General features: G+C 34.1%; 5 protein-coding genes across 10 annotated transcripts in view; 4 read left to right on the top strand and 1 right to left on the bottom strand.

The window, feature by feature from the left end:
- Positions 1–44,968: 44,968 nt before the first annotated feature.
- Positions 44,969–99,655, top strand: LOC141395067 (putative inorganic phosphate cotransporter). Of its 4 annotated transcripts, XM_073970470.1 has the most exons (8): positions 45,071–45,369; positions 57,684–57,747; positions 57,798–58,533; positions 91,990–92,168; positions 94,494–94,940; positions 95,007–95,391; positions 97,925–98,163; positions 98,226–99,655. In XM_073970470.1, exons 3-8 carry the CDS (start codon positions 58,494–58,496, stop codon positions 98,394–98,396), a joined length of 1,461 nt encoding a protein of 486 aa, XP_073826571.1. In that variant the 5' UTR covers positions 45,071–45,369; positions 57,684–57,747; positions 57,798–58,493; the 3' UTR covers positions 98,397–99,655. The 4 variants fall into 4 exon arrangements, with proteins under 4 accessions (XP_073826573.1, XP_073826572.1, XP_073826571.1 ...); XM_073970472.1 differs by having other exon boundaries at positions 44,969–45,081; positions 57,684–58,533; XM_073970471.1 differs by having other exon boundaries at positions 44,969–45,200; positions 57,684–58,533.
- LOC141395137 (hexosaminidase D-like) lies at positions 85,391–87,349 on the top strand. Its single transcript, XM_073970609.1, has 4 exons — positions 85,391–85,507; positions 85,573–85,716; positions 85,765–86,907; positions 87,185–87,349. The coding sequence occupies exons 1-4, from the start codon at positions 85,397–85,399 to the stop codon at positions 87,347–87,349; spliced, it is 1,563 nt and encodes a 520-aa protein (XP_073826710.1). The 5' UTR covers positions 85,391–85,396.
- A 7,323-nt stretch (positions 99,656–106,978) lies between the features above and the next one.
- LOC141393266 (putative inorganic phosphate cotransporter) lies at positions 106,979–109,003 on the top strand. The gene is made up of 5 exons (XM_073966256.1): positions 106,979–107,500; positions 107,560–108,006; positions 108,062–108,446; positions 108,505–108,743; positions 108,797–109,003. The coding sequence occupies exons 1-5, from the start codon at positions 107,321–107,323 to the stop codon at positions 108,956–108,958; spliced, it is 1,413 nt and encodes a 470-aa protein (XP_073822357.1). The 5' UTR covers positions 106,979–107,320; the 3' UTR covers positions 108,959–109,003.
- Positions 109,004–116,474: 7,471 nt separating this feature from the next.
- On the top strand, positions 116,475–119,738 carry LOC141393265 (uncharacterized). Of its 3 annotated transcripts, none has more exons than XM_073966254.1 (6): positions 116,475–116,666; positions 116,725–117,458; positions 117,860–118,283; positions 118,415–118,668; positions 118,732–118,830; positions 119,531–119,738. In XM_073966254.1, the coding sequence occupies exons 1-5, from the start codon at positions 116,627–116,629 to the stop codon at positions 118,807–118,809; spliced, it is 1,530 nt and encodes a 509-aa protein (XP_073822355.1). In that variant the 5' UTR covers positions 116,475–116,626; the 3' UTR covers positions 118,810–118,830; positions 119,531–119,738. The 3 variants fall into 3 exon arrangements, with proteins under 3 accessions (XP_073822355.1, XP_073822356.1, XP_073822354.1); XM_073966255.1 differs by lacking the exon at positions 119,531–119,738 and adding an exon at positions 118,917–119,274; XM_073966253.1 differs by lacking the exon at positions 119,531–119,738 and having other exon boundaries at positions 118,732–119,274.
- Positions 119,739–139,707: 19,969 nt separating this feature from the next.
- Tom70 (translocase of outer membrane 70) overlaps positions 139,708–144,179 on the bottom strand; it is a 5,169-nt gene continuing 697 nt past the window's right edge. Inside the window, exons 2-3 of the mRNA XM_073970466.1 lie at positions 143,329–144,179; positions 139,708–141,189 (exon numbers count right to left, since the gene is read on the bottom strand). The exon at positions 143,329–144,179 is cut by the window's right edge and continues 211 nt beyond it. Of these exons, the coding sequence (XP_073826567.1) occupies positions 140,384–141,189; positions 143,329–144,179 (1,657 nt within the window). The 3' untranslated portion in view covers positions 139,708–140,383. The remainder of the gene's footprint in view (positions 141,190–143,328) is intronic.

Genomic DNA, 144,179 nt, shown 5'->3' with positions numbered 1-144,179 from the left:
AATATAAAATATAAAATATAAAATATAAAATATAAAATATAAAATATAAAATATAAAATATAAAATATAAAATATAAAATATAAAATATAAAATATAAAATATAAAATATAAAATATAAAATATAAAATATAAAATATAAAATATAAAATATAAAATATAAAATATAAAATATAAAATATAAAATATAAAATATAAAATATAAAATATAAAATATAAAATATAAAATATAAAATATAAAATATAAAATATAAAATATAAAATATAAAATATAAAATATAAAATATAAAATATAAAATATAAAATATAAAATATAAAATATAAAATATAAAATATAAAATATAAAATATAAAATATAAAATATAAAATATAAAATATAAAATATAAAATATAAAATATAAAATATAAAATATAAAATATAAAATATAAAATATAAAATATAAAATATAAAATATAAAATATAAAATATAAAATATAAAATATAAAATATAAAATATAAAATATAAAATATAAAATATAAAATATAAAATATAAAATATAAAATATAAAATATAAAATATAAAATATAAAATATAAAATATAAAATATAAAATATAAAATATAAAATATAAAATATAAAATATAAAATATAAAATATAAAATATAAAATATAAAATATAAAATATAAAATATAAAATATAAAATATAAAATATAAAATATAAAATATAAAATATAAAATATAAAATATAAAATATAAAATATAAAATATAAAATATAAAATATAAAATATAAAATATAAAATATAAAATATAAAATATAAAATATAAAATATAAAATATAAAATATAAAATATAAAATATAAAATATAAAATATAAAATATAAAATATAAAATATAAAATATAAAATATAAAATATAAAATATAAAATATAAAATATAAAATATAAAATATAAAATATAAAATATAAAATATAAAATATAAAATATAAAATATAAAATATAAAATATAAAATATAAAATATAAAATATAAAATATAAAATATAAAATATAAAATATAAAATATAAAATATAAAATATAAAATATAAAATATAAAATATAAAATATAAAATATAAAATATAAAATATAAAATATAAAATATAAAATATAAAATATAAAATATAAAATATAAAATATAAAATATAAAATATAAAATATAAAATATAAAATATAAAATATAAAATATAAAATATAAAATATAAAATATAAAATATAAAATATAAAATATAAAATATAAAATATAAAATATAAAATATAAAATATAAAATATAAAATATAAAATATAAAATATAAAATATAAAATATAAAATATAAAATATAAAATATAAAATATAAAATATAAAATATAAAATATAAAATATAAAATATAAAATATAAAATATAAAATATAAAATATAAAATATAAAATATAAAATATAAAATATAAAATATAAAATATAAAATATAAAATATAAAATATAAAATATAAAATATAAAATATAAAATATTGTAAAATATAAAATACAAAATTTAAGATAAAAATATAAAATACAAAATGTAAAATATAAAATATGAAACAATGTAAACTAAACTATTAATTTATGTAGGACTTAGCCTGATATCAATTAAATGTAATCTCCTTAGGTCATATAGCTCGATTAATTAGATAATTAAAAAATCTTCGCCCTAAAAAGGCAAAACTTAAAAATATTATTATTTTTTAATTGAGAATTAAAATATTTATTAGTACTACAAACGTTTCAATGAGTCACATAATCAAAATTTGAATTTTGTGGCGTAGACATTAATTGACGTAATAACTAATCTTATGTCCAAAACAGATAGTAGATTAAATATTAAAGAGCGCCATGAATTGTCCATAATCACTTAATCTCTTGTAGCATAATTCTAAAATCGTTATCAAACCTATGTTTTGTTTACGTTTTAATATTGTTTTTTTATTGATTAAAAATAATTCTAGATATTACATGTACGTAATACGTAATGGGCTATTATTGTATAAAATTAATCTATGAATAAAAATTCTTCTTTGTCATGGGATTCCAAATTATTTGTCTCGATCAGAAGAATTGCGAAAAAATAATAATATTTTTATTATTTCGTATTATCATTCTAATATTTTTTACCACTATAATTATTTGATTTGACTGGGTATATTTGATTTGAAAACAATTGAACTTTCGCTCAAAGTTCTAAAAGTTATAGTTTTCATTATTTTTAACATTCACTTTGTGTTTACGGAAATATCTCATGCGCTATTGTGTTTCCCGCCCTGATGACAGGTTAATGAACTATTTGCAATATATGATTTGTTAGCCTCGTTGGAATGGCGAAGCTTCTTAGTTACCCCCACTACTACTGATCAGAATATTAATCTGGCATAAAGCAATTTCTGTGAGTGAACTGATTGCAGTTTTGTTACGTTCATTTAATTGATTTTTTTTTGTCTGTGGTATACATTTTTATGTCAGTTATAGAATATGTGACGTATCTAAAGTACCCGACACTTGCAATACAAAAAAAAACATAAAAAACACTGATATTATATATAACATTTTATTATCAGTCAGTCGTGACAGACATTTATAAGGAGCACTTACATATAAACCTTATTTTTTACATGCATATTAGTAGTAAATTGTATGTATGTTTATATTATATATTCAATATATCTTGTTGTTGTGGCAGTGTTGATGTAGGTTTTGTTTGCATTGCTTTGTTTTTGTTTTATTTATGCCACTGACTTATAATTAATTTTTCCACTTGAATAAATTTGTTGCATGATTAAATGTTAAATAGTTCATAAGAACAACAGCAACAACAACAACAAGAAGAACGCCTGCAATGCAGTGTAATGGCCATTCTAAATAGAATTGAAATCAAGTTACAAAGTGCATTGTTAAAGAATAAAATAAAAATGTTAATAATAAAAGAAGAAAATTTACAGTGTCAATGAAGTCGACCTTATGGTAGGCTACACCTTTTGAAATAAACTACAATAAGATATCCACTTTGAAATTCTAATAATTTATAGTTGTTTAATAAACTTAACCCATATAGATAATGGGGATACTTAAAATACTTGATGTTGTTATTGGGAGAGCAGAAGGGAAGTGTACATACAGATCAATAATTTACTCAAAGAGTGTGCAAAATCAAAAATTGATTTTTTATTTGAGATATCAAAACTTAATATGAAATAAATGTTTGCTGTAATTTGAAAATGTTATCTTTATACTTACTTAGCTGGCCCATTACAGGATATTTGTTCCATAAGCCTAACTAGGAAAAGGTCTAAATTTCTCTCTGTTTGTTGCTTCGCTTTTTGAAATACCGCTTTTTCGTTCTCTTTTTCCACTTGTTTGCTCCATAAAAAATCCACGATTATTGGAGTGAGGGTCCATGAAAAATATTGTTTAAAATATCCAGGAGTATTGGTGTTAAGGTCCATGAAAAAAATTATTTAAAAACTCCACGATTATTGCTTTGAGGGCCCATGAAAAATATTTTTTAAAATATCCAGGATTATTGGTGTGAGGCTCTATGAAAAATATTATTTAAAAAATCCACGATTATTGCTGTGAAGGTCCATGAAAAATATTATTTAAAAAAATTCACGATTTTTGCTGTGAGGGTCCATGAAAAATATTAATTAAAAAATTCACGATTTTTGCTTTGAGGGTCCATGAAAAATATTATTTAAAAATCCATGATTATTGCTATGAATGTCCATGAAAAATATTATTTAAAAATCCACGATTATTGTTGTGAAGGTCCATGAAAAATATTATTTAAAAAATTCACGATTTTTGCTGTGAGGGTCCATGAAAAATATTATTTAAAAATCCATGATTATTGCTATGAATGTCCATGAAAAATATTATTTAAAAAATCCACGATTATTGTTGTGAAGGTCCATGAAACATATTATTTAAAAAATTCACGATTTTTGCTGTGAGGGTCCATGAAAAATATTATATAAAAAATCCACGATTATTGTTGTGAAGGTCCATGAAAAATATTATTTAAAAAATCCATGAAAAATATTATTTAAAGAATCCACGATTATTGGTGTGAGGGTCCATGAAAAATATTATTTAAAAAATCCATGAAAAATATTATTTAAAAAATCCCCGTTTATTGCTGTGAAGGTCCATGAAAAATATTATTTAAAAAATCCACGATTTTTGCTGTGAGGGACCATGAGAATGGGAGTGTACAGATCAATCATTTTCAAAGAGTGTACAAAATCAAAAATTGATTTTTAATGGGATATCAAAATTTAATACAAAATATAAAAATTTATATAAATAAAAATCAAATGTCGTTCGTTTAACCACGCCCACTTTTTTCATTTTTATCTTTTTTACAAAAACTACTGAACTGATTTTCCTGAAATTGACAGGGAATGTACAGGTATAGTCCCCGGTTAAAATAGACTACAAATTTTGTTGACTTTAGTAGGGGGCGGGGTACTTCCCCTCTTAAAACTCTTAAAAATTTTATTTTTACAATAATTTCGAATGTATCGGTTTGGAAATTAATTCAAGAGGCAATTGTGGTTCCTACTTTTTAGGACCAAAAGACTTGACCACGCCCCCTTTTTAAAATATGTTACATGTACAAAAACTACTGAACCGCTTTTCCTGAAATTTTCAGGGAATGTACTGAGATGACGCTCGGTGAAAATAGTATGCATAGTTTTCTTGAATTTCGAAGGGGCGGGGTACTTCCCTTTGCAATATTAAAAACGCTATATCTTTATGTATAAAAATCAAACGCCGCCGTAACCCAACTTACTAGGAACTATCATAATCTAATTTTGTTTACAAAAAGTATTGTCAACCCAGAAAACCAGCCCAGAAATTTTTGATTTGAGTGTATATACTTTTCATATACACTTTACACATAACTTGGATATAAATGTCGCGTATAATATTGCAATCATTGATGAACACAATACATGGTTTGCTGCATTGACTGACAACAAAGACAAACAAAAAGCCACAAGCACCCACCACAACATAAGGAATAATTAAACACCATAACAAACTCCGGTATACCGCCACAATGAAGATTGAAGAATGAAACAAAACAGAAACAAATAAAAACAAGAGTCTCATTGTTGGTATACATACACACAAAAACAAAGAAAAAGGCATCATGTCATACAAGCAAAACTCACCATAATTGTTTTTATCAACACGGCATCGAATACCGCGAGAAGAGAAAAAATTGTCGAAGAAAAGAGAGAACTATTGTTCAGTTGACAAAAACTATTTTTGGATTTAACAAAACCCAATTGTTGGAATCACAATACTACATTTGGAATTTAACAATATCTTTACAATACATATTTTGCTCTTCGAATATTGTTGGATCAATCATATTTTTTTCTCTGCGTGTACGTCACCTTGTTATCTTTATACTAGTTCGTAAAATATTCACATAGTTCGATATATATAACTTCACGAGAGGAGGTGTCTCTGTCATTATTTGCCATATGATTTTCAACATGTTATTCACTTTATACTACAGTTGAGTGTTTATGTTTTCATTATTGAAAGTGACACAAAATGTCAGCAACATGTGGAAGCAAAAAAGGAAAGTGAGAAATGTTTCTCACATATTTTTTCCCAATAAGAAGAGAATGATCCACTTAAAGAGAAGTTGTTGTAAATTTCAAGCAATGATGTTCAAGTTATCAAATAAAAGCAAAAAAAAAAAAAATACATAAACGACCATATGTTGTTGAATTAATAAAATTAAGAGTATGTATCGTACATGCAACCAACCACCAGTGGATGCTTTTGCACACGTCTGATTCCTAAATTATTAGGGGATTTTATTAAAACGGGATTTTATTTATGTTTACTTGTTATGTTTTTTCTTGGAATGACTGTTATGGTAAATTACTTAAATCGGATTTTAAACAAATATTTGGTAATGGTCAACTGAAACGGGGATGTACTTACGAAAACCCCAAATGTAAACTTTGCAAACAAATTGTCAAATAAACATTGGATGTGATTTTTGTGGTTAGTTCAGTAACCTTTGGGAAGATGCAACAAGTTCGTGGGTGGCGTAGGAGATGAAAGATACCAGGCAATGGTCTTAACCGACTTTAACATGACAAAGCCCAGGAGTTATCTTGGCCCCCCTTTCATCTCAAGTAGATACTGATCTCCCTGTGGTGTCACCTGGGGAGCTGCCCAGCAAAAACAAGGACATGCCATTGTTAAAATAATGGCTTAGTACCTTAACCTTTTTTGCGCTCAAGGAGTAACAGATCAAAGAAATATTCTACGAGCGCTTAGAAGAAACATATGACCGTTGTCCTGCCCATGACATTTAAATTATTCTAGACCATTTTAGTGCCAAAATTGGAAAGGAGAATACCCAACATTCGGGAGAATCAGTCTCCACAGAGAAACATCTGATAATGGCATGAAGCTGATAGATTTCGCAGCAGCTAAAAACATGATAGTTGGCAGTACCAGATTTAAGCATCTCGACATTCATAAGGGCACCAGGCTGTCTCCGGATCAAAGAACAAGAAATCAAATTGATCACGTTGTGATAGGTGGAAGACATGCATCGAGGGTGTTGGATGTGCGATCGTTCCGAGGAACAAACATAGACTCGGAACGTAGCAAATAAAGTACGAGCAGATACAACACGAAAGTTTGAAATCGGTAAGCTGCAATCACAACAGATAGCCACAACATATTCCACTCAACTGACCCAATTGCTTAATCAAAGTACTCCTCATAACATATCAGCACAATGGCAAAATATTGACTCCATGCAAACAGCCGCAAAATCCATACTTGGATACCAGACATCTCCACCAGGGAACCCATGGTATGACCAGGAGTGTCGTGTTGCTACCGCAGAGAAAAATGCAGCATATAGGGTTACTTTACAATCAGTAGCAACGCGTCGCGCATGGGAGAGGTATGGTAAGAAAAGGAGAGAGGATAAATGTATTTTCGCAGAAAAAGAGAGAAATGGAAAAGCGCGAGTGTGACATAATCGAAATGTACAGGAACCAGAATAAAGTCCGAAAATTCTACCTAACTGATACAGATAACGTCCTCGGAATATGGAAAGAGCAATCTGTTGGTTTGCAATACTAGCGAAGACGACGAATATATCACAGATCCAATCCCAGAAGTTGGTATTGACTGTATACCACCCAGTCAAGATGAGGTAAATACAGCAATAAACCAGCTGCAGAATAATAAGGCAGCATGAGCCGGTGGCACCATCAGAGCTGTTCAAATTCGGAGGCGACACGCTGATAAGAATATGTATCAGCTAGTTAGAATCATCTGTCAGGAAGAAAACGTACCCGATGATTGGAAACTGAGCATCCTGTGTTCCGTCCACAAGAAAGGAGATAAGACTGTATGCTTTAAATACAGGGTAAGCCTTCTCCCTATTGGCTACAAGATAGTGTCAGGAATATTGTGCGAACGACTAAAGCCTATGGTAAATGAAATAATTGAACCATACCAATGCGGCTTTAGACCTAGCAGGTCCACCACAAGAAGACCTAAGAGATGCAGATCGACAACTGCCACGTTTTTGTCGATTATAAAGTGGCCTTTGACAGCCCCCTACATTCTAAGTTATTCCATGATATGGCCTTGTTGAAATAATAAATATTTTGGCTTAAGTAGGCAGTTTAAACACAAAACCACATCTCGTCAAACAAAAGTAACACTTTACAAAACAATGATGCTACCCACGCTAATATATGGTTCTGAAGCATTTCTTCGTTGACGGCGAATATCGATGTCGTATGACCCACGAGCTATATCTGCTATACAACGACATCAGTGTAGTTTAACGTATCGACATGCAAAGATTGCATTGGCTACGAAAACTTCTCCCATATGCATGCGTTTGTCTTCCGCTGATGTACTCAGGAATTGTTGATATGTGAGAGATGAGCTAACTTGCGGATGCAGCAGCCATCTTCCGCTTAGATTATGTGACCCATACCGAGGCAATTAACAAAGTACCCTGAGCTACGCACAAATACCCTTTTCGCTTCGGGATCCATATCTGGAGTGGACACTTACAGTGATCATTATTGTTCATCTGCAATGAAGAGAGGGAACAAGGAACGTTTTTTATTAGTGGCGAGTCTGCAACAAAGATTCACTCTCGGCGAGTCTACGACTCGGTCCCGATTGTCCTGGTCGTAGTTCAGCTTTATTACGCCATTCCTTCGGAGTAAGAGTGTGGATTACCAGCAATTCGTCTTCGGACATCTTTCACTTAGGGCGCTTGCGAAGCTCTTTTAGGTATTCAGACTTCCACAATACTCCTGGCAAATCAACTTCAATCGTGGCCGCCGATTCAGCAAAAATGCTTTATTTTCAACTTCCTACCGCTCCGCTCCGGGCAGCAATGACCCCCCAATGAGAAAGTTGCCGGGTGTTAAGGCCCCGAAGTGGCCAATTCTGTCGGACAAGGGAGCCAGAGGCCTAGAGTTCAGACATGCTTCGATGTTTACCAAAATCGTCGAAATCTCCTCTAATGTGTGCCTGATCTGACAGACATTTTCTTAAAAGCGCAGCTTTTGACCCCTGCCTCCCACAGCCCACCCATGTGGTGATCGAGGGAGGAATGCAATGTCACTCTACATACATACATATGTTCCCACAACATCCCCGAAGGGACAAGGGAGACTTCTCTCATATCAATGAGTGCACACCGATTCATATTGCCTCAATTATATGGGGCCTACTTTTTATTGCCGAGTCCGAACGGATTGTCTTACGACATCACTTTTTAGAGAAGTTTTTTATGGCTTAAATGCAATGCAATTAGATGCAATGCCACTCTAGCTTCTGAAAACCGTACCGAACAAAAGTCATCCTTAACTTCTGAGACTACCCTCACGAAGCTGATTTTATGCATACGGTTCGCAACGACTACGTTTTTGCCGATGTCCGAGTAAATGTGGAGCGGACAGCCACTCCGGGCAATGAAGCGAGGCAATGCGGCGAGAAAGCCAAGAATGAAGAGATCACCGACAGGTTCCAGATGGATGGTCTACGTGCTGAATCAAACGAACAAACCTTTGAAAGTCGGCAGTCTCACCCGTTAAACGTTTTAATTTCAAGGGAACCAACAAAGTCGACCCCAAACATGGAAAACGATGTACCAAAGGAGAGAAAGGACAGCCATCAGCTGAGTCTGTCTCTTCTTCATGCATTTTCGGTAAGGCGTTTTCACTAGATTCCTTCGTCTGTCTGTGGTACACCAATATGATGGGATGACTTTCGTCATAAGACAGGGTCAGAGTGGAACCTAATGGCCCCGGCACATACGGTCCGTTGTGCGTCGCGTCGCGCGTTGAGGACAACAGCCACATGAAAAAAGTGTAAGTGATGCCAAGTTTGTTCTTAAAGTTTTGGACAACAGCCACATGAAAAAAGTGTAAGTGATGCCAAGTTTGTTCTTAAAGTTTTCATGTGGTTGTTGTAACGCGACGCTCTACGCGCCGTATGTGCCGGGGCCATAAGCGTACGTGTGCCCGTTTAAGTTGATTCTTGTCTTAAAATGGGTTAAGGGAAAGAACAGGAAAACCAGATTCTTCAAAAATTGTGGAAGGTAAGACATCACACCAGAAGAAGGGGAGTGAGAACAAGAGCGTGAAGTTGTAAACAGTTGTCCTAACGGGCAGCTGGCCGGTCAATACCCATGCCTTCTTGGCAATATGCGACAGGAGAAAGATAACTTTTATACTAATTATCCATCAAGGCTCACTTACCTTAACTTCAACTCCCACCGTCACGAGAGACTTATATGTATATGTCTGAATATAGAATAGAATAGAGCCTGCGAACAACAGAAGTCGCATTTGAGGGTCACTAAACAGAGTGTTGGCATTCGAGCACACTTTTGACGTTTTTACTCTTAAATGCTGCCATCTTCTATGTCATAGGCACGATTTCCTTATATCAGTAAAACACTTTATATAAATACCATTTTTAATATCTTCCAGTTGGGTATACTTCCCCAACGTATTTATCTACGTACATACGTATTTAATTTCTGCTAACTGACAAACAAAGTAAATAAAAGTTGGAGTTGAATGGAAAATTATGATGTATGGATTGAAGCGGATTTTTCTGGTTAGCAGTGCACAGTGTTGGAAATGCAATAAAACTAAATCACTGTCTTGACACAAATAAATCGTGACGGACATATAGATCTGCCATCGTCTAAGAGAGTGTATATGGGCAGCAAACATTAATGGCGGGTAATCACTATTGCAAATTTCTCTTTCAGGACATCCATAGGCAGAAGTGACTTTATGTCAATGACATACAAATTTTCCATTGGTATATCTCTGGGTCCCCTCCTTCCCCCCCACAATCAACAACACCCCCTAACATCATACCAGCATATCTTTATTGCCCGCCAGCAATGAAGGAAAAAAGTGATTGAAACATTTGCGGCATTTGCAGACTTGTTGGTGCTTCTGGGTATGCAATTTATCCATCTATAGGAATTCCATAATGGATGGTTGGTTGGTGGTATCTGTCCGTCTGTCTTACGACACTGCTGCAATTGTCAATGTTTCAATTCAATTGAATTTGATTTAGGAAACTTGTTTTGATCGATGGTCGATCGTTCAATCGAAAGCAAAACCAGGCTATGCAACCAAACTGAAGTCCATGTTGCAAAGTTGCAACTTCCAATAATTTAATGCAGTTAGTGCAAAATGACCAAACTTCGTTGCATTTTAGATATGCCCGTTCGATGGCGGTTATACTTCTTAGGTATTTTAATTTATCACGACTTCTAGATAGGCACAATTTGTTGTTTTGTGCAGATAAAGTAGTTAGTATAACTACGTCTTGCCACCATGGCGGCTCAGATAAGGTGAAAATGTAACAATCTAAACTAGTTGCACATACTAACCTAGACCCGGTTTCAATTTCAACACTTAACTCGTTTCGTAGCTGTAATAGTTGACAAGAAAAAAATTTTCCATACCTTGAAACGGCCTAGTTGATTGTCGTTCGTCGCTGGTGGGGTTTTTTGCATGCGACCGACGACTGTCTTTGGGTTAAGTTCAATATCATCATGGATTAATGAATGAATGTCATGCCGAGAGGAAGGGGCTAAGATAGAAGTGCCAAATTGTAATTTGAAATGCTATTCTTTGGGAAAAATCCATTTCGATATTGATTTGAAACTTAAACATTTAGTAATATTATATGTATGGTAGGTGTTAACATATATGTCGATATGGAGGAAAAGTCAAGACCAATAGGGATGTGCTCGGTTTGTTACCTCCGCATACACCACACTCAAGCTTCTGTGATATGCAATTGATATCTGGAGGAAATAGTGGACTTCATGAGTCGGAAGAATAACATGGTCGCGGTAGTTCAGGAAACCAAGCTCTACAACAACTGTAGCTTACAGGGTGGAAATGGTTACAACGTACTTAGGAGGGGTCGCACCAGAAGTGGAGGGACTAGCTTTTTAGTTGCATAAGTCTGTTCAATACCTACCTATCTCGCTTGAGCCTGGCACAAATGACCTGTACATGGAAAGTATAGGGTAGATAGCAGACATGTGTGGAACTTCCGAGGTAGGATTGCTTAACGTATGCATCCCGCCGACAAATAGCTATACTTTACTTTATAGACCCAACATTAGCCCGCTATTTGAAGGTTATAAGCAACTGGTCTTTGGGGACCTTAATGCATAATATGAGATGTGGGATTCAGCCCTGGGCAATGGCACAGGAGTGCTGGCTGCATAGATTGATAGCTCTACGTTTTTCACGGTCAATGAGGACGCCACTGCCAGAAGTAGCAAAGAATTTTTCAGTTCGCCAGACATAACAATCGTGTCATCTGGTCTGACAAACGAAATCACTTGACATTCGTTCGTTTATCTTCGATCAGACCATCTGCCTATAATTGTTTTCGTTATAGATGTTTTATTGGGCTTTTATGGTCAGGTTAATAGAATGAAAATAAAAGAATTTATTTCATGTTTCGCTCGACGTTTCTTTGATGGGTTTCCAACTTTTTCAAGAGCTTATTTTATTTAGTTCAGGTAACAAATAACTACCTTTAAATGCTTTGCATTAATGTGCATTATATTGCAATCGAATACAGAAGCTTTGTATTGTCCTTGTCTTCTTCCGTATTAATTGATCTGGCAATCCTTTGTTGTATTCGTAGCCTTTCCAATGTAAATCTTTTAGTCCATATTTATATTAGGCAATTTTCCTTGCGGCAATTGTCAGTTTGTTGGAGAGAGAAGTGAGGCATATGGTAACCCTTTGCCTCTCAATGGCCTCTCCCATTCACAAACTGACAATTGCAGCAAGGAAAATTGCCTAATCTCCCCCTATCTTATATTTTGACATTCAACAGATCAGCAGTATGGCCACTCTCCGTTGTGTATTGTGACAGTGCAGTTTTTGCTGTTCCTTTATTTATATCATTTTGGTGTTCTCCTATTCCCACACTAAGCATTCGTTTTGTTGTTCCTACATAAACTTTCCCGCATGTTTCTTTCTCATTACTTTTGCATGTGATTTCGTATAATACATTGTCTTGTTTAAATTTGTCTTCTTTTGTTTTTGTGCGTTTGAATATCGTTTGCATCGTCTGATTGGATTTGTGTGCTGTCATTGTTGTTGTGTTTGTTATAATTTTGTTTTCTCCAGCAGAACTCCTGACTTCACGACATCTGAACATCGCACTTTTCAATCATGGCAATGCTAATCGGCGTAGTTTCAGATAGTTTACCAATCACCTCTTCGGAAAACTGCCCAACCCTTCTCCCACTCCTGCACCGGCTCTATATATATATGTATCTGCTGGTTGAATATCTAAAGTAATACCAAATTTACCAGCAGAGGCGGTAGCACTTGTAAATGAGCATGGTCAACATCGTTAACCCTAGATACTGGGAGCTGAGACTGGTTGGTGGCTAGTTCATCTGAAGAGTTGCCACTTTAGAGCCGGAATAAGTGAATTGTGGGAAACGGTTATGACACTCTCGAACCCTGGAAAGAAGGAAGATAGGATGTCAGTCACGTTTGGCACCGTTACGCACGTTAGTTTAATCGACAATTTGTCGGGCAACCCGGGAGTGACAGGGCGAAGATAAGAATTCTGCGTCGCAGTAGATGTTTTCCTGCCGAGGAGGAACCATCACAATGTACAATGGATCATGTTGCAAATGTCATTAGAAACTCTAAGTCATCCAAAGCGTTGGGCCCGGACGAAATCTCCATGCTATTGCTTAACTAGCTGGATGAGACGAGTTTGGTCAATGATAACATAATTCCAACCACTAACTACCACAATATCCTAGGGTTCAAATTCCGCAGTATGTTCACATCAACTGCGCTATCTCCGACAAGCTGAAAACTTGGGGTTCAGATAAAGAAACATTATTTATCACATATGTATAGCGCGGCATGTCGGTCTGTGGTAAGCTATGCAGCGCTATTGTGGTTCTAGGGTATAAAGTGCAACGCGATGGAACATCAACCTGCAAGAGGGTGCCTCCTCATTTCATCAGTGGACCGTCAGCATGAGCAGACAAGATTGCAGTTCTAGGTCGAATGTTAACGATTCTGGGGTCACGCATGCCGTTATCTGCGACAAGCTGATGAGTTGTCATTCTAATCACCATATGCTAGATAGGACCCCTCAAAAAGTGCAGGTAAGAAACGTGTCCCGAATCGGGTGTTATCCTTGCGGCCCATTTTACGACCCAACAACAATTCGCATCCATTAGTCATTATGTAACACATTACAAAGCTATGTAAACAAGCGAAGAGTACGGTGACAATATATATCGAAAGTCCAAATGTCACTTAATGACAAAATTGAGGAAATTATTAATATGTGTGAAGAAATTAGTGAACTAAATAATACGAATGAAGAAAAAAGTGAACCTAATTCAAATATTTCAACTGAAAAACTAAGTGACGCTGGTTTGAGGGAATTCCTGAGTGAATGGCCTATAAAGCATGCTATATCCGTCAATGCTATGAATGAACTCCTTCAGAAATTAAAATCTGTAGACGATACGTTACAGAAATAGTTGAAATGGGTAAGGGGATGTACTTCAATTATGGGTTAGAAAATTGCTTAACAGATTTTTTTTCTCCAAGAAAGTGTTGAGGTTGATGACTCCAAAAATATCATACTAAATTTTGGCATAGACGGTCTCCGTCTTTTGAAGAGTTCAAAAAAATTTCTTTGGCCGATAGTGGTCAACATTAAAAGCTATGAACCAGTTTTTCTCGTGGGTGTTTATATTAATGTTGATAAAAATAATATCGTTGACGAATACAGCAAACCCAGCGACCCGAATATTTTTCTAAAATATTTACTGGAAGATATAAATAAATGTAGACTGGAGAGCTTTTTATTTTGTCTGCGACGCTCCTGCATTTTTACTGGCTATTATAGTTGCACAAAGTGTATTCAGAATGGGGAATATTGGGAGAAAAGAATAACATTCGCAGTATGTTCAGCAAATCTTCGTACTGACGAGTTCTTTAAAAACAGGACACATAAAGAACACCATACAAAAATAGACATTTTAGCCTTAGAGTCTGTAGATATTGGTAGCGTCAGTCAGTTTCCCCTGGATTATATGCACGTTGTGTGCCTCGAGGTAATGAAGCATTTGTTAAAAACGTGGACAAGTGTAAAAAGGCGGGGATTTAATTTAAATGGGTACCAAATAATATCTATAAGTCGCAAACTCTAAAGTGTCAAAACAAATCTCTTTTGAATTTAATAGAGTCCCTAGAACGCTTGATGAGCTCGATCGATGGAAGGCTTCAGAGCTGCGATCTTTTTTGCTTTATAGCTCGATTGTTGTGTTAAAAGACATTTTAAACGAGCGTGCCTATAAACATTTCCTCAAACTACATTGCTATATGTATACTTTCGGACGAAAGTATTTGCCATAACTTTAATAGTCATGCTGAAAGTTTGTTAAATGAATTTGTTGTTGAGCCAGAGTTAATTTATGGAAAGATCTTTTCAACATATAATGCACACTCATTGATCCATTTAGTCAAGGAAGTTCTCATTGTACCCTATTATTTAATATTCTTTAATTTTTATATAGATATTGCTTTAGATCACATTCCGGGAACGTTGGGAAGTACAGTAGAAACCAATATTAAACATTTTTTAATTCGACCAAAGACCGCCAAAATAAACGGCTCAAAAATAAAAGGAAGACTGAATTGGAATAGACCCTATATTCAATTATTTTTCCAAAATAACAAAACTAATTAAAGACTGATAAAATGTATTAATTATCATTCAATACAAATGAATTTCAATGAATTACATTTATGTTCCTTAAAAACAAACTACATATATAATACATATTTATTCTAATATGTTTTTATGTTTTTTATTAATAAAATGAATGTTCTATTTTTGTTCAAAAAATGTCATGTCAATTATATGAATTTTATTTATTTATTTGTTTAAGTCCCAATTTACATTGGGCGAGTTTACTTGCGGCAATTGTCATTTTGTAGGAGAGAGAGGTGAGGCATATGGTAACCCTTTGCCTCTCAGCACCCTCTCTCACCTACAAACTGACAAATGCCGCAAGTAAACTCGCCTAATGTAAATTGCGACTTACAAAAATATAAAATTGTTCATAAGTTAGGGTAATGTGGAAAATGGAATAAATTGTTATGTTTTTTTTTATAAAATAATAAGTATAGAAAATGGTGTTTTATTATAAAGAAAAATATATAACATATTTAAAAATCAAAAATGTACAGCGAAATAAGTATATAGTATTTTAGATTTTATTAAGTTTTTTTCGGATACAGTTGTCACAAAAATTCCGATTTTATGAAGAAATTCGGATCAAACATCAGAAAATGAACCGAACATCTGCAAATTATCTAAGTGAACAGCCGATTTTTTCCGATTTTCGTATAGAGATTCAGAATTTCGGCCGAAAATATTTAGAATATCGAATAAAACATCCGAAAAGTTTCCTATTTTCGAATCAAACGCCTCGAATTTTTCCGATATTTTTCAGAATCTCGGAAAACATTTTCGAAAAAAATTCTATTTTCAACCGATTTTTTGTTGTTTTTTCAGAAAATATTCAGAATATCGAATGAAACATCAGAAAAGTTTCAGATTTTCGGATCAAACATTCTTTTATTCTGAATTTGTTCCGATATTTATCAGAATCTAGAAAAAAAATTCCGAAAAGATTTCTATTTTCAACCGATTTTCGTATGTTTTTTCAGAGTTTTGTCTGAAATTATCACGAAAATCTAAATTTCCCTCAGATTTTCCTCATATTTTTTCCGAATTCTATACGAATTCGTTTAGAAACTCGAATAATTTTTTCCGAATTTCCTCCGACAAAACTTTTCGAATTCGGTGGACACGTCCATACAACTTTTGTACCGAATTCGGAAAGAATTCGGCATCAGAATCGGCAACTTGTGCAGAGCTTCTGACCGAATTCGGAAAAAAAATTTAGCTATATCAGGGACTGTGGCAAACAAATATATGTTTGAAAACAATAAAACTATTTTTAATGGTAAATATACGCTTTTTTCTTATTAGGTCAGACACTTTTCTAGTTCCCTTCGTATATAGTATTGAGCAGTGTTAATCCTCTCCATTTCACTTTAGAACGATGCCCTTCTTCCACGTAGAAGACAGTCTGATTTTCGTCCGCAACTTGATTGATGTCATGTTTGTTTATAGCGAACTTTTCTCGTATTTCCATGTCAATGTCATGTCATAAGGTGTTTCTGGTTTCCAGGTAGGTTTGTTTTGATGTTGTTGCTTCTTGTTTCTTATGTCTATGGAAAAGACTGTATGGGAAATTAGGCACGTGACTGCCTCACACAACACACACTTGATTTGGAGTCCGAATACCCCAAATTGTATGGGGTCAGTCATCTGTAACGGTAACAAAGTGAACAATACAAAACGATAAATATATTTTTTATTTGCAATAATTAATCGCTATTGTTATTTGTACAATATTTATTGTTTAAACAAAAATTAATTCATTGCAAAAAAATACATTCACATTTACAGGTTGTATTTATTGGAAATGGGTGTGTCTTAGTTTCGCCTATCTAGTTTATGATATTTCTCAGAAATTATAACTTTTACACCTATTATTCAATTAAGATTAAAACTAAAAAAACAACAACAAACAATTATCGTTTTGCAAAAACAAAACGACGTACAAAATGAAGTAAATAAAAGTGGAAATGGAAATGATTACACGCACAATTATTTCATATATTTATGGCTTTGTATTTTCCCCCCGTTTTGTTTCTTAATCTTATCACGCGCTGTTACTGCTGAAATTCCCAGTCTTGTGTTCGGCGGGGTGTTAAGGTGTTGTTATTTTTGAATTTATTCTCTTTTATTTCATCTATAAATACATAAACTGTTCTTGTTTTTTGCAAGTACCTCTACACATTTTTTATCCAGCAATTGAGGCAAAAAAAAAACGATAATTATTGCAATCGACCTTTGATATGGCGGCACAAAGCGATAGCACTCATTCATAGTATATAGTGCTGGACTTGGTGGAACAAATTCACGTTTTGTCACAAACAGCACGAGTGACGTTCAAAATAAAACTTTAATCGTAAATGGGTAATTTTAGAGCCTAGGAGAGTCAATGTTCTCCACGCCGTTTTATTAAGACCTCCTTCTTTTCGTGCGTTATAATCGATTTTCTTTTACGATTTTACAATCACCGATCAAAGGTGTGGTGGATTATAATCGAAAAAATAATTTGATTAGAAATTCAAAAATACAAAATGCTTTCGATAGCAGAGATATGTATGTAGAAATTGGAATTTCTTGTATAACTTTAAATTATGTGCGGGTTTTTAACCAGACAAATGTCTAAGGAAGAATAATGTTGCAAAAGTGTTAATTGCTATTCTTATCGTTGTATTTCCAAGGTTGAGTTGCTTTTCATTGCATTAAATTTTGCGATATCTGATAAGATAGCCAAAGAGAAATGCGGTCATTATCCTTGATATATCGAACAACATCGGAACATTCAATTAAATTTATTAATTAAAAATGCGTATTCCAAAAGACACATTTTTCAAAGTATTTGAAAATAATATATCGATAAATAATTGATGTTTTGCACATTTATAAGCAATCATAAAATTTTAAAAGAAACCCTGCTTTAGGGATGATGAATTCCAAGGATCGGGCATGAACGGTTTTATATAAAGGCTAAAACGTCTTTTCATAATTCGAACTTGAAATATTAAAATTACCCAACTGCGATTAGGTTGAAAAGAGGGGTGATGCAGGATCACCACATGTCCGTGTGGACATACACTTAAGCCATACGGAGGCCTGTTGTGTGCTCTAATTTGCGGTCTGGATGAAGTTGTGTAATTAAGGTATAAGAATTCATTAGTAAAACTCTTGATTATTTTATTGACGTTAGTCTAGGATGATAGAAATCCTAGCAACGTCATAGTCTCTTAATTTTTTGAGCTCCATTGTCATAATTTGTTCGAGTCCTTATATTATGTTGCTCCCTATTAGCTGGGTTCTTGGGTTTGTGAAGGCCTGGCAATGACGGAGGTAGTGTTCCAACGATTCGTCGTCCTCTCCGCATGCTCTGCATTCACTGCTTTCTACACAACCTTTTTGTGCAGGTGCGCTTGTAGCCCCAGGTATCCTGTAAGGATGCCCGTCAGTCTACTGATGTATTTTTTACTTAGTAAAATTAGTTTCTGTGTTTTATCCTCACCTGGGTTCCCCCATAGAATTTTTGTGTTTTCCCTTCTCTTTTCTATTCCAGAAGGATATATGTATGTGCATCTTTTGGCCATGCCTTTAGCTCTATAATCTTCGCTTTTAAGGGCTTGGCGTTAGCTAGACTCCCTGTAGGTTGCTTCCGTGGCTTGTTTTGCCAAGGAGTTTGCTATTTCATTACCCCTAATCCCTATATGCCCCAGCAGGGACGTACGCAGGATTTCATTTCGGGGGGGGGCCCAACTTGACCAAAAATCATGAAAAATTCAAATGTTGTGTAGCGTTACGTAAAGCTATTTTAAGGGGTTATGTCCACTTATAAGTATCAGAAAAGCCATTTTCATGCATTTTTATAAGAAATCTGTTAAACCTTGAGTTACCTTCTATTTTTTTTTGTTTTTGAATAATCTTTCTGACAAATAAATGCCCGCCTATGAAGCACTATGTTTACTAAAGCAGTTTGCGGTACCCACTGTTGTTTGAAAAAGAATAAACCAATCAGCATATATTTTTGTGGGATCATTACGAACCTACTAATTTTGTCCATTATCGGAAGGAAATTAAAAAAAATCAGTTTTTAAAATTTTGAACAGTTATAATCAAAATTTAAAAAAAAAAACACACTGTAAAAATTGATATTTTTTCGGACTCCGTCAGCAGTTTTTTAAAGACTCTCGGTTAGCATATGATTTATGTGTATAATAGTCCCACAAAAACATATAAAGACCGGAGCATCCGTTTTCGAGCAACAGTGGTGCCCACTTTCAAAAGTGACACTTCGAGGAAAAGACGTTTTTAGATTCTATGCTACATACAGAACACAATAAGTGTTTCCTTTCGAAAGCTAATATCTCGGTAAATTTTTGTCCGATGCACACTGGCCGAAACCACTGATCTAGCGGCGTAAAAGTCAAAAAATCGAACTATAAAATTGCGAAATATTTTCCATTGTATCGATTACAGACACTTTGCAGACAAAGATTTTGTTTTTTCATTTTTGTTGTTGTAAATATTCACTCAGTTATTCACTATCAAATACAAGAGCTTTTGTTGCATCACATTTTAAAAAATTGTTGCAAAAAATTAACTTCATATTTATTTAAATGTTAAATAAATTCGTAATGAAACTGCACAAGATTTATTTTTAATCAATAGCAGAGGGTGTGATTTAAATTATAAAAAATATTTTGGGTCTGGAGGTACTTAGTTATATAGCAATAGATTTTCAAAAAATTCAATTTTTTTAGTGTTTTTATGAGTTGTACGCGCTTGTAAACTTGGACGAACTTAGGTTCGATTATTTTTTTTGGGGAATTATAGTGGAGTCTTTGGATACGGAATAACCACCTATTTTGAGAAATGTTTACGAGGAGGAGTTCTACCCCCGGAGACACTATAATACCATATTATAGCTAAATATGTTATTAAATATGGGATAACAAGTAAAAATTCAACGAATCGGGGGTACCATAAAAGGGGCTACATCGAAACATAGATCCGTGTTGAAAATGTTTTGTAAGAAGATTTTATACTTAGTGAGAACACGGAATGCAAAATTACAGCCAAGTTGGTTTAAAAATTTGGTCATGATATTCAAAATAGCTTAAATTAGGACGTACGATTACATGGGGCTATATCAAAACGTGCACCTATTTCCATAATTTTTGGTGAAAATATTTTGTAATTTGCTACGAAATTGTGGCTTTAATCCTCAAAATACCGAAAACCTTAAGGTACCGTTATATGGGGGCTATACCAAAACATCTGCCGATATCATATTTGGCCCATTATTACCCACAGGTACAAGTTTGAGTTTGTGCCAAATTTCAGTGACGTATCTCAATTCGCTTGCAAGTTATTAATTTCGCTCCGCTAGATCAGTACTTTCGACCACCTTGCGATGGACTGAAAATTTTAACACAAAAAAAATAGATTTTTCGAATTTTATATGAAATATTGGTATAAAGTATATAAATTCAATAGAAAGAATTCATAATATTTAGGATACAATTTTAAATATTTACAGAGTAGGATATTTAGATTTGAAAATAGAAAATATCGGGCCACATTCGGCAATGTCGCCATGTAAAATTTATACAGGACCACGTTATAGTTTATCGCAGAATTTTACAACCACAAAGAATTGCCGTTGTCTTTGCTACTATTTCGATGACCTTAGCCTACATTTTAAGGATATCGGCTGCCGTTGTCGTTGATTTGTTTCCGAATGAAAATATAAGAAAAATTTAACAGTTTAACAGGTGCGAAATCTCTACAAATTATGGAATTTTTAGATACATATGTTATAAAATTTGAGGTAATAAATGTAGGGTTTTCCAATATTTGTCCAAATATTTTATTCTGTAGATAAGGACTACAAATTTGCTTCAGAGGTCAGAAGAAGATTTTCATTGGTTTCAGAGATATAGCCCCGAGCTGCTTAAAAAAGTCCATAATTAACAATGTTTAGAGGGGACCATAAACTCCAAGCTGGATCTGACTCAACAAAATGCTTTTGTACTTTGGGCCTGTACTTTCAAAAAATCCTCACTTCAAATTGTTTGCACAAGATTACCTTAAAAATGCTGCACAGTGTTATTTACCGGAAGAGATGGAGTCTGATTCAGGATTACTTTTTACTTTTAATATAATGTTAAAAAAGAAGCTTTATAATTTTTGTTTTAATTGTACGATTAGAAGTTTTCGGACTCGACACTTTGACAAACACTTTGATGGACTTAGTTCTATATAGTTTTGACAAATAACAATCGATCCTTATAGCTAATTAATTTTAGAAATGGATCTTATTTTGAGAGACACTCCACTCAAAAGTTACCGAGCCCATAAGATATTTTAGTTGGTCACCGTAGCATTTAGAGCTTTGTCAGGAAGCATGAACTTGTCCACGAAAAATAGGATATCGCTGTAAACAAGACCAAACGATCCTCGAACAGTTTCTAAACTGCAGTTATGTTAGACTTGTATGAGTGAGCTGAAGATGTTGTACTCTTGGAACTTGATGTACTTTTGGAAGTAATTTTGCGAGTGGACGAAGATAGTCCATATTAGGTTCGATTTTAGACCGAATCGGTTAGACCCTTTGACCATTTTAGAGAAAACTGTTGAACTTTTATGGCGGAGGTACCGATATGACTTAAATTTAATTTGGACAAAACATTACGAGATCCAAAACTTGGACCAAATCAGTTGATCCGTTCGAGAGTTATCATAAGTTCCAACCTGCCAGACAAACAGAGATACAGACGGATGGACGGTGGTAAGTACTTCCATCATGTCTGAAACGAATATCGTCCAAACATATCTGTGTGTAGTCTAAAATCATTATTTTGATGAGACCTATTTGTATCGTATCCTAGTGTATATAATCTCGTAACCTTAAAGTCTATGCCTACAATTATATTTCGGTAATGATAAGGAAAAAAATCAAGTGACGCACAAAAATGCATTTGTCTTCATTATTTTCTCATACCGTTTAGCAGCAAATTTGTATAAAATCGAATAACAAAATTTTGGCGATGGCAGTAAAACAAATTTCTAAATGGCTTTCAAGATGTAGTCCACAAAGGACCGACCCTTCATACATTGTATCCAAGAGACATTTTTTCATATACTTCCATGCACACAATACTGAAGTCGTTTTTTTTTTTTTTTTGTTACAGGATGAGTTTTAAGCCTCGAGAGCTCTATATAGTTCGAATATGACATAAATGATATGACATGAAGAAGTAATTCAGACTTCATTGGAAGTTTCTCTCAAAAACAGCATACAAACAAAATTTTTTAAAATATTTTCTTACAAAACTTGTTAATGATGTACATTTTCTGTTCAGAAACTTAAGAAAATATAAGTTTTAATTTGAAATCTGCAAATATACAAACATTTTTATGAGATAAAAATATAATAACCAGTTACAGCAGCTTAACAAATTTTGTTCGACCAAACCATTTCGGGGGGGGGGGGGGGGGCCCGGCCCCCTTTGCCCCCCCCCCCCTGCGTACGTCCCTGTGCCCCAGTACCCATATAATGTTCACAGTGCCATTTTGGAAGTAGTTGTTAATAGACTGCATACATTCCAAGATAGTTCTACATTTCACTGTCTTGGTTGTTATAGCCGTAATGGCTGTTTTACTGTATGTAAGGATGTTTGTGAGAGTTTCAAATCAGTTCAGACACTCGGTTATAGCTCGGATTTCCGCCTGAAAAATCGTATTATGACCCGGAGGGAGATGTTCGTTTCCAGTTCCATGATATATAGACCCAGTCCGGTTCTTCCCCCTAGCACAGTCGCCTCCGTTAAGCCGCAGCTTCCAGCGGGAATCTGTGCTAGTGCTCCATCGATCCACATGTCTCTGTCTGGTATTAAAACTTCACACAAAGCTAATTCACTAGTTTCAGGTATGCGGTCTGATACTATTTGGTGTATAGATTCACCCGTTCTGACCTTTAGTATTTTTTGGTGGTATGTTTGGTGGTCTCTACCGATCCCCTCGCTCATCGACTTTAGCCTTGTAGCTGCGATGGCTGTCTCAAACCTTACCTGAATTTCTATTGGGTGTACAAACAAAATTGTTTCTAAAGCAACGCTAATGCGTAGGCAACATGTTCTTTGGAATTTTTGCAATATCTTCACATTGCATTTTTGCATACCACAGACGCGTATGTTAGGATTGGTCTAATTACGCCTCTATATAGCCAGTGTGTCATCCTAGGATTAAAACGCCATGTGAGCAAATTTTAATCAATCGTTGGTCCAGCTGCTTTGTATGGTGAAAAGCTCGTGATGGCTTGTTTGACCATCGAACTGTCGATTTTTGGTGCATCTTCTGATGAACAACCCTACTCAGTCGATGCCTCGGTGCTAGTCGTGGTGTTCGACGGGAAGTTCGTTTTCATCAGAAGACCTAGAGTTTCATCGACCATTTGCTCGGCTGGTGTATGGGTTTTGGATAGAAACTTCTTAATTTTCGAAACGTCGTTTACGCTATCCACCTGTTCGCAAAATAGCTTCCAAGAGTTTCGTTTAGCGTTTCTTGTAATTTTGTTGTATGTATAGTTGTCCCAGAATAGAGCTGCTTTTTACGTTGTGCCATATTATAAAGTCTACGGACCTCCTTACATTGTTCCGAATTTCCCCTGTCATCCAGGGTTTTTCGGATTTCCTCTCTCGAAGGGGACAACTTTCTTCGAATGACTTTACTAGTGCATCGGTTAACTTGGGGTCATTACATATGCATTCCTCATATGTTTGTCCTAGACTTTCTCTTACTCGTTTTCCGAACTCAATCCAATTTGTTTCGGAAGGTTATCGGGTTTGGCGGTGGCTTCGCTATTTTAAATCTAATATACCTATGGTCTGAGAAGGAGTATTCCTACAAAACCGTCCACTCGTGTACCTCGTTTATTAGATTTTCTGAAGATATCGTTATGTCTGGTACTTCCTTCCTAACTCTATTAACAAAGGTTGGTGTATTTCCTGTGTTAAGTGTAATCAGGTCGTTAGTATTTAAGTAGTCTATAAGGGCTTGACCTCTTTTGTTAGTGTTATTACTACCCCACGAGATGTGGTGTGAGTTAGCATCGCGACCTAGTAGTACTTCGTTACCTGTTTGCTTGATTCCTCTCACCAGTTGCTGCAATTCCGACGAAGGTGGTAATGTCGGGGAATCGAACGGCTAGGTATATGTTCCCATTCCCCTGCTTCAGTACTGTGACGTCCGACGATGACAACTCTAGAGAAAAAAGAAAGCATAATTTTGTGGCATATAATGCAGGTCCTCGGGCGGAATCCCGTATTTGCGTAAAAAAGTTGATAATTTATATGGTTCAGTCCAGAAACCTTGTTTTCTATGGCCCAAGGTTCTTGGACTAAACCAATATGTATATTACCATTAGTTATTTTATCCATCAGGGCTAGTGTTGCCGTCTCGCTCCGATGGAGGTTGACCTGGATTACTTCAATCATTGGGTTTGGGGGGTTGACCCTCTGGTTGGTGGTTTTGGCATTCTCCTCATCGCCCACTGTTGCCTTTCCAATCTTGAAGACTGAGTTCGAGACGAAATACGCCCTGCCCTTTTTGTTGGAGATGTCAAATACCAGATAGTTCGGTCAAAAAATTAAGCAAAAATCCTCAAAATAACTAAAATCGGGAGGTACGTTATATGGGGGCTACACAAACGTGACCACTTGTTGTTGGATAAATTTTGAAACCAGTGGGAACCTCAAATCGACGTCTCCAAACAATAGTATGCTAAGTCGACTTAGCATGTTTTCAAGTTCTTTACATTTTTATATTTAACGTCCTTTAACTTAAATTCTGTCAAATTTTGGTAATGATCGGACAATCCGAACAGAAGTTATAAACAAATATTTACTTAGCATAGTACTGAAGGTCAAAGAAATTTCCAAACTTTTAGAGCTTGTCCTGCAAAACTCGCTTTTCAGAATAACAAACTATTATTTGGAGGTGTCGAACGACTTTTAACATAAACTCTGTCTAATTTTGGTAATGATCGGTCAATCCGAACAGAAGTTATAAACAAATATTGACTTAGCATAGTACTGAAGTTCAAAAAAAATTCCAAACTTTGAGAGCTTCTCCTGCAAAACTCACTTTTTAGACTTAGCATACTATTATTTGGAGGTGTCGAAATATAAAAAAGCATCAAAAATCATCAAAATACATAAAATCCGGAGGTACCACTATATGGGGCCTATACCAAAATTTTAAAATTTTTTGGGAGAGATGTTTTATAACCATTGGAAACCTCAAATACTAAATTATACCTTACTTACTTACTTAGCTGGCCCATTACAGAACATTTGTTCCATAAGCCGAACTAAGAAAAGATCTCCAAAGCTCTATGTTTGTTGCTTCGCTTTCTAGAACCATACATCAGCACGGGTAGTATCAGTGTTTTGTAAAGCGCTGTTTTTCCATCAAGTTGGTCTTCCCGCCGTTTACCGCCAGACCCACTTTAGCAGATCTCTTGTGGTACTAAATGCCTCGGAGAGGTTCTTTCCTATTTTAACTGAGGACCAAGTATCAGTTAATGTCATTCTATAAAGCCGAATGAGCTTTGCAGGGATACCAAATTCAGACACGGCTTTATAAGACATGGCTGTTTTATAATCGACCAAAAGGTGGTAGGTGTCGATCTGCATCTCTTGGGTCTTCTCCAAGATTTTCCGCAGGCTAAATATCTGGCCAATGGTGGATTTGCCAGGCCTAAAGCCGCATTATTATGGCCCAATTATTTCGTTGACCATAGGCTTTATTCGTTCGCACAGTATACCTGACACAATCTTGTAGGCAATAGGGAGAAGACTTATCTCCTTATCTTATCTCCTTTCTTGTGGAGAGGGCACAGGATGCTCAGGTTCCAATCGTCGGGTACTCGCTCTTCCTGCCAGATAGTGCTAACTAGATAATGCATACATCATATCAACGTGTCGCCTCCGGTTTTGAACAGCTTGGCTGGTAAGCCATCGGCTCCTGCTGCCTTATTATTCTTCAGCCGACTTATTGCTGTCTTTTTCTCATATTGGCTAGGCGCTATACATTCAATACCATCTTCTGCGATTGGATCTGTGGTATCTTCGCCGTCTTCGCTACTATCGGATACCAACAGTTTGGAAAAATGTTCTTTCCATATACTGATCACACTATCTGTATCAATTACGAAATTACCTTGCTGGTCTCTACAGTAGGATATGCCTGTACCAAAGCCATCAGTTTAATGTTTCACTCTTTGGTAGAACTTTCGAACTTCATTCTGGCTCCTGAACATCTCGATTTTTTCACACTCCCGCCTTTCCATGTCTTTCTTTTTCCTGCGGAAAAGACGTTTCTCTTCTCCCCTTTTCTCCCGATACCTCTCTCGTGCGCTACCCGTTGCCGCATTTTTCTCTTCGATAGCAGCACGATACTCCTGGTCATACCATGGATTCCTTGGTGGAGGTCTCTGGTATCCAAGTATGACATTAAAATCGCCTAGAATTATTTTAATGTCATGGACAGGACAATGGTGATAAGTTTCTTCTAAGCGCACTTAAAATATATCTTGGGTCTATTCGTCCTTGTCTTCAGTGGGAGCATGGGCGCAAATAAAGCTGATGTTGAAGAATTTTGCTTTTAATCGAATTGTAGCGAGTCTTTCATACACTTGGGTGAAGCCGGAGACTAAATGTTCTAACCTCCGACCAACTACAAATCCACAGTCAAACTTCTGATTTTTGTCTTGGTAGCTACTTTAGGCGTTGTTGTGACGCCTTTCCCAATCCATCGTATTTCCTGTATGGGAGTAATGCCGGCCTTGTACTTTTCAAGTACATCTGCCAGCGCGTAAACTGTACCTTCTCTATAAAGAGTGCGAAGATTCCAGGTGCAGATTCGCAGATCATGGTCCTTAAAACGTTTGCGGGGTTCGTCAACTTTAGAGGGGTTTGTTTTTCTTTTCTTTCGTGTTTTCATAGTAGGCTGCTTTTTTCTAGGGGAGGGTTACTAACTCGACGCCCAAACCCAAGTTTTTAACGTTCTTATGGGTGAACGCGCGGCACATATTAGCTCACTAACTTTAACGGGTGTTAAATGCAGCTTTCCAAGTGACACCACGGGGAGGTCAGTGTCCACTTGAGATTAAAGAGGAACCAAGATAAATCATGGGTTTTGCCATGTTAAAACCGGTAGGTACCGTTCCTTGGTATCTTTCATCTCCTACGTCCCCCGTCAAATTACACCTAGTTCGGACAATAAATACAGCTAAAATTCTCAAAAGGCCTAACTTCCGGAGGTACCGTTACATGGGGGCTATACCAAAAATTGGGTCCACGTTTACAATTTTTGGGGGAGGAATTTTTTGACCACTGGGAAACTAAAATGTCAAATAAACCTCAAAATACGTCAAATCGGGAGGTAGCTTTATATTGAGGCTATATCAAAGCATGGACCTAAGTTGATAATTTTTGGCGGAGAAGTTTTTTTTACCACTGGTAACCTCAAATATCAAATTATACATAGTCGAACAAAATACAAAGCAGCTAAAATCATCAAAATACCTAAAATCTTTGGGTTGTTATATGGGGCTATGCCAAAACTTGGACCTATTTCGAAAAGCTTTAGGTGAGAAGCTTTATGACTACTTTAAATGTAAAATCACAGGTAGTTCCGTACAAAAATGTAGCAAAAATCTTCAATATACCTAAATGCTTGATAATTTTTGCTGGAGAAATTTCTGACCACTCGAAATTTCAAATGTCAAATTACACGAAGTTCGGACAAAAAATATTGCTAAATAGGAAGGTACGTTTATATGGGGCCTATACCAAAATATGCACCTATATTCACAATTTTTGAAGAGAAGCTTTTTGATTACTGGTGACCTAAAATGTCATATAACACCAAGTTCGGACAAAACAAATGTGAACTTGCCTATGGGACAAAATACACTTCGGTGCAAAAGTTGATTGAGCTAGAATGCCCAATTATTGCGGACGCTAGAGTAATGACAACACGGCTAGATGAACTCAGAATTTTAGCCTCATCAAAAATATATGTATATGGTAATATTCAAAAATGTTTTACAATCGTTGAAGTTGAGGTTCACCATTTAATAAGTCGCGAAATGTCAATATATTTTATACAATATGAATATATTTATATTAATTGAAGTGTTTTAGGCAAGATCTCATAATATGGACCATAACAAATAATTTATGTGGAAGCTGTGGTGGTGGTAATATTAAAAAATGGGTAAAAATGTGTTGAAGTTTACAAGTTTGTTTGTGTTCTTTCTTGATTTCTGGTCAAACCACGGAAAATTCAGACCTGGGCTCAAAGAAAGAATTGAAGTATACCCCTTGGGCAACATGGTTCTAATGTATGACTTTTCGATATATACACTGCATCCGCCTAAAATCGATGCTGACATTTTGAAGTTTTGAAATCTGGGTTTTTTGAATTTTTCTTATAATTGGAGGGCGCAACCAGATAATTACCCAAACTATGTATTGGATTGTAGAACTCGTGATTCCACGTCGTTTGATGTATATCTCATGAGTGTGCTTCATACAGCTCCCTACACGCAAAAAAAAATCGGCCTCTCTAACATATGTCCCAAACATATTTTGCAGCAAACATATATATGTTTGCAACAGTCCCAAACATAATATATGTTTGGGTCTGCAAACAAATATATGTTTGGGTGGAAACAAATATATGTTTGGGTGCAAACATATATATGTTTGGGTGGAAACAAATATATGTTTGGGTGCAAACATATATATGTTTGGGTGCAAAGATATTTATGTTTGGGTGCAAAGATATATATGTTTGGGTGCAAACAAAGATATGTTTGGGTGGAAACAATTTTATGTTTGGGTGCAAACATTTTATATGTTTGGCTGCAAAAAAATACAAACCCAAAAGGCACAAAAAAAAACAAACACATGCACCAGTGGGCGCTTACTGAGAGCAAGGGAGCGTAAAATTCAATGTAAAACACTTTAAAATGTGTGCTCACTTGCTCTCAGTAAGAACTCACTGGCTATCTCTATAGTATACACACAAATGTTGTGGTTTTTTATTAAAAGGCAAAAGAACAACAAACACATAGGTACATACAAAATTCCAAAGAAATACATAACACACTTTAATAAAAGAAAAACTGATTGAAATAATTTGTAGTCACACTTTTAAAAAAGGAAAAATATATAGAAACGTAGTTGAACGCTTCTCCTTAGTTGTGAAATAAAACAAATTGTCCTCTTAGTTGAAATCATCAGCGGGGAATCGGCATCTAGAATCAAATGATTATGTAATGTAATAAATAAATATGGATATGCCATATTTCAAATATACATAAGTATGTATGTAATTACCAATATTAAATGCGATTTCTTTCTTGTCCAATAAAATAATTACATTCAACTTTCCGATTCAATTATAAAATGTATTGGGTATTTAATTTACTAAAAACACAATTTCTTTAAGAAAACACAAAACACTGATTTATTCACTCACTTTACCGTCTTGACTCTACAAAGGCAACTAAAACACTGAAGAAAGAAAAAAATATAATTCATATCATTTCTTCTTTTCTTCTTCGTTGGTTAGCAACATCAAAACAAGAAACACACGAGTTTGACGCATACATGCCACCAAAGCCCCCTTCTTCGCTTCTACGTCGTCTATTATACAATACACAGAACTCTTTATTATAAAGCAGCATTCCACAGCCGCGAGAGCACTGTTATTACTCTCGTTGACAAACATCCTCTCTCCACCCATGAAAAAAATGTTCTAACATAAAAAATATGTTTTACCCAAACATATCAAATTGAGATATGTTACAAAATGTTGCAAACATATATTTGTTTGGACCCAAACATATTATGTTTGGATCCAAACATATATTTGTTTGCAACCGGTCCCAAACATATATTTGTTTGGATCCAAACATATTTCTAACATAATTTTTTCTGCGTGTAGTAATAGGAGTCCAAAGACGAAATTTTGGTGTGTAATTTTTCTTTAAAAACCTATTTATTGGCTTCAAAATTTACAACTGTGAATCAAGTTCCCTTGAACCCCGCGTGATTTTAGTTTTTTTACGCGCCGGGTCCAATGAACCCTTCCGGTTTCAAATCCATCCACTAAAACGGCGGTCATAGATACGTTGAAAGTAGGAAATTCTGCAAAATTATATTTTGATGATTCCGCGCATTGAACCGCGATTTTCTTTGGTTATTTTTACATAAATGGAATCCTTTATACGCGATTATATTATTTTCCAAAACCGTGTGGCATAAATTGCCGAGATTCTGGAGAAATAATCGTATTTCGTACAAAATGGAATTTAGTAGCACATCCGCGGTTCTTGACGAATTTGTTTAAAATTTGTTATAATGACGTATTTTTTATAGGCGGTCACTGAAATCGGATGCGCCTTATAATCTTATGTACATCGCGCAATTTTTACCCACATAAAGGTTTTTTGAACAATAAGATGCAGCTGACAGCACACTTTGGCCGCAGAATGAAAAGTGGAAAAATCGCAACATATTGATAGAGATGAACTCGCTGTATCTGAAAAGCGCATGCGCCTTAACTGATTTTAACGAATTCGCGATTTATACGTTTTTTAACTTTTATATTTTTTCTTTGGTTGTAATTTCAATATTACTTTCTATTTCATAATCCTATTATTTATCAAAGTAACCAAATACACTTTCGAGTTTGTCATCGCATTTAACTTGAAGAAGTTTCAGCGAAGTTCGTCAGTCCTTGCATCGAAATTTAGCGAAATAGCAGAATAACTCCTAAAAATGTTTTTTTCTATTTTTCGTATTAAACAAAAAATATTTTTTTGAAATAATATTCCAACAATAAGTTTTCGTCTTTTGTTGTTGCTGTAATATGGCATTTATAAATCCTATCGTTAAAATTTTGGTCTCATATTTTTCTACGCGTTGTCTAGAATACGTACGTATTTTTAATTTATTTTTTTCGAGTTTTATTTGGACTCTAAATTAGAATAAATTAAATTTACTCCAAGATTTTTTCAGTATTTCTTGATTTTCCGCGAAAATAGAAATACATTTAGTAAATATTTAGGCATCTACGGATAGATTTTAAATGCTGTTAACGCTTCATATATACATTTTCTTATTACAGCAAAAATTTAATTTTTAAATATTTGTTCTTTATAAGGGAATAAAACCCCCCATAACTTTGGAGCGCAGCATCCAATTTTGTGAACGCGAACAGATTTGAAACCACGACTTTTTTCTTAATCTATGTTCTAAAAATTGCGGATGTGCTCGCAAAATTTTTTTTAACATTTCTTCCAATGGAATTGCAAAGGAAATTTGAAAATTACCATATACTTAATGGGGTCGCCAATTATTATTTCGATGAGTTACAAACAGAAAAACCAACTTAATATACCCTCCATACTATGGTGGTAGGTATAAAAATATCAAAAATAATGTCTAGAGAATCCCAACTGATAATAATAATTGTTCCACAAATATCCCAATAGGGACAAGGGAGACTTCACTCATATCAATGAGTGCACCCCGATCCATATTAGCTGAAAATCAAAGTGATTCGAAAGCAGGTCCTAAACTGAACTTTTCCGAAATTTTATGTGGGGGTACCCGGAGAAGTGAACCGATAGAGTCCATATTGGATGCTCATCTATGTCTGGTAGAAATTTCACGATGTGTAAAGTATGGACCATATCGGTTAAGATTTATCGTTCGCACAATTTTTCCGAACATTTTTGAACTTTTGTGGGGTAGGTAACTGAAGGAGTGGACCGATATGGTCCATCTTTGAACTTAAACTAAGTTTGAAAAAAAAAAATATTACGAAGGCCATATTTTGGACCAAATCTGTTCATCCGTTCGAGAGTTATGGTACGCACCAGCCAGACAGACAAACGGACAGACGGACGGACACTGCTAAATCGACTCCAAAGTGTGTGAAACGGATTTCGTCCAAACATACTTGGGGTCTAAAACCATTATTTCGTTGAGGCACATTTTGACGGTATGAAAGTGTATATAACCTCGTTAGCATAAATGCTGAGGATATAAAAATTAACCTAAAGTGTTTTATTTATAAATGGACTAAAAGCTAGAAAATAATTTTTCGTTTACAAGTAAAAAAGTATATCAGTATATTCTTCCTCATCGTGGAATCTCTCAAATAAAACGCTTGAATTTAAATTAAAAATTGTGAAGAGGAATATACTACTTGATGCTAAAGGTCATATTTACCAAGTAAAAAGGATCAGAGATATGCCCTCAGCCTGTGTGGATTGAAATAATTTTTTTCCAAAAAAAAAAATTATGTATTTAGGGGGGTTTTCAAAATTTTTGGCGTAGGAACCGACAAAAGTATGCATAGGATTAATTATCGATAGATAGGTCTTTTTTTATCACACTAGCCTACGAAGAACATAATATCGCGGTAAACAGGGCCACTAAGAAACCCTTCGGTAAAAATGTCCGAAGGATCCTCGAACCACACAAAAATGTTGAACATTTGTTTGGGTGATACCACAAGGATTGGACAGATAGGGCCCAAATCTGAACATAAACTATGTTTCGACAATATTTAGAGATCCAAATTTGGACCAAATCGATTGCTACGTCTATGAGAAATCGAGCGTACCATTTTAGCGAATATTTTCGAACTTTTGTGGGGGAGGTACCGGAAGAAGTGGACCTATAAGCACCACATTCGAATTTCATCTAATATTCGAAGTATGAACTTGCCCCTGACAAACTTTTACTGCCGTAATTGAGGCAACGAATGCAAGTAGCTTCATTAAAAATCAAAATGATTCGAGAGCAGGTCTTAAAGTGAATTTATCCAACATTTTGTGTGGGAGGTACCCAAAGGAGTGGAAAAATATAGTCCATAATCGAACCTGACCTGTATCTGGTAGGTATATTAGGATGTGTAAAGTATGGATTACATCGGTCACTCGCTTCAAGAGTTATCGTGCGCACAATTTTTCCGAACATTTTTGAACTTTTGTGGGGAGTGGACCGATATAACCCATGTTCGCACTTAAACTAAGTTTGGACAAAATATTACGAAAGTACTGGTCCAAAATTTGCAGCATTGTGGCGTTTTTTTATTGGGATAGCGTTTGCAATTTTGTTTTTTCAAAATAGTCTGGCTTAATCCCATTGTTGTTGTTTTAATATTTTAAAACAACTATTTTATTAGTGGAAAAGATTTGGCATTGTTCGCCAAGGGGTAAGGCAGGGAATACTATAGTTTCGATCCACGCCACTGGATCTCATAAGTTCCCTTGTTTCTTGTTTGTGGATATTCTCCACCGAAGTTATTTTTCAATAACTTCTTCAACAAGAAACTTTTTATATCCAAACATCAATCGTCAGCTCGAAGTATAAAGGTAAGCAAAGAAAAAAGTTCAATGAGAAGTTTTCCCTTGGCAACCTCATACAACTCCGACGAAAGTGTCTGCGAAAACAATTCAAACCTCTTCCACTTGTATGTGTCGTCGAATTTTGACGAATGCACACACCAAAATTTGGTTGGTCTGCTTTACAGCAAAAACAACATACAGTGGCGGCCATATAATTAAGAACGACATCATATTAAAAAGTATTTGACTTGCTACCTTCCAAATATTTGAATATTTATATGGAACAAAATTTGTAAATAAAGTACGCGGTAAGCACTTTTAAATAAAGCCAAAACATGTTTTAATTCTCCCTCGTTTATACGAAAGATACCACGATTTAGTAAAATAGTCATAAATCGACCTGGCCACATAATTAAGAACGATATAAGTAAAGGTTACTTTAAGGTATTTTTCATACACAATATGTGAATATATCGTTATGTATTTTAGAAATCGATTACTTTGATTCATTTTTAGTATCAAATGTCCTTCAATGGTACATATTATTGAGTCTAAGTTTGATAATTAGGGCATACCTAAGGTTTTCCAAAATTTGCCCATAATTTGACGAATTTATTTTATTTTCGGGATCTAAAGCCACAGTTTTGGCTTCCTCTCATTCCCTCGACGACGCTCTAAACGATACCCTGTGATTGTCGTTCCATAGTCGGAGCTTATTTACCCTTAAATTGGCTTTTGTCCCACTTGTTTGAGTCCTTTACGAGGGATTTGTCTGGGAAATAGTTTCATAAGAGTCATTTCCACCTTATAAAGCGGAAGGATTTATGTCCTCAGGTTGTAGACAGGAAATGAAACAACAATATAACGTCTACACCAAAATTGGAAGAATTCCACACCGAATATAACATTTATTAACATAATGTTTTGAAAGCTCCAATTCCACAATAATGTTGTGTATGTACATCAGACATTAGTTTATACAAACTTTGTATTTTCATCCATAAAAATTATTGATTTTATTAGTTTTGATATTAATATGAGCTTCATTGATTAAAAAGTCTTACATAACTATACCTACCACACCCACAAAGACATTGTGCAATGAAGGCTTTCAAAATATTATACCTTTCTTTTTTGTTTGGTGTACCGTTAGGCCAATTTTTTGTACAAAACGAAATTATTTGTTTATTTCCTGTCTACTACCTGCAGGCAACAATCCTACCGATTTATAAGGTGGAAATGGCTCATACGAAACTATTTCCCAGACAATTCCCTCGTAAAGGACTCAAAGAAGTGGGTTCAAAACCAATTTAAGGGTAAACAAGCTCCGACTATGGAACGACAATCACAGGGTATCGTTTAGAGCGTCATCGAGGAAATGAGAGGAAGCCAAAACTGTGGCTTTAGATCCCAAAAATAAAATAAATTCGTCAAATTATGAGCAATTTTTGCAAAACCTTATGTATGCCCTGATTATCAAACTTAGACTCAATAATATGTACCATTGAAGGACATTTGATACTAAAAATGAATCAAAATAACCGATTTCTAAAATACATAACGATATATTCACATATTGTGTATGAAAATTACCTTAAAGTAACTTTTACTTATATCGTTCTTAATTATGTGGCCAGGTTGATATATGACTATTTTAATAAATCGTGGTATCCTTCGTATAAACGAGGGAGAATTAAAACATGTTTTGGCTTCATTTGAAAGTGCTTACCCTGTACTTTATTTACCAATCTTGTTCTATATAAATATTCAAATATTTGGAACGTAGCAAGTTAAATACTTTTGAATATGATGTCGTTCTTAATTATATGACCGCCACTGTACGTCGTGCCAGTGTCTTCAATTTGAAGCATTGTGGCGTTTTTTTATTGGGATAGCGTTTGCAATTTTGTTTTTATACCCTCCACCATATGGAGGGTATAATTAAATTTGTCATTCCGTTTGTAACACATCGAAATATTCGTCGGAGACCCTATAAAGTATATATATTATTGATCAGCATAAAATTCTATGTCGATTTGACCATGTCCGTCCGTCCGTCCGTCCGTCTGTCTGTCTGTTGAAATCAAGATACAGCTCGCATTTTTAAAGATAGAAAGTCCAAATTTGGCACAGAAGTTTTTATTACTTGCAGGATGGTTGGTATTGAAAATGGGATATATCGGTCCACGTTTTGATATAGCCCCCATAGAACGGTACCTCCCGATTTTCGGTATTTTTAAGGTTTTAGCTTCATTATCCCACCAAAATGGCTGAAATTTGGTACGTAGTCTTCTTTAGGGGTATAAAACTTTTCCCTCGAATTTCGTCGTTATCGGTCCACACCTTCATATAGCCCCCATAGAACGGTACCTCCCGATTTTCGGTATTTTGAAGGTTTTAGCTTCATTATCCTACCAAAATGGCTGAAATTTGGTACGTAGTCTTCTTTGGGGGTATAAAACTTTCCCCCAGAATTTTGTCGGTATCGGTCCACACCTTCATATAGCCCCCATAGAACGGTACCTCCCGATTTTCGGTATTTTGAAGGTTTTAGCTTCATTATCACACCGAAATGGCTGAAATTTGGTACTTAGTCAACGTTGGTGGTATAAAACTTTCTCCCAGAACTTTGTCGGTATCGGTCCATGCCTTCATATAGCCCCCATAGAACGGTACCTCCCGATTTTCGGTATTTTGAACGTTGTGGCCTCAATATTCCACCGAAATGGCTGAAATTTGGTATTTAGACTTCGTTGGGGGTACTCAAGCTTCCCCTTTAAATTTGTCGGTATAGGTCCACGCCTTCATATAGCCCCCATGGAAAGGTACCTCCCAATTTTTCGTATTTTGAAGGTTGTGTCTTCAATATTCCACCAAAATGGCTGAAATTTGGTATTTAGTCTTCAATGTGATATAAAACTGTTCGCCAGAAATATGTCTGTACAGGTCCACGTTTTCATATTGCCCCATTTCTGACTAAAATTCGTCGGTATAGGTCCACGTTTCGATATAGCCCCCATAGAACGGTACCTCCCGATTTTCGTAATACTGAAGATTGTGACGTCAATATCCAACCGAAATGGCTGAAATTCGTTATTTCGTCTTCCAAGAGTTATAAAATATTCCAGAAGAGTATTATCAGTATAGGTCCACGTCTTCCTATATCCGCATAGAAGCTAACTTCTTGATTTTCGGTATTTTTTATGTTTTAGCCACATTCTCTTACCGTAATATAGGAAATTTGGTACTTACAGCCTGTTCATGTATGTCGACCGAAAGGTTTCTTGCGCTTCGAAAGTGGAAAAAAATCATTTTCTGTTCATGTAAACACCTTCGAAACGAAAATCTATGCGACCGACAAGCCCTACGAAATAACACGTAAACGTACACTTTTCCATTAAATTTGGGTTTATGTATTTCGAAAGGACTGTCTCTTATAGAAAGAGAATGTCAAAATCACTCACTTGCTTTGTAGCTGCCGAGTAGAACGTAAGCTCGCGAATAACACCGAAAATCTTAAAACAAATTTATGCAACACATTCTTGAAACAAAATAAAAATTTTACAGATACGTTTCAATGGCGCTTTCATTCATTATTTTGAAGAAATCAATTAAATAAAATAATTCAAAATACCGACACATTTTATTTTTCAAACAAAACAAATCACACATATTCCAATATTTGTATGTATATGTGGATTTTGTTTTCATTTCTCATTTGGTTCTCATTTATGGAACATAGTTGTACAAATGTACATTCAAAATAGTAGTTTTTTTTGGATAGGATACGTAACGGCAGTCGCACGATAGTTTGCGAAATACATGAACGCATTTTTAGACGGAAGCGAGCGACTGCTTTCCTTTCGTACAGGTTTCCGTGCGACATACATGAACAGGCGGTTAGTCTTCTTTGAGCCTAAAAACTTTCCGTCAGAAATTTGTCGGTATTGATCGACGTTTTGAAATAGCCCCCATAGAATGGTGCCTCACATTGTTTTACCGAAATTGCTGAAATTTAGTATTAAGTCTTCTTCATACACGAAAGAAAACTAATTATTCCATTTTATTTCAATACAACTTGTGGTGGAGGGTATAACAAGTTCGGCCCCGCCGAACTTAACGCCGTTCTTACTTGTTTCAAAATAGTCTGGCTTAATCCCATTGTTTTTGTTTTAATATTTTAAAACAACTGTTTTATTATTAGTCCAAAAGTATATATGGACTGAAAGAAGACACCCTTGGGTATCATTCTCTGAAAACGAAACTAAAATTGGAAATTCACTAAAATTTAGTACCTCAGGAAAAGTAAAATAGTTCACTTCGTGTAAACGCTACGATAATTTATTGCAACGGTTCTTACAACAATCTACTACCTAACAATAAAATAATAAACACAATATCTGTTAAAGTTTCTTTCCCAAAAAATTTGCAAAAATGACGTATTTTCCAAAATTGCGAAAAAAAATTTCGTCTTTTGGAGCACACCATGCCTTCCACTATTTATACCCTACACCCCTACACCACACAGTGGTAAGGGGTATTGTGTCTTTGTGCATTTGTATGTAACATACAAAAGGAAACGAAATAGACCCACAGTTCATTTTGGGGATATACACTTTCTGAGTCGATTTATGCGTGTCCGTCCGTCTGTCTGTCCGTCTGTCCTTGTATTTTTGTTCGCAACATACAGGTCGCATTTTTTGTCCGATTCAGCTGAAAATTGGGGACTACAACTTTTTTAGCCATAGGAAGAACGCTATTGCTTTTGGTGAAAATCGGTTCAGATTTGGATATAGCTCCCATGTATATTTTCGCCCGATTTCACGTATTTGCTGCACCAAACACGCTATATACGTCCAATTTTGATGAAATTTTGAATGTGTGACTGAATTTTGTCTACAAATAAGTGTGCAAAATTATATTGAAATCGGCCCGAATTTGGATATAGCTCCCATATATATTTTCGGCCGATTTCACGTATTTCCTGTACCACACACGCTATATATGTCCGATTTCGATGAAATTTGGAATGTGTGACTGAATTCAGTCTAGAAATAAATGAGCCAAATTTTATCGAAATCGGTTCAGATATGGATATAGCTCCCATATATATGTTCGCCCGATTTCACGTATTTGCTGCACCAAACACGCTATATACGTCCGATTTTGATGAAATTTGGAGTGTTTGGCTGAATTCGGTCTAGAAATAAGTGTGCCAAATAACATCGAAATCGGTTCCGATTTGGATATAGCTCCCATATATATATATATATGTATTTTCGGCCGATTTCACGTATTTTTTGTACCAAACACGCTATATATTTTCGATTTCGATGAAATTTGGAATGTGTGACCGAATTCAGTCTAGAAATAAATGTGCCAAATTATATAGAAATCGGTTCAGATTTGGATATAGCTCCCATATATATTTTCGGCCGATTTCACGTATTTTCTGTACCAAACACGATATATAAGTCCGATTTCAATGATATTTGGAATGTGTGACTGAATTCGGTCTGGAAATAAATGAGCCAAATTATATCGAAATCGGTTCAGATTTGGATATAGCATCCATATATATTTTCGGCCGATTTCGTGTATTTTCTGCTCCAAACACGATATATAAGTCCGATTTCAATGATATTTGGAATGTGTGACTGAATTCGGTCTGGAAATAAATGTGCCAAATTATATGAAAATTGGTGAAGATCTGGATATAGCTCCGATTTATATATTACATATTCGCAGTGGTGTAGGGTATCATATAGTCGGCCCCGCCCGACTTTGATCCTTTCCTTACTGGGTTTTACTTAATTTTTTGGTTTTCGAAATTGTTTACTATCAAATCCCATATAGAAATTTGCAATCGGTGACGACAAAAAATTTGGGTTTATGCCAGAAAAATCGATTCCTGAACCACCGTGCGGCGTACGCAAGTTAGGCTATTAATACAACAGGACCCGTGCTCTGATGTCGAGGGGGAATTGCAAGCGACCAGACTTCTATAGACCCTACCCGCCATTCAGATCCTCAGTACAACTCCCACTACCTTGATCTTAAAAGTGTATAACTTTTATTGTATTTGGCTTGTTTTGGGATTTCTTTTGAAGCGCTACGATCGATTTTTTTTTTTCATTTTTTTTTTTGCACCAATCGACACGAGGAAGATCATGTACAATACTATAAGGAATACTTTCGATAAAAATTTCAAAACTATTCTCGAACAGCTTGCAATTTGGTACCCAACGATGTGATCCGATATATACCCTTTTGGAATTTCATGTACGTTTTTGAAGAAAATTTACGAGGCTGAGGGTATATCAAGTAGAGTGAAATAGGAATTTGGCGATTGAGGGATGATATTCATAAAATCTATGCTCTCCATCTCTGGGCTTCCATAACCAGTGGATGGATGACATAATTACTTACTTAGTTAGCTGGCCCATTACAGAACATTTGTTCCATAGACCGAACTAAGAAAAGATCTCCATTCCTCTCTGTTTTTCGCTTCGCTTTTTGGAATACCGCGCCCTTTCATTTCTTCATCCACTTGTATGCTCCATCGAAGCTTAGGACTGCCGATTCTGCGTGCACCGCCATGTGGCATGTATTCATACGCCTTTTTAGCGGGTTCATCATCGCTCATTCTTATGATATAGCCTAGCCAACGCAATCGTTGCATCTCGATACGTTTAACTATATTCATGTCTTTGTATAGCTGATATAGCTCGTGGTTCATATGACGTCGATATTCACCGTCAACGCAAATCGGCCCGAAGATCTTTCGAAGAATTTTCCTCTCAAACACACCAAGCACTGCCTTATCTGCTTGCGCAAGTACCCATGCTTCGGAGCCATACATTAACACGGGTAGTATCAGCGTTTTGTATAGTGTTATTTTTGTTTGACGAGATGTGGCTTTGTTTTTAAATTGCTTACTTAATCCATAGTAGCATCTGTTGGCCAATACAATTCTTCTTATTTCACAACTGATGTTGTTTGTTGTGTTTATGGCAGCGCCGAGGGAGACGAAGTCTTTAAGTACCTCAAATTTGTAGGTACCAACTTCCACAGTTGGTCCGAGCTCTATGGACGCTTTGCGCGTCGACACCATCAATTTGGTCTTTTCGCCGTTTACCGCCAGACCCACTTTCGCAGATTCTGCTTCGACCTTCCTAAAGGAATCAGTTACTTCCTTTACTGATCGTCCCATGATGTCTATGTCATCAGCATACTCGTAAGCAAGTAGCATGCGGCTATTGGTGTAAATTGTGCCATTTTTTTGACATTTGCATCTTGTATTACCTTTTCCAGCAAAATGTTGAATAGGTCACACGAAAGGCTGTCTCCCTGTCTGAAACCTCTTTTGGTACAAAATTCTTCGGAGATGTTCTTTCCAATTTTAACTGAGGACCTAGTATCAGTTAAAGCCATCTTACAAAGCCGGATGAGCTTTGCGGGGATACCAAATTCAGGCATTGCATGGAATACCTTTGATCGGAGGGGACTGTCGAATGCTGCTTTATAATCGACAAAAAGGTGATATGTGTCGATCTGCATCTCTTGGGTCTTCTCTAGGATTTGCCGCAGGGTAAATATCTGGTCAATGGTGGACTTGCCAGGTCTAAAGCCGCATTGGTATGGTCCAATTATTTCGTTGACCATTGGCTTTAGTCGTTCGCACAATATCCCTGACATTATATTATAGGCAATAGGGAGAAGACTAATGCCCCTATAGTTGGAGCATACAGTCTTATCTCCTTTCTTGTGAATAGCATCTGTTGGCCAATACAATTCTTCTTATTTCACAACTGATGTTGTTTGTTGTGTTTATGGCAGCGCCGAGGGAGACGAAGTCTTTAAGTACCTCAAATTTGTAGGTACCAACTTCCACAGTTGGTCCGAGCTCTATGGACGCTTTGCGCGTCGACACCATCAATTTGGTCTTTTCGCCGTTTACCGCCAGACCCACTTTCGCAGATTCTGCTTCGACCTTCCTAAAGGAATCAGTTACTTCCTTTACTGATCGTCCCATGATGTCTATGTCATCAGCATACTCGTAAGCAAGTAGCATGCGGCTATTGGTGTAAATTGTGCCATTTTTTTGACATTTGCATCTTGTATTACCTTTTCCAGCAAAATGTTGAATAGGTCACACGAAAGGCTGTCTCCCTGTCTGAAACCTCTTTTGGTACAAAATTCTTCGGAGATGTTCTTTCCAATTTTAACTGAGGACCTAGTATCAGTTAAAGCCATCTTACAAAGCCGGATGAGCTTTGCGGGGATACCAAATTCAGGCATTGCATGGAATACCTTTGATCGGAGGGGACTGTCGAATGCTGCTTTATAATCGACAAAAAGGTGATATGTGTCGATCTGCATCTCTTGGGTCTTCTCTAGGATTTGCCGCAGGGTAAATATCTGGTCAATGGTGGACTTGCCAGGTCTAAAGCCGCATTGGTATGGTCCAATTATTTCGTTGACCATTGGCTTTAGTCGTTCGCACAATATCCCTGACATTATATTATAGGCAATAGGGAGAAGACTAATGCCCCTATAGTTGGAGCATACAGTCTTATCTCCTTTCTTGTGGATGGGACATATGATACTCAGGTTCCAATCGTCGGGTACTCGTTCTTCCTCCAGATGGTGCTAACTAGCTGATGAATACACCTTATCAGCGTGTCGCCTCCGGTTTTAAACAGCTCGCCTGGTAAGCCATCGGCTCCTGCTGCTTTATTATTTTTCAGCCGGTTCATTGCTGTTTTTTCCTCATCTTGGCCGGGCGGTATACATTCTATACCATCTTCTGGGATTGGGTCTGTGGTATCATCGTCTTCGCTACTATTGGATACCAGCAGATTGGAGAAATGTTCCTTCCATATCCTGAGCACGCTATCTGTATCTGTTACCAAATTACCTTGCTGGTCTCTACAGGAGGATGTGCCTGTACCAAAGCCATCAGTTTGATGCTTGACTCTTTGGTAGAATTTTCGGACTTCATTCTGGCTCCTGTAAATCTCGATTTTTTCACACTCCCGCTTTTCCATCTCTCTCTTTTTCCTGGGGAAAAGACTTTTCTCCCGATATCTCTCCCGTGCGCTACGCGTTGCTACTGATTGTAAAGTAGCTCTGTATGCAGCATTTTTCTCTTCGGTAGCACGACACTCCTGGTCATACCATGAATTCCTTTGTGGAGGTTTCTGGAATCCAAGTATGGATTTTGCGGCTGAACGATCGTACATCCAACATGCTCGATGAATGTCTTCCATCTATCACAACATGATCAATATGATTACTTGTTCTTTGATCTGGAGACAGCCAGGTGCCCTTATGAATATCGAGATGATTAAATCTGGTACTGCTAACTACCATGTTTTTTGCAGCTGCAAAGTCTATCAGCCTCATATCATTGTCAGATGTTTCACTGTGGAGACTGAATTTCCCGACTGTTGGGTCAAAGATATTCTCCTTTCCAATTTTGGCATTAAAATCGCCTAGAATGATTTTAATGTCATGGGCAGGGCAACGGTCATATGTTTCTTCTATGCGCTCGTAAAATATATCTTTGGTCTGTTCGTCCTTTTCTTCAGTGGGAGCATGAGCGCAAATAAAGCTGATGTTGAAGAATTTAGCTTTTATTCGAGTTGCAGCAAGTCTTTCATACACTTGGGTGAAGCCGGAGACTAAATGTTCTAACCTCCGACCAACTACAAATCCACAGTCAAACTTCTGATTTTTGTCTTGGTAGCTACTTTAGGCGTTGTTGTGACGCCTTTCCCAATCCATCGTATTTCCTGTATGGGAGTAATGCCGGCCTTGTACTTTTCAAGTACATCTGCCAGCGCGTAAACTGTACCTTCTCTATAAAGAGTGCGAACATTCCAGGTGCAGATTCGCAGATCATGGTCCTTAAAACGTTTGCGGGGTTCGTCAACTTTAGAGGGGTTTGTTTTTCTTTTCTTTCGTTTTTTCATAGTAGGCTGTTTTTTTAGGGGAGGGTTACTAACCCGACGCCCGAAACCCAAGTTTTTAACGTTCTTATGGGCGAACGCGCGGCACATGTTAGCTGTTCCCCAGGTGACACCACGGAGAGGTCAGTGTCCACTTGAGATGAAAGAGGGACCAAGATAAATCCTGGGCTTTGCCATGCTAAAACCGGTCCCCTACGTCACCCATACCCGCGTCTTATACAGATGAGTATAGCTTGTGTTTAAATGGCTCAATTCGAATAAATTGTTTTTAAGCAAAATGATTCGATATATTTGTTAAGTTCTAAAAAACATTGTCGGTATTTATAATTTATTATTGCAAATATCTAAACCGATATGTCACAAAAAAAAAAAATAACACTTAGATGTTGACATTGCAAGATTTTTTGGGAATCCCAGTTTGTATCGTAATCAAATCCTCCATGATGAATTAGGAAGTATACTTGGTTGGATATTTCATTTGTAAAGGCAGCATGATATGATTTCGATTGCGATTAAATTTCAATTTCTATTCAAACATTAACTGAATCTCATATTCAAATGTAACGATTAAAAATAGTTCCTAGAATATTATAATTTTTGCTTTGATTAACATATTTTCTAAAATTTATTAACCATGGTGGATTAATATTCTACCATGGTATAGAGTATATAAAAATCGTACATATTTACCCTCTGCCTGGCTTAGAAAGAATTTACCTATAACATCATTCCTAACAATTGTCAATAGCTATCTCAGATAAACATTCGATCAATTGAATTTGAATTGCGAAAAATGTTAATTATTTATTGTACAATAGAAGTATAAACTATGTAGACAAAAAAAAACAACAATAACAACAATGTACAAAGTAATTATAGATTTCAGTTGCGCGGGCATTTTTGCGATGTGGAATTGTTTGTAATATTGAAAAATATCTATAGTATATATTTATAAAAAATACCGCTACATGAAGTTTTAAGCTGAACTTATCTGTTGGGTGGCCCCGCTTCTATTATCTATATGTACATACATACATATAAATTAAAAAAATATTTTAAACTCTCCCATTTCCTACATTGAGTATGTACATACATACATATGTATGTATGTATGTAACACATATGTACATATGTATAACAAATTTGTAAGTTGAATGAAATTTTATTGTTGTTTTTTTTTTTTAATTTGTTTTAATTTTTTCTTCTTCTTGTACGCACAACAGTTTCATATTGAAAGTTAAACGCATCAAAACAATGCATCGGGAAAATATCAAAACAATTCTACTTACCAGCTGTCGTTGTTGCTGTTGATGAATATCGTGTTAAGACGTCGTTCAGATGGTATGTCGGTCGTATGCCTGAACCAGTCATCAAAAATAGCGAAATCTCTAACAAATTGTTAAAATAATAGCCGGTTAAAATTGTAGTACAGTGAAGTGAAAACAAAAATAATCCGTATTGTGAGAAGAAGAATGCGATCAAAACAAAAAGAATAATAACAAAGGAAATGTGTATTCAAAAAAAGCGTGACAAACGCAAAGTCAGAAAAATGCTAAAATTGGAAATTTCATACTATATTGTTAATAATTAATTAAAAAAATGTTCATACATATATGATAAAATATTTATGTAATTGAAAAAAATAGTTAATACCCCGTTTGCATCTAATCAGATTTAATAAACCCACTGGGTTTCAAATGTCAATTCCATAGCGCAAATATCAAATAAATCCTCATAAAGAAGGTTAACCAGGCAAAAAGCCCTAGTGCAAACGCCGTTTAATTGATAATTATAATTTAATTGATAATTATAATACAACCTGCGTTAAAAAATCAAAACGATTTGAGACATGTCCTTGAACTGCACCTTTCCGACAATTTTTGAATTATGGTGGAAGTACCCACGAGAGTGGGCAGATACAGTTTGTCAAGTAATTGTTTTCGAACCAAGAAAACTAACATTTTTCTGTATTAATTAATGAAAAAATTATTGATAATTTTGATAAAAATGTCGGGTTTTTTGCAAAAATTAGTTGGACGACTTATTTAAGACAAGATAGGATGTATAAATAAAAAATTAACCCATGCAGACCAACAAAAAATAACGAAAAGCAATAACTACATGTACTGCAAGTTGTCAAATAAATGTTTTCGAAATGTAATGGAGGTTCCAATATACCCCATATTTTCGGTAAATACTTGAAAATCAGGACAATTTATGAATTTTATTTTTAACAGGGAGTAACTACTAACAAATATCAACAATATTAGTCATCGAATATCCGTACTAGGAGGGTTACCATATGGACCAAGGGAATACCAGGTCATATTCCATGTAAACAAGGTCCTGTAGGTTTTAAACCGGGAATATTTGTAAACTATGACGTTTTATGAGTTTCTTTAGTTCACTAGGACGGATTGTCATCAACTAAAATAAATATTACGTTCAGAATAATTAAATCAGGATGTTTGCCAGATATACGAAAAAGGTACCAGGTTATATAAACAGTAAATGAGACCACCTCAATCCATAACCAGAGCTTAAGATTTGTTTATTTAACTCAAATTGAATTAATGGATGAAACAATTCTCTAAAACAAATCAAAATATGACATAAAAGTACAAATATCGCTTAGAAATACATATGCAAGATATTGTCAGTCTATACTGATTTTATAATGGACATCCGATGTCAACTGTTTAGAGCCAGTTCAGGGCAATTCTCTAAGTTTTTTGGCTTCCATGGTAAAATTGAAGCATTATTTTGCCGCCAGCATTATTTTTCCCTTAAAAAATATGCTGAGTAGTATTGCAGAGTACACGAAATGAGTCCAATAGGTCGTAGTAGCCATTTCTGAAAATTGTCGAAATCTGTACCCCATACATTTCTAAGCAATATTAGTCTCTTACTGCGATATTTCCGATAGTTTCGTGAAATGTTATTACCTCTTAATTAATATTAAGTGAAACAACAAACTTCGGTGCCCTGTTTTGAGACACAGGTGGTCTCGTTTACTGTTTATATAACCTGGTACCTTTTTCGTACATCTGGCAACCCTCCTGATTTAATCATTCTGAACGTAATATTTATTTTAGTTGATGACAATCCATCCTAGTGAACTAAAGAAACTCATAAAACGTCTTAGTTTTCAAATGTTCCCGGTTTAAAACCTACAGGACCCTGTTTACATGTAATATGACCTAGTACTCCTTTGGTCCATATGGTAACCCTCCTAGTACGGATATTCGATGACTAATATTGTTGATACTTGTTAGTAGTTACTCCCAGTTAAAAATAAAATTTATAAATTGTCCTGATTTTCAAGTATTTACCGAAAATATGGGGTATATTGGAACCTCCATTACATTTCGAAAACATTTATTTGACAACTTGCATTACATGTAGTTATTGATTTTCGTTATTTTTTGTTGGATTACGTGGGTTAATTTTTTATTTATACATCCTATCTTGTCTTAAATAAGTGGCCCAACTAATCTTTGCAAAAAACCTGACATTTTTATCACAATTATCAGTAATTGTTTCATTAATTAATACAGAAAAATGTTAGTTTTCTTGGTTCGAAAACAATTACTTGACAAACTGTATGTGCATATTTAAACCTTATTTATGTTTCGCAGAAATATTGCAATGGTAAAATTTTGTAACAAATCGCTAATTGCCTTCTGAAGCTATCGCGCGCACAATTTTAGGGAAACTTTTAAGAAGGAGGTACCTGAATTAACGGACACACATAATACATAATGAAACTTAAGGTGGTTATTCAGTACCAGAGTTGTCGTACCCACTAGCCTGTTTAGTCGGTCACCATATAATGTTTTAAAGAGAGATTGTATGGCTGTAAACAGGACCACAAGGATTTAAACAGTCCTTGAAATGGACTTGGAACTTTTGTGTGCACGGTACCCGAACCTTCTTGCAGCTTGATGTACGTTTTGAAGTATAGGCCAAATCTTTATTCGTAAGCTATCGTGTTCAGAAGAAATTTTGTTGATGTCGGCAAGGGTTTTAGACCTATTTTAAATAATATTGTTTTTATAATTGTGGATTTTTTTAAATAATAATCGTGCATTTTTAAAAAATATTTTTTATAATCGTTTATTTGTTAAATACTAGGGCAGTTCTGAAACTTCTTAGCCTAGCACAAAAAGCGCGGTATAAGCAGACAAAAGTTAAGTGTTTTGGAAACTTCCATCTCTGTTATGAACACATGTTAAATTTTGTTTCGATCTGGCAACTCCTTTATATAGAAAGGCCGACAGAGATATACCCTCAGCCTGTATATATTGAAACAATTTGTTCCCAAAAAACGTATGTATTTAGAGGGTTTTAAAAATGTTGGGCGTATGAAACGACAAAAATGTTGATTAGGATTAAAGAGCAAACGTTTTGCGGAGGAAATACTTAAAGGAATGGATCGACATTGACCATTATGGAAGTGGATCTCCAGCCACTACATATGGTGCCATAAGGGGTTTTTACACCCTTCGGGCTGTTTGTTCAAGAAGTGTGGATTTGCCCCCTGAAAAAACTTTTACCTTCGTAATTGAGGCAGCGAATGCAAGTTGCTTCAACAAAAATCAAAGTGATTCGATAGCAGGTCTTAAAGTGAACTTATCCGAAATTTTGTTTGGGAGGTACTGGATGAAGTGGACAAATATTGTCCATATTTGAACCTGATCTATATCTGGTAGATATATTAGGATGTGTAAAGCATTGGCCAATTCGGCCACTCCCTTCAAAAGTTACCGTACGAACAATTTTTCCGAACATTTTTGAAATTTTGTGGGGGAGATACCTGAAGGTGTGGACCGGTATGGCTTATCTTCGAATTTAAACTATGTATGTTTGGACAAAATATTACTAAGACCAAATTTTGGACCCAATCTGCAGATCCGTTCGAGACATATTTTACGCTCCAACCACCTCACACGGTGTCATAAAGGTTTTGTGCAACTTTCAGGCTATTTTCTCAGGGAGTATGGACTTGCCCCTGATAAAACTTGTACCGTCGTATAGGGGTAGTGAATACAAGTTGCTAAAACAAAAATCAAAGCGATTCGAAAGCAGGTCCTAAACTGATCTTATCCGAAATTTTGTGTGGGAGGTACCCGAAGGAGTGGACCGATTGAGTCCATATTGAAACCTTATTTAAGTCTGCTACACACTTCACGATGGGCAAAGTATGGACCAAATCGGTCACTCCCTTTAAGAGTTATCGTGCGCACAAATTTTCCGAAAATTTTCGAACTTTTGTGGGGGAGGTACCGGAAGGAGTGGACCGATATAGCCCATCTTCGAACTTAAACTAAGTTTGGGTAAAATATTTCGAAATTTTGGACCGAATCGGCTGATCCTTTCGAGAGTTATCGTGCCAGCCAGACAGACAGACGGACGGACATTGCTAAATCAACTCTAAATTGTCTGAAACACATTTCGTCCAAACATACTTGGGTCTAAAACCATTATTTCGATGAGGCACATTTTGCCCGTATGAAAGTGTATATGAAGAAAAGACAAAATTTTTTAGTTTTCCATAAAAAAAAATTAAAAAAATTTTTTAAGCTACATGAATGATTTTTGGTACATACATTGGGAAAAAAAAAAAATCCCATTCTTAAATCTGTTCGAGATACTAATTTTGGTTGTTGCGCGCAAAAGTTATGGCGGTTTCAATTCTTATAAAAAGAAACAAATCTTTAAAAGACTCTAATCATTATATTGAGAAACTCTCTTAATTAGGGGCTCCCTACATACTATATGGTTACTGAGGTCCCATAACTTTAGTGAAAAAGTTGTAAATTTTCGCGGAAATTAGGAAAGCATTCAAAACAATTGGTAGTTTACAACTTGTTCTAATAAAATTCAAGCTGTTTATGCATCTGAAAAATATATAAAAAATATGTACGTAATCTAAACATCGCGAAGATTCAAATTAAACCAAAACTATACAAATCCGTTTAGCGGTTTGCATATTATAGCAAAAAACCAAAAATATATTGAGGAAATTTATAAAATTTTTGTAAGAGAAAATATTTATTAAAATTTATTTTGTGAGTTAGTTGAACAAAATGTAAGAAAAATAGGTCGGAGTTTTTCTTCTATTTTAGTTGAATTCCACGCAATAAATCACATTTTTTATTCTAATCACTTCTCGAAAACACGCTAACATCTAGCAGAAGATATGGATATCTTTCAAATAAATGTTGGGTTCCTTTAAATGGGGTATAATCTTGAAATAAAATTGTATCGGGTAATGTTCATTTTGAAATGCGTGTAAATCGCGAAATCCTCAAAATCACTTGATGCGCATGCGGTTTACCAATACAGCGAGTTCTTCTCTTTTAATTTGTACACATTTGCCAGGATTTACTTTGGCCGCTAAGATGTAGCATCGTCTGCAGTTTAGTGTGCAACAAACTGTATAACGCTTATATTTTGCACAAAGTGCATACACTTTTTATGCGCATCCGATTTCACTATCAACCGTGAAAAAATAAATCGATCTAAACATATTTCAATAAAATCAATCAAGAACCGTGGATGTAGCATCACACAGTATTTTTTGGATAAATCGTATACATCTCCCACGCCACTAAATTTTTCAAACCGCTGTTTTCGCACAAACGCGAGTGATGATTCACTTTCTTCATTGAAATGGAAACGATCCACATAAAACGCGAATTAGTCAGCGATATTTTGAAAAACATTTTTCGCAAATTTTTCAATTTTTGCAGTAGCCATTTCCGCCGTTCTAGTAGATGGATTTTTATGATCTGTGATTCATATGATCCGGATCGTCGAAAAACTAAAATATCGCGGGGTACCAGCACACTCAAAACGATATTGTAAATACTGTACCCAAAAAATAGGTTTTTTAGAAAAAATATCACACTAAATTTTGGCCTTTGGCAGTAGATTACTCTGCTGCTGTGTGGGCTACATACTCAATATACATATCAGATTATGCGAAATCGCGAGTTCTTTAGTCCTATAATTGGTTTTTCGAAATATCCGAATGCGCGTCCCAGTTACATAAAAAATACAAAAAACACCTGAAATCTGGCTTCAAAATGTCAGCATCCATAAAAGGTGGATGCAGTGGAAACTTTTGAAAGTGATACATTAGAAGTGTAATCTTCATTTTGTATTCTCCAACTTTTACTTTGGACAGATGTCCGTCATTTGAATGGTTTAATCAGAAATCGAATAGCAATGTAAAAAACCTGTTTAGATTCACCGTGTTTTTACCTATGGTTTTTCCTTTACGCGGTCGTAACTACGTTTGCTAAATTTTTGAGCTTTGTACAAAAACATCTAAATTAATCCAGCAATAGTCATAGTTACTGGCAAACTACAATAGTTCGCGTATTATAATAATGCAAACCTTGGCTTCATGGAAACTAAAAAATTTTGACTTTTCCTCTTATACCCTTTCTAGCCTAAAGGCTATACATTTTTAGAATCGCTGATTTTTTATAAAAAAATGTGCTAAATCTACACTTTTTGCATTTAGCAGGCCTTTATCTCAGAAACGAATAGGAATTTGGTCTTGCTGTCTTTAGCAAGATTGTAGCCCTAAACTAGTAAAACTTTCAAAAAGTGCATACTAGAAGTTGTTTGAATTTTCAGTGTTGCATAGTGTATTTCGCGGTTTTTTAATAAATTTTTTAAAAATTGTTAATTTTTTACAAAATATAAAATATATGATACAAAATATAAAATGTAAGTCTGGAGTATTACCCCAATGACTTAAACTTCATCATTACTTTCGGTTACACAGAGTAACGTTTTAAAAACGAACTGACAGTGTTGCAAAATTTTACTGGTCGCTACCAATATCAAAATAAAATATGAAATATAAAATACAAAATAATAAATAGGAAATATAAAATATGAATTATAAAATATAAAATATTATGTAGAAAATATAATATATAAAATAAAATAATAAATATAAAATAAATATAAATAATAAAAATATAAAACATAAACAATAAAATAAAAATATAAAATACGAAATTTAAAATATAAACTATAAAATATAAGAAATAATATATGAAATATCAAATATAAAATATAAGACATAAGATATAAAATATATGATATAAAATATAAAATACAAAATATAAATATAAAATATTATAATTTATATTTGATGTATATTTATTTCGGCTGAAGGTCAATGAAAAAACGTTGTTTATTTTTAGTTTTGAATTTTTATTTTTGTTCCAATATTTCGGTTGACTTCGCTAAACTTTAGCTCAAACAGCGTAAGAAACCAGAGGCTTTTCTCTTTTAATTTTATCCCTAAAGATGGTTTACGAAGTCAACTGAGATATTGGAACAAAAATAAAAATTCAAAACTAAAAATAAAAATAAACAACGTTTTTTCAATGACTTTCAGCCGAAGTATATATCAAATATATATTACCATAAAACCAGTCAACAATAAATAACAACAACATAAAGTATTATGTTTAAAATAAAATATGAAATATAAAATAAAATATATGTATAAAATATTAAATAAAATATGAAATGAAAATATGAAAATAAAACATATTGCTCATTTACTCAAAGAGTGGCATAACTCAAAAAATGCGTTTTCTGAGTTACTAGTTTTTATTTTTTCTACGACTTCTATTTTATCTTGTGCCAAATTTTCATGTTGATATCTCTAAAATTCAATGAGTTGCGGCTCATTTACTAAGAGTTTGGCATAATTCAACAAAAATCTTTTATGAGTTTATGAAGCACTAAAACACTTCAAATCATGCTTGATCTTGCAACGAAATTTAGCAGTGATATCTGGCTAGCTGTTTGCAAAATAGGGTCCAAGTACTTTTTTTATTTTTTGTGTAATAATCTTTTTAAGTTGGGAAGTCAAATTTCAATCGCCAACTTAAAACGGGTTTTTCTCGAAACTGGATTTTTTGAAATGTAAATGAGCGATATGTATCTATATATATATTTATGGACTCAAAAACCGGTGAACCGATCTTCCTGAAAATTTCAGAGTATATCACTACAGGGCCTGAAAGTAACAGAGGCTATAACAATTTCTGAAATTCCCCGTTGATCCGGAGATATAGCATCAGAATCGGATGTACCTCCAAAAAATTCAGATTTTTTTTGCAAATTTCTATAGAATGGTAACAGATAATGTCTCCAAATTTTGGATATGTGAAGGAATTTGGTCTAGAAATAAATTTGTCAAATTATATTGAAATCGTTTGTATATAGCTCCCATATACATATTCGGCCGATTTAATGGTTACTGGTTACTTCAAGTCGTAACTACTTATTTAAGTACTTATTTATTTATTTTTAAGTGCCAAAAAATAAGTACTTACTCTCTATGACATGCCCGTGTTAAAATAATGAGAAAGTAGTCCAATTTGTAATGAGTTTTTTTGCTGGGTGATTTCACGCTGCTGTCCAAAATGCGTAATTTTGTTTTGCGACTAATGCTATTAGATCGCCATGTTTTATGTAGGAAATCCGGAAATATAGCATCAGAATCGCAGGTACCTCCAAAAAATTTAAACTTTGTATGTAAATATTTGTAGAAAGGTTACTGAACAGAACAGTAAAATTTTGCAACCCTTTTCGTGTTAAAAAAACAGTACTCTCTGTAACAGAAAGTAATGATGAAGTTTAAGCCATTGGGGTAATACTCCAGACTTGAAAACAATCATATACTATTAAATATAAAATAAAAGGGTGACGTAGGGTATGAATTATACCAAGGAACGGTCTTGACTTATCTTGGTCCCTCATTCATCTCAAGTGGACACTGACCTCCCCGTGGTGTCACCTGGGGAGCTGCCTTTAACGCCCGTTAAAGGTAGTGAGCTAACATGTGCCGCGCGTTCACCCATCAGAACGATAAAAACTTGGGGTTGGGCGTTGGGCTAGTAACTCACCCCGTCAAAACAGCTTACTATGAAAAAAACAAAGAAAACGGAGAAAAACAAACCCCTCTAAAGTTGACGACCCCCCGAAAACGTATTAAGGACCATGATCTGCGAATCTGCACATGGAATGTCAGGACTCTTTACAGAGTAGGTGCAATTTACGCATTGGCGGATGTACTTGACAAGTAAAATTCTGATATTATCGCCTTACAGGAAGTGCGATGGAATCGGGCAGACGTAAAGATCACAAACGATTACGCAATGTATTATAGCTAGCATGAGCTAGGTGTTGGATTCATTGTAAACCGAAGGCTTAAAAATCTTGTATCCAGTTTTACTCCGGTTGATGAGAGAATTGCCACAATCCGTATAAAAGCAAAGTTATTTAACATCAGTCTCATCTGCGCCCATGCTCCGACCGAAGAGAAAGACGAACAGACCAAGGATATATTCTACGAGCGCCTAGAGAGTGTATATGACCGACATTAAGATTGTTCTAGGAGATTTTAATGCTAAAATTGGAAGGGAAAATATATTCGGTCCCACAGTCTTCATGAGGTAACATCCGACAACGGAATGAGGCTGATTGATTTTGCAGCGGCAAAGAACATGGTAGTGAGCAGCACCAGATTCCCACACCTCGACATACACAAGGCTACGTGGATATCCCCGGATGGGAAAACAAAAAATCAGATTGATCATGTTGTGATAGATGGAAGACACTCGTCCAGTGTGTTAGATGTCCGATCGATTCGAGGTGCGAACATCGATTCGGACCATTTCCTTGTAGCAGCCAAGGTACGCACTCGTCTTATTGTTGCGCAAAAGTGCGATCTAACACAGGACGGAAGCTGGATGTCGAGAAGCTGCAAACACAACAGACAGCACAAGCCTACCCCGCTCAACTGACTCGCATGCTGGAAAACAGCACTCCTTGTCCCGATAATGTAGAAGCACGTTGGCAAAGAATAGCCCACTCCCTTCAGACTGCCGCAACCACCATACTTATGGTACCATCAGGAGTGTCGTAAAGCTACAGAAGAAAAGAACGCGGCATATAGAGCAACACTGCATTCAGTAGCAACACGAAGAACGAAAGAAACTTATCGGGAGAAGAGGAGAGAGGAAAAGCGTATTTTCAGGAGAAAAAAGAAGGAGCAAGAAAAACGTGAGCGTGAGAAACTCGAGATGTTCAGGAGTCAGAATGAAGTCCGAAAATTTTACCAGAGTGTAAAACACCAGACTGAAGGATATGGTGCAGGCACATTCTCCTGCAAAGATGACCAAGGGAATCTGGTAACTGATACAGATAGCGTACTGAGGATCTGGAAGGAGCGCTTTATGAAGCTTTTGGTATCGAATATGAATGGCGATGAAGATACCCCAGAACCAATCGTAAATGACAATGTTGAATGTCTACCACCTAGCCAAAGCGAGGTTACGACAGCCATTAATCGGCTGAAAAACAATAAGGCACCAGGAGCCGATGGCGAAATGCTGGTAAGGAGTATGCATCAGCTAATTTGCGAAATTTGGCAGGAAGAAAGCATACCCAACGATTGAAACCTCACATAAGAAAGGAGACAAAACGGTTTGTCCAAATTACCGAGGTATAAGTCTCCTTCCCATCGCATATAAAGTGTTGTCGAGCATACTGTGTGAACGGTTAAAACCCATGGTCAATGAAATAATCGGGTCATACCGATGCGCCAAATATTGGAGAAGACCCACGAAAGACAGATCGACACATACCACCTATTCGTTATAAGGCCGCGTTCGACAGCCCAATTAGAGCAAAGGTGTTTCAAGCCATGTCTGAGTTTGGCATCCCTTTAAAACTATTTCGACTATGCAGGATGACATTGGCTGACACAAGATCAGCGGTTAAAATAGGAAAGAACCTCTCCGAGCCCTTCAACACAAAACGAGGTTTCAGACAAGGTGACAGTCTATCGTGTGACCTATTTAATATCCTACTGGAAAAGGTCATACGAGATGCGAATATATATACGGCCAGAGACAAAAACAGCACGATATACAATACAGATGTAATGTTGCTTGCATACGCAGATGACATAGACATAATAGGTAGATCAGCGCGAGCCGTAACAGCCAACTTTTGCAAAAATTGAAAAAGAGTCTGCCAAAGTGGGTCTGACAGTCAACGGCGATAAGACGAAGTTTATGCTATCAACACGCAAGTCGTCCAGTAGACTCGGACAACTGTGGATGTTGATAATTATACATTTGAGATAGTAAATGACTTTATCTACCCCGGCACCGCCATAAATAAAATCAACAATATAAGCCTTGAAATAAAGAGAAGAATAATATTGGCCAACAGATGCTACTTTGGTCTAAATAAACAGTTTAAAAGCAAAACCACCTCTCGTCAAACAAAACTTACACTTTACCGGACACTGATGCTACCCGTTCTTTTGTATGGATCTGAAGCATGGGTACTTGCGAAAGCAGATGAGGCAGAACTTTGTGTTTTTGAGAGAAAAATTCTTCGAAAGATTTATGGACCAATATGCGTTGAAGGTGAATACCGAAGTCGTATGAACCAAGAGCTATACCATCCGACCGACATCGATATAGTAAAACGTATCGAACTACAACGATTGCGTTGGTTTGGCCATGTCAGCAGAATGGATAAAGATGCCCCCGCCAAAAAGGCATTTGAATTCGAGCCACTCGACGGTATACGCCCCAAGGGAAGGCCAAAACACCGATGGAAAGACCAAGTTAAAGAAGATATCACAAAACATGGCGTCCAAATTGGAGAAGTAAGGCAAAAGATCGGTGCTTTTGGAAATCTATTCTTAGTTCGGCTTATTGAACAAGACGTTCTGTTTAGTATAAAAACCATCTAAGTAATATAAAATAAAATAAAAATATAAACATAAAAAATAAAAAACATAAAAATATAAAATTTAAAATATAAATTATAAAATATAAAATATTATATATAGTATAGAGTATAAAATATGAAATTTAAAATTGGCTTAAGCAAAGTTTAAGGATCGTTTTGAAATGTGTTTTTTTTTTTCAAAGTGTTATTTTTTTAGTTATGACACTATCTGAGTAACTTAGCAATATGTTGCCTAAGGTATTTGTCACCGTAATTATAGGACTGCATATATTGTTGTCATCTGAATTGCATTACATTCGAAACAGTTGTATATGTTATCTGTTTTCAGAAAAAGACGTAAGCAATTTATAAATTGTAAAGGGATTGTAAATTGTAAAGGGATTTGCTGGTATGACGAGGTACTTGAGTTCATAATTCAAAACAAATTTATAATGGAAAATGCTTGAAGAGACAATAAGCTTTTATTTAGAAAATATTGTAAAACGAAACATCTGATTAACGATCATTCAATAACAAATAAGCATTTTAGATTATTTATATGACTGCCCCATAGTTAATAGGTGCCTATTGAAAATTTATTTTTTTAGGTTTATTAAAAAACCCAACAAAAATAGTAATTTTTCCTTTCTCTCTACTACAAAAAAAATCTGTCACGGTTAAAAATAAATTTCATTTTTTTCGAAACCGAGGCGGTAGGCAGAGTGAGAAACGTGTTCTTTTCTTAATTCTATAATTCATTTTATTGCAATTAGTAATAACAGCGTTTAAAAAAAATTCTAAGTTATTTTTAGTAATTTATGAATGATAATACACGTCGCAATGCCATTAAGAATAGACCTGAAACCGGCGACATCATCGACCAGGGAAATAGTAATAATCTTTTGTGTAACCAATTAGCCCAAAGAACATTTTTCGTTTTTCAAAAAATCATCTATCGGCTAAAACAATAAAACTAATGGCCAAAAAAAAAATACCTTTTTCTCTGTGTTGATGAAAGTCAATTGTATAAAAGAGGAAAATTATGGCTAAATGTTTGAATGTGTTTGTGAGAGAGAGAAAATGTGAGGGTGAGTGAGTGATGTTAGCCGCCTTAACAGTAGATTTTATTTAAAAAAGGTTTTTTATAATAGCCTGGATGAATGAAGTTATGTTAATGTATGGGTGATGGATAACATTTAACCACTACATAGCCAGGTAAATATTTTACCTTACCATTTTGGCCTTAACAAAAAACGATACGCCAGAGTAACAAAACCCACAAAACAACAACAACACCATTAACTCTGCTGCTCAATATAAACTGTCATAAACCCAGCTAACAGCCAAGCAACCCAGCTAACCAAACGAGCAACCAAACCAGCCAACAGAAACGAGTAACAACAATAAAAACAGACGGGGGCCTTATCTCCATATATAAACTAAAGTCATTTAAAAATTGTTTCTCATTTGAAATTTAACGTTCGTAAGGCGCGAACGTGTTTTTTCAAAATCGTCTTCGATCGGCGACGCGTTTTAATTTAATTTCTAGCCAACGAAAGAAAAAAAATACAAAATAAAAAGTTGTGAGAGAGAAAATACAAAAGCATTGGAATCTGTGTGAAAATCATTTGAAAATATAATGAAGTTTTCAAATTGAAAAGAAAACAAAAAACCAAAATAACGGGAATTTTTTGTTCAAATAAGGACTTTTAAAAAATATATTGCATGCGATAAAAAAAGTTTCGTGTTGTAAACAGTGAGAGTGCCTAAGCTGTGAAAAAGCATATAAGGCGGAAGTGTTTGGAAACAAATAACAAAAATAATTAAATCAGGAAATTAATATTCCCCACACCAGAAAAGAACACCTCCTCTTAAATTTTCTAAAGTGCAAATTTTATTTTTTTATTGGAAATTAATTCCATCAACCAGCAGCAGCAGCCGTTTAACATAATTCCATCAAAATGACACAACAACCGGCTTGGGGCGTACGCTTCTCAAGATGTAAGTGTAACAATAAGAATTGCGTAGTCGTATTAAAAAAATGAAAAATTAATTACACCTCCTTTCAATTAAAAAACAAAAGTGCGAAACAAATTAACAATTTTATTAGGAATTGGTACTTTTAGAAGAACAAAAAAAAAACAGACAATTAAAAGCGGGGATGAGATTTAAAAAAGTAAACAGTTCGCAAGCAATTAATCAATTTAGAACACAGTGCAACAAAAATTAAAATATCGAATTGAAGAAAATTTGTGGATAACTTGGCCATTTAATGACCGATTTCCGATTTTTTACTAGCAACTCAAACTTGAGTTCATAACAAATTTTCGATCTTCGTTAGTGTAAATATTTTCTTTACACTTTGATACGTTTAAACTTGTGTCTTATGGAAATAATGGTTGTATACGCCAAGTTTTTTTTTGGTCAAAATCTGTTTTAGACAATTTCGAGTCGATGGAGGCCCGTCTGTCTGGTAGACTTTCAAACGAATCAATCATTTTCCTGCAAAGTTTTACATTCTCGAACAATGTGTGATTTATGCTTGGGGTCATTATCTTGATAAAATTGAAATGATGTCCCCAATCCCATTTTTTCAGCGCTACATTTAAAATTATCCTTCAGAATGTTTAAATAACACATCTTATCCATAACTCCTTCGATAAAGACAATATTTCCTACACCTGTAGCACTCAAACAACCCCATACCATAACAGATCCTCCTCCGTGCTTTACAGTTGGAATTGTGTTCTAAGGATCCAAGGTCGTATTTGCACTACGCCATACCTTCCTTCACTCATCCGAGCGAAACAGGTTAAATTTGTTTTCATCTGCAAAAATTACAGTCTTCCAAGACTCAAAATAAGTTTTTTTTCGTGTTCCTGAACAAACTCCAATCTACTTTGGCGGTCTTTAGGATTTATGAATGGCTTTTTCAGTGCAACTCTGCAATGAAGACCATGTTTACGCAAAAATAATCTTAATGTTTTATGGGTTACACTTTTTGCAGCTGTCGAAGCAACCACTTTTCGTATCTTCCAGTGATTTTTTTTCTCGCTGTTTTCGACTTATTACAGACCGAATTATCGGTTTTATGCCTCAATATGATTTTTTGAACACCTCTCAGTTCACGCCTCAAGCATTTTGTTCACCTATTTACGCTTAGTTTTCGAGTATTTTATGAACGGACTAGAGTGTGTTCTTCTTTTGAAATGCCCTAATAAATGTTAGCCCCAAGAAATTCGCAAACAATATGTAGGAGAAAATGGGGTGAACAAAATGCTTGAGGCGTGAAGTGAGAGGTGAAGTGCGTCTCAGAACATACCCGTATTGTAATGCTTGGTTTACATTTACGAAATTCACTCGATTTCAACTGTCAATTCCATTGCCTAAAAGTCAAATGAAATCCAATTGATTTCAGATGGGATTTCATTTGACGTATTCACAAAGGAATTGACAGTTGAAATCGACTCGATTTCGTAATTCCAACACAAGAATGGATACTTTTCTTTTTGAGGTAGAAATCGATGTTGTTTAACCATTTTTTATTTTGTATCTAAATTTACCTGAATTTTGCTAATTTTATTAATTTTAAGTTAAGACACTAATTAAATCTTAGCAATGGCCCTTTTAATTAAAGAAAGTCAAGTGGATATTTTTCTGTGACTCACTGTATATATTTGGCACGTTGTTTCTCTATGTGAGCCTTTTCGAATTGTCGGACTTTGATTAGGTGTAATCCTTTTTTTATGTCCTTAATGTCCGTCACTTCCGAAATTATATACATACATACATATTTGATCTGTTCCAGAACACTAAGTCTTATAGAAACATATTCCAAAAAAGAAATAACCAAAACAATTCATTGCGCCATAATAAACTAAAATTAAATGAAAATGTGCTGTTTTTCAGCTCACAGCTTAAATGATGCATTCTATGCAAAGTCTTCAATAAACTTATGTAATCGATTCTTTTGAGGTTGTAGTAATTTCTAGTACTTTGTAGGATATCCCCTTTGATCCAGGACGGCCTTTAAGCGAGAATTCATTGATTCCACCAACTTTCTGGTATAATCTGGGCTAATTTTCTCCCATTCCTCAAGCAAGGCACGTTTAAGGTCCGATCCATTTGAAATATTGTAAGTTCTTATGTTTTTTTTTTTCAAGTAGAGACCACAAATTCTCTATGACATTGAGATCTGGACTTTGTGCTGGTGTTTGTATAATATGTGGACAGTTCCAGACGAGCCAAGTCTTCACAATTTCGGCTGTATGCTTTGGATCATTGTCCTGATAAAATCGAAATGACTGCCTTATGCCATGTTTTTCTGCGCTTTGTAGCAAATTATTCTTAAGCAGGTCCAAATACATTCTCTTGTCCATATTCCCATCGATAAATACCAAATTTCCGACCCCCGGCAGATGACATACAGCCCCATACCATTACACTGCCACCACCGTGTTTGACAGTGCTGCGCAAATTAACGGGATTAAGGGCTGTATTGGGTTTCCTCCATACCAGGGACTTGCCATCTGACTTAAAAATATTAAATTTGCTTTCGTCAGCAAAAATAACGTTATTCCAGAATGAAATAGGTATCCTTGTTTAAATGCTCGCGGAAAAACTCAATTCGACGATTTCTATTTTTTGCATTTACGTAGGGCTTGTTGCGTGCAGTTCTGCCACTTTAAGTTCGCTTCGCAAAACTCGTCTTATTGTCTCGGGACTACATGACTTTCCCAAGTATTTCTCGGCTTCAATTGCCAACTTTGGGGCACTAAGATCAGGCTTAGCTTTGATTTGTCTTATGATCCAGCGCTTATCTGCTTTATTAAAAATTTTATTTGGGGCGTTTCTCCCCTTGTCTTCAATTCTATTTTCCTTTACGAACCTTTCTACTATATGTTGGACTGTAGAAGTACTCAATCCAACAATTTCAGCTATCTTCTTTTGACTTTTTCCAAGTGAATGATGTCGAATGACATCTTGACGTTTTTCAACTGAGGTACGTTTACCCATGACGAAAACTCTCGGAAGAAGTGTTCGGTTCTAAACGGATCGTTTCAAATATCACTCTAAAATGGTATTAGAATTCATTTATTGTCAAACATGTGTAATGAGGACCGTTATTTTCTCTCTCGTCTATCTGTTTTTTACAATACATCATTTAAGCTGTGAGTATGATTATTTGAGTGTTACAGGTGTTCCGTTATATTTTTTGCTATGAGTGGAATTTTCATGAATTTTTTTCTATTCGTCTCTTTCTTACATTCATTTTTAAAAATATCAATCATTATTTTGATTCTATGTTTAAAATTTAGAGAAATATTTTAGAATCTTGATAAAAAAAAATCTATCACATCAAATAAGCTGGGAGTAACTGTATATGATTTAATGTGTATCTTGCCTTTAATTCCCCATAATTGTAATTCATCACGAATTCTTCGGCTTCGATTTTGCATAAATTTTTGGTCACGCCTTGGGGTGATAAAATATTTTCATAACTGGCAACTAAAAAAGAACACCAAGGAATTTATTATGTTCTTCTTCGAATACATTTTATTAATAGCTTACCAATAATTTGTCAATATTGCAATTAATTATTACATTCACTTAAAAACGTCCACAATTACGTCTTCACTTTGACACTGAAAAAACACAAACTGAATGAGTTTCATGAATCGTCGTGGTTGGCGGTGACATATAACGGGATTATTAAACAAAAATCCTTACACGTAAAAAAACACATTCCATTATCTGCAGATCTGGCAATGTAAATCTACTAGCTTTTGTTATCCATCTCGAATGTCCTACCGGATCAAGTGTGATGTTTGCAAGATTAATTGAGCAACTACCGTTTGAAATGGCTTTGGCAATTTGGTAGAGATATTTAACGTCCGTGTACAATTGATTTTCGGCATCTGTACTCATTGAAGAAGTGTGTTCAAGTAGATAAGTTGAAAATTTTCTATAACCTGAAAAGTTTTTAGATTACATTAATAAAAAAAATTACAAAACTATATCGTAGAGAGAAAGAAGTACATAAAGTAGTCAGTAGTGGCTGAAGTAAAAGTAAACACATAAAATGCTTATTCCAAAACCTGCAAGAATAGACACAATTTTACTACGATAATTTTTTCTTTATGTTATCGAAAAATTAGTAAAAATGTGTAGATTCTATATCTGATTTATTACAGATATCCGACATGATGACATAAATCATTTTAACAAAAACACATCACCAAATAAAAGAAAACCAAACCTTATTAATGTGTTAATTGCACATTTGCGGCTAATTTTTTTGTTTAGCAAAACAAAAAAAAAAAAAAAAAAGTGAGCCATCCATTTATAAAAACACATTAATGCATCTCTGTTTTTTGTGTGGGGATTTCAAATGACAACAAAACAAATATTTCATTATTAAGAGTTATTTTCAGAATACAACGGAGTTTAACCATAGTGACACGCATATTAACACTCACTTAAGTGAATGTTTGTTTATTTTCAAACATTGTTCACCTATATAAAGTATTAAATACGTCACGACTTGTGTAAATTTTTGCCATTCCGGTTTATATGTTATTCTTGTCCCCCCGTCTGTCACTTTAGAGACAGTTATAAATGTTATTTCCTGATTTTAGAAATGTAGTAAAAAAATAATTTGCCATTAATTAAGGCATTAAAATAAAAATTAACACATAGCGGCAATAAATCTTTATATATTTAGTTTGCTGGAGGAACGATTATTTTACACATTATTCAACCAATAAATTTGTTTATCCTATTTCGTTACTTTTGTTTCTCGAGTTTTTTAAAATAGAATGAAGAATTTAACCGGTGAGATTTTTCAAAAGGTTCTTGTTTTTCGGATTGAAAAATCAATGTTTCCAATTCCAAAACAATTCTATTTTAATAAATTAGGTGATAACAATGACGGAATATATAAGAGGCCAAAATATTATGATATTGAAATAAATATTATCCTTATACCACAATATGTGCAATAACTGAAAGAAGGGAACAATAAGAAACCAAGTATTCCAGGTACTCCTCTTTCGTATTATTGAACTTTCCTAATTTACCTATGATAACACAATGAAGAATGTTTTACAAAAGTTCTGTTTTAAATAAATTTCAATATTATTAAAAGAATTTATACAAAGTAATAAAAAAATAAAATTTGATAACAAAAACAGCAACCTCTACAATTACATATAATCAGTTACTGAAGTGAATATTTTAAATGGATGAAGTGAAGCGCCTTTAAGAAATAATTTATTTATATTTTCACTCAACGTTTCTTGGGCTTCATTTCAACATCGTCTGGGGCTTTTCATTAAAAGTCCGAGAACTATAATGGCTCATTATTATATTACATTGTACCCATTGTAATTGTTTGAATTCCATAGTTTTTAGCTTTTCACCAGTTTCACAGCTTTTAGCATTTGAGCAGTTTCACAGTATTTAGCTTTTTCTTCCAAAATTGTTAAAACAACCTTAATGTTAATTTTTAATGTTATGTATAAAAACGTCACTCCATATAGTGTCACCCTGTCTGAAAAGTATAATGGCTCATTATTATATTATACGGTACCCATTGTAATTGTTTGAATTTCATAGTTTTTAGCTTTACGGCAGTTTTGCAGATTTTAGCTTTTGAGCAGCTTCACAGTTTTTAGCTTTTTCTTCCAAAATCGCTAAAACAACCTTAAAGTAAATTTTTAAAGTTATGTATAAAAACGTCACCCGATAGACTGTCACCCTGTCTGAAATCTCGTTTGGTATTAAAGGCTTGTAAATGTTCTCTTCTATTTAACTATTGATCTTATGTCAGTTATTGTTATTCTACATAATCGTTTTATTTTTGCCGGAATGCTAAACTCAGACATGACTTGGAACGCCCTTGACCTTTTTGGGCTCTCGAAGTCAGGCTTATAGTCGATGAAAAGGTTGAATTTGTCAATTTATTTTCATTGGGTTTTCCAAAGGACACTGTTATAAATACTCCACGAGTTGAAGGGCACTGTTATAAAATCTCCACGAGTTGAAGAACACTGTTATAAAAGCTCCACGAGTTGAAAAACACTGTTATAAAAACTCCACGAATTGAAAAACACTGTTATAAAAACACCACGAGTTGAAGAACACTGTTATAAAAACTCCACGAGTTGAAGGGCATTGTTATAAAAACTCCACGAGTTGAAGGGCACTGTTATAAAATCTCCACGAGTTGAAGAACACTGTTATAAAAACTCCACGAGCTGAAGGACATTGTTATAAAAACTCCACGAGTTGAATGGCACTGTTATAAAATCTCCACGAGTTGAAGAACACTGTTATAAAAACTCCACGAGTTGAAGGACACTGTTATAAAAACTCCACGAGTTGAAGGGCACTGTTATAAAATCTCCACGAGTTGAAGAACACTGTTATAAAAGCTCCACGAGTTGAAAAACACTGTTATAAAAACTCCACGAATTGAAAGACACTGTTATAAAAACACGACGAGTTGAAGAACATTGTTATAAAAACTCAACGAGTTGAAAAACACTGTTATAAAAACTCCACGAGTTGAACATCACTGTTATAAAAATTCCACGAGTTGAAGAGCACTATTATAAAAACTCCACGAATTGAAGGACACTGTTATAAAAACTCATCGAGTTGAAGGGCACTGTTATAAAATCTCCACGAGTTGAAGAACACTGTTATAAAAGCTCCACGAGTTGAAAAACACTGTTATAAAAACTCCACGAATTGAAAAACACTGTTATAAAAACACGACGAGTTGAAGAACATTGTTATAAAACCTCAACGAGTTGAAAAACACTGTTATAAAAACGGCACGAGTTGAACAACACTGTTATAAAAATTCCACGAGTTGAAGAGCAAAAAAAAAATAAAATATTGTTCCACAACATCCCATACGAGACAAGGGAGACTTCTCTCAGTTGAAGAGCACCATTATAAAAACTCCACGAATTGAAGGACACTGTTATAAAGACTCATCGAGTTGAAGAACAATGTTATAAAGATTCCACGAGTTGAAGAACACAGTTATAAAAACTCAACGAGTTAAAGAACACTGTAATAAAGACTCCACGAGTTGAAGAACACAGTTATAAAAACTCTACGAGTTAAAGAACACTGTTATAGAAACTCCACGAGTTGAAGAACACTGTTATACAAATTCCACGAGTTGAAGAAATCTATTATAAAAACTCCACGAGTTGAAGAAAACTGTTATAAAGACTCGACGAATTGAAGGATACTGTTATAAAGACTCCTCGAGTTGAAGAACACTGATATAAAGACTGCACGAATTGATGGACACTGTTATAGAGACTCCACGAGTTGTAGAACACTGTTACAAAAGACTCGACGAATTGAAGGACACTGTTATAAAGATTCCACGAATTGAAGGACACTGTTATAAAGACTCCTCGAGTTGAAGAACATTGTTATAAGACTCCACGAGTTGAAGGTCATTGTTATAAAGACTCCACGAATTGAAGAACACTGTTATAAAGACTCTACCGAATTGATGAACACTGTTATAAAGACTCCACGAGTTGAAGAACACTGTTATTAAAACACCACGAGTTGAAGAACAATGTTATAAAGACTCGACGAATTGAAGAACACTGTTATAAAGACTCTACCGAGTTGATGAACACTGTTATAAAGACTCCACGTGTTGAAGAACAATTTTATAAAGACTCCAAGAGTTGAAGAACACTGTTATAAAGAATCCACGGGTTGAAGAACACTACAGAGACTCCACGAATTGAAGAACACTGTTATAAAGACTCCACGAGTTGAATATGACTGATATAAAGACTTCATGAGTTGATGAAACTGTTATAAAAACTCCACGAGTTGAAGAACACTATTATAACAGCTGTTGAGAACACTCCTACATATATCAACTTCACGAGTTAAGAACACTGTTATAAAAACTCCACGAGTTGAAGAACATAATAATGTATTTAATAAAATTATAAATTAAAATATGTAATATTTATATAAAAAATATAACGCAGAAACCAGCCTTCTTCATCCAGTATTACTGATTCAATTCTTCTGATGAAAGATGTATATGCCAAAATCCTATTAACTAATAATTAATTTATTATTTAAATTTATATTATTGTTCTGCATTCTTTCGACAAAAAAATATATTTCATTATAGACATTTTAATGACATTATTAATGAGTTATAACGTGTTAAAGAAATTCATAGAAACCGGTTTAAACAACCTGACGTATTGAATTAATTTAAGAATACATTTGTCGTAAAAATATTAATAATCAGTAAATTTGCACAGAACAGCATTAAAGTCTAAGTCTAATCTAATTGAATTTGGAATCCAAAAAATAGAAATATTTTCGGGATCCTAAGGAAACAATAAAACAAATCATAGTGACAAGTATGACGATTTAAAAGATCCCTGGCTATTCTAAAAGAATATCCTCTGGTACTTTTGCCTCTAATAAGGAGATTCCCCATAACAAAATATAAATAATACATAAAAACCTTAAATAGAATTTGAATAAAGATTTGGAATAACTTAAAGAATAAAATAGAACAATAAAATAAAGTTCAAACCAAAAACGAAACGTCATTGACAAAAGTCAAGTTATGTGTGCGAATAAACCAAAAATAGGTCTGTCACAGTGACACACCACACGCATGCGCTACAACCAAAAACAAAAAGAATAAATTACTGCTTAAGACAAAAGGTTAACTAACCAACCAACTTCCATTCTTGCCCAAACATCAGAAATTCTTGAACCATACTATCTCATAAATATTCAATTTAACTTCCGATACATTTTTTGCGATGTGATGCGAATCATTTAAAGCAAATTCTAAATTTGTTTAGGTTTTTTTGTTTGTTGTCATTCATGAATAGTACACTTTTACGAAGTCCAAAAACGTTTTTTAAGTCGAACTTATAAATGTTCGAAAATAGGCATTATGTGCTAGACATATTAATGTACTTTGTAATATTATATACTTTGTTGTTTTTGTTTTTTGTTATGTCTGCCACGTAATGGCAAATGTCTCATTTGACAGTTAATCATCAGAGTAATATAACAAATGGGTGTGATTTTTTTATTTAGATAAAATGAATCGTTAGTGTTTTTATTTTGTGACAGTCATTGACAGATGACGGCAGGGCGTTTTAAATTAATTGCACGTAATTCACGCGTCATTCATTATCTGTTAAAAAGGGAGTTTGCCAAAATTTGTCGATTCAGCAGATCAGTTTAATTGTTGTAATCTATCCAGTCCATGATGGTTTTGAGCTCGAATGTTTCTTTCCTTCCTTTAGCTCGCTTTCTTTCAATTTTTCCTTTTAAAATTGCTTGTAAAATGTTATTTTTCTTGTTTCTTAATACGTGTCCAAGATATGTTGGCCTTTTTATTATTATTATTATTATTATTATTATTATTATTATTATTATTATTATTATTATTATTATTATTATTATTATTATTAATTGCAGGCTTACATTCATCGTTCTCAGTACTTCGCCATTAGAAATTTTAGTAGTCCGGTAAATCCAACATCCAATTTTCTTTCATCAGACGAGTTGAGTTCCATACAGTAACACTGACCAATCATAGCATTTTATAAAATGTATTTATGTTGTTACGTTTATGTCATGACATTTAAGAATTTCATTTTATTTACCATAAGCATTTCGAGCCATTTCTATAAGTTTTTTGACATCTTTCGAAAAACTCCATTGGTCGTTTATTAGCATCCCAAGTTATTTAAATGTTCGCGCTATTTCTAACAACTCTTATAACAACTCCCCGAGTTGAAGAACACTGTTATAAAAACTCCATTAGTTGAAGAACACTGTTATAAAAACTCCATTAGTTGAAGAACACTGTTATAAAAACTCCACTAGTTGAAGAGCACTGTTATAAAAACTCCACTAGTTGAAGAACACTGTTATAAAGACTCCATGAGTTGAACACTGTTATAAAAACTCCATTGGTTGAAGAACACTGTAATAAAAACTCCACGCACTAGTTGAAGAACACTGTTATAAAAACTCCACGAGTTGAAGAACGCTATTATAAATACTCCAAGAGTTGAAGAACACTGTTACAATGACTCCACGAGTTGAAGAACACAGTTGCAAAGACTCCACGAATTGAAGAACACTGTCATAAAGAGTTGAAGAACACAGTTGCAAAGACTCCACGAGTTGAAGAACACTGTCATAAAGACTCCACGAGTTGAAGAACACAGTTGCAAAGACTCCACTAGTTTAAGAACACTGTTATATAAACTCCACGAGTTGAAGAACACTGTTATAAAGACTGCACGAGTTTAAGAACACTTTTATAAAGACTGCACGATTTGAAGAACACTGTTATAAAGAATCCACAAGTTTAAGAACACTGTTATAAAAACTCCACTAGTTGAAGAACACTGTTATAAAAACTCCACTAGTTGAAGAACACTGTTATAAAAACTCCACTAGTTGAAGAACACTGTTATAAAAACTCCACTAGTTGAAGAACACTGTTATAAAAACTCCACGAGTTGAAGAACGCTATTATAAATACTCCAAGAGTTGAAGAACACTGTTACAATGACTCCACGAGTTGAAGAACACAGTTGCAAAGACTCCACGAATTGAAGAACACTGTCATAAAGAGTTGAAGAACACAGTTGCAAAGACTCCACGAGTTGAAGAACACTGTCATAAAGACTCCACGAGTTGAAGAACACAGTTGCAAAGACTCCACTAGTTTAAGAACACTGTTATATAAACTCCACGAGTTGAAGAACACTGTTATAAAGACTGCACGAGTTTAAGAACACTTTTATAAAGACTGCACGATTTGAAGAACACTGTTATAAAGAATCCACAAGTTTAAGAACACTGTTATAAAAACTCCACTAGTTGAAGAACACTGTTATAAAAACTCCACTAGTTGAAGAACACTGTTATAAAAACTCCACTAGTTGAAGAACACTGTTATAAAAACTCCACTAGTTGAAGAACACTGTTATAAAAACTCCACTAGTTGAAGAACACTGTTATAAAAACTCCACACGTTGAAGAACACTGTTATAAATACTCCACTAGTTGAAGAACACTGTTATAAAAACTCCACTAGTTGAAGAACACTGTTATAAAAACTCCACTAGTTGAAGAACACTGTTATAAAAACTCCACTCGTTGAAGAACACTTATAAAAACTCCACTAGTTGAAGAACACTGTTATAAAAACTCCACTAGTTGAAGAACACTGTTATAAAAACTCCACTAGTTGAAGAACACTGTTATAAAAACTCCACTAGTTGAAGAACACTTGTAAAAACTCCACTAGTTGAAGAACACTGTTATAAAAACTCCACTAGTTGAAGAACACTGTTATAAAAACTCCACTAGTTGAAGAACACTGTTATAAAAACTCCACTAGTTGAAGACCACTGTTATAAAAACTACACTAGTTGAAGAAACTGTTATAAAAACTCTACGAGTTGAAGAACACTGTTATAAAAACTCCACGAGTTGAAGAACACTGTTATAAAAACTCCACTAGTTGAAGAACACTGTTATAAAAACTCCACTAGTTGAAGAACACTTGTAAAAACTCCACTAGTTGAAGAACACTGTTATAAAAACTCCACTAGTTGAAGAACACTGTTATAAAAACTCCACTAGTTGAAGAACACTGTTATAAAAACTCCACTAGTTGAAGAACACTGTTATAAAAACTCCACTAGTTGAAGAACACTGTTATAAAAACTCCACACGTTGAAGAACACTGTTATAAATACTCCACTAGTTGAAGAACACTGTTATAAAAACTCCACTAGTTGAAGAACACTGTTATAAAAACTCCACTAGTTGAAGAACACTGTTATAAAAACTCCACTCGTTGAAGAACACTGTTATAAAAACTCCACTAGTTGAAGAACACTGTTATAAAAACTCCACTAGTTGAAGAACACTTATAAAAACTCCACTAGTTGAAGAACACTGTTATAAAAACTCCACTAGTTGAAGAACACTGTTATAAAAACTCCACTAGTTGAAGAACACTGTTATAAAAACTCCACTAGTTGAAGACCACTGTTATAAAAACTACACTAGTTGAAGAAACTGTTATAAAAACTCTACGAGTTGAAGAACACTGTTATAAAAACTCCACGAGTTGAAGAATACTGTTATAAAAACTCCATTAGTTGAAGTGCACAGTTATAAAAACTCCACTAGTTGAAGAACACTGTTATAAACACTCCACGAGTTAAAGAACCCTCTTATAAAAACTTCACGAGTTAAAAAACTCTGCATAATTTCGAAAATGTTGCTTTCGATGTTATTCTAATATCATTGCAGCTCTTCCTAGACTTTTCAATTATGTTTCTTTAATAGGTCTGTTCGACAACTTCGCAAGTGAAAAGTATTTTCAAGTTCTTGCAATTACTTGCATGTACCTATCATTTCTCGTTTACTGAGCAAGTTTGTTATCGAACAGCATTTTGTAAAAGTTTGTACAAATTTGTAAAAAACTTTTGTGTTATCGAACAGACCTAATTATATTTATTATTCTTTTCATTAGCCTGTTGCTTCAATTAAAAAAAAATATATATAATATTTATACAGTTGTTAGAATATTTGAATTTAAATAAATTTTCCCTAACCACAGATGTCATTTGACGGAATTTTGAATTTGAGTGGAATGTAAATATGTTGAACACAATTGCAATCTGCGGCGGCATGTTAAACATAATAAACATTTTTATAGAGTCTCAAAAATAAACCAAAAAAAAAATTACGAGCAAATATTATTGAAGGTCAATACCTAAAACAAAAACGACAAATAAAACAGATGACAACAGGTGTCACTGTACTCATCATTAGATCGTGGTTTACTTTGAATGAATTTTGTACTCCCCCGAAAAGATGAAACAGAGATTATGATATACATTCATATATATGCTTTACGTGATTTTTATTATATATGGGCCTCACCTTCGAGTGCTTGTACTTTGCAAAGTTTTTTTTTTTTTTTTTTTGCCCCATTAACAAAATTGTATGACATTTTTATGATAATTATGATAATGGTTTTAGATGAAAAGAAATCGTGCATTTTTATTATTTATCTGTCAATAAATATATTCTTATCGGAAATCAACTAGTACATATTATATACATATGTATGTACATGGCAAGTTTTATTTTGTACTAAACATTTAGTCGATTCAGAATAAATGAATTTCAGAATTATGGGTTGGCACAAACACAGATTCTCATTTCCACCAAAGTGGAATATCGAACCCTAAAAAACTTTTGTCAATTTCCGATTTCTTTCTATTCGATCTTATCCTCCGTGTGAGTTGCTTGTAGGCCTTTCTATTAATGTATAAAACTCCCCCGGCATTCCAATAACTGCAATAAATTTTTAGTTATTCCTACTTCTCTTACTGCAATATTTGTTTTTTTTTTTCAATTATACAGATTTGACTGTTGCACGTTTTTAGTACCTATTTATTTTGTATTATTACGTCATGGGTGCTTTGACATTGTTCTGTTTCTCTATGCAAGGCCATGAGAGATACTTTTTTGTTGTGTTCTTTGTTGTGCAAAAAATACCTACTTTTACTACGTTATGGTTGATTGCAGTTAAACTGAATTTGTTATTTAAAATATTGTTTAGCTCTTTTTCAATTTGTTTTCAAGTCAAGTGATTGGACTACGAACTACATACCTACCATTCATTTGGGAATAATTAAATATAAATTAGCCTGTATGTATTAAAGCTAGGTAAGCTAATACATACTGAGTGTATTAGCAATGATAGAAAATATTTTTGCGAGAATGAGAGAACAAGCAACACCTCCAATTTTTGTAATAACAATTTCTTCCTGCTAGGGTATTACCATGGTGGAATAAGAAGGTATTACATCAAATCATACCAATAACGCATTGCTCTGAATTGCTTGTTTACCTTCTGTATGTGATTTTATTCACAATAATGCATTTTGACAACTAGTCTGATAATCAGCTGTTTTTCCCGTTGTACCTGTATTACGGTTCCCACATGCGACAACCATGTGTCCTAAAGATTTCTCTACATTTTGTAATCTTAATCGCTTATTATTATTATTATTGCTATAAATCCTCTTCCTCGATTTCATGGTTTTTATCAAGAAGTTAAAAAAATACAATAATACAAAAATTAACTAAAGATTGATTTATCATCATCACCATTCGTTAACTATTGTATCCGACTACGTAAAAAATTATATGATTTATAATCGAATTAATATAAATAATTATATAGAGTCCTAATACTCAAGTGATAGTATTTGTATACAATATTTATGACTGTCTGAGGCCTCATAAATACATTAAAATAAAAAAAATTATATTTCTTAATAATGATAACATGCAACGACAAGCTATTGGCAATCGTCAATCATTTCTAAAGGTAATCAATAATAATAATTTATCTTCAAGTGTGGTATTAATATTAACACTTGTGTATTATAAGGGAAAACATTTGCTTTCGTAGTATTTTAATATTTCGAGAAACCTTGAAAGATTTTCCTGTTTACGCCATGAAGTTACAGAATTTATTTGAATCTGTTATTTCAGAAGATTCCTTGAAAATCCTTTTGCCTTTTTCGCTGACATTACAGATTAAGGGAATCAATTCAATTTACAGCTGCAACCTAAAAATAAAGTTATATTTGATTTATGCTTGGTTTACATTAACGAAATCCACTCGATTTCAACAATTCCATTGCTTAAACGTCGAATGAAATCCAATGGATTTTGAGTGAGGTTTCATTTGACGTATACGCAAAGGAATTGACAATTGAAATCGAGTGGATTTCGTAAATGTAAACTACGCATTAGTAACCTTGATCAATAATAGGCCTGTTCGATAACTTCGCAAGTAAAAAGTATTTGTAAGTTCTTACAAGTACTTGCAACACCTTCCCGTTCTCTTTCACTGAACAAGTTTGTTATCGAACAGCTTTTTGTAAAAGTTTGTACAAAAGTTTGCAATTGTTTGTAATTGTATCGTACAGACCTAATTTCATAAGAGAACTTGAACTAATATTACAACTATTACCCTGCGTTTACAAATGACAAGACTTCATGTATTGATTGTCATAATCAAAAAACTTGCCTGTGTGACGTAGGCATCCCGACAACTGCAAAAACAGTTGTAAAATTATGAATGAAAATCATCAATTTCCTTTTGTTTTTCGTTCACATATTGTGTTTTTGTTTATGTTCTTTTGTTTTCAACATATTTCAATTATTATCTCACACATTTTTACAAAAAATGTCAAAAATTTGTTAACCCTACTGTCTGCGAAAAAATGATAGACAGCTGGGAGACAGCCGACAAATGTATGTATGTGTTAGTAAATCAGAGTTGTATTTGAAGACAAATTGTCTGGTGTAAACGACTAGTTAGAACAGAGTTTTAAAGGCACAAACAGTATACCAAAGAGGAAAAGTTATACCCCGTTTATATATAACCTGATTTAACAAACCGACTGGGTTTTTTAATGTCAATTCCATTGCTTATATTTCAAACAAATCCTCATAAAGAAGGTTAACCCTGCAAAAAACTCTAATATAAACAGCATATTATGCGAATACATTCGCAAAATTTGTTGGTAATTTAATGGAAACCTTTGATATGATCGATTCACTGATTTCTGTAAAGTAGAAAACATTGCCTGATCTCCTACAAAACCGGCTTTCCTGTGAAATATCGGACCAAAATAAAGAAATTCGAGAAGAATTTTTAACTTGAGATCAGTTGTTAGTGATAGATATCCACAGATAATAAAAATGGATTCAATGTTTGGATCCACCTATTTATGCGGATCTTCATTTTCATTTGGAAAATTTGCTCCGTATAAAATTTTGCCCATACATATCAAAAGATTATAAAAAAGAATTAATTAAAACTTACGAGGTCTCAGTGCATACAGCCTGGGTACATAAGCAGCCTCGTCACCTGGCTTTCTTCTCTTGCTTTATTTATGACATAATAAAAATAAAAGAATAGGTCTGTACCATGGCACAATTACCAAGGTAGTGGCATCGTATAATTCGAAATTACAACAAAAATATTTTTTTATAAAGGGATTTGACATTTCATATTCGAACAGCTGGTGTGATACCACTACCTGTGTAATTGTGCCATGGTCTGTACGATAACCCAAAAGTTCGTGCAATTTTTTACAAAATGCTGTTCGATAACAAACTTGTAAAGTAAAAGAGAGCGAATTGGGAGAGAATTGTAAGAGAATTTTGGAGACTTTTGTTACTGATTTTTGCAAGCAAAATTTTCCTTGTAACAATTTGCAAATTTGATCAGCTGATTTAAATTCAAATGTTTTGTGGCGGACTTTGTAATTCTTGGCAAAAACATAAAGAAACATTTGGTTATTAATATAATTACAAAATAAAAAAGAGAAGAGATAACTAAATAAATTATGGAAAACTGTGTACTTAAAATAACATATTTCGTAGTTTGTGATGATTGTTTTATTTGTCACGTATCAAATCCCAGTAAAAAGCGGCGCATCCATAGCGTAGGAGGAACACTATGTGGCGGCCAGCCTTCTTTTGCCAAACTTCTTTTGTCAAATCAGCTGACTTCTTGCAAGTTTTTGGAAATTGTTGTTCCATAACATTCTGCAAATTTTTAGCTTCGAGAGAGTAAAATTAGTGGAGAAAAGTTACTGAGAACTTGCTGTGTACTTGCAGTTGGCAAAATGCGTTATTGTTAATAAAATCACATACAAAATGTAAACAAGCAATTCACAGTAATGCATTATTGTGAGCAAATTTGACGTTTGACATGTTTTGATGTAAAACTTTCTTATTCCACCATGACAGAAATGAAGCAGGCAAGCAAGGCAACCAGGCGAGGATGTTTATGGTACCCAGGCTTTCACAGCCTGGCTTTCTTGCCTTGCTCCAATTTTTACATATGGTCTGTTCCTTTACTTTTGGAAATGGTAAAAACGGCAAAAGTAGTAAAAGTTGTAAACTGCTGCCATATGAATTGTATGGTGTCTGAAGTAAAGGAACGCTTTTCGAGTAAAAGGTGGTAAAAGTTGAAGATTTTTGCATGTAAAGAAACAGAGCTATAATAAATGGTATGTTCCTTTACTTATGAAAATGGTAAAACCGGCAAAATTAGCAAAAGTTGTGAACTGCTCTCATATGAATTGTGTGGTGTCAGAAGTAAAGGAACGCTTTTCGAATAAAAAGTGGTAAAACTTGAAGATTCTTGCACGTAAAGGAACAGGGCTAAAAATAAAATAATAAAGAAGAAAAGGGCAACCTAGTTTGAAAATGACGCAGTATACGTTATTCTTTTATTTTTATTATGTTAGAAATGAAGCAACGCAAGAAAGCCAGGCGGTGAGACTTCTTATGTACCGAGGCCTTAAAGGCCTGGCAATCCAGTTCGAAATTTGCTGGGCTTCCTTTATTCTTTTATTTTTGTTATGTCAGAAATGAAGCAGGCGAGGCAGCTTATATACCCAGCTCGAAGCAATACTTTAATTTACTAATAAAATCCAAGAATTCAAGAAATTACATAAAAGCTCTGTTCCAGACCTTCCTTAAAGACATTTTGCGTTCCCTTACACACAATTTATGTGAAAATCGTTTACGACTTTTACCACTTTATACAGCACGGGAACAGGCCAAAAAATTATAAAATATATGTACGTATGGCGTTATTTCATTTAATATTTTAAAGACAAATCACGATTATTTTCTGACATATATTTTCTCGAAATCTTTACTTCATTTTAACGCTATAAATAAACATTTAATAATAATACAAATTGTCACGTAAAGTAGATTTACCCAATTATTTGATTTGGCATGCCTCATTTAAAGGTTTAACAAGTTTTTGTTTGTTTTTATTATTATTTTCGCACAAAAGCCTAAAATTTTACAACGTCATTTTTTGTCAAAGTCAATGTTAGGATTTATTTGCGAAAAAAAATTATAAAAAAATGCCCTTAAATAATTTTGCCACAGCAAATGTGTGACGAATATAAAATAGAAATTCAATTGAATTTAATTATCCACAATGAATAAATAATGTAAAAAAAAAGTTTTGTTAAATCATCAAATGATCTGGTTCAGTGAGCAAGCAATAATTGGGGCAGATGATTTATGGCATTACCAAACAAAAAAGGTGAATGCATCTGTGAAGTGGTAAACCACGAAGAAAAAAGATATTCAAGTGTATACAAATTGAATAAAATTTAAAACAATTAAATATAAAGTAATATTACGCAGTTATCTATATTTGACAGAGATTATATTGTGAAGGAATATTCAGAATCTTTGTACTTCCAAAAATAAACAAAGAAGGTACTCCATTACGATATTAGGTCTATACGATAAATTTTCCAGCAATAATTACTCAGAAAGTTCCAGCAACTTCTCTTTGTGAATTTTACTCTCTCAAGCAAGAAAAATTGCAGAAAGTTATCGAACAACATTTTGTACGAAGTCAGCTGCTTCCGAAAATACATACATACATGAATATAGTTTTTGTTTCATTTTATATTTTAAACCAAATGAAACAAAAACATATAATTTAAAATTACATTTTACTTGTTTAAAGCAATTATCCTATTCACAACAATAGCAAGAAAAATATTCCTCATCTCCACTTTCTCCCAAAATCCTAACAATTTACATTATTTTAATTAATTACTCCTCTTTATTTTGTTTTTTTTTTTCCATTATGCAATATCTCTTTAACTGAACCAGAAAATAATCATAAACGAATAAAACACACAAATTAATTGTTGTAATTAAAATAGAACATGATATGAATTTATGACAACAAAAAGAAAATACATGATAAGAGAAAAAATTATAAAATACTGAATATGAAACAAAAAAATGTACACAAATAGTGTTTAAAATGCGGCGGGAAATAATAAACATGAACTGAACTCCAGTCTTTATCATTATAACCCCAGTCTAATTAAAGAGTTTTATTATGGGTAATATTATGACATAAATTTGCGCAAGAAATAATCGCAGCAAAAAAAAATTCTGCATTATTATATGAAAATTATTATTGCCGCAATAAACAAAACAATTTTAAATAAAATTCCAAGAATGAGGCGGCACGTGACACATTTTACCTCGTTTTTTTCATATAATAAGTACTACATATTTTAAGTACACATTTTTTTGTTTGTTTGCAAACTTTTGACAATAAATATTTTATTACTATTGAAAAGTTCCCCCTACAAACAATTAAGATATGCATCGAGTGAAATGTTAAACAATTGAAAATCTAATTTAATTTGATTAAATGCTAATTGTTGCAATTTTAATGGGGTATTAATTCAAATTCTATTGCAAAGAAAAATTAGCTTAGAATTGATATTTCTACTGCGTTTTTTCTCGCAATACAGAAAATATAATTACAATATTTGAAATTACATTTTCTGTAGCTAAGGCAGCTTGTGCTATTTACAAAACGTGCAATGCAACACCTGTCAGAAGAAATTGTTTAATTGTGTAATAATATTAAATATAATTATATTTATATATAATTTTTATTACCAGAAGCTGCAATCTTGTTCTATGAAAAATATTTTCTTTATAATTTTTTTCATTTGACATTTTTTTCCTTTACAAATGTTTTCCATTCAACTGGTAACTGTTCCTTCCTTGTTGTGTTAACTGTAAAGAATGAGGGCATCCTTCTAATTTTAACGGTTGTAAAGCGTACCTCAGCTATTGTACCGTGCAAACAACAACAAAACATTTGTTTACCAGCAATCAGCTGTTTCGTAAATGCAGGTACTGTCGTCTGCCAGGGTAATACCCTAGACAGACGGCAGCTTTAATTTGCATTAAAGGTCTGGATACATATGCTACCTCGCCTGCTTGCCTTGCTTGCTTCTGATAAAAGAGTAAAAAATAAAAGGGCAACCCAGATCGAAATTTGCTCGACTTTCTTTATTATTATGTCAGAAATGAAGCAGGAAAGCAAGGCAATCAGGAGAGGCAGCTTATGTACCCAGACATTAACTGCCTTAATTCAAATTAATTCGTGCATTATACACATTCTTAATGCACAAAATCAAACTGAATTTAAAAGGCATTTAGGTATTTCAATATGGCAATACCGTAAATTTCAATATGGCAATGCCCATATTCATATGAGGGAGAGAACATTTTCATGCTCTGAGACACAAGGAAAACAAAAAATCACAGTGCAAACAACAACAAAACAGCAATCAGCTGTTTCGTAAATGCAGGAACTGTCGTCTGTCAGGCTAAAATTAAATGTAGATCTTAATGCAAATTAACGCTGCCGTCTGTCTAGGGTATTAGGAATTAGCTAAAGGTCTCGGCTCAAACATTCCGCTGTGAGTCGCGTCACGCGGTGTTGCAACGCGGTAACTATTTTTTGTTCGTTCGTCTATATTCGTAATAATTTGGGCGTCCATAACTCTGCCCCTAAATGACATACAGATCTAATTCTTCGTAAACACGTTCTATATATAGTTAAGAATTCCTCATTCAAAAATCAGCGTTCCACATTTGCGCTAAGGCGAGTAAATCGATCTTAAAAATTTGACAATTCGTGTGAGAACATAAAATTTGTTTACAAAAACTGGGGGTTAAGGGGTGAGTACATAAGCTGCCTGGCCTGCTTACCTTGCTTGCTTCTGATAAAAGAATAAAAAAGAAAAAGGCCACTCACATGGTATAAGTAAAGAGGTAGATTTAAATGGAGAAAATCTATAGAACCCTTGTTTTTCTTGAATTCCTAAAACTTCAAAATAAAAGCAACAAGTGGGTTTGTTTACAATGCATTTTTTGAGCATTTTATAAAAAAACGCGAAAAATGAATGAAGAGTTAAGTTTTCTAAACATAATCGAGTTGTGAATATGATAAACTGATTGTTTCAATGCAAATCCACCAATTTCTTCCACACAAATGGTCTAAAAACAATTTTAAAAATCATTGAATTCGATTGTTTTTAAAATTGTTTGGCATATAATTCAAACACCACACACACATACACAGTTTGTTTATATTGTTTTGAAGTTTTAGGCATACTCGAATGAAAAAATTTAAATTGACATAAAGCTTTGGCTAACCTTTCTTATTAAACCATGGCCACCCAGTTCGAAATTTGCTCGGCCTTCTTTATTCTTTTATTTTTATAATGTCAGAAATGAAGCAGGAAAGCAAGGCAATCAGGCAAGGCAGCTTATGTACGCAGGCCTTTATGTCTATCCAAAGGGTTTCGGATAAATCATATGTTAGCTTTTCTTAACCTAATAAACTAGACAGAGGGCAGCTTTAATTTGCATTAAGATCTGCATTTAATTTTACCCTGACAGACGACAGTTTCTGCATTTACGAAACAGCTGATTGCTAGTTAACAACTGTTTTCATATTGTTTGCAATGCAAATTGTGTCTCAGAGCATGAATATTAAGTCCAAGGCATATTCATATAAGGTAAATGCATGAATTACAACAACTAACAAATTTACAAAAACAACATTGTTGTTATTGAAAATTAATTGTCAAAGATAAATACTGAATAATAGGGTCGTTCCAAAATTTTGTTCAGGAAAATCATAAATGCATTTTGAAAATCGTCTAAAATAGAACAAATTTTAATCAAAATGTAAATATAAAGCATTCAGAACTGTCGTAGGTCATTGTTATTACACGTTTACTGTGAAAAGAAGAATTTTATGGCAGCAAATTTCGAAGTTTCAAATTTCATGAGTAGACCCTATTACATTTTGAAAACTACATTTACAAAAAAAGTAAGAATACAGCTGATTGTCACTTCTACCTTGTATAAATATGCCTTGATTAAGTCTATACAATAACCCAACATTTTGTACAAATTCGTACAAATTTTTACTGAATGCTGTTCGATCACAAATTTATCCAGTAAAAGAGTGCGAGTTGAGAGAGATGTTTTGACAGTTCTGTGACTGAGAACTTTTGCTGAGAAAATTTGTCCCGGAAAATTTTGTAAGTTTGTCCAGCTGACTTTTAATCAGCTGTTCAAAGTAAACAATTTGAAATGTTAACATTATGTGTGTTCGTTTACTCAAAATTTCTACAAATTTTTACTGGATGTTGTTCGTTTACTCTACAGTACAATGCAAAAGATTTTAAGACCTCGACACATAAGAAGCATGGCATTCTTGCTTAAGTCACATCTAGTAAAGGACTAAAGACCAAGTTCGACCTAATAAAAAGATTTCAGAATCACATTTGAATTAGGTCGAACTTGGTCTTTAGTCGTTTATGTCATGTTCACACGAGCGTTTCAATTACGTTGTTCGTCTGTCGAACGACGTACACGAATTAACCCGTTTCCACGACACCATTCGTAATTAACAGAAACATAAACAAAATTTCTTTCATTTTTGTTTCCTTGTTTTCACGTAAATTTGAACCGAAAACACATAAAAAATGCATTAAATGAACAGGAAAAGCAATAGACTTTCCTTCAAATGTATCTTCTATGTTTAACTACACACTTTTCATTCATTTTTTCCATAATTTCTGAATAATTTTGTATTTTCAATATATTTTTATATACATATTTCTATTTTCAAAATTAAAGAGAGAGAGAGGCATGTCAAAACAATGTTTGTGTATACAGACTTTCAGTTATTTGTTACCTTTTTGTTTCTGTTTTTTACGCGATTTTCAACTAATGGACAAGAAATGTGTGTGGAATTAAGAAGGAAACACAACCATCTTTCTTCTGCATCTATATAAAATGTTTAGTTCATTAATTTTCATTCAAATTTTTCCTTTTTTCTACAAATTTTTGTGTTTTCAATAAATTTTTCAATTTTGAATTTAGACATGTCATAATTAATTTTTTCGATAAATTCTCTTATTTGTTAGGGATGGGACATACTTATTCGTCGTTCAGAGAGTATTTCTAATCGAACAACGTAGAAAAATCGTCGTTCGTTCATAGAATTTTGTGTGGGGAAATAAGTAATTTATTCGTAGTTATGTGTCGAACAACGAATAGAGAACGAACGACGTACCGTGGAAACGGGCTATTACTAGATGTGACTTAAGCTGAAAACACATACAACGTTTGAGTAAAGTTTTGTGTCGTTTTGGCCGTTTTTACACTGTTGGGCATGATGCCGAAAAATTGAAATATATGCCGGCAAACACATCAACGCCGGACTTTGATGTCGGCGTCGCCTTGTTGTTGTTGTTTTTTTGTCAACGCCCAACGCAAAACATTACTCAAACGTTGTATGTGCTTTCAGCTTTAAGCAAGAATGCCATGCTTCTTATGTGTCGAGGCCTTTAGTCGATTACAAGAAATTACTGGACTTGTACAAATTAGCTCTGTTCCTGAACTAAAAAGTATTTACAATTTTTACCACTTTTACACATTTTGCGTTCCCGTACACAAAATTTATATGAAAATCGTTTACGATTTTTACAACTTTTACGACTTTTACCACTTTATAAAGTACGGGAACAGGCTATTGTTGAGTAAACGAATACACCTATTTTTGACCAAGAAAATTTCACAATTTCACATTTTTTTTAGATTCCAAAGCGTTGTGCGTTGCTTTAAATAATTAAAATGCAATTTTAAAATTTATGTTTTTGTTCCATTTCGTTTAAAATGTCAAAAGAAACAAAAACAATGTTTGTATATTTTCGGAAACAGCTGACATTCTTGCAAGTTCTTACAAAATGTTGTTCGATAACTTTCTGCTATTTTTCTTGTTTGAGAGTGTTAAATTCACTTAGAGAAGTTGCTGGAACTTGCTGAGTAATTATTGCTGGGAAAGTTATCGTACAGACCTATTATCTCCTTCTTATATGAATATGGCATGGTGGAATTAAGGTAGAAACACAATGAAATACGCCGCTTTTTTCACGCTCAGTTTCATGTAGAAGATTAAAGGCCAAGTACGACCTAATGCATATGCTACCGAATTCATTTGAATTAGGTAGTACTTGGCCTTTAATCTTCTACATGAAACTGAGCGTGAAAAAAGCGGCGTATTTCATTGTGTTTCTACCTTAATATGGTAACGCCAAAAACAGCTGATCTTCATACCAGTAGTGGGATTCTGTAACTCTCTACCGATGGAATTAACGACAAATGTCGATAGTTAGCGATATTTGTCGGTAAGTGCTATTCTGTATACAAATTCTACCGATTTTTATGTCGGTAATTATCGAAAATCATCGGTCAGTTACCGACGAAAAAAAAAGGAGTCGTTAAGTCTACCGACATATAGAATTTTCATATTTTAAACAAAAAAATCAATAAAAATCAAAATTTTAAGAAATGATTTTGGAATATATATTATGCCAAATAAAAAGGTAAGCTGAAATATATTTTTCTTTACGCATAAAAAAGAAAATTCTGCGACATATGGTGGATCCTTTCAGTCTAATTAATAGGAAGCTTATGACACTTTACGAATTGTAAATGGATACATTTTATAAAATAATGGATGAAATCGGGGGTCATTTGGTAACCTCCAGAATTGCGCGAAAATTTTCTGAGAAAATAATAACTATTTTCAGTACGAACAAAATATGTTTAAGGATATATTCCGTAACAGTTTCTACCCATATAAAAATTTATTGGTGGCTTCGATTAGCATCAACAATAAAAGAAAGAATATCACCATGATCGTCATATTCCCTGATAATACGTATTTCTGAAATAACAGATCAACAAACAAAATTTAAAAAATCCTGTTCAAAATACACATATTAAATGTTAGAATTATACATCTTCTTTTTCACTCTACATATATTCGATCTTATTAAAAATACCCCTCCACATCATAAAAATTCTGAAAACAAAAAACAATCCAACCAATTTGTCGAATATTACACCACGTTTACATTAGAACTTTTCGGGTTATGAGAATTTATATGTACGTATACCCAATGGATTTGACAATAAAAATCCACTGGAATAAATAAAAAAATAAAATAAATATAGTTATATGTAAACGTACATTTACAGTGTTAACTACAATTTTTAATTCTTAGTTTGAATTTTTCTACATGTAATTTGAAAAATAATCATTTTATATACAATTGTGATTTAAACAATTTCATTAGAAATTTGAATTATGTTAATTTTGAATAATCGTTTAAAGTGTGATTTTTTTCATTCCATTTTGAAATGACCTGCATCTTCTTTAAAGTTCCGTCATTCTACCGATATTCGTCGGTAAAATTTTTGTATCGATAACATTGAAATACAGAATAGCACTTTCGGTAATTCAACCGAAAATTTTCGTTAATTATCAATATCGGTTCGGTAGAAAAAAAGTTACACAATCCCACTACAGGTGTCGAAATGCGTTATTGTGAATAAAATCACATATAAAATGTAAACAAGCAATTCACAGGTATGCATTATTAGCTCTGTTCCTTTACGTGCAAGAATCTTCAAGTTTTACAACTTTTTACTCGAAAAGCGTTCCTTTACTGCAGACACCATACAATTCATATGGAAGCAGATTAGAACTTTTGCTACTTTTGCCGGTTTTACCACTTTCAAAAGTAAAGGAACAGACCAATTGTAAGCAAATTTGACGTTTGACATGATTTGATGTAACAACTTCTTATTCCACCATGGAATATGGGCTCTTTTTTTACAGTATTGCCATATTGAAATTTGTGCATTAAGAATGTGGATAATGCCAGAATTAATTTGAATTAAGGCAGTTAATTGGACTTTTCCTTTACTTTTAAAAATGATAACAGTAGCAAAAAATGGTAAAAGTGGTGAACTACTCTCATATAAATTGTATGCTTTTAAAAGTAAGGGAACACTTTGCGGGTAAAACTTGGTAAAAACTAGTAACCTTAGGCACGTAAAGGAACACGACTAACGCAAATTAACGCTGCCGTTTATCGCTGAATATTTAAATGTTTCAGAACAGTTCATTGAACCAGAAACAATAACATTAGAAGTACGAATTATGATTTTCTTGAAGAAATATCAGTCTGGGTCAAGTGATCAAGCAAAATTGAAGGACATGGAAAATGGGCAAGAGATCGAAGTCAAGTAAATCACCTAAAGGATAATTTCAATTAGTTTATAATTCCCTTCTTCCCATTAGATATGTACACGATGCGACGGATTTATTGAAGGTACCTTGTCTATACTTCCTGACTATAGGTCTGTTGATAACCCAAAAATTGGTACTGTTCACACAGTACTGTTCGATAATTAACTTGTAAGAACTTTTTACTTGCTAAGTTATAGATCAATATTCAGTGACGAAATTGGCTCGACCTTCTTTTATTTTGATTATGTCAGGAATGAAGCAGGCAAGCAAGGTAAGCAGGCGAGGCTGCTTGTGTACCCGGGTCTTTAAGGATATTCAAATTCGAAGAAAAAGTTTTGAAACAGTTCAAAAGCTCAAATTTATTTTCCCGATATTGATTGCAGAATTGTCCCATATATGGCATTCCGGTTGTTTGATATATATGTATATATACATACATATATAAATATATGACATCACAAGCTATATTTGAAAAAGGCGATTTAAAAAATTCTCTCTGTGTAACTTAAATATAAGGTTCTTACCCTAAATAATTGCGTTTGCGCTTGGTTTCAACGTAAAAAAATAAAAGAAAATTTAATATTGTCGCAATATCCGATAATCCTTCAATACAAAATGATTTTTCGATATCGTCGTCGAATCCTTTTATTGATTCCATCAATAATTATGATATTTCTTTGGTTGACGATAAATCCTGGATCTCTTTTAAAATCAAAGCCAATTATGAACATATTTTCCGGATATACAAATACCATGAAAAATGAGCAGAATAAGAATATAATTATACCTAAGGAGCGCTTGGTTCATTTGGATCTGAAGGGTGCACCACCAAAGGTAAACTTTGTCTTCAGATTATAATTTTATATTCAAATTCTGGGATATATTCTCTGTTTTCCTAGATTTCATTCCTAAACAAATTAATTGAGGATATCTCGCAGTTAGGGGCTACGGGTCTTCTTATTGAATATGAAGATATGTTTCCATTTGAGGGAAATATAAAGGTCCTAGCTGCAGGAAATGCTTATGGACGCGAGGAATTAAAGGTACAAAACTTTGTTAAAAAGCAACTTCTATATTTACCTCCTTTACAGAACTTCCTAAAGAGATGTGTTGAATTAAATTTGAAAATAATACCATTGGTCCAAACATTCGGTCACATGGAATATGCCTTGAAACTAAAAGAGTTTGCCCATTTGAGAGAAACTTTCACCAGTCCCCAGGCAGTGTGTCCCACACACAAGGATACATTTCCATTTCTAACCTCAATTTTAACACAAATAATAGAATTCCACCGAAAAGCAGTACCATCAGCAACTGAATTTGGGCACATTCACATTGGTTGTGATGAAGTATTTCAAATTGCTGAGTGTAACGCCTGTAGTCAGCAGGATAAGCATAGCATATTTGTAAAACATGTGGCAAGGCTGGGTAAATTCATCAAATCGAAATGGCCTTTTTTGAAAGTCATCATTTGGGATGATATGTTGGCAAATATACCTGGGAATTTATTGAAAAACTCTAAATTGGGAGAATTGGTGGAACCCATGATATGGTCATATTCCGCACGCATAGCTGAAATACCCCGTGAGGAGAAATGGAGGAAGTATGCAAAAATATTTCCTACTGTTTGGTCAGCATCAGCCTACAAAGGAGCCTCTCCTCTACCAAGGCGCATTATACCACCCATGCAAAAACACTACGACAACAATCGTGGTTGGTTACGGGTAATGCATAGGGAACATAAAGTCTTCTCTAAAGGTTTTCAAGGTTTAACCTTATGCGGTTGGCAAAGATATAGCCATTTTGCTGCCTTATGTGAATTGTTACCGGCGGCAATACCAAGCCTCTATCTAAATTTGGCCTTGATAAGTCACAATGATTCGGAAGGCTATTTGCAGTTATTTAAGGTTATAAAATGTGAAATACCATTAGAGCTATTTCCTGGAGAAACAGTTCAAATATCCGAATACCATCCCTTGTTTTTAAATTGCCAATATTTAGGTCATGCTACCTATAAATATCTTTTAAATTTATCCGATTTTATCCAGAAAGTTCGACGCTATTTGGAACGTTTAGAACACGAAGATCCTTATTTGTCATTCTATCATGTGCAACATAATTTTTCTCTACCCCCGAGAATGCAAGAGGAAATGGAAAGACTTGAAGGTTATTGCCATGCTTTGGAACATCAATCAAAGATGGCTTATAAATATTTGAAGGAGATTTATGATGAGGTATTTATTGAGATCTTCTAAAGACTAATCCCCAATGGGTCCCTTGGGCATTGTGTTAATGTCAAAAGCAATTCTGAATGCTCAACGGATCCATTGTGACGATTCGCAAGACTACATGGATAGCATGATTCTTAATTATTTCTGGTAAAAGAACAGACGACTGCTAGACCCGTATTTCATTAATGTCTAACTTGCCCTTTATTCTTTACGGCCAATTATTTAATCTAGAATGACATGCTGTGTAGGTACATATCTTATTTCTATTATTTCTTTTCAGTTTACTATAGCCGAATTTATCGAACAACAAATTTATTCGTTGTTGCAAATTGTACAGAGCTATCATTTGAACGCCAAGAAGTTATCGAAACTTCGATATTGGTCTCAACGTCCCTTCAAATTCTCTAAAAATAATGGGCCTGTCATTAAATATTTAAAATATTAAAGCTCCAATTTTAATTTCCCAATTGTCATAGTTTTATTCTTTTGAGGAGGTTTAAGAAAAAGCTGTTATCGCACAACTTCTTTATAAGAAAATATGTTATCGGACAACTTTTCTATAGAAAAAGTTGTTATCGGAAAATTTGTCTATAGAAACCACTGTTATTCAACAACTTTGTATATACAATGTTGTTATCGGATAAAATTTCTTTAGTAGAAGTTGTTATCGGAATATTTTTGTATAGAAACAACTGTTATCGGACAACTTTTCTTCAGAAAATGTTATTACCAAACAACTTTTCTACAGAAAAAGTTGTTACCAAACAATTTTTCTACAGAAAAAGTTGTTACCAAACAACTTTTCTATAGAAAAATTTGTTATCGAACAACTTTTCTACAGAAGATGTTATCGGACAACTTTTCTGTAGAAAATGTTGTTATCGAACAAGTTTTCTATAGAAAAAGTTATCGAAAACCTTTTCTAAAGCAGAAATTGTTATCGAACAACTTTTTATAGAAAAAAGGTGTTATCGAATAACTTTTCTATATAAAAGATATTATCGATCAACTTTTCTAGAGAAAAACTTGTTATCGAACAACTTTTCTAGCGAAAATGTTGTAATCGAACAAATTTCTATCGAAAAAGTTGTTATCGAACAACTTTTTATAGAAAAAGTTAATATCAAACAAATTTTCTATAAAAAATTTTATTATCGAACAACTTTTCTATACAAAAAGTTGTTATCGAACAACTTTTCTATCGGAAACTTGTTATCGAACAAATTTTCTATCGAAAAAGTTGTTATCGAACAAATTTTCTATCGAAAAAGTTGTTGTCGAACAACTTTTCTATCGAAAAACTTGTTATCGAATAAATTTTCTATCGAAAAAGTTGTTATCGAACAATTTTCTATCTACAAAGTTGTTATCGAACCACTTTTCTATCGAAAAAGTTGTTATTAAACAACTTTTCTATAGAAAAAGTTGTTATCGAACAACTTTTCTATCAAAAAAAGTCGTTATCCAACAACTTTTCTATAGAAAAAGTTGTTATCGTACAACTTCTTTTAAGGAAAATGTCTTATCGAAAATTTTTCCTATAAAAAAGATTGTTACCGGACAATCTTTCTATAGACACAAGTATTATCAGACAACTTTCAATACACAATGTTGTTATCGGACAACATTTCTACAGTAGAATTTGTTACAACAAAATTTTTGTTTGAAAATAACTGTTATCGGAAAACTTTTTATAGAAAAGGTTCTTATCGAACAACTTTTCTATAGAAAAAGTTATTATCGAACAACTTTCCTATAGAAAAAATATTATCGAACATTTTTGCTATAGAAAACGTTGTTATCGAATAACTTTTCTATCGTAAAAGTTATTATCGAACAACGTTTTTATCGCAAAAGTTGTTATGGAGAAACTTTTGTAAAGAAAAAGTTGTTATCGAACAACTTTTCTATAGAGAAAGTTTTTATCGCACAACTTATTTATGGGAAAATATATAATCGGACAACTTTTCTATAGAAAAAGTTGTTACCGGAAAATGTTTCTATAGAAACTACTGTTATTCAACAACTTTTTATACACAATGTTGTTATCGGACAACATTTCTATAGAAAATAACATTTTTTTCTATAGAAAAAGTTGTTATCGAACAACTTTTCTATAGAAAAATTGTTATTATACATCTTTTTTTATAAAAAATCGTTGTTATCGAACAACTTTTCTATCATAAAATTTGTTATCGAACAACGTTTCTATCGCAAAAGTGGTTATGGAAAAACTTATGTAAAGAAAAGGTTGTTATCGAACAACTTTTCTAAAGAAAAAATTGTTAGCGGAAAATGTTTTTATAGAAACCACAGCTATTCAACAACTTTCTATACACAATGTTGTTATCGGACAACATTTCTATAAAAAATGTTGTTATCGAACCAGTTTTCTATAGAAAAAGTTGTTATCGAACAACTTTTCTACAGAAAAACAATTGTCATCGTACAGCTTTTATATAGAAAAAGGAGTTATCGAACAACTTCTCTACAGAAAAAATTGTTATCGAACAGCTTTCTTATAGAAAAATGTGTTATCGAAGAACTTATCTATAGAAGAATTTATTACCGAATAACTTTTCTATAGAAAAATATATTATCGAACAACTTTTCTATAGAAAAAGATGTTATCAAACAACTTTTCTACAGAAAAATTTGTTATCGAATAACTTTTTTAGAAAAACTTATCTCTAGAAGAATTTTTTATCAAACAACTTTTCCATCGAAAATATTGTTATCGAACAACTTTTCCATCGAAAATGTTGTTATCGAACAACTTTTCTATCGAAAAAGTTGTTTTCAACCAACTTTTCTATCAAAAACCTTGTTATCGAATAAATTTTCTATCGAAAAAATTGTTATCGAAGAACTTTTCTATCGAAAAGTTGTTATCGAGCAACTTTTCTATAGCAAAATTTGCTATCAAACATATGGTATGTTCCAGTACTACAAGTATCTACTAATTTGTACTATTTTTTTTTCGATAACATAAAGGAAAAAAATGTTATCGTAGTAAAAAGTAGCAGCTTCTTGCAGGTTCTGGAACAGAGCAATATTTTCTACAGAAACAATTGTTATCGGACAACTTTTCTACCGAAAAAGTGGTTACGGAAGAAAGTTGCTACGGAAAAGTTTCTATCGAACAACTTTTCTATAGAAACTATTGTTTTAGGACAACTTTTGTATAAAAACTGTTGCTATCGGGCTACATATTTATAAAAACATTTGTTAATGGACAAATGCTCTTTGAAAAAAATGTTAGTTTTTTCATTATGAATTTTGCTCTGTTCCAAAACCTGCACTAATTAGTAGCTTATTTTTACAAACATTAACTTTGTTCTAGAACTGCAAGAATCTACTAATTTGTACTATTTTTTCCGATAACATAAAGGGAAAATTGCTATCGTAGTAAAAAATAGTAGCTTCTTGCAGGTTCTGGAACATAGCCATTTTTTTCCTTTACGATTCTTGCAGTACTGGTACAGACCATTAGTTTCATTACATAGGCAACTAATCCTGCGTTTACAAAAGACAGGACAGTTGACTTCATGTATTGATTGTCAATAACCCAAAACTTGTCTCTGTGACGTAGGCGTCCAGACAACTGCAAAATCAGTTGTAAAATTATGAATGAAAATCATATATTTCTTTTTGTTTTCCCTTCACATATTTTGTTTTTGTACCTATTCTTTTGTTTTCAACACATTTAAATTATCATCTCACTTCTTTTTTCACAAAATGTCAAAAATTTGTTAACCCTACTGTCTATGAAAAAATGATGGACAGCTGGGAGACAAACGACAAATGTATGTATGTGTTAGTAAATCAGAGTTGTATTTGAAGACAAACTGTCTGGTGTAAACGCCTAGTAAAACAAGTGTTTTGGTGAAATACGTCATTTACTTGACAGACAGTTTTTGTATGGAATTGATAACTCAATGGCACGATTTATTAAAACATTACTCATTTATTTAATCTCCTCTCTTCTACATTTGTTAACTAACTGAATTAACATGTCGCTTTAAATGAAATTGTTAATGTAATTGATTTGTGTAAAACTGTTAATAGAACTAAATTGTTACAAGCAGATTACAGATTATAAAACAATCAAGTTATTAATAATTACAAAATTGTATCACAATGTTCGACATGCATTCCGTGTGTCACGAATATCAAAAATGTCATAGGAAGGAAGCTGTTTAAAATTAAAAATAGCCTTCAATCCTACAACGATAAGCCAAAAGTTTGTACAAACTTTTACAAAATGCTGTTCGATAACAAGCATGATCAGTAAAAGAGAACTGAAAAATATTGCAAGTAGTTGCCAGAACTTGCAAATACTTTTTACTTGCGAAGTTATCGAACAGGCCTAATATCTAAAATTCGTTCCACGAAAATATTAAAATGCAGTAACTTTTGCGCCTGAAAAGCGAAACGTTATTTTAGGTGTGAAAAGATTCCGCTCTTAAATATCTTAAAATAAAACAACTTAATTAAACCAAACTTTTCATTGTCTTCAACAAGGCAAAATGTCTTTACTCTCGTTTTGGGTTAAAGTTAATATTACGAAATATAAAATATGAGTTTTTAAATATTTTAATAACTTAAAAATTTTTTAATAACTTAACTGAAAACTTAAAAACAAAATTTTGTTTTTATTTTACACGACCTCGAGCCGAATAAAGTTATAAAAAGATGACAAATAGTCCAAAGGTCAACTATAATTATTACTAGAATTTTAATAAATTTTCCGCAATTCAAACCATACTGATTGTTCGTGTAAAGGTTTCATTCCCTTAAGTCATTACCTAGGCATATCTGTATATTTTGAACAAATTAGGAGTTAGTTTATTTCGCATTTTTGTATTGTAGTATGTGTTAACTATTATTAACAGGCCAAACACACCTTTTGGCCGAAAAAACAATTTCACATTGCAATTTATTAATTTATAACAATATTAGGCTATTAATAGTTTTAACATTTTGTTGTTAATTAGTTTCAATTAACAGTGGAATATTTTTGTGTGTGGATCGCGCAGATTATTAATAATTTACTTTTGTTTTCTTTTTGTTTGTTTCTTGCAGTTTTCGTTGTACCTCAACGAGTAATCTTGGCTATTATGGGCTTTTTGGCCATCTTAAATGCCTACACGATGCGAATCAGTTTATCGATTGCCATCACAGAATTGGTTGTTAAGAAAAATTACACAGAAGAAGGTGCAGAAGCTGTGTGCCCGGCTGATGATTTGGATTCCGAATCTTCGGTAAGTATTAGCGAACAATGTGTCACATGTAAATAGTTGTTATCGGGATGTTTTTCTTTTTTCTGATGTTTTTTTTTAAGTTGTTATCGTACAATTTTCGATACGAAAAGTTGTTATCGGACAACTTCTCTATAGAAGAGGACGACTTTTATATGGAAAAAATTGTTACAGGACAACTATTCTGTAGGGAACGTTGTTATCGGAAAATGTTTCTGTAGAAAACGTTGTTATCGGACAATTTTCCTTGTTATCAAATAACTTTTCTATAGAAAATGTTGTTATCGAACATATTTTCTTTAAAAAATGTTGTTATCGAACAATTTTTCTATCGAAAAAGTTGTTATCGAACAACCTTCCTATCGATAAAGTTGTTATCGAACAACTTCGCTATTGAAAATGTTGTTATCGAATAACTTTTCTATAGAAAACGTTGTTATCACATGTAAATATTTGTTATCGGGATGTTTTTCTTTTTTCTGATGTTTTTTTTTAAAGCTGTTATCGTACAATTTTCGATACAAAAAGTTGTTATCAGACAACTTCTCTATAGAAAAGGACGACTTTTATATGGAAAAAATTGTTACAGGACAACTATTCTGTAGGGAACGTTGTTATCGGAAAATGTTTCTATAGAAAACGTTGTTATCGGAAAGTTATTATCGGACATAGAAAAGTTATTATCGGACAACTTTTCTATAGAGAGCGTTGTTATCGGACAAGATTTCTATTGAAAACCTAGTTATCGGACAACTTTTCATAGAAAAAGTTGTTATCGAGCAAGTTTTCCATCGAAAAAGTTGTTACCGAACAACTTTTCCATTGAAAATGTTGTTACCGAACAACTTTTCTATTGAAAATGTTGTTATCGAAGACCTTTTCTATAGAAAATCTTTGCTATAGGACAACTTTTCTATAGAAAACTTTGTTATCGGACAACTTTTCTATAGAAAACTTTATTATCGGGCAACGTTGTTATCGGACAACACTTCTATAAAAAATCTTGTTATCGAACAACTTTGCTTCACAAAATGTTGTTATCGAACAACTTTTCTATACAAAATGTTGTTATCGAACAACTTTTCTATACAAAATGTTGTTATCGAACAACTTTTCTATCGAAAGAGTTGCTATCGAACAACTTTTCTATCGAAAGAGTTGTTATCGAACAACTTTTCTATCGAAAAAGTTGTTATCGAACAACTTTTCTATCGAAAAAGTTGTTATCGAACAACTTTTCTATAGAAAACGTTATTATCGGACAACTTTTCTATCGAAAACGTAGTTATCGGATAACTTTTCTATAGAAAACGTTATTATCGGACAACTTTTCTATCGAAAACGTAGTTATCGGATAACTTTTCTATAGAAAACGTTATTATCGGACAACTTTTCTATCGAAAACGTAGTTATCGGATAACTTTTCTACAAAAACCGTTATTATCAAATAACTTTTCTATAGAAAATTTTGTTATCGAACAAATTTTCTTTAAAAAATGTTGTTATCGAATATGTTGTTATCGAACAACTTTTCTATACAAAATGTTGTTATCGAACAACTTTTCTATAGAAAATGTTGTTATCGAAGAAGTTGTTATCGAACAATTTTTCTATCGAAAAAGTTGTTATCGAACAACCTTTCTATCGATAAAGTTGTTATCGAACAACTTCGCTATTGAAAATGTTGTTATCGAATAACTTTTCTATAGAAAACGTTGTTATCGGAAAACTTTTCTATAGAAAACGTTATTATCGGACAACTTTTCTATAGAAAACGTTATTATCGGACAACTTTTCTATTTTATCGGACAACATATAGAAAACGTTGTTATCGGACAACTTTTGTACGGAAAAAGTTGTTATCTAACAACTATTCTATAGAAAATGTTGTTATCGAACAACTTTTCTTTAAAAAATGTTACTATCGAACAACTTTTCTATCGAAAAATTAGTTATCGAACAACTTTTCTATTGAAAATGTTGTTATCGAACAATTTTTCTATTGAAAATGTTGTTGTCTCACAACTTTTCTACAGAAAACATTGTTATCGGACAATTTACTACAAAAAACATTATTATCGGACAACTTTTCTAGAGAGAACGTTGTTATCGGATAACATTTCTATAGAAAATGTTATCGTAAAAATTTTCTTTTAAAAAAGTTGTTGTTATCGAACAACATTTCTGTAGAAAACGTTGTTATCGGACAACTTTTCTACAGAAAACCTTGTTATCGGACATCTTCATAAAATTTCCGAATTTTCCTCATATAATACTTTTTTATCGCACGTTTTTTTAATTATATCCTTTATTTTCTTTTTCTTACAGGGCGGTGGTGACTATGAATGGTCTGAGGAATTACAAGGTCTTATTCTGTCGTCATTCTACATTGGCTACATTGTAACACACATTCCCGGTGGTCTATTGGCTGAGAAATTCGGCGGTAAATGGACTTTGGCTTTGGGTATTCTGTCAACGGCTTTCTTTACATTGATTACACCCATTGCCATTACCGAGGGTGGTTCGACCGCTTTGATTATTGTACGTATTTTGATGGGTTTGGGTGAAGGTACCACTTTCCCTGCCTTGAGTGTGTTGCTGTCACAATGGGTTCCGCTAAAAGAACGTGGAAAACTGGGTGCCCTGGTCTTGGGAGGTGGTCAAGTTGGTACCATCTTAGCCAATTCTCTGTCTGGTGTACTGTTAGATGCCTACGATTGGCCAGTTGTATTCTATTTGTTCGGTGGTCTTGGTGTTCTATGGTTTGTGCTCTTCGTAAGTATTCGAATTGGTTTAGTTTTATGAGAAGGTTTATTGATATTTGGTTTTGTTGTATATTAGGTTGTCTTGTGTTACAGTGATCCCGGTTCCCATCCCTTCATCAAGCCTTCGGAACGTGAATATTTGGAAAGGGAAATGGGTTCCGTGACACGTAATGACAATTTACCACCCACACCCTGGAAGGCCATTTTGACTAACTTGCCCATGATTGCTTTGGTTTGTGCACAAATCGGTCACGATTGGGGCTTCTATATTATGGTCACTGATTTGCCCAAATATATGGCTGATGTTATGCAATTCTCCATTAAGGCTAACGGTTTGTACTCTTCCCTGCCCTACATCATGATGTGGATTATCTCGATTTCATCTGGTTTTGTTGGCGATTGGTTGATGACAAGAAAAATCTTGAACATTACAAATACTCGTAAATTGATGACAGCTGTTGGTGAGTATTGAACAACGATTACTTTACACATCTACAGAAAATTTTATTATCGAACTATTTAAAAAAATTTTGTTATTGTTATTTGTTACAACTTTTCTAGATCAAACGTTGTTATCGAACAACTTTCTTAAAGAAAATGTTGTTTCTATAGAAAAGTTGTTCGATAACAAAATTTTCTATAGAAAAGTTGTTCGATAACAACATTTTCTATAGAAAAGTTGTTCGATAACAACATTTTCTATAGAAAAGTTGTTCGATAACAACATTTTCTATAGAAAAGTTGTTCGATAACAACATATTCTATAGAAAATTTGTTCGATAACAACATATTCTATAGAAAATTTGTTCGATAACATATTCTATAGAAAAGTTGTTCGATAACAACATTTTCTATAGAAAAGTTGTTCGATAACAACATTTTCTATAGAAAAGTTGTTCGATAACAACATTTTCTATAAAAAAATTGTTCGATGACAACATTTTCTATAGAAAAGTTGTTCGATAACAACATTTTCTATAAAAAAGTTGTTCGATAACAACATTTTCTATAGAAAAGTTGTTCGATAACTACATATTCTATAGAAAATTATTCGATAACAACATTTTCTACATAAAAGTTGCACGATAACAACATTTTCTATGGAAAAGTTTGTCGATAACAACATTTCTATAGAAAATGTTGTTATCGAACAACTTTTCTATAGAAAATGTTGTTATCGAACAACTTTTCAATAGAAAATGTTGTTATCGAAAAACTTTTCTATAGAAAATGTTGTTGTCGAACTTTTCTATAGAAAATGTTGTTATCGAACAACTTTTGTATAGAATATGTAGTTATCGGACAACTTTTCTATAACAAATGTTGATATCGAACAACTTTTCTATAGAAAATGTTGTTATCGACCAACTTTTCTATAGAAAATGTTGTTATTGAACAACTTTTTTATAGAAAATGTTGTTATCGAACAACTTTTCTATAGAAAATGTTGTTATCGAACAACTTTTCTATAGAAAATGTTGTTATCGAACAACTTTTCTATAGAAAATGTTGTTATCGAACAACTTTTCTATAGAAAATGTTGTTGTCGAACTTTTCTATAGAAAATGTTGTTATCGAACAACTTTTGTATAGACTATGTAGTTATCGAACAACTTTTCTATAGAAAATGTTGTTATCGAACAACTTTTCTATAGAAAATGTTGTTATCGAACAACTTTTCTATAGAAAATGTTGTTATCGAACAACTTTTCTATAGAATATGTTATCCAACAAATTTTCTATAGAATATGTTGTTATCGAACAACTTTTCTATAGAAAATGTTGTTATCGAACAACTTTTCTATAGAAAATGTTGTTATCGAACAACTTTTCAATAGAAAATGTTGTTATCGAAAAACTTTTCTATATAAAATGTTGTTGTCGAACTTTTCTATAGAAAATGTTGTTATCGAACAACTTTTGTATAGACTATGTAGTTATCGAACAACTTTTCTATAGAAAATGTTGTTATCGAACAACTTTTCTATAGAAAATGTTGTTATCGAACAACTTTTCTATAGAAAATGTTGTTATCGAACAACTTTTCTATAGAAAATTATGTTATCGAACAACTTTTCTATAGAAAATGTTGTTATCGAACAACTTTTCTATAGAATATGTTATCGAACAAATTTTCTATAGAATATGTTGTTATCGAACAACTTTTCTATAGAAAATGTTGTTATCGAACAACTTTTCTACAAAAAATGTTGTTATCGAACAACTTTTCTATAGAAAATGTTGTTATGGAACAACTTTTCTATAGAAAATGTTGTTATCGAACAACTTTTCAATAGAAAATGTTGTTATCGAAAAACTTTTCTATAGAAAATGTTGTTGTCGAACTTTTCTATAAAAAATGTTGTTATCGAACAACTTTTGTATAGAATATGTAGTTATCGGACAACTTTTCTATAGCAAATGTTGATATCGAACAACTTTTCTATAGATAATGCTGTTATCGGACAACTTTTCTTTAGAAAATGTTGTTATCGAGCAACTCTTCTTTAGAAAATATTGTTGTCGGACAACGTTTCTTCGGAAAATGTTGTTATCAAACAGTTTCTCTATAGAAAATGTTATCGAACAAATTTTCTATAGAAAATGTTGTTATCGAACAACTTTTTTCTAAAATGCTGTTATCGGACAACTTTTCTTTAGAAAATGTTGTTATCGAGCAACTCTTCTTTAGAAAATATTGTTATCGAACAACTCTTCTTTAGAAAATATTGTTATCGGACAACTTTTCTTTAGAAAATATTGTTATCGGACAACTTTTCTTTAGAAAATTTTGTTATCAACCCACTTTTTCATGGAAAATGTTGTAATCGAACATCTTTGTTATTGAAAATTTTGTTATCAAACAATTTTTCTATAGCAGATGCTCTTATCGAAGAACTTTTATATTAAAAATGATGTTTTCTTTTAGAAAAGTTATCAAAGAAAAAAATATTTCCAATGTAAGCTAATTTTTTATAATTTCTTTGTTTACAGCCGCCTTTGGCCCCGCCATATTCATGGTTGCTGCATCCTATGCCGGTTGTGATCGTGTCGCTGTCGTTGTATTGTTCACCATTTGTATGGGTCTCATGGGTGCTTTCTATGCTGGCATGAAGCTCAGCCCATTGGATATGAGTCCAAACTATTCGGGTACCTTGATGGCAATTACTAACGGTATTGGTGCAATTACAGGCGTTATTACACCCTACTTGGTGGGCGTTATGACACCAAATGTAAGTTTTTTGAATAAAAAATAATATTCCATGACCTTCACATAATTCTCTTCTTTTTATAGGCCACTCTATTGGAATGGCGTTTGGTATTCTGGGTTGCCTTTGCCGTTTTGTGTGTCACCGCCGTTGTCTACTGCATTTGGGCTTCGGGTGAAGTACAGCCATTCAATGACCCACCAGCCGTTAAGGATTACGAGTCAGAGGAACGTGGCAAGAAATCAGAGAAGAATTAAAGACTGTTAATTTGTTATTTCCCCTCCCTGAGAACAAAAGAGAAAAAATGACAACAACAAAAATGCAGTAGAATAGAATGCCGCCTTTGATAGGTGTTTCATGTTTGAAAAAAAAAAACACAAATCAGGAAATACCCCACATAATGCCTTCATACCAAATGTGTATTTAAACGAAATGATTTCGTCCTTTCTTTGTATAAAGAATTTCCCACAAAAAGAACAGTATTTTTAACTGTTTTGATTTCATTTCATATACAAAAAACAACTATTTAGTTTAAATAATCGAACCTAACCTAAAACAAATTCCTAACCTTAAAATACAAAAAAAAAAAAGAAAACAAGAAACGAAGTGCCTTTTCGTTATAATTTTGTGAACAATTTTATTGCTGTAATTAATTAAACTAATTGTTGTCTATGTATTTAGATTAGTATTTAAATGTATTATTTTCTTATATGTATAAGTTGTAGTTATAGTTATATACAAATACATGTGTATTTTGCGCGCTCAACCAGTAGTAGTCCGTGCTGAAATAGTTTTTAGAGAAGTAAATTAAAAAAAATGAAAGCCGTGTCCCAAATTTTTGTATAGGAATTGTATGTGATATTTTTATAGCACAGTTTTGTTTGTTTGTAATGTTTTTAATGAATTTTTTAATTGTGCCAATTAACAAATTTTATTGTTAAATTGTTGATGGGCTCAAACAAAATTCAAAGCAATGATCAAAAAAAGTAAGCATTTTGTATGTATAGGTATTATGAGAATATGTAGTGTATAGTTCTGACTCTCTAACTTATTCTTATCAATCGCTTTTCCAACCTCTGAATAGGGTAAAAGGCTAGCGCGGATACCTTTTATTCCTTACAAACTCCTGGCCTTAATAGTTCGCTTTTCCCCTTTATGATCCTTTCGCCATATTTTCCTAATTTCCATAGCTTAAAATACTTTTCATGAGATTCATTAAACGAATTTACTACAAAATACATAAATTGTAATATGTAAGTCATTTTACTGTAGTACTTAGTTTCAAATAATGTTTTTGATAACTGTGAACGAGTATTTAGAGTAATTTTTGAGAGCAGAATTATCCTGATATACAAATTTAAATAAAAACTATAACTGATTATTATATGAATTTTGGTTCCTCCCATATTACTTTTTTTCTAATTATTGTCTACGAAAACTTATTAATTTGTAAGTCTATATTTTGTAAAATATTACTTATGAAAATAAAAGTCATTTTAAAATTTAATTAAAAAAACTATTATTTTGGGTTTTGATTATTTCGAGATCGGGAAAATCGATATTAATTCAGAAAATTTATAAATTTATTACTAAGTTCCGGTCCACACTAAAGCGAATTCATTGAAAAAAAATTTCATGAAATGAGGCGTTCTTAGATCGAGTTCCCCACAACAGTAATTTCATGATCCCAGCAAAAAAATTTGGAAGTAGTGCAATGCAGAGTTATGATTGCAATATATACATTTTGGAAGCACTCTATTAAAGATCCCTTCAAACCAATTTGTTGGTCCCTACAAAAGCTGTTGCAGTCTTTTTTTGAACTACAAAAAAGAGTGTCTAAAATTCTAATAATTAGTTAAAAAAGTGTTTTGGAATGAATTTAAAGACACTCTTTGGATTTTGTTTTTTATCAATCTAAAGATGTAGTAAAAATGCAAGCCATTGAGAAATGTCCCAGAATAAATAAAATTCAGTTTTTATTTGTTTAAAACAATAATAAGAAGAACTTTATTACATTAGCACAAATTATAAAAAAAATGCTAACACTGACACTAACATTTTAAAGCAACTGCTTATAAAATGTATCGAACGGAGTGCATTTTTCATAACTCTGTTGGACTACATCGAAAGATGTTGTGAAATCATAACTCTAATTGCACAAATTCCATTTTTTTTCTTGCTGGGTAGTTGATATGAACTGGAAAAAATACTCTTAAAGCCTGTTTCTGTATGTCGAAAGAAGAATGTGTGCGAATGTAACACGCCCAAACTCTTGTGTGTTTTCAAATTTGTTTTTTTGGTTTGAAGCAAAAGCAAATGTAAAATTATTTCGAAAACTAAAGTTTATGCTTGTTTCATTCGCCCACATTCTTCTTTCGACACACAGAAACAGGCTGTTAATTCTTTCAAACATCTAATTGATTTTAAATTCCATTCTTTCTTTTTTGGGTGCCATGTTCTGTGATATCAAATTCAGCTTGGTCTTCCCATTAGAGTTTTGTCATGGCTTTTCATCCTCTTGACATGGCCCAGCCAAAGCAATAGTTGCAGCTCGATACGTTTTACTATGTCGGTCTCTTTTATACTTATTTTTAATTCTTCAAAATGAAACAGGTTTCCAAACAAAAAATATAATTTTCTTTTTGTTTCATAACCATTCCCAGCAAAAATTTGGATCCATTAGTCATTACGTAACCCATTACAAAGTAATGTAAACAAGCTTTTTTTTCCCATAACAAGCAATCTGAAAAGTAATGGGATACTTCTTAAAAAAATACAAGGCAAACCTACTTACTTTGCTCCTCACTAAGTAATGAGGACGGTGGCACAGTGAGTGTGTGTCCGACTATAAATCCTAGGGTTGTGTGTTCAACGCTCACTGTCGGCACGCGAGTTTTTTTAATTAAAAAATAACAGTTCGTGGTGCACATGTGCACTGCACATATAAGTTCTTAAGCAACACTTAACGTTCGCGTGCGTGGCATAGTATGTAGTTGAGTTGGGCAATCTAGTTCCCGGAGCCGATCGATCTTTCTAGTTCCTTTTCCCAAAAGGAACTAGTTCCTTAAAGTAGTTCCATAGTTCCGACATCGATATAGTTCAACGAAATTTTCTCTTTCATCGTTCTTTTCATTCCAAATAGTTCCGAGACCAAAATAGTTCAACGAATCTTTCTCTTTCATCGATCTTTTCGTTCCAAATAGTTCCGAGACCGAAATAGTTCCACGAATCTTTCTCTTTCGTCGCTCCTTTTTGTTTTTTTTTTTCGTTCCAAATAGTTCCGAGATCGAAATGTTTCATTGCTTGGTGGATGAATTAACATAAAAATTAATAAATAAAAAAAGATCGACGTAGCCGTTAAATTAAAGGAACGAGAAAAACGAGGGGAACTATATGAACTGAAGGAACTATATAAACGCAAGAGCTGGATATAGTTCCTTGTCCGGGATATTTCTTTGGAACTAGTTCGTTCCGGAACTACACAACTCTAGTATGTAGTGTCTTTAGCTAGAAATCAGAGGGTTCGTGTGTTCAACTCACACAGCGAGCGAAATAAAATAAAGTAAAATAAAAGTAAGAAGTGTGATGAAATTAAAAAAAAATCTCTACATCAACTGTTCTAAAAATAGAATTTTTTTCAACTTACTTTTCAACTTCTAGTGGCCACAGAATAACTAGTTATTCTAGTGGTCATAAAATAACTACAAAATGTGCGCGACATGCCCTTGTAAAAATAATGGGGAAGAAAGGGGGTATGCGAGTAGTTACGGCTGCCAAAAATCCCTTACAAAACCCATGATTTTGGGAGGACTTTTTTGCTGGGTTTATGCTCTGTTCCAGAACCTGCACGAATCTACAATTTTTTACTACGATTACAATTTTTCCTTTATGTTATCGACAAAAGTAGTAAAAATTAGTAGATTCTTGCAGTTCTGGAACATAGTATTACATAGTATTTTTAATTAAAATATGTAAATTTTGCCACTACCGATCACTTTCTTCTGACTTTTATTTTCATTTTAACAATTACTTTAGCAAGTAAACAGTTATACGGGTACATGATTATTTTATCATTTATTGTACGGGGTACTTATCAATTTATTTAAACTCATGACAATATTATGACAAAGATCGGATCTTTCAACACGTCATTTACACTCATGAAAATTCGATCAATTACACTCATGAAAATTCAATGAAAAGGATCGGATCTTTCACGTCTCCAGTCGAACTCATAATAATTCGATGAAAAATATCGGATTTTCCACGACTCCATTCGAACTCATGATAATTCGATGTGAAAGATCGGATCTTTCACGACTTCATTTGAACTAATGCAAAAGAACCAGTGAAATCATGATTTCACAGGGAACCATTTGCATTTAATTTTGCTGGGTAATTATTCGGGTACATGATTATTTGATAATTTATTGTACGGGTACTTATCAATTTATTTAAAATTATGACAATATTATGACAAAGATCGGATCTTTCGCCACTTCATTTGCACTCATGAAAATTCGATGAGAAAGATCGGATCTCTTACGACTTCAATTGCACGCATGAAAATTCAATGAAAAGGATCGGATCTTTCACGACTCCAGTCGAACGCATGATAATTCGATGATAAAGATCGGATTTTCACGACTCCATTCGAACTCATTAAAAATTCGATGTGAAAGATCGGATCTTTCAAGACTTCTTTTAAACTAATGCAAAAGAACCAGTGAAATCATAATTTCACATGGAACCACTTCCATATAATTTTGCTGGGTACTGAATGGAGGGCTTAAATTATTTTGTCTGTTCCAGTACTGCAAGAATCTACTAATTTTTACTATTTTTTCCGATAACATAAAGGAAAAAATGTTATCGTAGTAAAAATAGTAGCTTCTTGCAGGTTCTGGAACAGAGCTGTTGTACCATCAGCCCGTAAAAACTCCCTGCCAATTTTACTTGCGGCAATTGTTTATTGTTACTCTTATGCCAGACACTGAAAATAACACATGAACATTTTGTAGCTATTAGGAGAGAGCGGAGGTGAAGGATCTCCCTTTCTCCCTTCTTACCCATAAGCTCAAAACATTTTCATGAAAATTTTCATAGTCTGGCACAAGACTTAGTTTGTAGATGAGAGAGATGTCGATAGGCAAAGGGTTACCATATGCCTCACCCCTCTCTCCATCAAACTGACAATTGCAAAAAGGAAAATTGCCTAATGTAAGTATATATGATATGCTCTGTTCCAGAACCTGCAAGAAGCTACTATTTTTTACGTCGATAACATTTTTTCCTTTATGTTATCGAAAAGAATAGTAACAATTAGTAGATTCATGCAGTACTTGCACAGACCAATAACACTGTGCAGCAGCATTTTTGGGGGGTGGAAAATTTCTTTTGGAGATGAAAGCACTTGATGAGTATACTAAGAATCCAAAAGGAATTTTTCGCCATAGGTCAAGTTTCTGAGATGAAGTTTTTGATTTTTTCCCCTATAATACTTGGGAAAATAGCACGATATCTCTGTTTGGCGTTGTTGTAGCTTCCTTTTGAGGTGACATGTCTTCAGTGAAATCGATTGGCGAATCTTTTTGTAGAACATTTCATTCTTCTAACTCAATGCCTTTCATGTCCTTTTCGTCCTTCTTGAACCGTAGTGGAAGTACCACAAGATGAGATTTTTCAGCATCCAAATATTCTACAAAAATGTTGCTCAGAAGATTTTAGGTACGGTTCTCTTTAACAACTAATCGATTTTGTCCCGTTTTCATTGTCATTTTTGACATTTATTCGGACTTGGTTCAGAATTAAACTATCCCAGCGAAAAGTTTGCCTCCAAAGAGGCAGTTAAATGATATGTACAAGTGATTTGGAAGTGCATCAAATTATGCATTTTCACTCATGATTTTTACAAGGGAGTGACCCCGGAAAGAGGCACTCCATTGCATCGCATTTTAACTGACCCTTTGGCATTGCATTTTAACTGACCCTTTGGGGTAGAGTAGGAGGCAGTCCATAGCACGTGTTTTGAATAACAAAATAAAATGCATTTATTATTTGTGTAAAACAAAAATATTAATAACTTTATTAAATTAACACAAATTATGAAAATTCTCTATTGAATTCAATCGCAAAAATGTGTGTTTCACCCGCTTTTCATTTAATCCACGCTTAAGTGCTTTTGCTTCATTTGCTAAATGGGTTTGATATTGTCTTCCCATCACCAGTTCAGATTTCGACATGTACTCCAACAGCACTCCATTGGGCAATTTTCTTCTCGTGAGTTACCGGAAAAATGTTCACAAATTAAATATTATTTAGTTTGTATTAACAAATGTTTGGAAATGTTAACACGATTATCTCCTTTTGGAAATGTATTCCGCTGCCTGTAGATATGTACAAACTGATTTATGTACATGTAGGGATCTCTAACAACTGCTAATAAAATGTAGTGAACGGAGTGCCTTTTTCACGACTCCGTTTGCACTGCATCCGGATGCTGTTAAATAGTAAGGAATTGTAGTGCCTTTTTCACGACTCCGTTGAACTGCCTCCGGATGTTGTTAAAATGTAACAAATGGATGTGATTCTTGGAATTGCATCCAAATGCGGTTAAAATGTGAGGAATGGAGTGGCTTTTTCACGACTCCGTTTGAACTGCATAAAAACATGCCGTGAAGGAACTAGTCTACATTCCACTACTTCCAATTTATTTTGCTGGGATGTTTTGTTTTTCTGCATATTCGTTATTGGTTATGTATAGGTATGTAGAAGTTTTTGATTTTTTCCCTATAATACTTGGTAAAATAGCTCCATATCTCTATTTGGCGTTGTTGTAGCTTCATTTGGAGGTGACATGTCTTCAGTCAAATCGATTGGCGAATCTTTTTGTAGACATTTCATTCTTCTAACTCAATGCCTTTCATGTCCTTTTCGTCCTTTATTTCTTGAACCGTAGTGAAAGTACCACAAGATGAGATTTTTCAGCATCCAAATATTCTACAAAAATGTTGCTCAGAAGATTTTAGCTACGGTTCTCTTTGACAGCTAATCGATTTTGTCACATTTTCATTGTCCTTTTTGACATTTAATCGGTTTTGGTTCAGAAATAAACTATGTTTTGTTTTTCTGTATATTCGGCATTGGTTATTTATTGGTATGTAGACATAACAATTGGTTATTGCTTATGTAGACATCTGGGGTGCTTCTGAAATATTTACCACGAATAGCTCTTGTAATGGTGAACACGTTAATAACAAATTTTCTTGGAGGATAGATCCGGTTATCTCAATTTTTGATCCGGATATTTCGACATTAAAACGGATTTTTGAACCGGTTTTAAGTAACCGATTAAACTTATATGTATACCATTAAAAAGCTTATGGAGTTGTCAATCAAATTAAATTAATTCGCTTATGAAAACTTTGTTAGTTGCAGTTCTAGAACAAAGACCCGGAGAAATTGTAGTGTGCTTGTTTTTTGTAGGGGTCGCTCTTACAACCGATATGCTGTGTGTTCACTCAATTGCATTTTGTTTTTGGGTATATTGCAAGATTTGTTTGATTTTTTTATATGAGGGTGTAGATCCGACCAAAACTACCCACATATTGTCTTTTACCACCAAAAATAGTTTAAAAATGTATAGTTTTTGCCATTTTAAAAATTGAGTATCTCGTAAACTGGCTCAATTCTAATTGAGTTAGAGAATTTAGGTGAGAGGATTTCTTTGTCTATTCTTTTATTTGTCTATGGATGGACTATTACTAGAAATATCGGATCTTTCGCCAATTCATGAGAGTTTTGTGAGTGAGAACTTACAAGTTTTGCAAGCAAAATTATCCTTGTAAGAATTTGCAAGTTTGATCAGCTGATTTAAATTCGAATGTTTTGTGGCGGTCTTTGCAATTTTTGCAAAAACATAAACAAACACTTGGTTATTAAAATAATTACAAGATAAACAAAGAGAAGGGATGACTAAATAAATTATGGAAAACGTCTTATTTTGTAAATTACCTTATTTTGTAGTTTCCGATGATTGTTTTATTTCTAATGTATCACATCCCAGCAAAAAGCGGCGCATCCATGGAGTAAGAGGACGGCCAGCCGTTAATTTATGATATGGAAAGAGAATTATTTCTGTAGCAATGGATAATCAAACATTTTACGTAAACAATCTTCGATTGTTAAATTAAATCTTATCCGCCAAATGTTTTGTTTGCAATTTTTGCAAAATCAGCTGACTTCTTGCAAGTTTTTGCAAATTGTTGTTCGATAACATTCTGCAAATTTTTAGATTCGAGAGAGTAAAATAAGTGCAGAGAAGTTGAACTTGCTGAGTACTTGCAAGTACTTTTTACTTGCGAAGTTATCGTACAGACCTTATGTCAAAAATGAAACAGGAAAGCAAGGCAGGGCAGCTTATGTACGCGCCTTTAAAGGCCTGCGTACATAAGCTGCTCTGCCTGAAGGCCTGCGTACATAAGCTACCTTGCCTGGTTGCCTTGCTTTCCTGCTTCATTTTTGACATAACAAAAATAAAAGAATAAAGAAGGCCGAGGAAATTTCGAACTGGGTTGCCCTTTTCTTTTTTATTCTTTTATCAGAAGTAAGCAAGGTAAGCAGGCAAGGCAGCTTATGTACGCAGGCTTTAATTGCCTTGCTTTGCTGCTTCATTTTTGACATAATAAAAATAAAAGAATAAAGAAGGCCGAGGAAATTTCGAACTGGGTTGCCCTTTTCTTTTTTATTCTTTTATCAGAAGTAAGCAAGATAAGCAGGCAAGGCAGCTTATGTACGCAGGCCTTTACCCCCTGTTTTTGTAACTAATTTTTGTTCATTCGTCTACATTCGTAATAATTTAGGCATCCATAGCTCAGGTCCCAGATGACATACGGACCTAATATTTCGTAGACACGTTCTCTATATAATTAAGAATTTCCCATTAAAAAAAATCAGCGGTATACATTTGAGCTAAGGCGAGTAAATCGATCTACAAAATTTCACAATTCGTGTGAAAGGAATACAATTTTTTACAAAAACAAGGGGTTAAATTAATGTACCATCAACCCGTCAAAACTCCCTGCCAAACCATGACAATAGAGCGGGTTGTCACTACCAAAAAATATTTTCAAAAATCAATTTTTTTCTTTTTGAAATTCTTTAAACCCCCTATATTCCCAAAATGTTGCAACGGGTAATATTAGCCGTTATGGCCTTCTTGGCCATAGTGAATGCCTATACAATGCGAATAAGTTTGTCAATTGTCATCACGGAATTGGTGGTCAAGAGAAATCATACAAAGGAAGATATTGGTACGGCTGTTTGTGAGGCACAGGACGATGGCCTGGATCCGGATACATCGGTTTGTATTAAGGTTCTGAATTAAATTGATTATTAGAATAATACACATTTTCTTTTTAGCCTGGTGGTGATTACGAATGGTCTGAAAAACTGCAAGGCTTTATATTATCCTCATTTTATATTGGTTACATTATCACCCACATACCAGGAGGCATCTTGGCTGATAAATTTGGTGGTAAATGGACTTTAAGTTTGGGTATCTTATCGACGGCGATATTTACAGTGCTGACGCCCTGGGCCATTGACTTGGGTGGTTCTACGGCATTGATTATTCTTCGGATTTTAATGGGTCTTGGGGAGGGTACCACTTTTCCAGCCTTAAGTGTTTTACTATCGCGTTGGGTACCAATTGGCGAACGTGGTAAGCTGGGCGCCCTGGTATTGGGTGGTGGACAAATTGGCACCATTTTGGCAAATTCTATATCGGGATTTTTATTGCACTATTTTAAATGGCCTGTGGTGTTTTATCTATTCGGTGGTCTCAGCGTTTTGTGGTTTGTGATATTTGTGAGTATTTTGGGGGTTTCTTTATAGACGGTTTTTCACAGCATTTCATTTATAGACTTTTATATGCTATAGCAGTCCCTCTGACCATCCCTTTATTTCGGAGAGGGAACGTGAATACCTTGAATCGGAATTGAATGCGCTGAGTCGTAACGACAATATTGGACCCACTCCCTGGAAGGCAATTTTCACCAGCATGCCTATGATTGCTTTGATATGCGCCCAAATTGGTCACGATTGGGGTTTCTATATAATGGTTACCGATTTGCCCAAATACATGGCTGATGTAATGCAATTTTCCATTAAGGCTAATGGTCTTTACTCCTCCCTACCCTACGTTAGTATGTGGATTATATCGATATCATCGGGATTTGTTGGTGATTGGTTGATGGTGAAGAACATCCTGAATATTACCAATACCAGGAAACTAATGACAGCAATAGGTATAACGTCTAATCAGCATTCCGTAACCCCGTAACCATTATTCTTTCAACACATTAGCTGCGTTTGGTCCCGCCATATTTATGATAGCTGCTTCCTATGCTGGTTGTAATCGCCTGGCTGTGGTTATTCTGTTTACCATTTGCATGGGCCTAATGGGTACCTATTATGCTGGCATGAAGTTAGGTCCCCTCGATATGAGTCCAAATTATGCCGGCACCTTGATGGCCATTACCAATGGCATTGGCGCCGTAACTGGTGTGTTGGCTCCATATTTAGTGGGTGTCATGACACCAAATGTAGGTTTGATGTGTAACGTTACGGAACTTAGTCTAACGTGGTTAACTTTCAGGCCACCCTGCTTGAATGGCGTGCCGTATTTTGGTTAGCCTTTATTGTTCTCTGCGGCACCGCTGTCATTTATTGTATTTGGGCTTCAGGTGAAGTCCAGTATTACAATGATCCAGAAACATTACGGGAGTATGAAGCTGAACAGAGGACTAAACGGAAATAAAGATGCTGACGAATTTCTTAGATCAAAATTTTTAATAATTATATTTCTAGATTATTTTTTTAATTATTTTAAATTGCAAAATAATATAAAAATAAGTCTCATTCTTATAGAAGACAAGAAGGTCTTTTTAGCAAGACGTCTATTTATTGAAGACCTAAATATCATACAGAACTAGAAAGTCTACTCACTGAAGAGAAGAAGTTTTATCATACCAGAGCAGAAATCTCATAGCAGAACAGGAGGTTCTCTCATAGATGACAGGAAGGTATTCCCATCGAGAGCATAGAATAGCAGAAGTTCTTCTCATAGAAGATCAGGTCTTTTCGTAGAAGGGCAGATGGTCTACTCATAGAAGGCCAAAAAGTGTCCTCATAGAAGAACAGAAGATATTTTCATAGCAGATCAGAATGTCTATTTATAGAAGAGCAGAAGGCATTATAATAAAAGAGCAGAAGAATTATAGAAAGGACATCTCCTAGAAGAGCAAAAAATCTTCTCATAAAAGAGCATAAGTTCTTCTGGTAGAAGAGCAAAGAGTCTTTTCGTCGAAGAGGAGTAGGCCTTCTCATCGAAGAGCAGAAGCTTTTCTCATAGAAGAGAAACAGGTCTTCTACTAGCAGAGCAGAAGGTCTTCTCATAGATGAACAGAAGGACTTCGCACAGACAAGCAAAAAGTCTTCTCATAGAAGAACAGAAGGTCGTCTCCTAGAAGGGCAGAAGGTCTTCTCCTAGAAGAACAGAAGATCTTCTCATAGAAGAGCACAAGGCCGTCTTATAGAAGAGCAAAGAGTCTTTTCGTCGAAGAGGAGTAGGTCTTCTCATCGAAGAGCAGAAGCTTTTCTCATAGAAGAGAAAGGTCTTCTCCTAGCAGAGCAGAAGTTCTTCTCATAACAGAGCGGAAGACCTTTGCATAAAAGAACACAAGATCTTCTTACAACCAACTAGAATATCTGGAAGGTCATCCTAAACAAGACCAGCAGATCCTTTAATAAAAGACGAGATGGTCTTCTTATTGGAGAACAGAAGTTCTTCTTATAAAAGACCAGTAGGTATTTTTACAGAAAGCCAGAAAGTATTCTTCTCATAGAAGATCTGAAGGTATTTTGATAGAAGATCTTAAGGTCTTCTTATAGGATATCTAAAGGTCTTCTCATAGATGATCTCAAGGTCTTCTCGTAGAAGATCTGAAGGGCTTCTCATATAATATCTGAAGGTCTTTTCATTGATGATCTGCAGGTCTTTTCATTGATGATCTGAAGGTCTTCTCGTAGAAGATCTGAAGGTCTTCTCATATAAGAGCAGAGGTCTTCTCATACAAGGAAGAGATCTTCTCATAGCAGATCTGAAGGTCTTCTCATAGAAGATCTGAAGGTCTTCTCATAGAAGAACAGAGTATCTTCTCGTAGAAGTGCAGATGGTTTTCTCATAAAAGATAAGAAAGTCTTCAGATAGTACAGCAGGAGGTCACCTCATAGGAGGTCTTCCCTTCTTACAGAAGGCCAGAAGTTTTTCTCGACGAAGTACTTCTTGTGGAAGATTAGAAAGTCTTCCCACGGAAGAACAGGAAGAAGGTCTTTCCATCGATGATAGTCTTCTCATCGAATGGTCTTTTCATATAAGAGCAGATATTCTTCTCATAGAAGACCCGAAGTTCATCTCATAGAAGGCCAGACGGTCTTCACATGGAAGAGCAAAAGGTCTTCCCATAGAAGAGCAGAAGGTTTTCTCATAGTAGACTAGAATGTTCTGTCAAAGAAGAGATAGAAGACCGTAAAAATTTCTAATAGAAGACAGGAGTGTATTCTCATAGAAGAAAATAGAGCTTTTCGAAGAAGACCAGAAAGTTTTCCTAGAGAAGACCGGAAGGACTTTTAAGAGAAGATCGGAAAGTCTTCTTACAGGGAGCTTGGAGGACTTCTTATAGATGACCGGAAGGTCTTCTTATAGAAGTACGGAAGGTTCTCATAGAAGACCGAAAAATTTTCTCATACAAGACCGGAAGGTCTTCTTCTACATGAACGGAAAATCTTCTTATAGAGGACCGGAAGGCCTTCTTATAGAATACGGGAAGGTCTCCTTTTAGAAGACCGGTAGGTCTTCTTATAGATGACCGGAAGGTATTCTTATAGATGACCGGAAGGCATTCTTATAGAAGACCCAAGCTCTTCTTATAAATTACCGAAAGGTCTTGTTATAAATGACCGAAACGTCTTCTTACAGAAAATCGGATGTTCTTTTTACAGAAAATCGGAAGGCCTTCTTATAGAAGACTTGATGATCTTCTTATAGAAGACCGGAAGGTCTTCCTATAGAAGGCCGGAATGTCTTCTTATAGAAGACACGAAGGACTTCTTTTAGAAGACCGGAAGGTCTTTTTATAGAATACCCGAAGGTCTTCTTATAGAAAATCGGATGGTCTTCTTATAGAAGACCGGAAGGTCTTCCTATAGAAGACCGGAATGTCTTCTTATAAAAGACACGAAGGACTTCTTATAGAAGACCGGAAGGCAAGGCAAGACCGGAAGGTCTTCTTATAGACGACCGCTAGGTCTTCTTATAGAGGAACGGAAGGTCTTCTTATAGAATACGGGAAGGTCTTCTTATAGAAGACCGAAAGGTCTTCTTACAGAAAATCGGATGTTCTTTTTACAGAATTCAGGAAGGACTTCTTATTAATGACCGAAAGGTCTTCTTACAGAAAATCGGATGATCTTTTTACAGAAAATAGGATGATCTTCTTACAGAAAATCGGATGGTCTTCTTATAGAAGACCGGAAGGTCTTCCTATAGAAGACCGGAATGTCTTTTTATAAAAGACACGAAGGACTTCTTATAGAGGACCGGAAGGCAAGGCAAGACCGGTATGTCTTCTTATAGATGACCGGAAGGCCTTCTTATAGAAGACCCAAGCTTTTCTTATAAATGACCGAAAGGTCTTCTTACAGAAAATCGGATGATCTTCTTACAGAAAATCGGAAGGTCTTCTTATAGAAGACCTGATGATCTTCTTATAGAAGACCGGAATGTCTTCTTATAGAAGACCGGAATGTCTTCTTATAGAAGACACGAAGGACTTCTTATAGAAGACCGGAAGGTCTTTTTATAGAATACCCGAAGGTCTTCTTATAGAAAATCGGATGGTCTTCTTATAGAAGACCGGAAGGTCTTCCTATAGAAGACCGGAATGTCTTCATATAGAAGACACGAAGGACTTCTTATAGAAGACCGGAAGGTCTTTTTATAGAATACCCGAAGGTCTTCTTATAGAAGACCCGAAGGTCTTCTTATAGAAGACCCGAAGGTCTTCTTATAGAAGGCCCGAAGGTCTTCTTATAGAAGGCCCGAAATAAGAAGACGGGAAGGTCTAGAGTCCGGAAATCTCCTTGAAGACCGGAAAACTCCTTAAAGAAGACCAGGATGTCTTTTTGTAGAAGTCCGGAAGGTCTTCTTATAGAAGACCTGAATTTCTTCTTATAGACGACGGGAATGTCTAGAGTCAAAAAATCTCCTTGAGGACCGGAAAACTCCTTAAAGAAGACAAAGAAGTTTTTCTTATAGAAGACCAGAAGTTCTTCTTATAGAAGTCCTGAAGATCTTCCTGAAGATCTTACAGAAGATCGAATGGTTTCTTAATAAAGACCAGAAAGACTTTCCGGTCTTCTTATATAAAACCGGAAGGTCTTCTCATAGCAGAGCAGAAGGCCTTCTTATAGAAAACCGGAAAGTCTTCTTATAGAAGACCGGAAGGTGTTCTTATAGAATACCGGAAGGTGTTCTTATAGAAGACCGGAAGGTGTTCTTATAGAAGACCGGAAGGTGTTTTTATAGTAGACCAGAAAGTCTTCTTATAGAAGACCCGAAGGTGTTCATATAGAAGACCCGAAGGTGTTCTTATAGAAGACCCGAAGATCTTTTTATAGAAGACCTGAAGGTCTTCTTATATAAGACCCAAAAGTCTTCTTAAAGAGACCCAAAGGTCTTCTTATAGAAGACCCGAAGGCATTCACATGGAAGAGCAGGTGGTCTTCTCATAGCAGATCAGAATGTTCTGTCACAGATAGAAGACCGTAAGAATTTCTCATAGAAGACAGGAGTGTATTCTCATAGAAGAACAGAGGGCTTTTCGAAGACGACCAGGAAGTTTTCCTAGAGAAGACCGGAAGGTCTTCTTATAGAAAACCGGAAGGTCTTTTTATAGAAGGCCGGAAGGTCTTTTTATAGAAGAGAAGAATGTCTTCTTATAGATGGCCGGAAGGTCTTCTTATAGAAGACCAGAAGGTCTTCTTATAGTAGACCCGAAGGTCTTCTTATAGAAGACCCGAGGGTCTTCTTATAGAAGACGGGAAGGTCTAGAGTCCGGAAATCTCCATGAAGAACGGAAACATCCTTAAAGAACACCAAGAAGTACCAAGAAGTCTTCTTAAAGAAGACCGGAAATTCTCTTATAGAAGACGTGAGGATTTTCTTACATAAGATTGGGTGGTCTTTTCATAGAAGAACAGAAAGACTTTTTATAGAAGGCAGGAAGGTAATCTTTTAGATGACCGGGAGGTCTTTTTATAGATGACCGGAAAGGTCTTCTTATAGATGACCGGAAGGTATGCTCATAGATGATCGGAAATCTTTTTAAGGAAGACCAGGAAGTCTTCTTATAGAATACTGAAAGGTCTTCCTATAGAAGACCTGATGATCTTCTAACAGAAAATCGGATGTTCTTCTTATAGAAGACCGGAATGTCTTCTTATAGAAGACCCGAAGGTCTTCTTATAGAAGATCCGAAGATCTAATAGAATACCCGACGGCCTTCTTATAAAAGACCCGAAGTTCTTCTTATAGAAGGCCCGAAGGACTTCTTATAGAAGGCCCGAATTTCTTCTTATAGAAGGCCCGAATTTCTTCTTATAGAAGACCCGAAAGACTTGTTATAGAAGACCCGAATTTCTTCTTATAGAAGACGGGAAGGTCTAGAGTCCGGAAATCTCCTTGAAGACCGGAAAACTCCTTAAAGAAGACCAGGAAGTGTTCTTGTAGAAGACCGGAAGTTCTTCTAATAAATTACCGAAAGGTCTTCTTACAGAAAATCGGATGATCTTCCTGCAGAAAATCGGATGGTCTTCTTATAAAGACCGAAATGACTTCTTATAGAAGACACGAAGGGCTTCTTATAGAAGACCCGAAGGTCTTCTTATAGAAGACTCGAACGTCTTCTTATAGAAGACCCGAACGTCTTCTTATAGAAGACCCGAAGGTCTTCTTATAGAAGACCTGAAGGTCTACTTATAGAAGACCCGAAGGTCTTCTTATAGAAGACCCGAAGATCTCCTTATAGAAGACCCGAAGGTCTTCTTATAGAAGACGCGAAGGTCTTCTTATAGAAGACCCAAAGATCTCCTTATAGAAGACCCGAAGGTCTTCTTATAGAAGACCCGAAGGACTTCTTATAGAAGTCCCGAAGGTCTTCTTATAGAAGACCGGAAGGTCTTGTTATAGAAGACCGGAAGGTCTTGTTAAAAAAGACCCGAAAGTCTTCTTATAGAAGACCCGAAGATCTCCTTATAGAAGACCCGAAGGTCTTCTTATAGAAGGCCCGAAGGTCTTCTTATAGAAGGCCCGAAGGTCTTCTTATAGAAGACCCGAAGGACTTGTTATAGAAGACCCGAATTTGTTCTTATAGAGGACGGGAAGGTCTAGAGTCCGGAAATCTCCTTGAAGACGGGAAAACTCCTTAAAGAAGACCAGGAAGTCTTCTTGTAGAAGACCGGAAGTTCTTCTTATAGAAGTCCTGATGATCTTCTTCCAGAAAATCGGATTGTCTTCACATAGAAAACCAGAAAGTCTTCTTATAGAAGACCCCAAGGTCTTCTTTTAGAAGACCCGAAGGTCTTCTTTTAGAAGACCCGAAGGTCTTCTTATAGAAGACCTGAATTTCTTCTTATAGAAGACCTGAATTTCTTCTTATAGAAGACGGAAAGGTCTAGAGTCAGGAAATCTCCTTGAAGACCGGAAAACTCCTTAAAAAAGACCAAGAAGTCTTCTTAGAGAAGAACGTAAGTTCTTCTTATAGAAGTCCTGAAGATCTTCTTTCAGAAAATCGGATTGTCTTCACATAGAAAACCACAAAGTCTTTTTATAGAAGACCTGAATTTCTTCTTATAGATATAGACTGGCAGGTCTAGAGTCCGGAAATCTCCTCGAAGACCGGAAAACTCCTTAGAGAAGACCAAGAAGTCTTCTTATAGAAGACCGGAATTTCTTCTTATAGAAGACCGGAAGTTCTTCTTATAGAAGTCCTGAAGATCTTCTTCCAGAATATTGGATTGTCTTCACATAGAAAACCAGAAAGTGTTCTTATAGGAGACCGGTAGGTCTTCTTATAGATGACCGGAAGTTCTCTTATAGGAGACCTGATGATCTTACAGAAGATCGGATGGTTTTTTTATAAAGACCAGAATACTTTCCGGTCTTCTTATATAAGACGGGAAGGTCTTCACATAGAAGGACGAAAGGTCTCTTACAGAAGACCGGAAGGTCCTCTTATTGAAGACGGGAAGGTCTTCTTATTGAAGACCGGAAGGTCTTTTATTGAAGACCGGAAGGTATTTTTATTGAAGATCGGCAGATGTTCTTATAGAAGACCGGAAGATGTTCTTATAGGAGACCAGAAGGTCTTCTTATAGAAGTCCCGAATGTCTTCTTATAGAAGACCCTAAGGTCTTCTTATAGAAGACCCGAAGGTCTTCTTATAGAAGACCCGAAGGTCTTCTTATTGAAATCGGAAGGTCTTTTTATTGAATACTAGAAGGTGTTCTTAAAGAAGACCGGAAGGTGTTCTTATAGGAGACCGGAAAGTGTTCTTATAGGAGACCAGAAGGTCTTCTTATAGAAAACCCGAAGTTCTTCTTATAGAAGACCCGAAGGTCTTCTTATAGAAGACCCGAAGATCTTCTTATAGAAGACCCGAAGGTCTTCATATAGAAGACACGAAGGTCTTCATATAGAAGACACGAAGACCGGAAGGTCTTCTTATTGAAGACCGCAAGGTCTTCTTATAAAAGACGTAAGGCCGGTCTCCTTATAGAAGACGGGAAGGTCTAGAGTCCGGAAATCTCCTTGAAGACTGGAAACATCCGTAAAGAACACCAATAAGTCTTCTTATAGAAGCCCGGAAGTTCTCTTATAAAAGACCTGATGATTTTCTTACAGAAGATGGGATGGTCTTTTCATAGAAGACCAGACAGATTTTTTTATAGAAGGCCGGAAGGTGTTCTTGTAGATGGCCGGAAGGTCTTTGTATAAATGCTCATAGATGACCGGAAATCTTTTTAAGGAAGACCAGAAGGACTTCTTATGGAAGACCAAATAGTCTTCTTGTACGTGTGTTCACTTTTGAGAACGTCAACGTTGTTAGTACGTCAAGTTTTAACTAGGCTTGTAGAAAATGACAAACTACAGGGTGGGTATTTTCGAAATGTTTTCTGGTTAGTCCCAATTTACATTAGGCGAGTTTACTTGCGGCAATTGTCAGTTTGATGGAGAGAGAGGTGAGGCATATGGTAACCCTGTGCCTCTCAGCCCCCTCTCTCACCTACAAACTGACAATTGCCGCAAGTAAACTCGCCTAATGTAAATTGGGACTTAATATTTATTTATTTGAATGTTCTTCGCAAAATGAATCACGGCCCGCAATTTTTCGAATCATTAAGACAACGTAAGTTAATCATTCAAATATTCAGAATATTTAGCAATAATTACCTTATTTGTTCCAGATCTATTCCTTCCTCAAAATTTTGCAATTGGCTCAATAACATTTCTAATAATCGTCAATGCCCTCTCAATGAGATTCGATGAAAAATTGGAACTTCCCGAAAATTTAAGTGTGATAAAAATAGATAATTTGCAACCCAAATCAAAATTAATTAGTAATTTTCAAAATTTTCTTAAATTTGAAATGCCTGAAAGATTTTCCTGTGGAGATTATGGTGGCAGAAGGAGCAGATATTTAATGGCCACGCAAAGATCAACGAGTCCAATTGGAAAAAAAGACTTGTTATACACAGCTGCCGAAGAGAATGAACGCCAGGTTCATACTTTGATAATGTTCGCATTCTATATGGGCTATGCCATGAGTCACATATCTGGACTACTATTTTCGGAACATTGTAAAGGCGCCAAGATGTTATCTACTTCCTTAGTTGGTACTTTCTTTGTTGCAGTAATTCCATGGTCCACCGTTATGGAGTGCAATGGCTGGAGAACTATAATAATGATTCGTTTTGTTACCGGCTTCGGGCAGGGTATGGTATTAAAATGTTTAACAAACATTAGGAGCCAAAATCGTGGGGTAGAAGAAACGTGTGCCGTCAAACAATTTATTTCTCATAATGGCCATATTACAATATTGTTGATAAATCTTCTTGGTACTCTATTCAGATTTGCTGTTCAATGGATATATGTGTACTACTCGATGATTGTTGCAGCTTCCTTGTGGTTGACATGCATGGTAAGTGTTGTCGCTATCATTTGATATTGGCCAGATTGGCATTTGATATTGGCCAGATGGTAAGGGCAACCTATTTAGTCCAAACTTTGGATCTCGAAATATTTTGTTCAAACTTAGTTTATGTTCAAAAGTGCGACCTATCGGTCCTTTCCTTAGGGTACCACCCACACAAATGATCAACATTATTGTTTAAGTGCGGTTATGGGTCTGTACGAGAATCCTTTGGAAATTTTTACCGAAGGTACTCCTAGTAGCCCTGTTTACAGCGATATGATGTTTTTCGTGAGCAAGTCCATGTTTCTTGATATCCTATCGAGAAAGACACACTTTCAAAATTGACCATGTCGGTCCATTCCTTTAGTAATTTATATACCTTTAGTAACAATAACTTTTTGTTACAGCTGATCCTTTGTCATTGCAATCCTACCGTATTTGTTGCCAATCATCCTCAGGAGGTCATACCATATCAATCAGTCATATCAACACATAGAATTCCTGCAACTAATCCGCCATCCACACAATCATTGTTACCCACAATTCATAGTGAAGAAATTGACAATTTCCTAAGACCTTCTTGGTGGAATTTAACCCTAAACACAATGGAATTCCATTGGACAAAAAGTCTACTAATTGCGGAACTTAATAATCTCATATACGATTTAAGAGGTCATCACTTGTGGGATATATTGATTACAATCTTAAAAATCTTAATACCGTTTCTACTCTGTTGGCTAATATCTCGCATTCTACAAAAATTGCTTCAATCCTCTGCGAATCGTATAAATTTGAATCCAAGAGCATTCATAAAATTCAAGATTATTTTGGGTAGGTATAGCAAATATATTTGCTCTATATATATATATATATATATATATATATATATATATATATATATATATATATATATTTGTTCTATAGAACAAAGAATAATAACATTTTCTAATAATATATTTCAGCTTCTTATCTTCCACACATGTTTTCCGATTATGCATCCTGCCTATTGTCAACCCATAATATGAATCCTTTGGAAATGACGTTCAATTGTGCCATTTCGGTTATGGCCAATATTCACACAAATATAAATTTGCACTCATTGCTGATTCAGTCGCAAATATCAAGGAGGAGCAGCAGCAGTATTGCAACAATAGTCCATGAATTGGGTTCAATAACAAATATTATTGCACCATATTTTGACAATCTACTAGGGGAGGTAAGCCTTTGTTCCTTTTGTAAAATGAAGAGGATAAATAAATTAATAAAATTTTGATTAAAGGGTCCCCTGGGAAATATGCGTTCAGTTTTGTGGATAATGGGAAATATATTCATAACAGATGATAATGCAACAATATGATGGGGCAACAAAGTGTGTTGGGTATGTTAAATTTCATTAAAAAATCTCACCACTTTGACGAAAGTGTTCGTGTCCAGAGTAATTGGCTAATAATTTTTTGAATTTAGTACAAATTTAGTCATGCCATGCACCATTCAGCTTATTTCTCAACCACATCAAAAAACAAATTTTGGATTTAACGAATATTTTAGTCACATTTTTAGTACTAAACTGCTATAAAAAGTCAATACAATGCCATAAACTACAAACACCTACCTCTTCATAAACTGGGAAGTGAGGTGAATGTAACGAAGCGCCTATTTCACCACGGATGTTCAAACAAACACAAAACACTTTACGAACACACACACTAACAGCAAACAGGCAATTTTTTCATGAAAATTAGCAAATTAATTGAACTTTAAAAATAAAATTAATATTTTCAATATATTTCTGATATTTTAATAAACATATTTTAACACAGCATGAAGAGCATTTTTATTAGAGACCCGAACAAACCCCGAATAGTTAAACGAATCGAAAAAGAAACAAACACAACGATAGACCGGCAAAAACACGAATCGGCGTTAATAAATTTTAAAACACATTAGAAAATTGTCAACACTTATTTTCTTCTTATTTTTGTAAAGCTATTTATTTATTTATTTATTTTATATACTTTCATGAAATTAATTAATTTTTCACTATTTGTCAATATTAACACAAAAACAACTTTTCATAGTTTAAGAACAAAAAGGAATAGCGACCAGAACGACAGCATAAAACATCTTAACGTATACACTGCGACGGAAGAACTAAATTAAGGAAACGGAAAGCTGCACTGACAAAACCAATTGCGCAAATTTTAAAGAGAGTTAGTGAACGAGGGATGAGATTAAGAATGAGAACTGAACAGTGAATATTGAAATTTTAGGTAATCGAATACCGCCAATAAGAATAAATTAACGTTAAACTAAATGAAATAAATGGTAAACTGTTTTAACAAATTGGACTGATTTTAATATTGAATTCAGAGCTAAGTAGAAGAACGAAAATTAAACATAAAAATACAGTCCGACCTCGATTATTCGTAATGGTCGGGACCGGAGGCATTACGGATAATCGATTTTCCCGGATAATGGAGACAATGCTTTTATGCAGTTTTTGAACATATTTTTAAGTAAAAATGACATAATATTGTACAATAATATGAAAATCGGCAATTTTTATTAAATTTGTTACGGTAATCCCCCAAATTTTAAAAGGATACATAATATCATCATCATCAGATTCATCTGAATTGACTTTGCCCCATGGTTTTTGTGATACCATAAATACACAAATTGTATAATACGGGAGAATTTCCAGTTTTCGTTTGTTTACCTTTTGTTTGCTTCTTCTTCTTCTTTATTTGCATATTCGATCTCCGAATATAAGCGACCAATACAATTATATATCATTATTTGTTACAAATTTTAAGGTATATTCATATATTATTCGTGATCTCCATTAAAGCTTCTCTATTTCTGGCTTCACTCAGTAGGAATGAGAAATTTCCAATGCCGGTCCATTTCGGAATATTGTCAATCCATGATGTTTCTTTCCGTCCTCTGGATGGCTTCCCTTCTATCGTTCCACCGATTATGGTTTGGAGCAGCTTGTATTTTCGGTTCCTCATTATATGTCCAAGATATGGCACTTTTCTTCTTTTTATACCCTCCACCATAGGATGGGGGTATATTAAGTTTGTCACTACGTTTGTAACTACTCGAAATAATCATTGTAGACCCCACAAAGTATATATATTCTTGATCAGCGTGCAATTCTACATCGATATAGCCATGTCCGTCCGTCTGTCTGTCCGTCTGTGGAAATCACTCTAGCGTCCGAACGGATTGACATAGGTTGATGAAATTTTGGGAAAATGTGTTATATTTACGTAGGACTTTTGGTATTGAAAGCGGGTATGTAGGTCCACGCTTTCGTATAGCACCCATACAAAATGACGCGTGACGCGTCGCCGTTTTAAGGAATTTTTAAGATATTTGGCCCATTTTACCACCGAATTGGTTGTAATTTGGTACTTTGTGTCTCCAGAGGCCAAAAAATATTCCTACCAAAGTTGGGTTATATAGGTCCACGTTTTGGTATAGCCCCCATATAAGGTCCCATATAAAGTACGCGTCATTTTAATATATTTCGAATGTATTAGACCCATTTGACAACAGAATTGGTTGTAATTTGGTATTTTGTGTCTTCAGAGGCCAGAAAACATTCCTACCAAAGTTCGGTTATATAGGTCCACGTTTTGGTATAGTTCCCACATAAGACCCCCTATAAAGTACGCGTCATTTTAATATATTTTGAATGTATTAGACCCATTTGACCAAAGAATCGGTTGTAACTTTGTATTTTGTGTTTCCAGAGGCTAAGAAACATTTCTACCATAAAATGTTTATATAGGTCCACGTGTTGATATAGCCCCCATAATACAATATCTCCCGATTTTCGATATTTTGAACGTTTTAGCCTCATATCACACCGATATGGCTGAAATTTGGTATTTAGTCTTCTTTAGGCGTATAAAACTTTCCCCCAGAAATTTGTAGGTATAGGTCCACGCCATCATATAGCCCCCATAGAACGGTACCTTCCGAATTTCGGTATTTTGAAGGTTGTGGCCACATTAATCCACCGAAATAGCTGAAATTTGTGGTGGAGGGTATAAAAAGTTCGGCCCGACCGAACTTAACGCTTTTCTTACTTGTTATTGTTGTAATTAGTTCACGTTCTCGATTAACCCTTGTCAGAACTACTGAATTGGGTATCAAATGTGTCCATGGGATTTTTAGGATACGCCGATAAATCCACTTTTCAAAAGATTCCAGTTTCTTTATGTCAACGGCCATGGTTTAATTAAAGAGGTTAGCTAAAGCTATCTGTCAGTTTAAATTTTTTCTTTCGAGTGTTCCTAAAACTTCAAAATTATATACACAATCTGTGTACGTGTGTGTGTGCTGTTTGAAAAATATGTCAAACAATTTTAAAAGTAATCGAATTCAATGATTTTTAAAATTGTTTTTAAAACATTTGCATGGAAGAAATTCTTCAGCTTTGCATTGAAACAATCATTTCATCATATCCACAATTCGATTATGATTTTTCGCGTTTTTTATATAATGCTCAAAACATGGTATAAGTAAAGAGGTAGATTTAAATGAAAAAAATCTATAGAACCCTTGTTTTTCTTGAATTCCTAAAACTTCAAAATAAAAGCAACAAGTGGGTTTGTTTACAATGTATTTTTTGAGCATATTATAAAAAACGCGAAAAATGAATGAAGAGTTAAGATTTCTCCACATAATCGAGTTGTGAATATGATAAACTGATTGTTTCAATGCAAATTTCACCAATTTCTTCCATACAAATGGTCTAAAAACAATTTTAAAAATCATTTAATTCGATTGTTTTCAAAATTGTTTGGCATATTATTCAAACACCACACATACATACACAGTTTGTTTATATTGTTTTGAAGTTTTAGGCATACTCGAATGAAAAAATTTAAATTGACATAAAGCTTTGGCTAACCTTTCTTATTAAACCATGGCTCAAAAAATTTATTTTAAACAAACCCACTTGTTGGTTTTGTGTTTAGTAATTTTGACGTTTTAGGAATGCAGGAAAAACCAGGGTTCTATAATTTGTTTTCATCTAGATCTACCTCTTTACTTATACCATGTCAACGGCTTTTAGCGTCCATACTTCTGAGGCGTACAGCAAGACCGACCAGACATAATACCCCGGTTACACTATTGAAGGTTAACCCACTGTGTTTAATAGATCCAGTGGGTTAATCTTTGCTGGTTACACTTTGTTTTTCGAGGATATAAACTGTCAGCTGATGTTTGTTTACGTATACATACAAAATAACTAATAAAGTCGTGTTTTACACTTTTACAATTTCTCGTATGAGATATCGTCCACTCTTTGCTCATATTGGTATATTTTACAGACAGGGATACATTTTTGTATTATGGTATCAAGCGTAATTTTTGTTAAAAAAGTATATAATGTAAAAAAATAAATAATATTATGATTTTCAAATAACTTTAGATTTATTAACTCCATAAAATCACATGTGACCAATCGTAAACGTGTAAAGCACGACTAACTCTGTTGCAAAAACAGTTGCAACTTTTGGTACTTTTTGGGTAGAGTTGGATTTTTTTGCACAAATACGGAATACAACACTGTATTTTTGGTGGATTTGTGCCAGATTTAAAATAAACCCAGTCGTGAGAGGATTTAATTTTTGTATGGCAAATCTGGTCAAATTTGACCAGATTAAGCAATAAATCCTCATGAAGTGGGTTAACCCGGCAAAAAGCTGTAGTGTAACCGTGCTATAAGTTTTAAAAAATCGAATTTTTGTTTCCATGTTTATGTCATGACTGCATAAGACATTTTTGTATTTGAAAAATGCACCTCTCGCCATTTCTATTCTGCATCGTATTTCTTTTGTGTTATCCCAGTTTTCATTTATTTTGACGAGATATTTAAAAGTCAGTACTCTATATATATGTACATTATTTATTTGTAATTCGGTTGTTTCTTCGTTTCTGGATTTGGATATTGCAATGGATTCTGTAAGTTCTCCATTAATGTCGACTTGTGCTGTTTGGTTCCAATATAGTTCCTTGATACACTGTAGTTCCTTTCCTTGGATGCCAATAGAAATGAGGATTTCCACCATTTTGTCATGCTGTACGGTATCGAAGGCTTTTTCATAATCCACAAAACAAATGTATACGTCCTTTTGTACATTTCTACATTTCTGTATTAAAACTTGTATAGAGAGTAGGGCTTCTCTCGCACCCATGCCTTCTTGAAAATCCAAATTGCGATAGCCCCATGTATTCTTCACATTTTGTATATATTCTGGAATGTATAACTCTTAGAAATATTTTGAGAGCGTGGCTCATCAAACTTATTAGTCTGTAATCGGTACATTGTCTTGGGTGGTTTTTCTTCGGAATTGTGATGAAAGTAGATTTCAGCCAGTCCTGGGGGTATCTGCCTGAGTCGTATATGTAGTTAAAAAGTAATACTAAAAGCTGTATGTTTTCGGAAGGAATTTCGTCTGGTCCACAAGATTTTTTATTACGTTATAATTTTATTGCAGATTCCACCTCAGTTTTAAATATTGGGTTGGTTTGGTTTGCTTAATCAGATTAATTGGAAAGTGTGTTTTTACTCCCGGACAATGAAGTTTATAACGAAAAATAGAAGAAATGGAAAAAAGTCCAACATTTCTTTTCTATCACGGATAATGGAGGTTCCCGGATAATCGAGTTTCAACTGTAACAGTTTACCTATACAAAGAAACAATAGGTCTGTACGATAACTTCGCAAGTAAAAATACTTGCAAGTACTCAGTAAGTTCTCAGTAGCTTCTCTCCACTAATTTTACTCTCTCGAAGCTAAAAATTTGCGGAATGTTATCGAACAACAATTTGCAAAAACTTGCAAGAAGGCAGCTGGTTTGACAAACAAGAAGTTTGGCGGATAAGATTTAATTTAACAATCGAAGGTTGTTTACGAAAATTTTTTGATTATCCATTGCTACAAAAATAATTCTCTTTCCATATCATAAACTAACGGCTGGCCGTCCACATAGAGTTCCTCCTACTCCATGGATTGATACCTTAGAAATAAAACAATCACAAACTACAAAATAAGTTATTTTACAAAATAAGATGTTTTCCATAATTTATTTAGTTTTGTCTTTTCTTTTTTATCTTGTAATTATTTTAATAAAAAAAGGTTTGTTTATATTTTTGCCCAGAACTGCAATCAGCTGATCAAACTTGCAAATTCTTACAAGGAAAATTTTGCTTGCAAAAACTTGTAAGTTCTCAGTCACAAAACTCTTCAAAATTCTCTCCAAATTCGCTCTCTTTTACAGTACAAATTTGTTATCGAACAGCATTTTGTAAAAGTTTGTACACATTTGTACAATCTTTTGGGTTATCGTACAGACCTAATATATGCTCTGTTCCAGAACCTGCAAGAAGCTACTATTTTTTACTACGATAACATTTTTTCCTTTATGTTATTGAAAAAAATAGTAAAAATTAGTAGATTCTTGCAGTACTGGAACAGACCAATAATGAAAGTGGATTATGTTTTTTTACAGGAAACTGGGAAACGTACACTTTGATGTAAATATGTTAGAGTTGCGTCGTTCATGAACGAAACGGCTCAAAGGAACGATTCCGTGAAAAGAACGAACGGATCCGTATCCTGCCCATTCTTTTATATGTATCGTTCATTTAAATCCCCGATGGACGAGTCATTGCTGCTTACAAAATTAGCAGCATTGGTTTTGCAGTCAAACTCTAAACAAACGCTGCGTTAGCGCAAACAGCACAAATTTCCACACAAAACAAACAATGATTCAGACAGCTACTCTCGCTCAGTAACTCACCTCGTTCAGTAGCACATCTCAGTCATATCTTTCTTTTGCATCATTCGTTCATCTGGTTCTTTCATGTCAAAACCACCACCACTACGTTCAGAAACAAAACCACCCCCATTAGCACACAATGTGTCATTCGTGAACGAACATTTTCAAAAGAACGATTCGGTGAAAAGAACGACAGAGTCATATGCAGCAGAGAACGAACGACTTCAAAAGAAAATAATAAAGTCAAATGTATTGTTGAACGAAAAAGAGCCAACGAACGAAGTAAACGACCCGGATCTTTTTGGTGAACGGAATGAAAAAGATCGATCCGCTCAATGAACGAGATTGCCCAACACTAAAATATGTATGTATGTACCTTAGAGCTGGCAAACTATCGATATTTCCATAAAGAGATATTTTAGATATTTCATTATAAAACTCGATAGCTATCGATATTATCGTTAATTTGCCATCACCATCAATTTGGAAATAAAAATGGCGGAAATATCTATGATTTTGTTGACTGTTTGCACAAGTACTTCAAAGAAATATAAAGGAGAAAAACCAATTAATTTTATTACATAAATACAAATACACAAAAATACAATTTACTTTTCCGAAAAATGTGTAAGTGTGACTACAGACTAAAGCTGCGTGCACATTGTAGAGCTGGCAAAAAATCGATAATATCGACTATTTTTAAAAATTCAATATCGGTAGATAGTTTTTCCTATCGATATTATCGGATTTAAAACCCCTAACCTAAAGTGGGGTGCACACGATCAGTATTGACTGCCAGTTTTGCTCAAATAATGGGCTGCTTGCAAGTGTAGCCGTTCGTTTTTGTCAGGCATCAGGCAACCAGGCAATCAAACTGTTCGTGTGTACCCCGCTTTAGTGCTGGCAAACTATCGATATTCTCAAACCGAAATTTCTATTTCAATTAATTTTAGGTTAGGGGTTTTTGATGCGATAATATCGACAGACAAAACTATCTATCGATATTGCATTAAAAAAAATGATTGATCCGAATGATTGAACCTGATAGCAAGCTATGAAGTAGATTACTGAAGTAGTTCAGCTAAAGAGCTGAACTATTGAACTAGATGTTTCAAATGAACTAGATTGTCCAACTCTATTACAGAGTCACCTTGTTATTGCATCATGGATGTTCATAAGCCTGTTCGATATCTTCGCAAGTAAAAAGTATTTGCAAGTTCTTGCTAGTACTTCTCAGTTTTCTTTTACTGAAGAAGTTTGTTATCGAACAGCATTTTGTACAAACTTTTGAGTTACCGTACAGACTTACCCCCAGTTTTTGTAAAAATTTTTATTCTTCTCACACGAATTGTCAAATTTTGTAGATCGATTTACTCGCTTTAGCGCAAATGTAGAGCGCTGATTTTTAAATGAGGAATCCTTAATGATATATGGAACGGGTATACGAAAAATTAGATGTGTATGCCTAAATTATTACGAATATAGACGAACGAACAAAAATAAGTTACAAAAACTGGGGGTTATTATATAGAACAATTATTAAAATGTGGAAACCCTGAATTGAAATGTGTATTCCGTTTCCTATTCCTTTGTATTGAACTCATTCATTCTCACTTCATTCATCTCTCACTTGGCTAATTGTCGAGAACTGTTGCCTCTTCCAGTCAGTTCCAGTCAGTTCATTCGTCGCAGTTGAATTGTTCGTGCAAACACATTTCAAAGGCAAAAATATCTAAAAATAATTTAAAAAAGTTGCAATACGTTGATCAAACGTTATGTGCCATAAAAATAATTGATTTCCGTATCCATATATCCATACGTATCCATATTTTCCAATTAGAAAAGAATAAAACCAAGTATACGTGTGCGTTTGTGTCATAGACTAATTAAATACAGAGACATAGAAATTGTAATGAGGCACGTTTTTCACAGGTGTCGCCCTTCAAAAAATTGGCAGTTCCCTAGCTCAAAGCTAGGATTTTTTTCACTCAATAGGATTTTGAGAGTGAGTTACATTCGAGAGAGAAAATTTTATTTCGAAAGTGGTGAAATTGATTAACATTTCTACAAACGTTAAGTAAATTATAGGAAATGTTATTTATGTTGGTATGAATTATATCCACTGCGTTCACCTAAAATTAATAGTGACATTTTAAAGCCGGAAATTCGGGGTTTTTGCTTTTTTTAATAATCCGGACGCCCAACAAGATACTATACAAAATTCATAATACGATTATAGATCTCGTGATTCTACATCGTTTAATGTATGTATATCTCATGAGTGTGCTCCATACAGCATCCTAGTAATTGATCTAAAGGCCAAAATTTGATGCGTGAATTTTCTTAAAAAACCTATTTTTTGCGCGTAAAATTTACAAGTGTCATTCAATCCTTGGAACCCCGCAGGAATTTAATTTTTTACGCGACGGATCTAATGAGACCTTCCGCGATCGAATCCATCCACTAAAACCGCGAATATATGTAGATACCTTGGAAATTGGAAAATTTGCAAAAATATATTTTGACAAATCCGCGTACTAAACCGCGATTTTCTTTAAAAAATTTTACATAAATGGAATCCTTTATACGCGATTATAATATTTGCGAAAACGCGTGTCATAAATTACAGAGATACGCGAGTAATATGGGTATCTTACACAAAATAGAATGTGGAGGCACATCCGCGGTTCTTAAAGAATCTACTTGAAATATATGTATATTGACGTATTTTTGATGGGCGCTAATGAAACCGAATGCGCATAAAAATCGTATGCACATTGCGCGACTTTTACCCACTTTAAGGGTTTTGACATTGTGAGATGCAGCTGACGGCACACAATGGCTGCTGAGTGAAACATTGAAATATCCATAAATATTGAAAGAGATTGATTCGCTGTATCCAAAATCGGATGCGCATCAATCGACTTTAACTAATTCGCGAATAACAGGCTTATTAATTTTCATATATTTTGAATGATTGTAATTTCGATATTACTCTTATTTTCCTAACTTTATAAGTAATTTCAGTAAGCAACTAAGCTTTTGCGATGGTTAACCACATTTCTTGATGAAGTTTTAGTACAGTACATTACTCATCGTATGGGATTTTAGCGAAATAGTTGGAAAACTCCCAAATATTTTTTTCTGATTTTTCTAATCGAACCAAAAAATATACATATTTGGAATAATATTCTAACAATAATTTTTTTCGATTTTGTTGTTACTATAATATGCAATTTATGTACCCAATTTAGATTCCGCAGATATTTTTTAATTTATTTTTTGAGGGTTTGTACGGACTCTGGGACAGGATAATTTGGATTTACTTCAATATTTGTTTATTATTTGTTGATTTTCCGCAAAAATAATAATAAATTTAGAAAATCTTTAAACATCTACGAATAGATATGGAATGCTGTTAACGATTTATGCATAAATTTTCTCATAACAACATATAAGAGATTTTTAAATATTTTATGCATTAGCCTCTGTGAGCGTGTCTGTTCCTTGCAGCCTCTGTGAGCGTGTCTGTTCCGGCAGATGACAATGATTTTCCTAAAAACGGCCCAAAACGACCTAAAACGGCCCAACATCATAAATTAAAACACAAATATATATTTCTCATAGATACCTTTTATTACTTTTAGGAAAATCGACAAAAATAATATCTATCTATAGTATGTCGCAAAAATTTGTCTGAGATATTATGATTGGAAGGCAACAATTTATTGCGATTTGAATGTAGCATATAAACTTTAAGTGCGTGTTTCTCGAAACGGTGTTTTTGAAGTCGGTGCCACGATAGCTCTAAAACGAATTGACCAATAATGTTCATATGACAGCTCAAAATTGTTTTAAAAATATTTTTTTTATTAGGTTTCTAAAAGGCTTACATAAATATACTATGATGGCCCATCCGTTTTCGATCTATCTTGGCACCGCAAAACGCTTTTACAAAAATATGGTTTCGCAGGTAGCCATTTACCTCAGGAATATGCACTATCTTTCAACAACAAAAATTCCAAAGGTATTATAAGATGTGCTCTTTGAGATGAAAGAAAGTATAGTTTCACCGAGTCTTAGCAAAGTCTGCGAAAATGTAATACCTGGTTCATAATAGGCAAAACATCGTTTGAGGTTACCTTATATGGAGTTATTTTATTTAGTAGTTTAAGAACCATTATTACATCCTTTCCTTTACTATTAGATGGATTTGATAACGCAAAAACAAACAATTTGGATGCGTTAAAAGAGTAATTTTCACACTAAACGTTAATACAAAGAAGGTCCTTCTTCAATTTTAATCATTACTATCAAATTTAAGTTAGCCGAAACGCTATAAATTTGTACGCAAAATCCAAACTATAACAAAAGAAGAATTGTAATAATGGGGGTATTTGGGTCACTTTAAGAGTCTATTCTCTTATTATTTTGATCTAGTAATTTAATATAAAACTCCAAAACATCAAATTATATTTCAAACTTTTCATTTTCTGTTATGTAAGAGCGCATAAATGTAATTGTCTGCTTTTGTGCCTACAAATATTTATGAAATTTCGAGCTGGTACGATTTATTTTTGTAGTCAATGTCAATATATTGATGCTTTCTTTATTTATTTAGTTTTTTTTTTTATAAAAAAAAAGACAATTTGAGATGACACTCGGATATAAATAGGATAAACCTGAACTATCAGCTTGAAATTAATTCTTAAGGTTGTTAATTATAGGTAAAATATATGCCAAAAATAGAAAAAAAAAATCTAGCTTGGCATTATTCCGTTGCCACCAAATTATTATGAACTTTTTTTATTTATGAACACAATGCATGAATCTTAACCAAATACTTAAGTATAATAAAAAATATATTTCAAAACCCGAGTAACTAAAAGTTAAAAGTGACCATTAAAGTACTAGGAGGATCTTCTTGGCATTAAGTTTTAATGTGAAAATTATATTTTTAATGCCACCAAATTGCTTTATCTTACGTTTTCAAATCCATCCAATAGTAAAAGTATGCTTGTAATAGCCCAAAGACTAATATTTGATATTTTATAAAATATTGTTTAAAATTATTAGCATGAAAACGGCCCAAAACGGATTTGGGCCGCCCATCGGCCCAAAATTAAAAATTATTTTTTATTCGGCCCAAATTTGGGCCGAAATGCCCAAAACGGCAACACTGCTCATAGACTCATAGAGTCTATGAGAATAGCCGAGGAAGACATATTGTTTTTGTGACTCGTTTCAAAATCTAAACTCTTGAGTTGTTATTCAAATTCATAATAAAATAACTCAATAGTAATATGTTTTTCAGATAAATCGTTCATATGCTCAAGAAATTTGTCAGTTTGTTTGAATTGTCGAAATTGTATGCAATATTGTAGGTAACCGAAAATGAGTTAGTCAAAGAATTGCACTGCAAATACACTAGAAATATTTAAAAAGAAGACATAAAAGTCATACATTGAATGATGAATTTTTAAAAATTTAGATTTTTAATTTGTAATTACTAGACATCGGATTTAGCATATTTTTTAATAATAAAGATACGAAATTCTGATTGGACCAAAATTCGTTTTGAAGAAAACTAAATGCAATGTCGGGCTCATATTTTTTATTTTTTGCATACAGTTGGACCTCGATTATCCGTAATGGTCGGGACCGGAGGCATTACGGATAATCGATTTTCCCGGATAATACGGCGTTTATATTATAGTTTTTTGCAGGGTTAACCTTCTTTATGAGGATTTGTTTGAAGTATATACAATGGAAATGACATTTGAAACCCAGACCCACTGGGTTAACCTTGTTATATATAAACGGCTTATAAGGGAGGCAATGCTTTTATGCAGTTTTTGAACATATTTTGAAGTAAAATAATATGAAAATCTGCAATTTTTTTATTTTGTTACGGCAATCTACCAAAATTTTAAAATATATCTAATATCATCATCAAATTCATCTGAATTGACTTTGTCCCATGGTTTTTGTGATACCATAAAAACACGTTAAACGTCGATTTCTTAGCAGATTATTATGTTATTAATTATTGATCCGCCACAGCAATAAATTTGGACTAAAGGACTTAGAAAATTTCGTATAACCCAGCCTTCTTATTACAACATAAGTGGCTTTCCTATACAAATTTGTTCAAAAACTCAATCAGAAATGTCAAAATGAACGTATCCAAATATGTTGATAGTCTCTGCTCGGCCAAAATTGTCTGACAGAATAACAAATGAGGTAGAAATTAGGACTAAGAAAATATTGAAAATTACATAAATTCTTTCATAGTCTTATGTCAGACTATGAAAATTTTCATTAACGTGAAAACGAGTTTGTTGGTAAGAGGTGTGAAGGGGGTGAAACTCTGTACACAAGGTTCTGTAATCTGAAATTATTCTTTGTGTTTATATTCGTAACTCTCAAAGCAATGAAAATATCAAAATTTTCATATGATTTCAAATATGTGTGTAGATGTCAATGAAAATTTGGAAGAAAATGGCAAAACGTTTTCAATGAAAATTTTCATAGTCTGGCATAAGACATATTTTTCTTGTACCATGTCCGTAAGTAAGTTTTATAAAACATGCGTCATTTAAGTTGTCAATTCCATAGATTATCTGTCCATAGATTATGACGTAAATTCAGAAACACCTGTTTTAAGTGCAAGTATAAAATGGCTCTTACGGCACATTCAAGATATATGGCCTGTTCGATAACTTCGCAAGTAACAAGTATTTGCAAGTTCTTGCAACTACTTCTCATATATCTTTTATTGAACAAGTTTGTTATCGAACAGACCTATTGTTTTCATTCTTTAATCCATGGTAGAACAAGAAAAGGTAACAGCAATACCCAGCTGACTGAACTGGGTTGTAGTGTTAGTGTCAAATTTCATATGACATTTTATACATTTATTTCTATTTCGATGTACATTAGGGACATATATTTTTTGAAAAAAAATATAATATTCGGAAAAAACCATTTCCCAGAAAGACTTCTTCATATCAATGATATGTAACCTCCTCCAAGTTCGAACGATAAGCCGCGCAGTAAATCACCGCTTGTAGAGGCGATACAACGTTTGTTAATATGTGAGGAATTTTGTTAAAATTAATAAAAACTATATCCCTAATAAACATGTGCTTCTTTGATTTCTAAAACAAAACATTGAAACAGCTTCTCCTTTTTCTATGAATTTCCAGCGACCCCAAACTTTTCTGCAAGAATTCTACTTTCTGCGAGAATTTATGCATTTAGTGGAATGATGTGGAAACATAAAAATTGAAAATGTAACGAATTTTCATTCATGTTTTCCAAAATATTCAACCAAATGTGAAAAATTATTAGTTTTTTAAATTCCATTAATTTATAGACATTTCCTTGTTTTGTTTACAAATACAACTGGCAGTAACGTTACAAACAAAAACAAATTCCTTTGTGGTTGTTGTTCGAGTTGTATTTGTTGTAGTATTAACTTTACCTTATATTTGTTCTACCATGTCTTTAATCCTTGTTTTTGTTAAAAAAAAAACTTTGCCACACACTTGTTAGATACGCGTCCAAAATTATTTCGCTTTCTTTCCCGATATGCTGGTTGAAATTTGAAACCCAAACCCCCTGGGTTAACCCGGTTGAGTGCAAACGGGGCATTTCTCAATAAAAAGGATACTAACAGCCAGTTTCTGTATGTCGAAAAAAGAATGTGTGCGAATGAAACACGCCCGAACTTTAGTTTTCGAAATTATTTTACCTTTGCTTTTGCTTCAAAACAAAAAACAAATTTGAAAAACACACAAGAGTTTGGACGTGTTTCTTTCGCACACATTCTTCATTCGACATACATAAATAGGCTGTAAATTTTGATCTTGAAATTATTTACATATGTATGTTAAAGATGTTTTATTCATTTTATCCGATCACAATGTTTGCTGTATATGACTAGAGGTACAAATTTGCTTCAAGCACAACTAACACAAATATATGTATTTATAAACGTTACATTTTACACATTAAAAAAAGTGAGAACAAATTTATAACAAATGAAAATTGATTGAAAACAAATTAAAAAATGAATTGATTTGGTGACTATGACAAAAATTATTAAATTTTAAAAAAAATACAAATTATAAACGTATAGAAGAAGTATGATTTAGTAAAGAAAACAAAGGGAAATACAAAAAAATAAAATATTAAACGAATTAGTTAATATGTTTGAACAAACTTGTTGTTATCGAACTTTATGAGAGGGAATATTTTGAACATTTTAATCATGTAAGAATGGGAATAAATAGTGAAACCAAAACCGCTGAAGTGCTTAGTTCCGGAGGAATTTGATTTCGAACGCCATGACATCACTACGGAGAAAACGAACGGGTCAGATAGTAATACAGTACAAGTATGAAAATATATAAGTATTATTCATATGTAGACAGCGGAATGTTATGCAACTCCTATTTTTGGTACGATTCATGTCAAACCATTTTTGAGACGGTGTCTATAGCATCACTAGGATATACGCATTGAAAAACTATGTATTATAATGGTACTACAATTTCCTCTCCAGTCTATTTTACTTTCACAATATGTATTAACACTGTGACAATTTAAGAATGATCCGTTCAAGGATTTAAAATGGAGACTTTTAACAAAGAAGTAAGCAAAAGCTATAGGCGGGACTGGCCGACAATTCCAATCACTGACATGTGAAAATGAAATGAAAAGTTCAAGTAAAAGTTGACAACACTCTTGATATCAGTATACCTTTACGACTACTTTTTATTGGTCGCTAGCTTACCGAATAATATTTTTAATTACCGAAATTATAAGCATTTTAATTTTACCGATTTTTGTCGGTAACTCCAAAAACGTATTAGAGAATCGCACTATAGTTCTAAAAACATAACTTACTTCGATGTTTTTTATGAACGTCAACGATTGCATAAATAATTTTTCAACAAATTTCAATAGATGCAATTACCATGTGACGCAGTAAACCCAGGTGATGTATTCTCTTGCGGTCAAAAAGTATTTTATTTTAACAAAATATTCCAATTAAACTAAATGTATTCTAGTACAACATGTTTATTTGAAAAAAAATTATATCACAAGAATACTACGGTCTGAATTTGCCTTCTGAATAACCTTACTAAATAATAAACCTTGGATGTAAGAGATAGGAGTTAACTTCAGCAGAACAAAATATATGTTGTATATACCCTTCAACCACATTCTCCCAATTTCCCGGAGATGTTGTTGGGAACTATTCCGTCAGGCCGCCTCATACGAATATCTATGTACAACATTTTGATTCCAATGAATATTAATGATAGGTGTACATTGTTTTCTTTTTCTCTATGTAAAAACCTTAGAGTTGGAAAAAGATATTGGTTAGGAGAGTTTTTTAGTGATATAATACCACACAAAAACAAGTGAGCAAAGGCTATAGTCGACACGGGACCGACTATGTGATACCCTCCACCACTACCCCGTGTGCGTAAGCTTTTGACGGTAAACATTTTTAGGGAGATCTAATGTTATCAGCCACCCCGGCTAGAAGTGAAGATATTCGTATAAGAATACAGTGTTGAAATTTTGCATTCCATCTTATTCAGGTGAATCGCAATTTTCAGACATTTTATATTTGTCGTAATTAGCATTGTTGTCAGTGTTTTTAAAAGAAAGCTTAGGAACAGAATTGTTTGTATATAAGCAGGTACATTAAGGTTTATCTTTTTTGCAATTTTAGCAAATATCAAAAATACCATCACATCGCCGTAATTTTTTTAATAGAAAACATATCAAAAGGCCCTTAGTTAGTGTTCGCAGTCGGTGAGGAAACTTTTTTCACAGTCATTTGCTTCAGCCCAAAACGTATAGAAGATAATACATATCGTCACCATAAATGCCCGAAGACGTAACCCACAAAACCAAAACTTTACAGGAGAAGCAAAAAACGATATAAAATTAAAAACTGTTTTACGGAATATCAATCTTATGAAGGCGAGAATATGGGATATTATCGATCATATCCGAAGGGAAATAAGTAGTGAAACCAAAACCGTTGAATTTCTTAGTTTCGAGATCCTTCATTACAACAAAATCTGCAATATTATCCCATTTTCCGAAATGCCATTTCTTGAATAGGATCGTTGTTTTTGAACGTAGAAGCTTGAAATTTTGCCAGAACATGTATTTTAGCTTTATGTATAAGATTACGTCAAAAAACGAATTTGGATTTTCATGTCGGTTACGTCTTTGGGCATTTATGGTGACGATATGCTTAAATGACAAACGCAACTAATATTTCTCATTTGTATGTACATCGAAGTCCTACCGGCTTTTTACGGGTAGTTTTCATATATTTAAAGTGTATAAAAGTGTTTTTGCAACAGTATCAGAAACTCTTAAAAAGAGGCACAAAAGTATCCCAAACGAAAAAGTGGCAAAATTATCACTTCAGTGGCACAACGGTTAGGCTGCATGTGAGATAACTTATCTAATTTAACTATTCACAGACCATTTGATTTTTATTAATACAGTCTACCTTCTCTATAACGAAGTGTATAGGAATAAGTGGATATTCTTACACAAAACAATGTCTCTATAAAGAATTTTCTTTTTTTTTAATTTTTCTTCATTGAAGTTTCGTAATAAATGAAAAGCTAAACTCTTAACAACGTTCAACTAGAATACAAATTGCTTCAAAATACGACAAATTTTTATAACTATTTTGCCTAGTTTCTTGAAAATTAGAACACAAATTAAAAAGAGAAACTGCTGATATTTAAGAAAATAATACTAATTGTTTTTCGTTTACTCTACAGTACTATGTAAAACACTATAGTCTACAAGAAGTTAGTGAACTTTTAAAAATGATCAGAACTTATATTACTACAACAGAAATATGATCTCAATATTCATAAGAAAATAATATTGAAGATGGTATGATTACTATGTTGACACGTTCGCGGACGCAAAAAAACTCAGAGAAGTTCACAAAATGACACCCAATTTTTTTTCGAAATTAGATTTTTTTGTATTTATTAATTAATGTTATTATAATTTTTTATTTATTGTATTATGAATATTTATGATATTAGTGGTATTGTATACATTAACCTCAAAAACATACGATTGTTCAGAAATAAATGTCCAAAACATGACTTTCAATGGGAATGCTATAGCATTCACGTCCGCGAACGTGTTAATGTTGATAGCGACTCTTTAACTACAACACATTGTTTCAAATCTGTATAATGCATTAAATATTAAAAGTAAAAGCGTATCCTAAAATAATAGAGAACAGCGCGTTATTGCTATTTTTATTTAGATTCGGAGTAAAATGAAACGTAAGCAGATTAACTTTTTCGGAGTCTTGAAACAATTTTCCTGATCGTTTTTTCCTATTTCACTTCCAGATAAAAATTAAATTTATTTTTATTCATATACACAGATTTGCTTTCACTAATGTATGTAGGTCAAATTAAAAAAAAAATCACCCCGTTCTCTATAACGTATTAATTCGTCGGACCACACTGCAACGTTTTAGAGATGTTGGACTGTAAATGTTTAAAAAAGAAGAAATTTTATCTAATATGCGCTACCACCATCTATTAAAAGCTCAATACATACAAAAAGAAATCACTCAAAAATATTTTCACTCTAAAAGTTCCTCCCTAACGCCATCTACCAATTTTCGAAAATTCGAAGATAAATGCTGAGAGCAATTATATGTCTATACGATTCATTAGTCTATGATTCGGTTTTAGTGTTGTGTTCGGTATAAAAATTTAAGAAAAATTGTTCGGTGTTAACGAATTGATCAACTTTCTGCTAGTACAAAATGGTAAGTTTCTTTTTAAAATTCTATAAAATTTTTGCAGCTACATTATTTTTATTCGTGCTATAATTTACTAAGACGCCATCTATAGATAGAATTGGAATTAGCACATGTGTTGTAGAAATGAACCTTTTATGTGGGGAATAAGCATAGACACAATCCTTTTTCCACAACACAATTTGGGCCATGTTTAGGCCTAAATAAAAATATATTTTTTCAAAATAAGTTTCAAGAACCAAAATCCACAACTATTGTGGATTTTTTTGCCGACAGCTATACCTATACACCCATTCAATATATTGCTGTACAAAAAAGAAAACAAAAACAAAACGGTAACAAGAGTGGTAGACTTAAATGTACTATGTACAGATCCCAAATTTTTAAAATTAATAGCATTTTAGGATGGGACAAAAGAAGTTTCCATACTTCTTGAGTAAATGACTCGAAAAAACACCTACGGCCAGCATGTGTCGTGGTTAGTGCGCACGACAACTCTCTAACCGAATATTGCGTTGGTCCACACTTTGTATATCGTAATATTTATTCGAATCTTAAATGAAATTCGAAGATGGTGCTTATAGGTCTACTCCTTCCGGTACCTCCCCCACAAAAGTTCGAAAATATTCGCTAAAATGGCACCGCGATATGTTACAAACGGAGCAATAGATTTGGTCCAAACTTTGCATCACGAAATATTTTGTCCAAACGTACATAGTTTCGGACCGAAGGTACTGTTTGCAGCGATATTATGTTTTTTCAGTGACTCCCAACATAAGCAACACTTACAAAATGGATTATGTCGGGTCATTCCTTTAGGTACCTCCCCCGCAGAACTTTTGAGCATATTCATGTCGGGAAGTTCATACGCCCAAAATTCTGAAAATCCCCTGTGAAAAAAGGGGAGGCAGAGGCAAAGCCTACTGATACTTTTTACTTGTTCTGCTTAATCTGGCTTTCGATGGGTTGTAACCATAAAGCTACCGTATTTAGTTGAATAGGTTTGACAGGACAGTTAAAAAACGTCTTTTGCACGATGTCATTAATAGAAATTTAGACGGCTGCACCATTCCGATCGTAGTTGAGCCAAAGGTCTACTCAAGTTTGTCACTCAGGTGCTATAGATGGGGGATGTCCTCCGAGGACCGCTTTCACACGATAGTTGTTTATGGCATCTGTGAATGCATATGTTCTATTCAAACCAGCTTGATACGATTGCTAATTCTTGTGACGTTGGACCTAATTTTCTAGACCACCTCGGTATCCCCCTGCTTCACTTCCAGTGTCAGCTTCCTGACTCTGGGCTCACTTGGGATAGCTCGACGAAGCTCAACACGCTCATTTGCTAACCTCACTGCCTCATCTGTGAAATTTCTCACTTCGAGTGTTCGACCAGCAGGTATATGGCGTGCGGCTGCAGAGTGATGATGTCTCGGAACGTAATCTCTTCTACCCGAACAACAGAATGGTTGGCCAAATCTCTAAAGTGATGCGTTCAGATCTAATGAAATGGGGGTGGTCTGCTGATGCAGACAACTAAGCAGAAATGGTCTGACCCAAGGGGAACGATAGCTTGCTAGCTGACGTCCTTTGGAGGTTATATCTGGCGAATTGCGAATCTCTCCATAGAACTATCAACCTGTTTATCTTGAACTATACCCCTATGACCATTGCTAAGGACCTAATGCCACAAACTCATGATAAGCATTAAAGTCCTCTAAGTCCTGTCGGTTATGACATTCCAAAAACGGGCTATCGTTGGGCATATAACCTGGAACACGGTTATTTTTTTGCGGGGTGTATACGTTAAGTAACGCTACCTCGGCAGTTTCACATCTGAGCCAGGCTCAGCCAAGATATGTAGGTCTGTATTGAACAGACTGGTGCAATAGGAAATCTAGTTCCCAACCTCCACTTCTCGTGCGATCTTTCCTCCGTACGTTGTAACAATCGCAACGTAGCAAGATAAAGGTGACGGTTATTTTTGTTTCCTGCATCGCGGAGACCATGATGTTCCTCCGACTAATAATCTATATTGGTCTTGGGGTTTCCTATGTCTGTCGGAGCAGGCATTCCGGGATATTCTGCTCCCAAAATAGAAAAACGATACAAATACAAACATGTGTACTCTGAGGTGGAAGCCGCTGGCCGGAACACGGGTGTTGTTGTTGTTTGTCTATACCCAGGCGGTGCTCTGCTGTATTACTTTCGGTTACGGGATTACAGTCTATCAATATTACAATAGAGGAATCTGTTCATCCTCAACGAACCAAGTTGCAGAGTGTCGAGGCTAATCTGGTCAGTTATAGAGTCGTAAAACTTTTTCCTTACATCTACTCAAGAAGGCCAAGATCAGCATTTCTATAGGGGTCATTACGGGACACTGCTATGTAAGATCCAGAACTTTTTGTATGAAAGTATTGTCGATTACTATTTATGGAACAAGCCTAAGTAGGGGTTTTAATGATTGGCAAAGACTCGCTCCGTCGTTGTGGACCCCTCCGATGGAATCTGGATTTGGTTCCAAATCTGATTGAAAGAACTAGATTCGAATTCTTTGTTAATTATATATCTAAATACATCTCCGAAAATCTTAATATTTTAATAATTTATTTTTATTAAGTTGAAATAATTATTCATGGTTATTGGTTTATTTGGTCTAATTTTTAAATTGTGTAACAGTAGTAATTTATATATTATCTGTGTAAATAGTATATCTTTATGTTGCTTTCTATACAAATAGAAAACCAATTAAATTATATTAACAAAGGATTTGTGAACCGTCTAAAGTTACAACAAAATAAAACAATGTCAGCAAAATCAATGCATTTGATAAATGATAAAAAGGATAAATTTGTAAAAAACTGTAAATGACTCAACAAAATGTTTAAAAACTATACAAAAATACTATGGTACAAGAAAAGAATGCAGCAAAATATTAAACAAATTAAAAAATAACATCATTATCAAAATATTTCAATACTCTACTCGAAAACGAAAAATATTCAAATTCAAAAGGTTCCCAACGTTTGGAGTTTGGTGGGAGTTATAAAAATAAACTAAATTCTAAATCTGGCTTAATGCATTTTTTTACTTTTTTTCATAAAAAAAGGACAGACATTTGAATTCCAATAAAAAATGCGCGGAATTCAAATATCTAACAAAAACATTTGTTGTGTTCTCAAGAGAAAATGTTTCGAATATAATTAAGTTAATGCCTTAGTCAATGTGAAGGTCTTTAGAACAAAAATTGTAAATTAAAAATAAAGAAACAAAACTTAAATTTAATTTGCTGCCATTTGTGCCGCTTGACCCATTATACTTGCCTCCGCCAAGGCAGATATTGAGGACATGGGTATGCCCAATTTACGGGTAACATTTATTTGAGCCACAGCAGCATTTCTCAAAGCACACAGGTGGCACATCTCCGCTTGACTCTTGGCCAATTTAATTGCCTTCTCGAACAGTTCTACAGCTCTGTCTAGGTTTGCACGTTGCACCTCCACTGTTCCCAAGGTTTCATAGGCCAAACCGCATTTATCATCAATTTCGATGGCCTTTTCCATCAACTCAATTGCCAATGCAATGTCACCTTTCCATTGCAGGCTCATGATACCACGATGTACCAACAATGAAGCATTATCGGGGGCCAATTTAATTGCCTTCTCATAGAATTGTTCGGCCTGAGGGAATTGCTGTTGATCACTCAATACTTGGGCCATTAAACTATAACATTCCACACAATCGGGATATTTTTCCACAGCATTCCTAAATTCATTCATTACTCTCATCAAACGCATTTGATCTTGTGACAACAGGGCAACACGATATTCAGCATAACATTTCTGGACAAAAGCCATGGCATTACCAGGTGCCAAATCTATCGCCTCTGTAAAATCATCTAAAGCTTCGGTTAATTGATCCAACAAAATAAAGATTTGCGCCCTCTGGTGATAAATATCAGGACATTTCGGTTGCAATTTTTGAGCTTTAGCAAAATCTTCAAGGCCGGCGTCTTTGTTCTCTTGTTGAATATACAGCGAGGCACGTCTTATCAAGGCATATGTACGTAACTTCTTATCGGCATCTTCTGCAAAAATAATCAAAAAGAAGGAAAGAAAAAAATATAGTGAAAAAATATGTGTAGATTCTGTTTATTGTTTTCAAACGCATAAGAAAGATAAGCTCGAAGAAAATAAACTTGGTAATCTATTATAGAGTGGCGGATTTGTTATCACAACAGAGATACATATATTGACAATATTGTAAATTAGATAACCTCAGAAGTCATATGTAGCAGAGAAGATGAGCCCTCCGGTCATATTTGGTACAATAGATAAGCTCACAGTTAATCTATGGCAAAATAGATGACCTCACAGGTCATCTATGGTACAATAAATGAGCCATCAATCAGGTCAGATTAGCCTGCAGGTCATCTATGGTACAATAGATGAGCCCTCCGGTGATCTATGGTACAATAGATTAGCCCTTAGGTCATCTGTAGTACAATAGATGAGCCTTCAGGTCACCATGGCACAATAGATGAGCCCTTTGGTCATATATGGTAAATAGATGAGCCTTCGAGTCATCTAAGGCACATAAGATGAGCCCTCAGGTCATCTATGGTACAATAGATGAGCCCTTAGGTCATATATGGTACAATAGATAAGCCCTCGAGTCATCTATGGCACATTAGATGAGCCCTTCGGTCACTCATGGCACAATAGATGATCCCTCATTTCATCTATAATACAAAAGATTTGCCCTCAGTTCATCTATGATAAAAAAGATTAGCCCTCAGGTCATCTATGGTACAATAGATGCACCCTCAGGTCATCTATGGTACAATAGATGAGTCCTTAGGTCATATACGGTCGCCCTCAGGTCGTCTACAGTAGATCAGATGAGCCCTCTGGGCATCTATGGTACAATAGATTAACCCTCAGGTCATCTATGGTACAATAGATGCACCCTCAGGTCATCTATGGTACAATAGATGAGCCCTTAGGTCATATAGGGTACAATAGATAAGCCCTCGAGTCATCTATGGCACATTAGATGAGCCCTCAAGTCATCTGTAGTACAATAGATGAGCGTTCAGGTCACCATGGCACAATAGATGAGCCCTCATTTCATCTATAATACAAAAGATTTGCCCTCAGTTCATCTATGATAAAAAATATTAGCCCTCAGGTCATCTATGGTACTATAGATAAGCCCACAGGTTATCTATGGGACAATAGATGCGCCCTCAGGTCATCTATGGTATAAAAGATGAGCCCTCAGGTCGTCTACGGTAGAACAGATGAGCACTCTGGGCTTATATGATACAATAGATTAACCCTCAGGTCATCCATGGTACAATAGATGAGACGTCAATACAATAGATGAGCTCTTAGGTCATATATGGCACAATAGATGAGCCCTCGAGTCATATATGGCACAATAGATTAACCCTCAGGTCATGTATGGTACAATAGATGAGCCCTTAGGTCATATATTGTACAATAGATGCGCCTCAGGTCGTCTATGGTACAAAAGATGAGCCCACAGGACATCTATGGTACAATAGATGAACCCTCAAGTCGTCTACAGTAGAACAGATGAGCCCTTAGGTCATATATGTTACAATAGATTAACCCTCAGGTCATATATGGCACAATAGATGGGCCCACAGGTTATCTATAGTACAATAGATGAGCCCTTAGGTCGTCTACGTTAGAACAGATGAGCCCTCTAGGCATCTATGGTACAATAGATTAACCCTCAGATCATATATGGTACAATAGATGCGCCCTCAAGTCATCTATGGTACAATAGATGAGCCCTTAGGTCATATATGGTACAATAAATGAGCCCTCGAGTCATCTATGGCACAATAGATGAGCCCTCAGGTCACCTGTACTACAATAGATGAGTCATCATGTCATCCATGGTACAATAGATGAGCCCTCATTTCATCTATAATACAAAAGATTAGCTCTCAGGTCATCTATGTTACAATAGATTAGCCCTCAGGTCATCTATGGTACATAAGTGGAACCCTTAGGCCATCTATAATGCAATAGATGAGCACACAGTTCATCAATGGTAAAATAGCTGAGCTCACATGCCATCAATGACACAATACATTAAATCAAGGGTACCTATGATGCAAAAATGAGCCCAGATAAGCTGCAGTATGACGAGCTGAAATAGAGTAATACCAAAAAATCCCTCATCCACTTACCATTATTAATCACAGCATCCAAATCCTGTTGTGCTTCCACAAACGATCCCGAAATCAAATGGAAAGTACCGCGCAATAGCAATGCTTCGATTTTATATTGTGATTCCGATTCCGAAGATTCCAATTCTTCATTGCACGCCGGAATAATATCTTCATACTTTTCAATGTCCAAGGCCAGCTTGGCACGACCAAAACCATGAGATTTATCAAGTGTTTCTGGTAGGGTCATTGTTAGAATTGGATCCGATGAAAACGAACGCATATAGGTATTAATAAAGCTCTTTGAAGGTAGTACAGGTTTCTTATCTTTAATTGCTTTTTCGGCATCTTCACGTCCTGTCTGTTTCAAAATACGATCAGCATATAAAATGGTGTTGTTATTTTGGAACATTTCCAAAATACACGTGGCTGTGACATCATCTAAACATTCGGAAATTTCATTGGTCGCTTCATAAGCTTTAGCGCGACGGAAATACGCTTTGGCGTAGCGGGGATTATATTCCAGAGATTTGGTACAATCGTCCTTTACCTTTTGCCATTTGCGTAACATTTCATAGCTGGCAGCACGATTCTGATAGAAAATGGCCAAATCGGATTTATTATCCTTTGGGCATTTATCAATGGCCTTGTCGTAGAAACTAATGGCTTCATCGAATTTACCATTACGATAACACACGTTGCCTTCATTCTTGAACATGGTGGCCTCCTTGAGTGGAGATAACTTTTCATTTTCCAGCTCTACAGTCTTCTTTTTCTTTTCCAATTCCTTGTCCTCAGTGGTGCCATCAATGGACAGCGATTGTTTATTGGAATCTAAAGCCTTTTGTTTTTTCTTCGCACTCTCATCGGAA

The sequence above is a fragment of the Musca autumnalis genome, unplaced genomic scaffold, assembly GCF_047663935.1.
Source record: "Musca autumnalis isolate F117 unplaced genomic scaffold, ASM4766393v1 scaffold_2, whole genome shotgun sequence".
In the NCBI taxonomy this organism is placed as follows: domain Eukaryota; kingdom Metazoa; phylum Arthropoda; class Insecta; order Diptera; family Muscidae; genus Musca; species Musca autumnalis.
Note: the sequence above shows the minus strand (reverse complement) of the source record. Positions and strands in the feature narration are given on the sequence as shown.

Bases quoted from the DNA above. Each gene is read 5' to 3' on its own strand.
- LOC141395067 (XM_073970472.1), top strand. From the start codon at position 58,494: ATGACACAACAACCGGCTTGGGGCGTACGCTTCTCAAGAT. The intron at 94,941-95,006 runs GTAAGTATTCGA...GTTGTATATTAG, and splicing joins TTCTATGGTTTGTGCTCTTC to GTTGTCTTGTGTTACAGTGA. The intron at 98,164-98,225 runs GTAAGTTTTTTG...TTCTTTTTATAG, and splicing joins TGGGCGTTATGACACCAAAT to GCCACTCTATTGGAATGGCG.
- LOC141395137 (XM_073970609.1), top strand. From the start codon at position 85,397: ATGAACATATTTTCCGGATATACAAATACCATGAAAAATGAGCAGAAT. The intron at 85,508-85,572 runs GTAAACTTTGTC...CTGTTTTCCTAG, and splicing joins TGAAGGGTGCACCACCAAAG to ATTTCATTCCTAAACAAATT. The intron at 86,908-87,184 runs GTATTTATTGAG...ATTTCTTTTCAG, and splicing joins TGAAGGAGATTTATGATGAG to TTTACTATAGCCGAATTTAT.
- LOC141393266 (XM_073966256.1), top strand. From the start codon at position 107,321: ATGTTGCAACGGGTAATATTAGCCGTTATGGCCTTCTTGGCCATAGTG. The intron at 108,447-108,504 runs GTATAACGTCTA...TCAACACATTAG, and splicing joins GAAACTAATGACAGCAATAG to CTGCGTTTGGTCCCGCCATA. The intron at 108,744-108,796 runs GTAGGTTTGATG...GTTAACTTTCAG, and splicing joins TGGGTGTCATGACACCAAAT to GCCACCCTGCTTGAATGGCG.
- LOC141393265 (XM_073966254.1), top strand. From the start codon at position 116,627: ATGAATCACGGCCCGCAATTTTTCGAATCATTAAGACAAC. The intron at 116,667-116,724 runs GTAAGTTAATCA...TATTTGTTCCAG, and splicing joins TTTCGAATCATTAAGACAAC to ATCTATTCCTTCCTCAAAAT. The intron at 118,284-118,414 runs GTAGGTATAGCA...AATATATTTCAG, and splicing joins AAAATTCAAGATTATTTTGG to CTTCTTATCTTCCACACATG.